Here is a 144,179-nt window from a genome sequence, read left to right on the forward strand (position 1 = left end):
AACTCATTGCCATCTTCTCCCCACCTTGGGTCAGTTCCAGTCCTTTTCTCACTTCTATCTGCCTACACTTTTCAAAACATGTGCCCATACTGTTTCTGCTGGCAGACATGAGCTAAACATGGACCTGACACTCTTGCAAATTCAAATGAACAGTCCTGAGCATCTTCACTCTTTGGGGTCCCATCTCCCATTCTACTGTGAAGCATCATTGCTCACCTGAGGGCGTTCACTGATGGAGAGACCTTGTCTAGGCCCAAAGGTATGTCACTGGCTCCCCTTCCAAATCACAGACACATAGGATAACGGTGCTGAGGGTCAGCCTAACCACCCTCAGAGAGCACTTGTCATTCCAACCCTGAGTTCTCAACTTTTAACCATTACTCCCTATAAACAACAACCTATTTTCCTCTGGGCAGTATTGGGCAAAATGTTAAAGGAGGCACAGTGTCATCCTTGGTGTTCTCTTTCTAGAGAATATGCCCAGAGTCTCCTGGCCTCTTTCTCACCTTTCTCCAGCTATCCCCCCCTACAGATCACAGTCTTGGACTGAAGGTGTCCGTCACCATAACTAGCACCACCTCCAATCTCTGCCTGTGGAAAGTTCCCTCTCAGCCTCCTAGGTCCAGCTCAAATGCGACCTCCTCTGGCAGCCCTTCCTTGATGTCCAGCCTGCATCTTTCTCTCTTCTGAAGCCCCATGACCCTTGGAATGGGCTTTGCTATGGTACTTGGTATTTTCTACCACTAGACAGTAAGCTCCTCGAGGGCAGGATCCATGTCTGATTCATCTCTGGGTCCCCTGCAGGCTGAGCTCAGTGAACCCTTTCTGAGGCATGCAGAAACGGCTAAGGAAGGAGTGAGGCTCTAACCATGGCACAATGTGCTATGCCAGTAGGTTAGGAGGAACTCGGGCCTGGAGTCTACTTCTTCCTAAGGCTGGTCCTTACCCCTCCCCTCCCCTTCTCACCCCCAACCGTTCCTAAAGGACCTCTCTGTTTCACTGTCTTCAGCCAACTGTCACTGTGGGACAGAAGCCTCTGGGAAGGCTTCAGCTGTTAACAGCTTAGAATGTTGCTGTTCCCAGAAGTCTCTGCACTGAAGGGAGGGCTGGGAGAGGGGAAGTGGGAGGAGGGTTGAAGGAGGTAAGGGTGTGAACCTTCACTTCCCAATGACTCCCCCCTTAGTATTCTGAGTGGCTTTCCTTCTCTTTATGTCTATGCCTTTTAGAAAGATATATGTCCTGGCTCTTAGCAGCCCTTAAATTAATAGTAATCATTCTTAGTATTGTCATTACCAATAAGTCAAGAATAGCAACAACACAGACATGTAAAACACAGAGCCCACCCCAAATACCTGAGCACTTGGAGGTGCCAAGTAGGAGATACAGATGGATTTTGGTAGGCAGAGTTTCTGGAAAGAAGTTTCTGAAAGGAAGGAGTTTTGAAGTATCTGCCTCCCTGGTGGTGGAAACAGGCTGAGCAAAGACAAGGAGGTGAAAACAGCAGGTTGTGTGTGCACAGGGAATGGCCAATGACTGAAGAGAGGGCCCTTCTAAGAGACTGACAAGTGGAGCTTGTTAAAGGGCAGGAGGCAGTGGGAGGGGAGAGAGGGGCCAAGCTGAAGGGACACGTCATGACAAATTCAACTTGGAGTTGCAGTTGCATGTGCTGGTGGGTCAGTAAGAAGAAATGTCCCCTAGGAACCTGAAGTTCCCAGGCTGAGAGTGGAGAAGCAGGACCTAGGGTCACAGGTGTGAATGGATCTTGCAAAGCAGCAAGTGTGAGGGAAAGGGCAGGGATCAGGATGCAGCAGGGTCTCCAAATGGAAAGTGTTGCAGGCTGACAATATAGTAATAGGAGCAGAGCTTCCAGCCCTTCCAAGTTCATCAATTACAGCAGAGAAGTCCAGAAATATAAGGCCGGGGTGGGGGGGGGGTGGGAAGTACAGGATGGAGGAGGAGAAGGTTGTTAGAAACCTGCAGTGTGCTCTACAGGCAACTTTGTTTAAAATAAATATTGACATTTTATTCAGTTAGTGATTTCAAAGATTAACATCTTCATTGCTTTTCTGGATTGGGAGATATATTGAGGGCTCAATAAATGTTGAGTTGAACTTCCCACTTGGCCCTCTCCCTGGTGCTAGGTTTGCATAAGTGTATCCCTTGTCTTGGGGGTGTTGTGGAAACCTTTGCTTTCTCCCCGTTCTTCTCCCTTTAGCTGCCAGCCAGGCAGTAAATCTTGCCAAATAAAGTCAACTTTACATGACTTACGCTTCTCCTCCACCCACTATCACTAAGCCAATGATTGCTGCAAAATCTTGAAGGGAGACAGCAGTCCTTTGCAGGAGTAAAACTCTCTCCCTATTTTTTTCCATCCCAAGTCATGTTAAAATGGTTTTCAGTGGATAGTGAGATGATGAGGGATGTTTATTTTCTTTAAATTTTATGCATTTTCCAAATATTACTTTGATAGTTAATTTTTTTGTTTTGAAAGAAGAAAAGTAGATTGGACAGGATGGAGTTATCACTCTTAGAAAGTCTTCCAAGAGAATCTCCATAAGCCATGGAATTCCCAGTGACATGACAATACCTCTGTTTCCTTCAAGAGAAAATTCTTAGCATAATATTCAAGGTTTTAAATTTATTTTTAAAAAGATGCATGAGCATAAACTCTACAAGGTAAACTTTAGGGTTGCACTTCAAAATAGATAGTTTACTACCGCCGCCCCCCCCCTTGGCTGCTTCTCTTCCTTTCAATGTAGGACATCACCCATGAGTATCAACTCTTCAATGCATTATAGGAAAATGTGATTTTGGAAGATTCCTAAGAATAGAATTGTGAGGGCATAACCTATGTCATATGGCTAGCAGGGAAACTCAGCTAGCAGGGAAAACAGTCATATGGCTAGGACTGTCTCAAAAACAAATTCAGCCAATACAAACTTAACATGTGAACACAGTGAGTGCTGCTCACTGGCCTCCACTGCTGCCTTGACACCCCCGTGCTCTGGGCCAGCTGACGACTCCCTCTGTGTCCCCACATACTCTCTGCTGGCCTGCTGCTGGACCTTCCATTCATTGATCCAACCTTTACTGAGCACCTGGTACATGTCTTTGGCCCTGAGGTGACGGAATGGACATGACAGATCCCTGCCATGAAGAGACACACGACCAAGAGGAGAGGCAGTTGTGCCAAGGTCACAGTATGACAAATGACTGCGGTCACAGAGGTCCATCCAGGATGTTAGCACAGCTCCCAATTCTGCTTGGGTGAAGGTGATGGGGAAGAAAAAAGGGAAGGCGGTCACAAAGAAGGGGACACTTGCATTGATTCACCAGGCACACTGCGGAAGCGGCTATGAGAGAGGAGCTGGGAGGTGATGAACCAGAGAGGAAAGCCAAGGCGGACCACATCAAGAGAAAGACTCGGGAATGACAGTTATCTGGATCTTATTCTGCCAAAATGTGAAATGGAAGACTGAGCCACATTGACCTAGGACAGGAGGGAAGGAGATGTGGTAGGCGGAATTCTAAGGTGGCCCCCAAGATTCCAGCCCCCTGGTTCACATGGCTGTGTAAGCCCCCACCCCTTGAGAATGAGCAGGACTTACGAATATGATGTAATTTCACTCTCGTGATTGTTACCTTATATAGCAAAAGGGATTTGTAAATGAAATCAATGACCCTAATCAGGTGACTTTGAGATAATTTAAAGGGAGATTACTCTGGGTGGTCCTGAACTAACCAGGTGAACCCTTTAAAAGAGTTCAGGCCTTCAGAGAAGTCAGAATGATTTCAAGCAGCAGAGATGCTCTTCTGTTGACCTTGAAGAAGCAATGTGCCGTGTTGTGGAGAGGGCCACATGACAGGGAATGGCAGGTGGCCTCTAGGAGCTGGAACTGACTTCTCCCAACAAGCAGTGAGCTTGGAAGAGAGCCCTAAGCCTCAGATGAGACTGCAGCCCCAGCCAACACCTTGATTTCAGTCTGAGCAGTGGACCCAGCTAACCCATACTTGGACTCCAGGCCCACGTGAGATACATTTATATTGTTTTAAGCCACCAAGTTTGTGGTAATTTGTTACATAGCAATAGAAAACTAGTACAGTCAGTAAAGGAGGGAGTAAATGTTGAGGACAGAGGGTGTAAGATCTGGAGTCCTTTGAGAAGCTCGGAAGCAAGAGAGCATCCTGGCCAGCTGGAGTCATTCAGTGAGAGGTGCTGAAATATAAAATCAAGCAAAGAAGACTTGCCCTCCTCCTAAGGATCCCCACGGTAGGGATTAAATCCATGTCTTTCCTTCTCAAGAGGAATGCTCAGGGGAGTGGTGCTGGCTACAGGTCTGTGAGTTCTCCCACCCAACAGGAGACTGGCATAGAGAAGAGAATCCGCAGATGAAATTTACACTCTGGGGAGGTGTCAACAGTGGGTTTCCGTCAAAGGCAAATCCTTCACTTTTGTCCCTTGAAACATGGCAAGTTTCTTCCCTGAAATTTAGTCGTTTCCTAGAACTTTCTTTCATGTTGTTACTTGCTACCGAAGGCACAAAAACAAGCTCCACCATCTTGTGGTGCATTTTCAATTCTTTTAGAATATTGAAAAAAAAAAAAAGCACAGCCATTTTATTTTTTCCCCCAGAAGAGCCAATATTTGTTTTTTCTTTCTTCTTTTTAAAAAAAATTTTGCAAGGGTCACTCCAGTTTCTTTTGAACTGGTGAATCATTTCAATATTTGAATCATTTTAAAGGGTTCAGATGGACTATTTCTTTAATATTGGACATAATTAGAGGTTATATAATACGCACAGGAAGGACAAATAGCTTTAAAAAGAAAACCCTCCATCTCTTTTTCTTCTACCATCTCAAGGGCCCTAAGTCTCCACTAAAAACAATAAAACATTTAAAATGATAAAGTTATCTTTAAATGAAATTTCAAAGCTCTAGTAGATTATGCAATAGAATATTAAGTGCCTATTTTGTGAGAAAAGTATGGCACAGTGCTGCTGTCACATCCCCACATGGAAACAAATTACAGACATAACAATACAGGATAATTATATGTGGCACGAGGAGTCCAGACAAAGGTGCAATTGCAGAGGAGGGAGAAGTTGCCTAGAGACCAGGTGACTAGCCTTGAGCCCATATTTGAAGGAAGGGTAATCTCCCATCAGTGATGAGGACTGAGAAGGGGGGTGGGGTGCTGGCATGGGGCAGGAAAAAGTTGGGAAGGTTGGAGGAATCTAGGCATATTTGTGTAGCAGTAAGTGAACCAGTTGTGTTGAAGGTGGAATTCACAGCAGGAAGTAGAGATGTTTGGAAAAGCAGGCAGCTGTGGAAGGTTTTGATTATTGAGTCTAGATCTTTCCTGTATGCAGTGGAAAGCCACTAAAGTTGTTTGGATCCATCAAAAGCAAATGTTTTATGAAAATCCATGGTTGGTTGTGTTTGTCTGGATTGGTGGCAGGGAGACTGTTGGGAGTTTACGGTGAAAGTGACAAGGACCCAGCCAAGGCAGTGGCAAGGAGAGGAGAAGATGGCATTCAAAATATAATACACAAAAAAATCAAAAGGACATGGTAGCTCTTTAGGGAATCTGTTGACGTCACAAGCCTTCAAAGGTTTTGGCTGGGACCCTGTATTTTGGTGCGGTCCAGTGCTCTCAGGCAATCCTCCTTTCTCTTTCCAGAGAAATATAATCATATGTGGTCTTACTCTGACGTTTTTACAGAATTAGCTCATGACTAATTGAGAACTACAGGGATTAAAAATAGTCATATCTGGAACAGAGCATTGTAATGGTGTAAAAGGCTGCTTGCTCTGGGGCAAGTGTGAGCCAACTTTTAAAGACGCTTTTTGGGTGCAAATTGATGCTAAGAGATGCTGCTTGGGCCCCAAGTTTCCATAGGCTTCCACATATCTTCTTACTTGGCTCCCTGCTAAGCTGTCAGTTTCTGGGTTGCCTCAGTTTCCTCCTCGAGAAATGTGTGTGATTCATCCTAATGCTAGTCTCATTTCCACCGCTGCCATTTTGATATTGTTCTTGTCTCTACTCTTCAGCAGTCATGAAACTGAACGCAGTCACCCAGTGCCTCATACCTGGATTCTAGTGAAATGAAGGATGGAGACACGAAGGGTAAGAGCTAATTAACTACTGAGCACCAACAGTGTACTAGGTCCTCTGCTAGAAACTAATGAGTGTAAAGTGCTTAGCACAGTGCCTGCTACAGTTGCAGCTCAATCAATGTTCATTTCTTTTCTCCTTGTTATTAAATTATAAAGAGGGCATGAGATGGTGAGAGAAAAGGAGCCAGAAGGGAGATGGGCAAGGAGAAGCCCTGTCTGGTCTGCAATGCAACGTGCAGGTAGCCCTGACCCTCCTGGAGCAGGAGGAGAAGCTGTTCCTCACTGACCAGTTAGGAAGGAGAGAAGCCTTCCACCTCAAAGCTCTTAGCTCCCCTCTGAGCCAGGGCCAGCATTGAGGCAGGGGGGGAACTAGGAGGGATAACCCTGCTCCTCTGCTGCTTCTGAGTAATGGGGGACAGTCTTCTATCCCCAGATCACCCTCCTGGTCAGAGGAAAGTGTCTTGGAAAATGATCCCTCCCTTAACTTAGCTTTTCGTCCTTTGTATCATGATCAGTTTCTGATTATTGTATTTTTTTAGAGAGGGGGATTAACACTTACTTGAATTATGATCAAAGGAGATCTAGGTTCTGGAGAACCTGGGACCTGGCTTCCTAGTGGACTTCTTCCTCTCTTGTGAGCCTCCAGATCCCATTGTCAGGGGCAGGGTCTCTTTTCCCCAAAGTCCTCCTCAAAATGACACACTTGTCACACAGCAGACTGCTGTGGCTCTAGTGGTATGAGAAGGGAACATAGTTAGACCCTAAAGTCTTAGATGCTGATGCAGTGGAGAAAACAGAACCCATACTCAGGAGACCTGGGTTCTAGTCTATGTGTTGCTCTTAAGACCTTGAGAAAATCATGTCACCCTTTGAGTCGCAGTCTCCTTATGTACCATAGGAACCACAACGCTTATCACAAAGTCTTGCTGGATTGTGGTGAGAATGGCAAGACAATTGACACACAGAGCACCCTTGCCGACTTATGGCACCTACTTGTGCTAGTTAAATGGCTGACCCCTGTTCTTCCTCCCATTTTTATCTCCTTTCCCAGATTCAACACTCTGGCCTTACTTTGATGTAGAAAGAGAAGGTAAATGCTTTCAAATAGAAAAGGCCGCAGAGGTGGAGTGAGGGAGATAGTTTATCTCCCTTATGAAGGATTATCTCCGTGGCAGGTGGCCTCAGCTTCTCCCACTCTTATTTTTTTAAATATCAGATCCCATTCTTTTTCCACCTCAAGTGCCACTCTGGACGCTCTCCAATGTCTTCACTTCCCTTTTGAGTTCTGGAACCCCAAACCAGGTTGTGTTCTCTAAGACTATATATAGTAGGTGGGCAAGAAGACTGCTACACAGAGTAATCTTGGCATTTTGTAGAGTTCACAAAACTAAAAGTAGTACTTTATATACTGTTTGGTAGAAGTGCTTTGTGGTTTGTTGCCCTCAGAGGAGAGAGGCAATATAGATGTTTTCTAGAAAGACAAATCCCCAGAACTGGGCTGAGAAATGCTCTCTGACAATGTGTTGTGGTTTGGGGGCTCACAAGAGACCTCGAGAAAGATCTCAAGCTTGGGTCCTAAATTTCTAGTCCAAATTCCTGTTATTCTACTGGACTGTGAGCTCATTGAGGGCAGGGACCATATTTTAGCCATTTTTGTATCCCCAGGATATAGCACATAGGGGCATACAATACATCTTTGCTGAGTGAACATCTATATCAAGTATCTACCCAAATAAGGCAGAAAACTTGGAGCCATAGACTCCTGGGAGCTGGCACCACCAGACCAGGGTATATAGGATCCCCAAACACAGGTTCTATCAGTGGGCTGCTGCCAGTAACACTTTGGGGAGCACCAACCAAAAGAGAAGGATTCCAAGTGTGTTGCTAGACTTCTGGTTCCAACCAAATGGAGGAGGCATGCTGCACTCTGTCTCTCCCACTGATTACAACTAAACACTCTGAACAACAACAACAACAACAAAGACAAGTAACTGAGGACTTTGAACAGTAAATAAAGCAGGGGGATTGGGGAAAAAAATCAAAATATGATGAATGACCAATATGGTAGCAGCAAGTTTCCTGGGATTTTTCTCCTGGATTTGACCTGTCCGTGACTACTATACAGAGTTATGAAACTGCATGGCAGTCATGTACAGCAACAACTCCAAGAAACAGCCCATTTTTCTGGCCAAATGACCTGGAAGATTGGACCCTACAAGCCAGAGAGTGGGGACAAAACCCTGTTCTTTTTTCTCATATTTTTTATCTTTTAGTTCAGCTTTAAGGCCATAGGTAGCCCCCAGACTGCACTGCCACCATGCTAGCAGCTCAGGTACCTAAAATCCCTGAGAGAAAACCTATAACTCTGGATAGAGGAACTCAGAAAAATTCACATAACCCTGTTATGTAAAGAGTATGAGGGTAGTTCTTATTTTTTTTTTTTGTCTTGTCACTTTGTACTGATTTTAAGAGGACCCAGAGTCTCATTACATACCATACAAAATGTGCAGGTTAGAATCTAAAATTATCCAATGTGATAAGAAGCAGAAAAATCTGACCAGTTATCAAGGAAAAGATATGATAATGTTGGAATTACTAGGAGAATAATGTCCATCCTGGAAGCCTCAGAGAAGGAGAAGGGGGAATGAGGGTGGGTTATGCTTAAACCTAAATCTAACCCTAACACCACAGCCTATAACCCTAACCCCTAACCTATAACCCTAAACCTAACAACCCTAACCTTGGACTCTAGACCCTCGATCCTGACACCTAAACTCTAATCTCTGACCCTGACCCTTTAACCATCACTCTCTATCCTGACTCTCCAACCCTGACCATAATCCTAACCCTAACCCTGACCCCTAAGTCCTGACACTGACTCTGACCACAGACCTAAACCCTAGCAAAGTGGATACCGAGGGATGTCTCTATAATCTCTCAAATAAACCAAGGGAATAAATCTTTATCACCTTACATTTAGTAATAGTTTCTTAGATCTGACACGAAAGTACAAGCAATGAAAGAAAAAAATAGATACATAGGATTTCCTCAAAGTTAAAAACTTTATCATCAAAAATGCTATCCAGAAAGTGAAAAGACAGCCCACAGAATGGAAGGAAATGTTTGCACATTTTATATCTATAAAAGTCTATTTTTAGAATATATCAAGAAACTTACCAGGGACTTCCCAGTTCCTATGTAGACTTTTTCTGTTAAAAAAATTATAACATTATTTATCAAAACCTAATGCTATGAAACAAGAGACCATTATCCTGCCAAGAGTTTTGCACCTTTTGTAATGGTGCAAATGACTGAAATGGAGATGCTCACAGAACCAAAATGGAGGTTGGCTTTCCCCAGCAGCTTCCTACAGAAACCTTCAAGCACCGTGGGAAGCCTGGAATTTATTGCAAAGGAAAGGAAGCTCTATAGAAAACTTTCGCTCCCAGTAAACTCATTTCAAATGTCATCATATTTTTCAGATGCTAAGGAGTGGAATGGAATGCCCTCATTGCCTTGGATTCCTAGTGTAATGTCGTCTGTCAGAATACATTAATCCCCTATGTCTGTAAACACGATAATAACTACCACTTGTGTAGCATCTTACAGTTAACAGAGTAGTTCTCATTTCACGCATTTTCTCATTTCATCCTCCCAACCACTATCTTCCCAGGTAGATGAGAGCAATCACCTCCTGTTTTCTCAGAGAAAATAGTCTGAGAGAGGTTGAGAATTTTACCCCAGACCATCCAGCACTAAGCTGGAGAGAGCGCCAACTGTTCTGGCATCCAATTCTGTCCTCTTTTCCCACCACCAAGAACCAGAGGCCCTGGGCAATGCCAGAGCCAAGCTGTGAGCTACAGCTACTGGGCGCAGGGCCAGTTACCCCACTTTAGAAGGGTAGGATGTAGTAGATTAGATCCTCTCAGTTCATTCCTCCCGAGAAGAACACAGTGTTGAGAGTCAGCTCCAAGATGCTCTGTCCCTTTCACATTCCCTCATTTGCCCTCCAGCCAGGCTGCTTGGCTGGAGAGGCTCTCTGGTATTAGACACAGAAAAGTTCTCCATCCCCACACCCTGTGTATGAAGGCTCTTTTGAAAAAGTCTTCTCTTCCGTCCCTCCAGTGCCTGTGAACGTGCTTGGCTTTAAGTCAAGTAGGCTTGGGGACTGGTGGTTGTTTCTTCAGGTTTTGCCATTGAGGAGCTTTGAAGGGCTTTGCTGCATGGCCCTCACATCTGCTTCCACTTGGCTCTCCTCTCCACCAAGGAATTCTGTCCCCTCACATTCCTGCACATTCATTCAGCCTCCATGATGCACTGATGTGCCCAGAGGTCTTCTTTCCCTCCCTGCATGAGCCATTTTCAGCTCATTTATTCACACATTGCCTCCATTTTCAAGAAAAATAGAAAGTAGTCTCTTTGAGTGTGATAACTCTGAGTCAGTGCATAGTGTCATCATTTCAAAACAAAAAGAAGTCAAAATGTGGGTGGGTTCATTCCCTGGCAAGGGAATAGGCCTTCTCTTCTTTGTTTTACCCTTAATGACTCATTCAACCTGAATCAAAGCTGAGTAGTCTTGGCCTTGGAACAGGAGGCTGGGGGTAGGAGGAGCAGAGGGTAGGCGTCCTGTAAGCTGGGGCCGTGGGCCCAAACCCCAGGAACCATGTCCATGAGGCATGAAGAGGGCAGAAGGGACTGAGAAAACAGAGTGGTAGGGTGGTGCCATGCAAAGCCCTCGCTCATCTCTGGTCCTGGTTCTTCCCTCTATAAAAACTTCTAAAGGCTCACATGAGTGGGTTGGGAAAGGACAGGGCGCATGACTCCACTGTAACTATTTCCCTGAATCACTGTGCTTTCCTACCGGGGCATTGGAGTCTTGATTCAGGAAAGGAGGTTTGACCCTCACCTGTTTAGGCACCTGGAGAGGTGGAGAGAGGAGGCTTTGGTGACAGACTTAGGTCTGGATCCCACCTCTGCCACTTCCTGGCTGTGTGACCTTGGAATAAGTACTTAACCTCTCTGAGTCTCAGTTTTCTCATTTGTAAAAAGGGATTAGTAGTACTTATCTTGTTAAGTCCTTGTGAGGATAAAATGTAACATTTTCGAAGTGCCTAGCACCACAATGCTGCTGAAATTATCTCCTAGACTTCCCTGGCTCACATACAGGATGTGTAGGGCAGTGGCCAAGTTGGCTTGTTGGCCTTGGATAGCCATTTAATCTCCCTCAGTTTCTTCTTCGGTAAGATGGGATAACATGTGCTTCGCAAAAGGATTGTGAGCATTAGAAATGAAGGCATGAAGAGTCCAGCACAGCTCCAGGGCACTGTGGCTCCTTAAGTGGTGCTGCTGGTCAATTGGAGGTGATAATTATTTACCTTACAGGTCGCTGTCAGGGGCCAATGCCCCGAGAAAGGGCTCCCTGGGAAGATGGCAGCAGTCCTTAGATCAGAGGCAATGTCAGAGACTGGAGGCTGGACCAAGACAGAAGATGCCAGCAGGTTTTGAGCCAGAGAACGTGGGATCAGGGGGCCATCAGCTGGAGCCAGTACCCAGAGGTGTGGGGCAGGGTGGTCAGACAGGGCATGATGCCTGGCAGGACACTTGCCCCCTAGGGCCAGAGAGGCTGCTCCACAGGCCCAGTTACGCAGCTGTGTCTTCCACAGTCTTGGGCTCAAGAAGTCTTTCTGCTGGGTCCACAGGCCTCACTCACAATGCAGGCTGCCAGGCAGGGTTCTGCAGGGGTCAAGAAATTGTAAAGCAGCACCCTGGTATAGCAGCTCTAAACATGGGGACCTGGGTCGCTGCAAGAGACCCACAAGCATAAAAGCATTCCTTTGGGGGAAGGAGGACCTTTTGTCTTTTTCCTGGTGGAAGCTGAGATCTGTGGGGTTTTGGTCATGCTGGGCTGTCTAGTGGTCCACAGACCCCTTGAGGTTCCAACACAAATGGCCTTGGGATACACGAAGAACTCTGTACCACTCTGAAAGAGCAATGAGATTCATCTCCCCAGTCCCTCCTTTCAGCAGAAGTTTTAGTTGCACCCCCTGGAGAACCAGCTCTTTGTGGCTTTCCCAAGAAAACGACAACCAAACCATCCGCTAAAAAGTCACACACCGTTGTGCCTCAGTACTCCTACTTGCATCATTGTTCAGCCTGTGATGTCCTCTCCATTCACCAAAATCCTACCCATACACAAGGCCCAGCTCCAATCTCAACTCTTCCAGGAAGCCCTCGTATATCTTTCCAGCCCACAGCAATTATCCCTTCCTTAAAACACACGGATCATGCCGCCGTTTTCTTTCTGGATAGCTCGTATTCCATGGCTTTGTTTCTTAACATCTGCCTGTGTTATTTTAACATTTTTCCTTATGAATGTTAGTTTCCTCTGTCTTTCTAGTTCCTTGCTTCCAGCTAGTCACCAAAGACTGTCGGTTGTACCTCTCAGCGATATCTCAAATCTATCAACTTCTGTCTACCTCTCAGGGCCTTTTTCTGGTTCAGGCCACCAGCACTGCAACAGCCTCCTAAGTGGTCCCCCCACATCTAGACCTGCCCCTCCAATCCATTCTCTACCCTGAGGCTAGAGGACTCTTTCTAAAATACAAATATGCCTCAAGCATTTTATCCCACTAGCCTCAAGATAAAATATAAACTCTCCAACAGGCCTTTCAAAGTCCTGCCCACCTTTCCAGTCACATTTCTCAACATTCCCCACGCCTCTCTTCCACCATGGTCACCAAGGCCTGTCCCACTCTGGTCATGATAAAGCCTTCTCAGCTCCTCACACACACACTCCTTTGGACATTCTATCTGGAGTACTCTTCCTTTCCACCCTCCGTGCCCCTCACACAACACTCCCTTGGCCTACACATCCTCAGTCTTCAGGTCTCCACTTCAATGTTATCTCACCCACTAAGCCTTGACCCTACCCCCAACACCCTAGTCCAGGTGACATACCTGGAGTACCTTGTCCCCTCCCATCAGGGCACTTTTAATTCCATATTGTAGTTGCCTGTTTACTGGTCTCTGTCCTCCACTGGACTATAAGCGATTTCAGAGCAGGAAGCATGTCTGCTTCTACAGTTCACTGTTGTATCCCCAGTGCTGCACCTAGTGTCTACATTTAGTAGATGCTCAATAAATAATGTTTTAATGAATGAATGAAAAGAAGAATGAATCTGTACATCCACATCTTCAAGGGCAGCAACCATTTCTTATGCTTCTTTTCAGGACCTCGTTCAGGACCCTGTGCATTCTAGGTACAAAGGAAAGGAGGTAATTATTTGCTGTGAGCAAAAAAGCCTCATTATTTAAATAGCACGCTCCTCTATTTCTTGATGTTTCCCTCTCTCCAGATGGAAGGCTTTTTGAACTGCACACCAGCAGGGATGCAGCTGACAACATGGTGACCTAGATCTGCCTACAGGGGAGCTGGACAAGCAGCGTCCCCAGCCAGGATTGGGAGACCCACAGAATTTAAGGCCTCCAGAACCTGAATGGGCCACTCATCACAGAGGAGCAGAAAAACCCTTGATAGAGTCCAGAAACTCAAGTATTAGTCCTAGCTCCTTCATTAGTCACGGGACAATGGGCAAATTACTTAGCCTCTCTGGAGTTCAGTTTCCTCATTCGTAAAATGTGGTAAGGGAGAAGGGCCAAAATGTATCTTCACTTATAGCTCTGAATTGTCATTCTATGAAAAAACATGTCACCACATTCCCACCAGAGGTGAAGAAGAATTGGGCTGTTTCCAACCTAAAGATCAGGACACCAGTACCATTTCGAACAAGGTAAGTATTTTGTAATCATAATCTCATCCATTGTATGAGGCTTTAAACTTGGTAGTGCATTTGCATAATTTTTATTCTTTTAATAACTGTGGCAGAGGTAACCATATGGGTATATCAGTATCTCTTCTCTCCCTTTTCCCTATCAATTTTATTAGAAATAGCAATATGCTCAGTTAAAAAGTATATTCCCCAGCCTCCCTTATGGCTAGAATGACCATGTGACTAAGTTCTAGCCAATAAGATGATATGAGCAGAAGTCACATGTAGCATCCAGGAAGTCTCCCTAAAGGGAGAGAAGACAACTTTTGTGCTCTTTCTTCTCTCCTTTATGCTGGCTGAATGAGAATGAGAGTGAGATGTCTGGAACTTGGCAGCCATAGTGTACCATGAGATGATGTGCTAAGAATGGTGGAACAGGAAGACAGAAGGAGCATTGGTCCCTGATACCTGGAGCCACCATCCCAGCCCTGGGCTACTTCTGTTGGACCTCTTTTCCATGAGAGAGAAATAATTTCTATCTTGTTTAAGCTACTATTTTCATTTTCCTGTCACATGTAAACAAACCTAATGCTAATCGATAAAATAATCATCTATTTTATGCAAGACCCTGTGCTAAATGCTGTAGGGAATGCAAAGGTGTTTAGACACACAAGATTTGGGCAAGAAGGTTCTGTCTGGGTATGAAGGAAAGGCTAAGAAAGGTTTAGCTTCGCAGGTCCATGTGGGTATGAAGAGGATTTACAGGAGCTGAGATCAGGGAATATAATGAAAGGAGTCTGAATGCCAGGCTAAAGAGGTTGGATTTGATCCTATGACAGACAAATAGAGCAGATGACCTTTCCCCCAATTTTCAAATGAAGAAATCCATGCCTAGGTTACAGGACTTGTCCAAGGTCACCCAGCCAGGGAGTGACAGAATCAGTCTCAATTCTCTTGACACTTAGTCCAGAGTCATCCCACAGTTCTGTTCTGCCTTTGAAAGGATCTGGGGCAGAAAGAGTAAGAATGGATATTTTATACTTTGACATAGCCAGGTAACTGGACTGTGCACCCCTCCAATCACCCCCAAACCTCCAAGAGGAAGCTTTGGGAATTGCCAGAAGTCTAGGATCCAGACCTACCTTTAAGTCAGAGGACCCTTTCTGGGGTCCCTGCTTAGCCACCCCCATGAGGCTGCTGTGGCCAGGGTACTCCTTTACTGTGTAGTAAGTCTCCAAGTGTCAGGCACAGTGCTGCGTGCTCTACATACATTATCTAATTTACTGCCCTCAACGGCCTAACAAGAAAGTTATAATGCCCATCCCTATTTTACAGATGAAGATGAAGAAACAGAGGCTCAAAGAAATGAAGCCACCTACCCAGTGTTGCTCAGTTGATGGCAAAGTTGAGGTAAAAAGCCATGTTTGTTCAACTCCATATACCTGTTCTGAGCCCCACATTCTAACATCTTCCCAATCCCTGCCGGAGCATGGAATAGTCTCCTGTTCCTGCTCAGACTCCAAGGACTTACCTCGTTTGATGGGTTGACCAGTGCCAAGGATCTCCTGCCAGATTCCAGTTGTGCTCACTCCACCTGCCGTCAGGAGCCAGACTTCCCATCCAGTAGTCACACCACCCATGCTCTGCACATGGCCCCATGTGGGTGAGGGATCTTCTGGGGAGAGAGTGGGCCCACAGATACCCAGACCTCTGTGACCTCAGGCCTCCCAGAGCTCTTAGTCTTGGCTGGTCATGGGGCAGGGATATAAGAGTCCTCCCATTCTAGGTTCTAGAGTTCACAGATTCCAGTGAGCTGTTTCATGGGATCAGGAACACTCCGTTCTTTGTGTCCTTCCTGTGACTGTCATGGTTAGAATGCATTTGTTCTGATTTGCACTGGCATCCATTCAGTAAACAACTGGTCATTGGAACTGAATCTCCTATCATTGCCAGCATTTGGAAAGTTGAGTTTCACTGTGCAGGTCATCCAGTGTGTATCTTTCCAGTAACGTGTTATGTCCAGTGTTCCAAAATGAATCACATATTCCTCTAAGCTGACCACCCTGGCTCTCTTCTGGAAATTCCACAGGAAACACCCTGAGAAGTAGCCTGCAGAGCTCAAGGCAATGGATGGATCTTGGTCCCTCTGCATTCACTGCCCAAGTACGAGGGGCCAAGCACTTTGCCAGACTTTGCCCTGGGCCATCACCAGTCCACCCCATTCTTGTCTTGCACAACTTCCCTTTCCTTTGGCCAAACAGTCGCTGTTTCTTTCCAGGCTCAGCCTAGGAGTCTCACCCCTACACCCTCTCCCCTAATCATGCTAAAGATGGAATATGTTCACCTTATTTTATTATAACTTGATATATCAGGTTTAGCCTAAGTCTAGCAGATTTTAGTAGTTATGAGTAGAATATTCATCCATTTCCTTATAAACATTATAATCAACATTCCTATTCTCTGATGCACCACTTAAAATATCTGAAATCAGACATGAAAGAGTAATTTAAATTTGTTCATAACAAAGTTTTCTCTTTTTTATTTTTAAAAATTTTTATTTTATATTGCAGTATAGTTGATTAACAACGTTGTGTTAGTTTCAGGTGTATAGCAAAGTGATTCAGTTATACATGTACGTGTATTTATTCTTTTCCCATTTAGGTTATTACAGAGCATTGAGCAGAGGTCCCTGTGCTATACAGTAGGTCCTTGTTGGTTATCTATTTTAAATATAGCAGTGTGTACATGTCAATCCCAAACTCCCAATCTGTCCCTCCCCGCTACCATTCCCTCCTGGTAACCATAAGTTCATTCTCTAAGTTCAGTGAGTCTGTTTCTGTTTTGTAAGTAAGTTCATTTGTATCTTTTTTTTTTTTAACTTATTTATTTTATTTATGTATTTTTGGATGCGTTGGGTCTTCGTTGCTGTGCGTGGGCTTTCTCTAGTTGCAGCGAGCGGGGGCCACCCCTCGTTGCGGTGCGCGGGCTTCTCATTGCGGTGGCTTCTCCTGTTGCGGAGCATGGGCTCTAGGCGCACGGGCCTCAGCAGCTGCAGCACGCAGGCTCTAGAGCGCAGGCTCAGCAGTTGTGGCACACAGGCCCAATTGCTCCACGGCATGTGGGATCCTCCCAGACCAGGGCTCGAACCCGTGTCCCCTGCATTGGCAGACGGATTCTTAACCACTGCGCCACCAGGGAAGCCCTCATTTTTAATTAGATTCCACATATTAGTGATATCATATGATATTTGTCTTTCTCTGTCTGACTTAACTTCACTTAGTATGATAACTTCCAGGTCCATCCATGTTGCTGCAAATGGCATTATTTCATTCTTTTTAGTGGCTGAGTAATATCCCATTGTATGTATGTACCACATCTTCTTTATCCATTCATCTGTCGATGGACATTTAGGTTGCTTCCATGTCTTGGCTATTGTAAACAGCACTGCAATGAACATTGGGGTGCATGTATCCTTTTGAACCATGATTTTCTCCAGATATATGCCCAGGAGTGGGATTGCTGGATCATACGGTAGCTCTATTTTTAGTTTCTTAAAAAAACATCCATAGTGTTTTCCATAGTGGCTGCACCAACTTACATTCCCACCAACAGTGTAGGAGGGGGTCACTTTTCTCCACACCCTCTCCAGCATTTATTGTTTGTAGATTTTTGTTGATGGCCATTCTGACTGGTGTGAGGTGATATCTCATTGTAGTTTTGATTTGCATTTCTCTAATAATTAGCAATGTTGAGCATCTTTTCATGTGCCTCTTGACCATGTGTATGTCTTCTTTGGAGAAAGGTTTATTTTGGTCTTCTGCTCATTTTTTGATTGGGTTGTTTGGGTTTTTTTTGATGTTGAACTACATGAGCTGTTCGTAAATTTTGGAGATTAATCCCTTGTCAGTCACTTCATTTGCAAATATTTTCTCCCATCCTGTGGGTTGTCTTTTTGTTTTGTTTATGGTTTCCTTTGCTGTGCAAAAGCTTTTGAGTTTAATTAGGTCCCATTTGTTTATTTTTGTTTTTATTTCCATTACACTAGGAGACGGATCAAAAAAGATATTGCTGTAATTTATGTCAAAGAGTGTTCTGCCTATGTTTTCCTCTAAGAGTTTTATAGTATCCAGTCTTACATTTAGGTCTTTAATCCACTTTGAGTTTATTTTGTGTATCGTGTTGAAGAATGTTCTAATTTCATTTTTTTATATGTAGCTGTCCAGTTTTCCCAGCACCATTTATTGACGAGAATGTCTTTTCTCCATTGTGTAGTCTTGCCTCCTTTGTTATAGATTAATTGACCATAGGTGCATGGGTTTATTTCTGGGCTTTCTATCCTGTTCCATTGATCTATATTTCTGTTTTGAATTTGTTCATAACAAAGTTTTCTGAAGATATAAGCAGATTCTATCAGATGCAGAAGCACATACAGGTCTCACAAACACTTTCACATGTTGTAGCATAGTCAAAATATCTCACCAGGGATAATAATTAAACCTTGTAGACATTCTTACAAACAGTTTTTACACAATCCTCATAACCTGTCATTGTCACCAATAAGTGATAGCCAGTTGAGCAGTTGTATCCACATGATTACCAAAGGTTCATTGCTTCATTGGCTGCAGCAGTTTCATGAAAATCATGCCCTAAGTATTTTATATATAGCAATATGTTGCATTTATACATTCCTCTAGGAAAAGTAAGCAGCTGGTGGGCACAAGAGGACTTTAAAACCCTGTACCACACTGCACATGTACTAGCTGTCCTTTTAGACAGGCAGCAACAGAGGTTGGCCAGAATCAGGCTAGGCTCCAGGCCTAGTTTACCTCTTAATAGTGTGTGATCTCTAGTAGGTCGACACTCTCTGAACCTCAGGTTTTTCATCTGTAAAATGGAAATGATAATAATGCCTGCTCTACTATGAGGTTGAAATGAGATCAGGGATGAGAAATCCCTTATAGGCCATGAAGCAACAATCAAACATTCGTCATTTTTTCACACACATTTACTTTTAATCTTCACAAGGCTAGGAGCTAGACATCATCATCCCGTTTTACAGACATGGAGACCCAAGTTAACAAGCACTGGAGGACCTGAGGTCCAAACCTAGATCCCCCTGTCAGATGCTCTTTCCCCTCTGTGCGATGGCACAGCCTGTGGCCCGGTTCCTTGCTCACCACTATGTCATGAGCCGTTGGTCTTAAGTATGGGAGCAAATCAGGTTGTGTCAAGAGCCACACTCTGGGGAGAAGGGGGCCAAAGGAAGCCAGCCAAGCCCCTGAGGCCTCCACTGGCCATGAGCCCTACCCCAGGTCCCAGCTGTCTGACTCCCCGCAGCACAAGTGTGTTTGCCAAACACCTGTGGAGGGAGCACTTGCCTCCACCCCGGCCCTGGGCTGAGGAAGCGCTAGGGAAAGCAGATGGAATTCGGCGGCACCACCTGAAGAGGCTTGTCATCTGGCTGAGGCAAGCACTCAGAGACACAGGTAAGCAACAGCCCAGTACAAAACAGTACACGGTCAGGTGCCAAGTGAGTGGGAAAGACAGAAGGACATTCCCAGAGTCTCTGTTTACGGACACTGGCAATTCTTGAAGCTCTCTGTGGCCCCAACAAGACAAGAGATACCTCAGTCTGGGGAGACATGGAATCTGCATCATCAACCCCACTCCTGAGGTCCCTCTCAGCCCTCTCCCTTCGTGACCCCATAGCTGTCTCCCTCACTGGCCTGTAGGCGCCACAAGGTCAGACAGCAGAGAGTTCCATTGCCACACGCGCCAGGCCTGACCCAGAGTCTGTCCTCAGTGAACATCTACTGGACTGAGCAGACGGAAACAGAGCAGATGGACAGCACTGGGGACTCATCCTCTGGCCCTGGAGGCCCATGAGAGAGTGTGCAGGCGGGAAGGACCCTGTCCTGAGAAGGGGGAGGCCTAGGCCCTCACGGAGAGGAGCCCCCTGAAAAGAAGGAAAGGGGAATTCAACAACATCCTGTGAACTACACCGAGAGAAACGCTGTGTAGAAAAGAAGCCTGATAACTGAAATTCCTGACAGCAGCAGCTAAGCCAGGGAGCACGTTCCTCCCTTGTGCCCGAGGTGAGAAGGTAGAGATGCAGCACCATTCCCATGCCCCTGTACGCGCGGCCTTCCCGCCGCGGCTGCCAGGGCTGCTTCCTGGACTCGAGGTGGACTGAGTGCACAGGTGCGAGCGCTTTCCTGCCGCCTTGCTGGCGGGGGCGGGGGGAGCTCCTCTGTGAGTTCTAAGGGCCCTGGCCTCTTCGGAGGAAGGCGGCCTGCTTGCCAGGCAGTGTTCTTCCCCTCATCTGCCCAGAACAGATGGAGGCTTTCTCTGAACTGTGCAGCCCCTAGCCTGATTTGGAAGCGCAAAGGGAAAATTAATACGGAGGGCTACTATATGGAAATGCCTCTCTCTTTTTGTACACTATATTTACAGAAGGGAACTGCTTTGGCTTTTAGAGAGAAGTGTGATGTAAGAGTTTGTTGCTGTTCACCACCCAAGCTGTAAAAACAAACTAGAAATACTCAAATGTCAGTAACACCACCAAACCGCTTAAAAAAATATATCGTAGGCCCCCTTCAGTTGTCACTTTTTAAATTCCTGGTAGAATAGAGAACTTTCTCAGGAGAACTTGTCATACTCTAATGTTTGACAACATGTTTTCCACCTTCCCTCCCCAAACTCCCTCCTGAGGTCTTTGTGAGTACATTTGATTGCAACAGTTTGGGGTGAAACTAACTTACCATGTGGCCTTGGGCAAGTCCCAGACAGCAGGACCTCTAAGTTTCTCTTCCACTCTGGCTCTGGAGTCTTTTTCAGTTCCATGAGTCCATAACCAGTGATCCCATTAGGAAACAGTGCAGTTCCTAGAAATATAGGTCTGCAGGGAACACAACCCACTTCTGGCTGAACTGTTCCTAAACTGCTTCTTACACAGAGCTTCCAAACTCTCAAGCCTCCAATGAAAGCCATTGAGGCTTGAATGAAAGCCTTTCAGTGGCTCCAAGGAATTCAGTGTTTTCTGCTGTACCAAATGACTGCTGGAACCACAAGGGCCCTGGACAGGCCCTTAGCTGGCCCAGTAAAAAGAAGGCAGTTGACCTTCTGCCCTCCTCCCAAGCTTACTCTTCCAGTGGCCTCCTGGGCTGCCTTCTTTGGACCTGTCCTCACAGCCCCACCACCCCAAGAGTCCAGGCCCTTGGGTGGCCTGCAGTTGCCCGCCATGCCTGGCTTCTCCAGCCCTCTCCTCCCTGCCTGACGAGAAATTCCTTCTATAGTGTCTGCACTCAAGTGGGAAGGAGCCATCTGACTAACTCATGCTCAGGCTTAAGGTTTCCTCAAGAATTGAAATATGGATGTCTCATAGGAGAAAAAAAAATCCATTACGTTCCCACAGAAATTAATTTTGAACAGTTGAACTTGAGGCATCAAAGATGAACCAAGAGAGGGAGATGTTTTGTGGCATGGGAGGCTTCCAATGCCAAATTTCTGGATTTGGGTTTGGCTCTACCCTTTCTTTAAAAACTGTGTGCTCTTGGGAAATTCATTTAACCACTCTGAAATCCAATTTTTATGACTATAAGATGGTTCTGGAGCCTCTGACCTACCCCCACGAGATCATGTGAGAGCACTTGCAAACTGTAAAGTTCAGCACAGACCTACATGTCCGCACCCTGCACCACCTCCTCTGCCAGTGTGTCTGAAAGCAGCCCACTCCCTAAGTCAGCTCTGTCTCAGCTCTGCCATTCAGAAGGCCTGCGGAGAAGACGCGGGAGGGAGAGAAGGATGCCAGTGCTTTCCATTCTAGACTGCCCCACGCTTTGTCCCTTCTCCACCTCCTAATCACTGCAGGGATTCCTCCCCCCAACAAGAAAACACTCCAAGTCTCTGAAGCTCACAGGCTGGACTTCACCACAGGCAAGGTTTCTGACACCAACCGTAACAGGACAGCAGGAGACTGGCATACAGGGCAGAAGGGAGGAGGGTCTGTGTCATGCATAAAACCAGGAGACAGAGGTCTTGCTTTTTTTTTTTTAAACCTATACAAAAATGTGGCCCTTCTGGCTCTGTTCACAGCATCTCTCAGCCCCCTTGAAGACTGGGCAGCACAATGACAAGCTTGGTGCTATTTTAAAACCAGGCAGCCCATAGAATTGGGCTCTTCCCACATTCTCCTCTCAGAGGACAGCCCTCCAACCCCCCAACACGATAGACACTCTTCTTATTTAAATGTAAACATTTCTCAGCATTTCCCAAGATCAATATTTATAAATCATAAATACTATGCTGGCACTTATTCTAGCCATTCCTAATTACCATTAGGCTCATATGATGACAATGTGCTCCCATATAAATTTGAAAATTGTTCTAAAAATGCTAACAGAAACAAAAGTGAATAAAACAAAGCCAATTCATAGGACACTCAAACACTGTAAAGAGAGGGACCATCATGTTTATTAAGCCCCAGTCTGAAGAAATTAAGTAATGCATGCTGGGTGACAAGGTCACACTGATCAGAGCTGGGGTTCATGGCTAGTTGAGGGTGAAACGGAAATAATATAAACTGAAAGGTAAATCTGAGCCAAAAAGGTAAAAGGCAAATTCAAAGCTGTTTTAAAACTAAACGCGGATTTAAATCCAACTAACAAACAAACATGTGGAAATTAAACTTAAATGAGTAAAAGCATAAATGGATAATGCAGGTTTCAGACAGGCAAAGTAAATGTTAACTGTAAACCCATTTCAGCTGTCCACTGATCTGGAGTTTTTACCGTTAGCCATACGGATCCTAGTGGGTCGTAACTCTGAGGAGGAAGTGATTATACTGGGAAAACAAAGGTCACAGGCAAAACAATAACAAAACACTGGGGCTCGTCTTCGACACAAATTGAAGTCAGAAGTGGAGATGTAACCTCGTTTTTGGTGAAAGTGACCAGGAAGAATAAACAAAGAAAACAGTTCTTTCTCTCCTTCAGGCAAAAGGGAATAAAATACCAGTAAACAAGAAAAACTAATTAAGAGAATTCCTAAGCCCAGATAAACAGTCCCCACTTTGATCAGGGTGGGTATGCAAACCAGGCTGCAAGGCCCTTATAGTGGTTCTGAAAAGCAAGCTGAGGAGAGATGCCTTGTGGGTGCTTGTAAGAAATTTCAGCCTAAAGATGTTCACCTCCTTCACCATCTGCTTTCTCTGCTCTGTCTTCTTGGGCTAACAATATGATGCTAAACCATGGAGCTTGTCTCTTATACTTACCCAACAATTAAGAGAATTCCTGAGTCCCCCCAAATTCTCTCAGTTTGATTAAGGCAGGTGTCCAAATCAGGTTGCTATGGAATAAGGATCTGTTCTACTGAACGATGTCAACTCAATGCATAATTTACCTAACCCAGCCATCCCTTCCAAGAGGCCAGAGGCAAAGCTCTTCTAGGAAAACAAAGGAGGAAAAGTGCATCTGCAGTATTTAAGTCAAATGTCCAGAACTCCTGGACAACGAGAAATAAGACTATAGCAAAACTAATAGGAACATGACATGGACCTTACAGTAAGAAAATTCTTGCTGGGACAATTCTCAACTACAAAAAAATGTACAATGTGGCTCAAGTTTAATATTAAACTAGTAAATCCCAGGTATCTAGACTTTCACTCATTTTTTTTTTTTTATCAGAATTGTCTAAGTTATGCGAAGTACCTAAAGAAAGGAACAGTGTACATGTGACAGCATTCAAACTCAAAGGCACAGGGCCTTGGGAAGGGTCAGTGTAATGAGGGGCTTTAAAGCTTAAGCATCTTTTGCTTCATGGCACATCTATCTCTGCCAATGCATCACTGTGTAGTTCCTTTAAATAGTTGTTTACTGCATTTCATTGACTCATAGACTTATAACCTGGAAATATGAACTGGCTTGTCCATGGCCATACAGCTGGTTGGTGGAAAAGTCAGGGATCAAGCCAGTCTTTTGAATCCAAATCCAGAACTGTGTTCCCTACACCCACTACACCTCCAACTACTTTGTATACACTCCTAATCATCCAAAAGTGGCTCAGATTCTTGGTTTCAGGCAGTCAATAAAAGGTCTTAATTATCTAGCATCTCAAAAGAATGAACACTTCTAACATTTAGAAGTAAAGTAACCTAAATGGAAGCTGGCAGGTGTTACATGGTGCCATATGTCACACTGGTGATAGCCCAGCTCTCTCCTGCTTGAGCTCATTGCTGTTCTCCATTTCTTCTAGAATCAGGTGCCAGGGCTCATTAAATTGCTGATTAAAGCCCAAGGCAGCACTAGGGGGTTAGCTGGTGAGCTGGCTGTTTAGAAAGCACAAAACAGTCCTTTCTATTTGATTTCCACAGACACTGGGATTAAGTTAGTAAAGCAATCCAGTATTCCCTCCACATGATATATCCATTCATTTATTCACTCATTCATTCATTCATTCAACATTCTTAATGAGCAGCTTAGGACACAGGACACATCAACCTCTCCCCTCAAGAAATTTACAGTCCATTTGAGGAGATGATAGGAAATGAACTCATGGGAAGAAGTTAAGAGGGAGCAAGCGTAGGAAGATCAGCAGAGGCGAGAGAGAGGTTCCTTGAGGTGGAACTGATCCAGGCAGCCTTCATGGAGGAGGCGGAGCCTATAAGCTCCTGGGAGGAACTAAGCAGAAAGCCTCTTGATCCTTCCATCCCTTGGTTAAACAAAGTAATATCTCAGTGACACTAAGGAGCAGGATACATCAGCCACTTGCCTAGGGATCCGTTAATTTCTGAAGTTACCCTAAAGTGGAAGAAAAAGTTATTGGGGACCCAGTCTCCTCACTGTACACAGGCCCCCTGGGGCCAGGCTTGGGACTGACAGACAGATGAGCATTTCTTCAGGACACTGGCTCACTTGGAATAGTGGCTCTCAGTCACATTAAACCGAATGCTCTTTTTATAACAAATCATTTGTAATTCTCCCTTTGTTATGCTCAAATGAAAACCAGAGGTAAAACAATCTGCCTATACAAAAAATTTCCCTTCTAAAATCCATAATTTCAGAAAAATTAATACATTCACTGCATTATATTCAAGAAACAAAGAAAAGCAGTTTTAAAGTAAAATAATAAGTATGTCAATACCTGAAAAAAAATGTGTACACAACTACAACTGGAAGATCTAGTGAGCAGCTGGATGTCTGCACCTACATGCAGAATGACCATGAATGCAATAGATATAAATGCACACAGATACACATGTGTTTTAAGGGCCACTCAACTACAGTGATTGGCATTGCCATTCATATTATTTTCCAGAATGGTGAACAACCCTCAGTAAAAATTCTGAACAAAATTTACCACCTTCATTCAATCTTGCACTCCTGAGAAATTGAATGTATGTTAAAACTGTAAAAAAAAAAAAAAAATCCTTTGTGTTTATATATAAAATGAAATTGGATGCTAGACCCAGATAATTATGAACAAGATTTTCACAGACATGAACATCCAGTGGGATGTTTGAAAGTCAAGCAACATAGTCCCTTGTGGTGTGGACTGTCCTGACCACTGTAGAACATCTGACATTTCTGCCCATGTCCACTAAGTATCAGTGGCACCACCACCCCCATCGTTGTGACAAATGCCTCCATAAATTTCCAAAAATGCCTCTTAGGAGGTGGAACCACCCTCTCTGGGAAGTCTAAATAAGAGGGCAGGGCTGTATGTTGTTGGGGGGGAATCTTCCAAAAGCTAGAGTTAGGAGTTTTCTGCTCACCCTATTGCCCTCTGTGATGGTTAATTTTATGTGGCAACTTGACTGGCCCATGGGGTGCCCAGCTACCTGGCCAAACATTCTGGGTGTTTCTATGAGTGTATTTTGGGATGAGATTAACATTTAAATCAGCTGAGTAAAGCAGATTGCCCTCCCTAATGTGGGTAGGCCTCATCCAATCCGCTGAAGCCCTGAATAGAGCAAAAAGCCTGACACTCCCTCAAGTAAGAGAGAATCCTCCTGCCTGTCTTCAAATTGAAAAATTGACTTTTTCCTGTCTTAGGCCTTGAGCTGAAACATGGACTCTTCCTGGGCCTTGAGCCTGCTGGCATTCAGAGTGGAACCACACCAGCAGACTCCCAGGTCTCCAGCTTGCCAACACCCTGTACATAGTGTCACCCTCCATAATGACAGGAACCAACTCCTTATAATAAATTGTGTGTGTGTGTGTGTGTGTGTGTGTATGCGTGTGTGTGTGTATACAGACTATCTATATATTATCTATACTTTTCTATATACACATCCTATTGGTTCTGTTTCTCTGAAGAGCCTTAACTAATACACTCCCACACAAGTTTGAGCCACGTCCTTGCCCTGCCCTGCCTCCTGCCTTCTGGTCCCCCATCCCAGAGTCCTGGGCTCTCACCATCATAGCCATAGTCCACCCTAAGATACCCTGAAGCACTGTATGAGGAGGCCCCAGCTTCAGCACACAGGACCCCACGCCACCCCAAACTCGGCATGAACCAGGCAATGGCAAACAGGAAGGGGAGGGAAGGCGAACAAGGCAGCCTTTAGAACTGACTGGCCCCTGGGGCTTTGGCCCCTTTTTCAGTATCTGCTTGGACATTCAGGCTTAGAGTCTCTTTTGAAACAGGGAGGACCTTTGGGGAAAGACAAGGGTATTAGTAGTGCTTCGCCAGGAAGGTCAAGAGGGCCAGGGCCAAAGACAGGGAAGTTTTACAAGGTAGGCAGATGTAGAGAACCCCCTTCAAACACCACCTGGGATGGAGAAAGTTTCTCAAAGGAGCACCCTCTCTCACTGGGCAGAGGAGATGGCAGTGTGCAACTGTGATTGCTTCCCCTTCTGCGAGTGAATCCTGTGGTCAGGAAAGGAGGCTTCAGAAAGAAACTGTAGGAAAGATATTTCATTTTATCAGGTATTTGCTCACTCATTCAAAAATGCATTAAATGTCTACTGTATGCCAGGCACGCATTAAGTTCTGAGAATATAATGATGAGCAAGATGTAGGCCTACACTTAAGGAGCTCACAGCCTGGCAGGAAGATAGGTTAAAAAGGCAACTGTAAAATGATGGGATGTACACCAGGATAGGTAAACACAATTGCAGTGGGAGCACATAGCTGGGGCAGCTACCCTCCCAAGGAGGTGGGGTCAGGGATGAGGAAGGCTCTCCAGAGGGACCACCAGAGGTGAAGTGTTTTATTTATTGAAGTATAGTTGACATACAATGTTATGTTAGCTTCAGGCATAAAACACAGTGATTCAATATTTTTATACATTATGAAATGATCACCACTATGAGTCTAGTTACCATCTATCACCGTACAAGTTATTACAATATTATTGGTTATGTGCCCTATGCTGTACAGAACATCCCCATGACTTACTTTGTAACTGTAAGTTTGTACCTCTTAATCCTCTTTACCTATTTTGCCCATCCTCCCACTCCCCTCTCCTCTGGCAACCACTAGTTTGTTCTCTGTATCTGAGTCTATTTCTGTTTTGTTATGTTTGTTCTTTTATTTTTTTTAGATTTCACATATAAGTGATATCGTATGGTATTTGTCTTTCTCTGTCTGACTTATTTCACTTAGCGTAATTTTGAAGAATGAATTTAAGTTGGGCAGATAGAGCAGGGAAGAAGGACAAAACAGGCTAGAGATGAGTGCTGCTATGGCAGGGAGCAGGGAAGGAGCAGGTACCTCCCGGAAGCTGGAAGAAGGAATATATATTCCACAGTGTGGAATCGTGAGAGACAGGCCAGAGGGAATAGGCAGGGGTCAGATCATGGAGGGCCCTGTGTGAACCATGCCAGCAAGTTTGGTTTTCACTTTGAAGGCAACAGGAAGCAACCGAAATATTTTAAGCAAGGGAGTGACATGATCAGATTTGTATGAGAAACATATCACTGGGACTGAAGAGTCAAATATAGGTGCATTAACGAGCAGACTGGGAACAGGAAGAGCATTAGGGAAAGTGCTGCAGTAGTCTGGTTGAGGCATGATGGGGACCCAAATTAAGGCACAGGGCAGGGAGGAAGGAAGGGGTATAAGGAATATCAAGTGGGGAAAGGATTCGTGTACACACACACACACACACACACACACATGCAATTGATTAATAAAATATTTTTTAACACCTTGCCATCACTAATAAAGCAATAAAAAATAAAATGGTATGCTATTTCCTTCCATCAGCTTGATAAGGGTTTTTGTTTTGTTTTGTTTTGTTTTGAGGGAATAAAGGAGCAGGAGACTTGGGGAAAGTTTGGATGTGTTGAGTTTGAGGTCACTGTGGGCCTCCAGATGGAGGCCATTGGTAGTTGGCCCTGTGGGTCTAGAGCTCAAAAGAGAAGCCTAGGCTACAGACAGAGCTTAGGAGTCCTCCATGGTAGGTGGTGGTCAGAAGCTTTGGAAGTAGGTGAAGTCACCAAGAGAGAGTCTATAGAGAGGCTGTAAGGCAAAACCCAGGAGAATACTGGCCATCGAGGTGAACAGAGGTTGAAGAGCAGTTGAAGGAGGCTGAGAAGGAATGGTCAGAGAAATAGGAGGAAAACTAGAAGAAAGTAATGTCATGGAAGCCAAGGGAGGAAGGAATGACAAGAAGGAGGGAGTGATAAAGAGTGCCAAAGGTTGCAGAGAGGTCAAACAAGACTGACCTTTAGGCTGAAAAGTATGTATTGTATTTAGCAAACAAGTCATCAATGACTTCTTTTATTTCACTTAATGTTCATTATTTATTTCATCCCTCCCCCCCCCCCCCCGTTTCCTTTGTATTAATGAACTCAAGTTGCTATTCAATTCTTTTATTTTCCTTGTTAGTTTGGGACCTCTAGTCTTCCATTCTACCAGCTGCCTCCTTTGTGTCACTCAGTCAGACCCATTATATGAAGACGTGTCTAACTATTTCCTCCAGATTCTCTGTTCTCCTGCTGTTCTTCCTCCTTTGCAGGATGAAATCTTTAGAATGCTTTCACTTCCCACTCTCACACGGCAACATGAGACCTGTGGAAAACTTTTACTTCCCCTCTTTCTCCTTCAGTACTTTTAGTTTCAGGCTATTATTAACATTTCCCTTGAAATATGTCTCTTCTATTTTGAGCACTTCTATGACACATTCCTAAATGGTCTTTTATTATCCATCCAAATATAACTAATTATATATTGTACAGATTCTTGCTCAACATTATTTTTTTTCTTTTCCATCCTCCCTCTATCCTGAAGCCTTTAAGCTGATTCATTCATTGTTTGGTTAGATCTTTTCTTAACATCTTTTTCTCTGATGAAAGATGTGGGTGACATGTCCTTTGAATCCTTGCATATCCTCAAATATATTTCTATCACTCTGACAGGGGAGTAAGACCTTGCTACAGTATTCTCAGTATGCAGTATTTTTTTCTGGTAATCTTCACATGATTCACTCCAGTCTTCTCTGCCTCAAGTGTTATAGATAAGAAAGTTGATGCCCCTGTGATACTTCTTCCTCTGTAAGTAACTTGTACTTTCTTTCAGGAAGAGTATAGGTTTTCTTTTTATTCTCAGACTTCAGGAATTTACCAAGCTATGACTCATTTGCCTTGCCCACAACTTACTGAAACCTTCCAAGCAGCAGACTCAGTCCTTTAATTTAGCTTGGAAATTTTACTTCCTATTACTTACGTACTACCTCTTTTCCATTTACTTAATTTGTCTGAAGATCTTTTTTTTTTTTTAATCAGTCATCAGTTTTATGCACATCAGTGTATACATGTCAATCCCAATCGCCCAATTCAGCACACCACCATCCCCACCCCACCGTGGTTTGCCCCCCCTGGTGTCCATACGTTTGTTCTCTACATCTGTGTCTCAACTTCTGCCCTGCAAACCGGTTCATCTGTACCATTTTTCTAGGTTCCACATACATGCGTTAATATACGATATTTGTTTTTCTCTTCCTGACTTACTTCACTCTGTATGACGGTCTCTAGATCCGTCCACGTCTCAACAAATGACTCAATTTCATTCCTTTTTATGGCTGAGTAATATTCCATTGTATATATGTACCACAACTTCTTTATCCATTCGTCTGTCGATGGGCATTTAGGTTGCTTCCATGACCTGGCTATTGTAAATAGTGCTGCAATGAACATTGGGGTGCATGTGTCTTTGAATTACGGTTTTCTCTGGGTATATGCCCAGTAGTGGGATTGCTGGGTCATATGGTAATTCTATTTTTAGTTTTTTAAGGAACCGCCATACTGTTCTCCATAGTGGCTGTATCAATTTACATTCCCACCAACAGTGCAAGAGGGTTCCCTTTTCTCCACACCCTCTCCAGCATTTGTTGTTTGTAGATTTTCTGATGATGCCCATTCTAACTGGTGTGAGGTGATACCTCATTATAGTTTTGATTTGCATTTCTCTAATAATTGGTGATGTTGAGCATCTTTTCATGTGCTTCTTGGCCATCTGTATGTCTTCTTTGGAGAAATGTCTATTTAGGTCTTCTGCCCATTTTTGGATTGGGTTGTTTGTTTCTTTAATATTGAGCAGAATGAGCTGTTTATTGTCTGCAGACCTTATCTTCTGGTTTCAGAAAGTCTTTTTGTGCTCTACTGCAATCTTTACATCCTAATCTTATTTTTAAAGTTATCATTGTTCTCTATTGGCTTGGTTTCATACAAGCCTCTTCTAAGTATTGCTGGTCCCTCTTATGGTAGTCTTTTCTTATGTCTGCTCTCTGGGCTCTGTTACAGCCACTAGAGTACCTTAAGAAGGAGCAGACCCACAAATGGTGGGCATTAGTCCCCTTATCAAGGCCATAGCTGCCTGATTCTCCTTGGCAAGGGAAATATTTCGCCCAGGCTTCTAATACCACAGCTTTCTGGGGGTTTCCTACAGGACCAGCTTCTGACTTGCTTGTCTTGGAATGTTGATGTGACCTGGCAAAATCTAGCCACCTGGGGGCTAGTGAGAACAGAGACAGAGATTTGGGCTGGCAGTCACCATAGTATCCTTTCATGTTTCAGCATAGAGCAAGCAGGTTTTTTTTAAAAACCCAGTTCCCAGATTCTCCCTGTGGAGGGAAGAAGTTGGACAGAGTGTCCAGTGACCCTAGACACCTGGGGACTGCAAAGAACAAAAGAAATGGACGAGGTTAGCATGAAAGACCGAGAGGCCCTCAGAATTGCTGGCCAGGCTGATTGGTGGGAGTCTCCTCCTGTACAAGGCCAGTCTGCTTTGTCTAGTGCACAGACACTAACACGGAAAGCCGAGGAAAAGGTGTGCCAAACAATGTAACAACATAAATCTCCAGAGAACTACCCTAATGAAATGGAATTATATGATCTATCTGGCAGAGAATTCAAAATAACTGTCATAAAGATACTGGGGTCAAGAGAACAATGCATGAACAAAATTATAATTTTAACTAAGAGATAGAAAATGTTAAAAGCGGACCAAACAGGAATCATGGAGCTGAAAAACACAATAACTAAACTGAAAATTTTACTAGAGCTCAGCAACTCACTAGATTAAATAGAAGAAAGGATCAGTGAACTCAAAGACAAGTCATTGAAAATAATTCAGTCAGAAGAGCAAAAAGGATGAAAAAGAGTGTAGAAAACTTTAGGGACTTATGGGACATTATAAAATAGACCAATAGATGCATTGTGAGAATCCCAGAAGGATCAAAGAGAGAATGGACTAGAAAGTTTATTCAAAGAAATAATGGCTGAACACTTCCCAAATATGGGGAAGGAAATAGACATCCAGATCCAAGAAACCCAAAAAACATCAAATAAGATGAACCAAAAAAAAAAAAAACAAAAAACCACAAAACCCCACATTGAGGCACATTATAATCAAATTGTCAAAAGTCAAAGACAGAGAATTTTAAAAGCAGCAAGGAAAAGCAACTTGTCACATACAAGTGAGCCACCATAAAACAATCAGTGATTTCTCAGCAGAAACCTTGCAGGCCAAAAGGGAATGGTATGATATATTCATAGTGCTCAAAGGAAAAAACTGCCACCAAAAATACTACACCTGGCAAAACTGTCCTTCAAAAATGAAGATAAGGGACTTCCCTGGCAGTCCAGTGGTTAAGACTCCACGCTTCCACTGCAGGGGGCGTGGGTTCAATCCCTGGTTGGGGAACTAAGATCCTGCATGCCGTATGGTGCAGCAAAAAAAAAAAAAAAAGATAAACAATTTCCAAACAAAAGCTGAGGGAGTTCATCACCACTAGACCTCCTAATAATAAATGCTAAAGGGGAGTTCTTCAAATTGAAATGAAAGGGTACTAAAAACAACACAATAGTATAAGAAAGTATGAAAATCTTGGTAAAGGTAAATATATACACAAATGCAGAGTTCTGTATTACTGTAATGGTGGTGGGTAAATCATTTTTAATTCTAGTATATAAGTTAAAAAACAAAAGTACTAAAAATAACTGTAACTAAAAAATATGTTAAAAGAGATACAACATGAATACATGTAAATTGTGACAACAGTAACATGAGGGTCAGGAGAAATTAAAGGGTGGAGTTTTTGTATGTGATTGAATTTAAGTTATCAGCTTAAAATAGATTGTTATAACTACGAGATGTTTTATGTAAGCCTCAAAGTAACCATAGACACAAAAATACCTAACGTTACACAAAAGAAAAAGGAATCAGGCCTAACAATACAAAAATAAAAATCAACAAAATACAAAGTAAGACAGCAAGAGAGGAAAAAGACAGGCAAAAGAATTACAAGATTAACAGAAAACAATTAACATAATGGTCATAGGAAATCCTTCCCTATAAATAATTACTTTAAATGTAAATGGATTAAACTCCTCAATCAAAAGACAAAGAGTGACTAGATGGATAAGAAAACAAGACCCAACTACATGCTGTCTACAAGAAACTCAGTTTAGATTAAGGGCATACGTAGCTGAAGATGAAGAGATTGAAAAAGATATTCCATACAAATGGTAACCAAAAGAGAGTAAAAGTGGCTAAGCTTATATCAGACAAAATAAACTTTAAGGCAAAAATTGTTACAAGAGACAAAGAAGTATATAAGATAAAAGTGTCGATCTACCAGGAAGCTATAACAGTATATATACGTATATGCACACCCAACATCAGAGCACTTCAACATATAAGTAAACATCAACAGAACTGAAGGGGAAAATAGACAGCAATAGAAAAACGGTAGAATATTTCAATACCTCACTTTCAATAATGGATAGAACATTCAGACAGAAGATTGATAAGAAAACATGGGACTTGAACAACACTATAGACCAAATGACCCTAACAGATATACACAGAACATTCTGCCCAACAGCAGAACACACATTCTTCTCAAGTACACATTGAACTTTCTCCAGGGTAGATCACATGTTAGGTCACAAAACAAGTCTTAACAAATTTAAGATTATTATCTTTTCTGACCACAATGGAATGAAACTAGAAATCAATACCAGAAAGAAAACTGGAAAATTCACAAATGTGTGCAAATTAAACAACACACTCTTAAACAACAATTAGCTCAAAGAAGAGATCAAAAAGAAAATTAGAAAACTACCTCAAGACAAACAAAAACAAAATACAACATACCGAAACATACAGGATATAGCAAAAAGAATACTAAGAGGAAATTTTATTGAGATAAATGCCTACACTAAAAATGAAGGAAGATATCAAATAACCTAACTTTACGCCTCAAGAAAAACAAAGAACAGACTAAGGCCAAAGTTAGTCAAAGAATGGGAATAAAGATTAGAGCAGAAATAAATAGAGTATAGAAAATCAACAGGAAAAAAACAACAAAACTAAGAACTGGTTCTTTGAAAAGATAAACGAAATCGATAAACCCTAAGCTAGACTAAGAACAAAAGAGAGAAGACTCAAATAAATAAAATCAGTAATGAAAGAGGAGACATTACCACCCATGCCACAGAAATAAAAGGATCAAAAGAGACTACTATGAATAATCATACACCAACAAATTGGATGACCTAGAAGAAATTGGTAAGTTTCTAGAAACATACACTCTACCAAGACTGAATCATGAAGACATAGAAAATATGAATAGACCTGTAACTCGTATAGCGATTGAATGAGTAATCAAAAACCTCCCAAAAAAGTAAAGCCTAGGACCAGATGGCTTCACTGGTGAATTCTACCAAACATTTAAAGTAGTAGTAATGCCAGTCCTTCTCAAAGTCTTCCAAAAGATTTAAAAGGAGGGAGCATTTCCACACTCATTTTATGAGGCCAACATTACCCTGATACCAAAGGCAGATAAAGACACCACAAAAAAAAAAAACCCTGCAGGTTAACATCCATGATAAATATAGATGTAAAAATCCTCAACAAAATACTAGCAAATTGAATCCAACAGCACATTAAAAGAATCGTACACCATAACCAAATGGAATTTATCTCTGGGTTGCTAAAATCTTTCAACAGATGGAAATTAATTAATGTGAGCCACCACATTAACAGAATAAAGGAAAAAGTCTCATGATTGTTGCAATAGATACAGAATAATATTTTACAGATTCAACATTCTTTCATGATAATAACCCCTCAACAATCTAAGAACAGCACAAAAGTACCTCCATATAATAAAGGTATATATGAGAAGCCCACAGCTAACAACATACTCAATAGTGAAGAACTAAAGCTTTTCCTCTAAGGTCAGAAACAAGGTAAGGATGCCTACATTCACCACTTTTAGTCAACATAGTACTGGAAGTCCTACCAGAGAAAATAGGTAAGAAAAGAAACAAAAGACATCCAAACTGGAAGGAAAGAAATAAAGTTGTCCTTGTTTGCAGAAAACACAATTTTGTAAATAGAAAACCCTAAAGACTCCAGTAGAAACTGTTAGAATAAACAAATTTGGTAAAGTTGCAAGATACAAAAATCAGTTGTGTTTCTATACACGAAAAACAAACTATCTGAAAAGGAAATTAAGAGAACAATCCCTTTACAATAGCACAAAATTATAAAATCCTTATGAATAAATTTAACTAAGGAAGTAAAAGACTTACATACTGAAAACTACAAAACTGGTGAAAGAAATCAAAGAAAATATACACAAATGGAAAGATAGTTTGTGATCATGGATTAGAAGACTTAATATTGTTAAAATGTCCGCAGTATCCAAAGTTATCTACAGGTTCAATCCCTATCAAAATCCCAATGGCAGTTTTTTACAGAAATAGGATAAACAATTCTAAAATTCATATGGACCCACAAAAGACCACGAATAGCCAAATCAATCTTGAGAAAGAAGAACAAAGCTGGAGGCATCACACTTCCTGATTTCAACATATATTACAGAACTACAGTAGTCAAAGCATATGGTACTGGCATGAAGACAGAAGTATAGACAATGAACCAGAATAGAGAACCTGGAAATAAATTCATGCATATACAATCAATTGATCTTTGACAAGTGTGCTAAGAAATACACAAAAGGAAAATGATAGTCTCTTCAACAAATGGTGTTGAGAAAACTGGATATAAATATAAAAAAGAATGAAATTGGACCCTTATATCATACACAAAAACCAACTCAAAATGGACTAAACACTTAAATGTAAGACCTGAAACTCTGTAACTTCTAGAAGAAAACATAGTGGAAATTCTTCATGACATTGGTCTTGGTAATGATTTCGTGGATCTAACACAAAAAGCACAGGCAGCAGAAGCAAAATAGACAAGTGAGACTACATCGAACTAAAAAGCTTCTGCGCAGCAAAAGAAACAATCAACAGAGTAAAAAGGCAACATATGGAATGGGAAAAAATATTTGCAAACCATATGTCTGATAAGGGGTTAATCTCCAAAATATGTAAGGAACTCCTACAACTCCATGGCACAAAAACTAATAACCCAATTAAAGAAGTGGGCTAACCACTTAAATAGACATTTCTCCAAATAATACAAACAAATGGCCAACAGGTACATGAAAAACTGCTCAACATCACTAATCATCATGAAAATGCAAATCTAAACCATAATGAGATATCATTTCACACTGGCTATCATCAAAAAACCAAAAGTCAACAGTGTTGGTGAGAATGTAGAGAAACTGAAACCTTTGTATACTGTTGGTAGGATTGTAAAATGGTAACAGCTGCTATGGTACAGTATGAAGTTTCCTCAAAAAGTTAAAAATAGGACTATCACATGATCCAGCAATCCCACTCTTGAGTATTCACCCAAAAGAATTGAAATCAGGATCTCAAGGAGATTTCTGCACTTCTGTGTTCATTGTAGCATTATTCACAATAGCCAAGATGTGGAAACAACCTAAATATCCATCAACAGATGAATGGATAAAGAAAATGTGGTATATACACACAATGGAACATTATACAGCCTTTAAAAAAGAAAGAAATTCTGCAATATGAGACAACATGGATGAGCCTTGAGGACATTATGCTAAAAAGGCATTATGAAAAAAGTCATCATGAAAGACAAATACTACATGATTTCATTTATGTGAGGTATCTAAAATAGTCAAGTTCATAGCATCAAAGAGTGGAATGGTGGTTGCCAGAGACTGGGGGTGAGCAGGGGAAGATGAAATAGAGAGTTACTAATCAAAGGATGTAATATTTTAAGTTAAGCAAGATGAATACATCCTAGAGATCTGCTGTACAACATTGTACCTATAGTCAGCAATACTGTATCATATACTTAAAACTCTGTAAAGCAGGTAGAGCTCATGTTAAGTGTTTTTACCACAATAACATGTTTTAAAAAGAAAGAAGGTAAAACGACACACAAGAATAATTCATTCCTAATTGTTTTGTAAGATCATGAAGAAAAGAATGAGAGAGAGAGAAGGATAGGAGAGATAAAGCCCAGTATCACAGCTGTGCACATCTCTTAAAAAAAAAAAAAGAAAAAGAAGTCATCGCAGTCAGGGTCTGTAGTCTGATCTGCACTCCCCCTGGCTGGGGGCAGTCCTCCAATGCCTGGCTTCAGTCCTCTGGCTCTGTAGATGTAGTGCCATCTTCTCCAGTCTTGATAATTGGCAGGAATCCCTTTTGGTCCCTCCCACTTAGCCTCTGGAGAGATGAGGCATATATAATCTTGCTTGTCACTCTGGCTTCTGATCCCAGGAAGAAAAGGTCCTGGGCTCTCAGACTCCTAGTTCATCTTTCTTTCAGGTTCACTATTCATCTCTGAGATGCAGAGATTATGGTTCCACTACCTAGTCTCCAGGAAATCATATTCTGACATCATTGCTCTCTGTGAACCCTCCATAAAATGTTAGACTGGGGACTGGTTTCCTCTCCCTTGTGAAGCTCACACATTCTAGCATTCAGTGCTTACGCCGCCTTTGTTTTTAAGCCTTGGAGCCAAGTGCCACTCTAAGCCCTTTTCCATTTCATCAAATTGAATCCTTTCCTTGCCCTATTTTTCCCTACTTTCTGCCCATGATCTTGAGCATTCCTGACTGGCCAAAATTCGGGCCAAGAAGGTTCCCACTTTCAATGAAGAGGGCATGGATAAATGCTGGTGAGGTTACAACAGGATGATCTTGAGCAAGGCACTTACCCCACCTGAGCCTTGCTTTTCCATCTGTGAAATGGTTGTAAGACTTACCCTGCTCACTTCACAGGCTTATTATGGGGTTCAAATAACATGAGAAAGTACTTTGAAAACTGAACTGCTCTACACATATAAAGCTTTGTTTTGTCCTTGCAAAAACAGCAGTTCAAGTTTCTTAAGTGGGGCTTTGCAGTATTATCTTACTTCCACGGATTTAGCCATTTCAAAGCCAGTCTTGGAGCTCCTCTTCATATTTTTCCTTCAGCCTCTGAGAACAATCACTTTTTTTTATTTACTGAAAGGCCATAACTCCAGATGAAAAAGAAGACTTCTCTCAACAGTCCGACAAGGTTACAATTAAGAGTCTACTAATGTTGGAATTGGGGGAACTGTCTGTCACTAATCAGGTGGAAATGTGGACATGGAGATGTGCCCATGTCCCCCTTCAAGGAAGGACTTGCTGCAGGGAATGAGGTCAAGGTGTGCCTCAGCTTCAAGAGCCACCTGGCCCAAGGCCACACCCTCCCCAGGGCAGCCCACATCTGCCCCGTGACCCAGAGAGAAGAGGGAGGAAGCCCAGTCATTCTGGCCTGAGACAGGACACTGATGGGCAATACTCAATCCAGAGCTTCCCAGTGGGCTGGCCAAGGCTTGGCAGGACTGCACTGAGTTGGACTTCTCCTTCTGCCCAATCCTGCTTCCTCTCTCTTTCCTTCATAGGTGCTGATCCCTAATATATATCTTGCACCCCAAATTCCATCTCAGTATCTGCTCCAGGGAACCCAATCTGTGACAATTGGCTACCATGTGCTAAAAGGGCAGGATGAGATGGGGGGTATGTTTACTGCAAACAAAGGAAACAAAGCACAGAAAGGGTAGAGGGGAAATTTGAAATAGCACTACGGTACAACCTTGGACAGCTCCATGCCCAACGATAATTGGGCTGCTCAAAGGCCTAAGAAACTATAACTATGATAGGTGGAAATCTGTTACCTGGTCAACTTAGACCAAAATCTCATAAGGGAAGCAATATCATCTAGCCTTATTCCCAACCCTAGGCATAACCTGATTTGGTGGTCTCAGCCTGACGCACCAAAGGCTTACTTCTCAGAAAATGCAAGTATCTGCTGGGTATTGTATAAAAACCCCAGCTAGTATCAAGATTAGCCAAATCATCTAAATGTTAGTTGCAGTTCTATTTTTCAACTACCTTTAAATGTGCAGTGAAAGAGAAAGTGGCACTTTCTAGAACTCAATGTTTTCTTATTTCATTTGGAAAAGTGGGTTTAAAGGCTGAGATTTAGCCTGGTGCTTGTCAGAGATCATACATAGTTTCTGTAGTGACAGGAGCCACTGCAAATCCTGCAAGAAAAGGTAATCTTTGAAAATGAAACACTGTCATCTGTCATCCACCAAACCAACCCCCCCACCACACACATACACCTAAAACCCCTCACTGGCTTCCCACTCCTCTTACAATAAAGACCCCAGCCCTACAAAGTCCCACCCACAGAGACTGGCCCCTAACTCTGTCTCCAGCCTCATTTCACTCCCTCCCCTCCTTGCTTCCAGTGCTCTCCATGCTGCAGCCACACTGGCCGCTTTAATGGTTCCTCAAATAAGCCATGGTACCTCCTGCTATAGGGCCTCAGACATGCTCTCCCCTCTGCCTGCAACTCTCCCACCCAAACTGTCACCTAGTTAATGATGACTCACCTTTAGTTTCCAACTCAAGCACCATCAGTTCCTCTGGGAAGCCTTCCCTGGCACCACACTCCACGTCTAGGACAGGTACCTCGGTGATATAATCTCACAGAATCACACTCCCTTTTTTTCAGGGCATCTATCTCATCATCTCATTTAGAATTATACCCTCGCATCTGTGAGCACTTGGTTAATCTGTCTCCCCTCTTAGACTGTAAGCTTCAGGAAGGCAGGAATGGTGTCTGGGTTTGCTCTCTATCTTATGCCTAGCTCCTGGCACAGTTCCTGGCAGATAGTAAGCACTCGATTTGTTGAATAAGTGGATAAATGAATGGTTGAATGAATGAACAAGTGAACAAACAAGGAAAATGAGAGAATTTCTAACTTTGGTTGGGTGGCTTGAAGTTTCTTGGGGTTAAAATGTAGAAATGGGGAGTTAAAACCAGAGGTGGTTGGGCGGAAGATAGACGTACATGCTGGCAATTATTAGAGAGACTTTCTCCCTAACCGGTGGCAAAGAGGAAGGGTGGGGCTGGGGAGGCAGCAAAGCACCATCAGAAGTCACAACATAGCTGCCAGCCTTTGGACCAAAATACCCAAGTGCCAGGCCTTAAAGTAAATGAAAATTATTCACTTCACAATCAGGAGAAAATGCCGTGGAATTAAAATTGGAGTATATTCTTGAATTGGATTTTATTCTTCAGGGCCCTAAAGTTAACCAGCTGGAATCATTTTCTGAGGACCATTCTATTTAACCTTTGGAAACGAAGCATCTGCCTTTTAATGGAAAAACTACTTCTCATTGTAAAGATAGCACATGATGTTCTTGGCTTCTTTGGTCTCCAGAAAAGGAAACTCAGTTATCTCCCTATGTCCTCGCTGTATCTTGAACCCCCTATATCAACAAAACAGGCCAGATTAATAGCTAACTTTATTTTTTAATAATAAGTAGAATGTACCAGCTCATCCAGAGAATACTAGACAGGGCAGCCTACATAGACATATCAGCCTCTCAAAAAGTCTCAGGAGGCTTAGGAAGCCACAGATTGAAGTGCCCCACATAACCAACCTCAAAGTCACTGTATTCAGACAAAAGGCCAAGTTTACCACCCACTCAAAGTTCTGTTCCTAAAAAAGCATTGACAACCAATTAATCAGATATTACTACTTTGCACAAGTCCATGCTGTGATGGACACAGTGAAGAGAGGTCCCTTCCTTAAGCATACTATAACCCAACTAAAGAACTAAGATCTGGAAGAACTAAGAAGTTGGTCAACAGCACAGGCATAGTATATGGATATCAGCAAGTTCCGACAGCCCATAGCCAACCACACTAAAGTCCATTGAACATCTTCTACTGGCTGTGGGCTCTGAACCAGAAGGGGTGGGGATGTGTGTGTCAGGCTACTTTCACTCTCCTGACCATTAGACAGGCAGCCTTCCAAGGAAGGTGGGGCCTGTTCTGTGGCATAAGCAGGGTTTCATTCTTAAGCCCTACCACCACTACACACACATCATTTAACATAGCCTTGCCCTCACCATACAGCCTTTCATTCGTTTGTTCATTTGCTCATTCAACAGGTAATTATTGAATGGCCATTTTAAGCCAGGGATTGTGCTGGGTGTTGGGGGGAGACAGGGTTAAACAGGATGTGACCCCTAACCTCAGGGGCTGTATACTCTGTTGTTAATGGTGCGCATTGGTGACAGATGGTCTGGCAACAGAAACTGTATGAATGTTAGGATAAAGAGACGCTCAGGAGGCTCCATGGGACTCCAACTGCTTACACTGCAAAAGCTGCTTGTCTTGTTCATTTCTGTACCTCCAATACCCATTACTGTGCCCAACACACAGTAGGCGCTCAGTAAGTTTTTAGTGACATAATGAAAATCTTACTGGGGCCGACCTCCAACTCTGTCTCTCCATGGCTTCTCCCCATTGGTCCTAAGCCTGACAGTTGGCATCCTATGCCTAGATGAAAAGAGATGAGGGCACATGGCAATTCTTCCAATAGGTTGGAGTTGGGAGGAACTGAACAACGTTGTCTGTATCACCCCCATCCCCTCTCAGACATCATGTCCCCATAGTTGAGGTCATTCATGAACCACTTGGGCCTTCATGCTTTCCTGATTCCTCATCCTGGATGTTCTTTTAAGAATATGCAAGTTGGTCAATGTCCCAATTAAAACTCAGGAATCCAGACCTTGACACAGAACCTTGAAGCTCCAGCTGGCTCAGTGGCAGGGAGCCACCTCCTTCTCTGAGATAATGGGCTGTGGAAACCGCAATCTTCTCTTCTAGTTGTGGCTTCCCACACCACCAGGGCCTCCTGCAGGCCCTGGGGCCCCAGGGAGGCAGAGCCATTCTAGAGAAAGCTGAGAAAAATAGGGATGAAGAGGTCCTTGGAGGAGACTGAGAAGTGACTCTGCATGGGGGAGCGGAGGACAGTGGCCCTTGAGGCACAGCAAGCAAATGAGCTAACAGGAAATGGCTGGGGCTGTGAAGGGGTAGCCAGGAGGTATGAGGCAACTGCCCCCTCAAGTAAGACAGGCTAAGTAAGGTAAGGTCCAGCAGGGACCCAGAGTCCCAACCCTTCAGCCAGAAAGCACCTCAGAATCAGTCCAGAGTGGTCTTGGGACATGCTCAAAGTCCCCCAGCTGGGTAGCAGCAGGATAGGGTTAGAACCAGTTCTCCTGATTTCTACTCTGGAGTTTTTTTTCTCATCACCTTGCTACCTCCCAGATATGGAGCTCATGGGAGAGTTCTTGGCCTGTCACATCCTGAAAAATCTCCCTTCACAGATGATTCCTGCTTGTCATGCAGGGCTGGGCTTTTCTGATTCTGATGGGTGGCTCTTTTAACCCTCCAATGCCAGCTGTTTCCCTGTCTCTAGCCATTCCCTTCCTAGGAAAGATCGAGTGGGGTCTTCAGTGGCCACATGAGGCCTTATGACCCTGGGGAGGAATGATAGGCAGCCTGGGACCCAGCCCAGCAGCAGACCTCCCAGGGACAGTGGGCACATGCCTTGGCATCTGGGCATGCTGATCCTTTTCTCCAGAGAGGGCAGTGTGGGGGGAGGAGGGGGTGGAATCCAGCGACTTCCCAGGCCCTAAGAATTCCTGCTCTCCCCCTCAGTCTGACCCTCGTTCTGCCCGTCTGGGCCACGGCAATGCCCACGCGCAGGGCAGCGGGAGAAAAGGAAGGAGAGACGGGTTTGCTGGTTTGCTTGGCCGGGCACCAGGACCGTGAGCCCTGCCCCCCTCCGCGGACTGTCTCCACTCGCTCCTCTCCCCCTCTCCGCCTGCCTGTCCCTCCGGGCTGCTCGGGCGCCACCATTACTGTCCCCAACCCGCCCCGCCAGCCGGGCCAAAGGGCGGCGTGACTCACGGCGCTGCCGCCAGCCCACGGCTTGCCCACCGCGTATAAAGGCTGCGGGGTTGAAAGGCGGCAGAGCCTTGCCCGACCCGGCCCGAGGCGCGCAGAGCATGGCCGGAGGCGCGGAGCGAGGCCGCGGGGGCGCGGGCTGGGGGCTGCGCGGCGCCCTGGCCGCCGTGGCCCTGCTCTCGGCGCTCAATGCTGCGGGCACGGTGTTCGCGCTGTGCCAGTGGCGCGGGCTGAGCGCGGCGCTGCGGGCGCTGGAGGCGCAGCGTGGCCGGGAGCAGCGCGAGGACAGCGACCTGCGCGCCTTCCTGGCGGAGCTGAGTCAGGCACCTCGCCGGGCGCCCGCGCCACCGCCAGACCCTGTGGGCGCCGCGCGCAACAAGCGCAGCCACGGCGGGGAGCCGGCGCAGCACATCCGCGCCGAGAGCCACGACATGCTGTTGATGATGACGTACTCCATGGTGCCGGTAGGCGGGGCTCAGCTCCCCTTGACGCCCCCGCCGGGGTGGGCGGCGTACAGTGTGGGGAGAGAGCCCTAGACGCCCTCTCCTCCCCTAGCCAGATGGCAAGGTGCCATGGGGAGAGGTCCTGGGTGTGAGCCCGCTGGGGAAGTCACCTTGGCAAGCACCTTAGCCCTCTGGGGTCAGTTTCTTCATCTGTTAAATGGGGGAGGGGGTGAAGGGGTAAGTCTTCCATCTCTGACGTCGTTCAGTCTGCAGATAAATGAGGGGAGTAGGCAGTGTTTTTAAGAGCCTACTTCCTAACTTTGGACATTAAGTTTTCACCTTCTGGTGTGCCAGGAGCCACAGCAGCCCCGGGCTGTGCCTGTGCAATTCGTAGGTGCCCCGTGAGAGCACGGAGGTAGCATTTCTGAGAGAGCGCAGGCTGCTTCAATAAAGGGATTCTTTCCCAGGCGTGATCTATAGTGGTCTGGCGTTTCACCTGGCCTCGGCTCATCAGCACAAGACTGCCGACGTAATAGTCTCTGTTTAAGTGAAAACAATCAGCCCTAATTTGACCAACCCCCGGGAGCTTTCTACGGAGAAACTTACTCTTGTGTCTAAAGTGGTTACAAATAGTGGAAATCAACATAGAGCAATTTTCTTAAAACGCAACGTCAAAGCTGAGGTTCATCATAGGGGCTCTAAGAAGTCTATGGAACTTCAGAAAATGTCAGTGTGTGCTCTCGCAGGCGCGTGCATCTAGGGCGAGTCCATAGCTTTTCGTTAGATTTTCAAAGGGGCTCCATTGCACTCCTCCCAAAAGGTTTAAGAAACACTGCTGTTAAAAAAGTCTTTGAAGCAAAGCCTCAAAAATCTTTTTTCCAGTGTTAACTTTCTTTGCTTTTGCTGATTTTAACTCAATAATTATCTAACAATTACATTTAGATCACATTGCAGTTCCCCATTCCATTTAATTATCCGTTACAACTGCTATGGTCTTATTTCACTTTAAAATTACAAAGATGTCAGTTCTGTCACCTCAAGTCAAGTGTGAGCCATATTTTGGAATCCTAGGTATTTGAAGATAAATCCACTTAAACCTGTTATAGAAGCTTTTAAATATCTTACATGAGCTGAAGTGCTTTTAAAACTACATGGAGGACTTCCCTGGTGGCCCAGTGGTTGGGAGTCCACCTGCCAATGCGAGGAGGGAGGGAGGAGGGAAGAGGAGGGGGGGAAGAGTTCGAGCCCTGGTCCGGGAGGATCCCACATGCGGCAGAGCGGCTGGGCCCCTGTGCCACAGCTGCTGAGCCTGCGCTCTGGAGCCCCCGTGTGAGCCACAACTACTGAGCCTGGGAGCCACAACTGCTGAGGCCCGCGCGCCTGGAGCCCATGCTCTGTGGTGGGAGGGGCCACCGCAATGAGGGGCCCAAGCACCGCAGCTGAGAGTGGCCCCGGCTCACCGCGGCTGGAGAGGGCCCGCGGGCAGCGGCAGGGACCCAGCGCAGCCAAAAATCAATCAATCAATCAAGGAGTATTTTATATAAAAAAGATAAAATAAGACTACATGGAAGTACTACACACTTCAAACACATCTTATGAGAAAGATCACATTTTCCATTCCTGGATTCAGTTTTTACCCACGTTATCATTTAGAAATCTGGGCCCAAGCAAAAATTTCAAAAAAAAAGAACTCTGTAAAACGAAGAAATCTCCTTAAGGGAATTCACTCTTTCTTGGCTCTCCACCACGCATTTTGAGGGGTTTTTGAAATCGTCTGAGAAGGATGCATCGGAACATCAACATTTTATATTTTTAATTCTGCTTTTAAGGTAGAGGCTTATGTATCCAAATTGCATCCTGTTCAGTCACTAACCCAAGAGAACGCAGAGACTCATTTCTGTGTCAATATGAAAGCTGATTTAACTACCACCACCTGCTCTGTTGCAAGTCAGCAGAAACATTACATTTGTCAGGCTGAGAAGCACTTGTAGATTATCCCCAACTCATCCCCCACTTGCAATGGGTGTGCTTTGACCTTTTGGAGTCACTGAGGGACTTTCTATGCAGGCCAGGAGAAAGCCACCATCATATTCCTCTTGGGAGTGGTTCTCAAACAGTAGGCTTAGGGATCACCTGGGAACATATTAAAAATGCAGATTTCAGGGCCCCACCCTCAGACTTGTAGAATTATAATCTCCAGAATCGGCTTCCTTAAGAAGTCCCCTGATCCCCATTCCCCCACCTTCCCAACCCCTTGATGAGTTTGATACAGGTGGTCTAGGTGCCACACTTTGAGAAAAGCTCCTCTAGACCATGGCTTCTTTAACTTTAATGTGCTTGTGAATATTTTGGGGATCTTGTTAAAATACAGATTCTGATTGAGAAGGTCTAAGTTGGGGCCTGAGCTTCTGCGTTTGTAGCAAGTTCCCGCTGACATCAGTGCTGCTGGTCTGAGAACAACACTTTGAATAACACCGTTCCATAGCAGTGGTTGCACATTGAAATCGTATGGGGAGTTTAAACATGACTGATGCCTAGGCCCCACCTCCCAGAGATTCTGAATTAATTGTTAGGGGTGGGTGCCCACTCACCAACACAGAGGACCTTGGCGTGCCTTCCCGATGACGGTCAGCTGTGTTAAGCATCTCACTCTCATCAGTTCTCCCTTGAGGCCTCTACTTTGGGCAGAGGAACCAACTTAATTGGTGAAAAACCTTTTACATACTTTATTTTAGCAACAATTTCACCATTCACCTTTGCAGATTTTTCTCATTTTTACTCTCTGTTTTTCTCAGAACAGAGAATTATTCACATGAGGAAACAATTTTTGAGAACTTTCTCAGGGCACCTTGAGTAGAAAAGCTGCTAAGAGAACTATTTAGTGTACAGCATGGAGGTCAGTGTGCCCACTTCTTAAGGTTGAAGTCTACACTTTCCCTCACCCTTTTATATAGCACCAGTAGGTCTTGGATGAAGGTGAAATCAGAAGTCCCATGTCCTTAGAGATATAGGAACAAAGAAGTAAGCTGTATGCAGACTAATTTCAGCATTTTAAAAAGTCTTCCAAAATGGCTCATTTATCCAAGATGAGCCTTCTTAAGCCAACTGACACTTCTAAGTTCTGTGCTTTTGGCTGAAAGTACATCAACTCAGCGTGGTCGTTCTGGTTAGCACAGTCTGACCGGAAACTGATTGGCAGCTGTAAAGGACTTTGTTAAAAGGGCAACATAACTAATTATTACTTAAGTACGGTTAGTTTGGTACAGCCAAACACATTAAATCTTTAAAAGTAAGTGGGTACTTTGGAGAAAAGTAATAAAAGGGGCCCTGGGTACCACTGAGCTTGACCAGTAATGGAACCCATCTGCCAGGAACTCCTGCAGGAGATGCTGCTTCTGTTTAGTCTCCACTCCCTCGCCACCCCTCTTCTCACTCTTCCTCTCATCAGCTGCTCTCTCTCACCCATTCTTCAGGTCTCACTCTTATTGATGTTCTGGTAGCTTTATCATCCTCCCTGAAATCTTGGGTCGAGCACCCAAGAAAGTTTTACTTCTCACAATGTGCACCTTAACAAGCTTTAAATGGATCAAAGATTTACATTTAAAAAATGAAACTCTAAAATTGCTAGAAGAAAATATGAGTAAATTCATTTTTAATTTTGGAATGGGGAATACCTTTCTTTCAAACTATAACTCAAAAGCCTGAAGCAAACAATAAATAAGTAAATTTAACCCCATTTAAAAAGCACACACAACAGCAAAACTGCATCACAAACAACAATAAAAACAAATGCATACACCATAAACAGAGGCAAAAGATAAATGACAAACTGGAAAGAAATATTTGCAGCTCATATCATAGGTACAGGGCTACTCGTCTGAATATATATAGCAGTTCTAGAAGTTGATGTAAAAGATAAGAATTTAATAGGGAAATCTGCAACAGAAATAGGAATCCAGTAGGAGTATGGAACAGATAGCTCTCAGGAAAAGAAATACAAATTTCTCTTAAAAACACAGGAAAAGAACTCTTGATTCAAAAATGCAAATTACAACTGCTCTGAAATATAATTTTTACCTGTCAGAATGACAACTGCAAAAGTTTGTCGACATATTTGGTTGGGGAAACTGAAGGGAAACAGACATGCTCTTGAATTGCTGTTTGGAGTGCAAAATGCTACAACCCATATGGAAGCCAATTTGGCAATACCTTTGGATTACAAACACATTTACCCTCTGACCCAGTAATCTTGCTTGTGGGAATTTATCCTGCACAACAGACTTTATCACCTCTGAAATGACGTATGCACATAGTTATTCATTGCAGAATATTTGTAAAAACAAAAGACTATTAACCTGTGTCCACTACAGGACTAGTTAAATAAACTGACCTATACATCCACTGGGATACGAGGTAGCTGTAAAACAAGAATAAGTAAATTCTCTATGTTCTGCTATGGGAACAATCCCCAGGATATATTTTAAGTGACAAAAGTGTAAGGAAGAAGGGGGAAAAATAAATGAAATTAACAAAAGTATTAGGGAGGGTGGGGATGAGGTGGGAATGAGACTTTCACTGCATAGCTTTGTGCATCATTTTGACTTTTGAACCATGTGACTGTGTTACTCTTATCGTGAGTGAAAAGGCCATAAGCACGAGGTTACATGGCAGCTGCCCCTGGGCTGGGGGCCATAGGGCATGGTAGGGACTGCTCCAGCCCAAGGTTCATGTGCTGTGTCTATAAGGGGAGGCTTTTGCTGGTGGTTGCTGTATGAGAACGAGAGCCCAGTGTGCCTGATCTTTTGATTTTGTCAAGAAAAGTAAAAATTCTGACTTTTTTTTTTTTTAATTTTATTTATTTATTTATTTTTGGTTGTGTTGGGTCTTCGTTTCTGTGCGAGGGCTTTCTCTAGTTGCGGCGAGCGGGGGCCACTCTTCATCGCGGTGCGCGGGCCTGTCACTATCGCGGCCTCTCGTTGCGGAGCACAGGCTCCAGACGCGCAGGCTCAGTAATTGTGGCTCACGGGCCTAGTTGCTCCGCAGCATGTGGGATCTTCCCAGACCAGGGCTCGAACCTGTGTCCCCTGCATTGGCAGACAGATTCTCAACCACTGCACCACCAGGGAAGCCCAAATCTGACTTTTTATGTGAAATCTCTTGGCTTTGAAGTATTGACAAAAATTCCCTCAAAATGTTTTTGAATTGACTGGCAGTGTGTTGGCCAGACAACACTCACATTGTTAGGGGCCACGTTAAGACTTCCAAGCTTAGTTTGCAGCAGGCTCATCTCATAATCATGAGTAGTTTTGAACAAAAATGGCTTTATTTAGTTCCAGCACAACCTCCACCCCCACCACTGATTTCCCAGCCTGGTTCTGGAAGGATAGTGGTATCTATGCCATTGTTATCATTATTGGTGGTTAAATGGAGATGGTTTTTTTGCATTCAGCTTGGTTTGGTTTGTTTCATTTTGTTTTGTTTCTGGCTGTCTCTAAACATTAACTCCACCTTCGGAGGATGGAGATTTCCTGTCACTATGGCTTTTCAAAAACATGTGTTCTGAAGGTCATTCTCAAGGAGGAGATTCCAGCTATGTTAAGCAGTAACACATTATAGCAAACAGAACTTTTCATGATGACTGCTATGAGGTACACTTATATGGATCTATACGTTATCTTGTTTACAGGGGACAAAAATCACATTACCTGTAGTTACAGCTTCTGCTTGTATGGATGCTATATTTCCTTGAAGGAAAGGAAGGTAACCCCTGCCTTTCCCACTCCTTGAACTGGGTCACTTCCAGGGTGTAAAAGCTGAGGATTTAGACCAGGGGTTAACAAACTATGGCCTAAGGTCACATCAAGCCTGCTACTTGTTTTTGTGCAGCCCATGACTTAAGAATGATTTTTAAATTTATAAATGGATAGGAAAAAAAATCAAAAGAGGAATAATATTTTATGACACATGAACATTATATGAAATTCAAGTTTCAGTAACCATAAAGTTTTATTGGAATACATCCATGCCCACTTGTTTATGTATCGTCTGTGGCTGCTTGACACATGACAACCGGAGAACTGAGTAGTTGCACCAGAGACCATACGGCCCACGAAGCCTAATATATTTTCTGTCTTGTCCTTTGCAGAAAAGTTTTCTGACCTCTCATTTAGACAGTGGTCCATGGGAACGGAGGGGTGCTAGGGATGGTTCCTTTGGAGAGCTAATTTAGTAAAATCAGGGTTCTTCTAGCATAGGGTTAACCCTGGAGTTTAAGACCTCCCACAAGGAAACAGAGCCCAGGACAGAGCTGCCCTGAGACTGTGGTTTCACTCTAGAGGGAGGCTGTGGGGCTGAGCCAGCCCTCAAGCCTTTGCTCCCCCTAAGCTGACTTCCCAAGTCAAGAGCAGTCAATGTTAGGACAGCTTTTAGCCACCCATTTAACCCCATATCTAGGCCTTGTTTCACACCCCATCTATTCTCTTCAGTTGAAGGGGAGAAACATATACCCCATTAGGTCCTGTCACATGAAGTGGACCCTGATGAGAGCTCAGAGGCCTGATAGAGCAGAACAAAAAAAGACTAGGCAGCCAAAGTAATAACCCACATGGAGAGACTGGGAGGTGGGTTTCCGTGGCCTTCCTCATAGCAGCGTGTGCACGTGGGCACTTGGGATGTCACACCTGACACTGTGGGGTTAATTTGCATGTTAGAAGCCATTTCCAGGTATCAAGGGTAAGAGAGAATTTGAAGCTACATCTCTGCTAAGACTGTGTCTGGTATTGGTACTGTGAACACACCCATAAACTTCACTCAGGTATCAGGTCATGATGGTATGTGAGGAAGACAGGAGAGAGTTGGCCCCTTAGCTACATCCTTCAGACACTTTCTTCATTGACACATATTTTGCACACATGCAAATAAAGCATTCAGTGTAGATGTACAGTTGTCATGATTCTCTAAGGACTTATGTGAGAAACAAATGGGTCAAGACTGAGCATCTGGACCCGTAGGGACAGGGAAGTTGTGTTGACCACATGAAAGGCATTAAACCATTTGGACCTGCTCTGAGGTCCTGAGTTGCAGAACAACTGCTCAAATCACGGGTCTTCCAATGCCAAATGGCTGTTCATCCTCCGTAAAGCCTGTGTCTCAGGATCCATCTTTGGCCGGTCCAAGCTCACCTCCACGTGGCTCTACTGCCACCTTCAGCCACTGTATTCCTGCCCTTAACTTGAGAGACCTGGGATTCCTTCTTCACAGTCAGGTTTGCAGCCAAATTCTCTTTCCCTGATGCTTCCCTGAGGTATGTTGTGGCAGTCGTCTGACCCACGAGTCAGACGGATTCTCATCCTGGGCCCACAGCTTGGTAGCTGGGCGACCTTGGGCAAGTCTTTTAATTTCCCCAATCCTCAGTTTCCTCCTCTGTAAGACTGAGATAATAGCATGCACCTCATAGGGCTGTTAGGAGGTTTAAGGGAAACAATGTAGGTAAAGGACAGTGCCTGCTATAGTCAGAGTTCCAGTAAGTGTTCATTGTTGCTGTTACTGAGATTAATCACTATGACTTTATCATGCAGCCCTCCTTGCCCAAAGCCCTCAGTATCTTGTTTCTGGGTTTACTCTTCATCTCCACTTTCTTCAGAATGCCAAGTTGTCTGATCATATGTGCTTTTATCAGCTGCTGCTTCGGGATCATATTTGGCCTTTTGAAGCCTAGGGTGGCATCACACCAACCTAAATCATCTTGTCATTGAAAACAAAACAGAATTAGCCTTGATATGGCAACAAGCCTTCTTCAACAGTTCAGGCTTTCCTGGGGCCTCACCCCTTCTTCATGGCCACTGATGACGAGGTTTGACACCCACTAGAAGAGAGTCACATTCACCCCATTTCTGACTGGCGTAGCTGTTGTTAACTCCTGATGATTCCTGTTGGTGGCAGTCCTGAAAAAAGTTTTGGGTGCTTTCATTTGGAAAATTGACAAAATGTGAGTGGAAGGTAGAGCAAAAAACTTCTAAGAAAGGAGAACAATTTACTTCTTAGGGGTCTCATGTTCTCTAGGATATAGGTACCTATGTGAGAACTATCAAAATAGTCTTTATATCTGATAAAACATACTATCTGGAAAAAAAGACATTTTTTAAAAAAATCTACATTATTCAAACTCTCCTTCCCTCCCTCCCCTCCCCACCAGAAAAAATCCTTGGCCAAATCTAGTTGACATTCAAGCTTCATTTACATGCATTTTATCTACAGACTAAAGGTCATGTTGTGTAAAACAAGCTGATGATTTTAGGTTGTAATCCTTCTACAAAGGGAGCATTTTTCAGCCCATCAGTTGCTTTCTTTTTATTTAGCTCTTTGGATTTTAATAGCTCTATATTTTAAGTAGATATAATTTACTTCTAGTCTGACTAAAGTTGAGACACAATTTTCTTTACTGAAAGGTAGAGTTAAAATAACAATGCCAACTAAAGATCACTTAAAATGCAATTTGTTCTGAACGCAATAGGTAGAATAACCCCTTCATCTTGCCACTCAGAAAGTTTCTTGTGCTTATCAAAGTGCTGGGAACTTTGGAGATCCTACACAGGCTGTATGTAAAAACTGAGAAGGACTTGGAAATGCGTTGTGGATAACTGTACCCAAGCTAAAATGATGAGCTGGCAGCTGCAAAATAATTCCCCAGTTTTTCAGTAACTTAGTGTAATTGGGGTCTGGAATCCTTTCACTCAAAGGTAGAAAAGGCCCTCTCCCTTTAGGCAGCACTTGAGGACCTTGGAATCAATCCCTCTGAACAGGAAGACCTTTAGAGAAAAATCCTTTACAGTAAGCATCAGGGCAGTGACAAAGAGAGAAAATCAATCCTCACTAAAGTGATGAAGGCAGGTTTCATGGAGGAGACAGAACTTGAAATGGGCATTGAAGAGTTGGTGAGATTTGAGCAGGCAAGGAGGGAAAATCATTCCAAGTGCAGGTAATAACTTGAGCCAAGGTCTAGGGACAGGAATGAATGTGGTACAAGGCTTGGAAGAGCAAGAAGCTTTCCTGCACTGGGGAGTTTGGGCTGTGGGAGAGGAATTAAGATGACTACATGAGAGAGAGCCTTGAATTTCTACTTTTGAAAAGTTGAGAATGAATCTGATGGGTAATTGGGAGAATTTTTCATGGGGCAATCATGAAGAATGTGGTTTTATAAGACTGGTCTGGCTGTACAATGCAGGAAGGACTGCACAGGGGAGAGACAAGAGGCAGGAAGAAAGTTAGGACATTATTGCATTAGTCCAGGCAAGAAATGTTTCTGTCTGGCTAAGGTGATGGCACCAAAAATGGAGAAGATATAGATCCTAGAAATACCAAGAAATAAGAATGCATTGAACTTGGGAACTAATTGGATATAAGAAAGAGAAAGGAGCCACCTGGTCCAGATCCATCCAAAGATGGTGGCATCATGGGCAGAACTGAGGAACCTAAAGTGGGTTAGTTTAGAAGTGAGGATGCTAAATTTGTTTTGAGACTGAATATGAGATGAAAAGAGAGGAAAAAAGAGGGAAGGAAAACTGAAGAGTGAAAGAACATTCAAGGAAAGGAGAACCCATTTCTTCCAAGAAGAATTCTGTCTTCTCCATGAGAGAGGTCTTTACAAGTCTAAAAAGTAAAAGGCAGACCCGAAAGCCTTTATAATGAGTGCTGGAATCATACTATGTGTTTACTCCTAGCTCCCCTCTTAGCTGTGTGACCTTTAACAGATCACTCAACCTCTCTGAATCTCAGTTTCCTCATTTTTAAGAAGGCAATGACAGTAGTATCTACCTTAGGTGTTATCATAAGGATTCAATTCAGTAATCCATGTGAAGTCCTTAGCATGGTGCCTAGAACTCAATATATGTTACCTTGTTGTTACTGATATTTAGTATCTCTCAAATCCTTCCTTTTTGTGCTTCAGGGAATTTTGAAGCCTTGTAATTAAAACAATGGAGATTGAATCAATAGAACTTGCCAGAGAAAGGGCAGGTTCTAGAATAACTCCAAGGTCTGGTATCTCGGGTGCCATAAGGGAAACACACAGACTTCTAGAAAGAATGTTATTTCCCAGATAGTCATTTTTATGGTTCGTGGGTTCAAAATATATATATGCTGGGTATTGAATTTAGGGACGTTAATTATACTAAGGATAATTTGCAAATATTTTATTCATGTTCAAGGTGAACTCATGCATTTATCCTTTCATAGACCAAATCTTTCTGAACCCCATAGGAACAGCATGTTTGTCAAACCAACAGTTCCATCCAGCCAGTGTTCTGATGCTAACATCATCAACAATTATTTTGTGGGTGAGCGTCTCAACCCAAGGACCTCCTCTAAATATTTTCTGGGCTAACCACTTGTAGCTATTCTCTGAGCGGAGGGAGGAGGGGGCTGAGCAGGGAGTAGGTTGACAAAACATCGTCACAAATGTTTTTGCTATATACAAAGAATGCCAAAGGGCAGAGTTTGAGATAATGGATTAATTCTTTGTCCATTCCCCCAACATTGGACAAGTTACTTAACTATGGTTTATGTATACTTTTCTGACTATAAGGTGACGATAAGAATGCTTAGATAAAAATCAAAAATTAACTGAAGATGCTTGTTGAAGGGAACAATGCGAGCACAAAATATTGTTATTAACAGTTAGTGAGAGATTATTCCAGCAGTACTCCTGCTTCAGAAAACTCCATTAGAGGCCTGGGGGAGACAAGTGATTCTTAGCTCACTTCAAAACACTCATCTCTTCCACCCCTAACCTCTTCTGCACTTATTGTCTGTATCACACAACTAAAACTTTGTGTACAGTTTTGGTCTCTAATTTGTCATCTTTGGTCACCTTGTCTCTTTACATATATCTCCACTCTTCGCTAGACCTCTAGTGAGGTATTTGATGAATACCTCTTCACTCATAAAATGCATCCACAACTCAGCAAGGGCAAATATAGACTAAGGTATCTGCCAGTTTCTGAACCTAGTTTCTTTTCATACTAAGAGTTTTGGAGGTGTGTGTTAGTTTCGGCATGTAGTTACTGAGCACCTACTATATCACAGGCACAACTGTGGGTGCACAAGAAACAGTATGAACAAACCATGCAAATCCCTATCCTGTTGGGGTTTATGTTTGGTGGGGGAAGGGGGGAGGAGCAGACAAGAACCAAAGTAAATAAGTAAATTATCTACAATATTAGAAAGTGATGAGTGCTGTGAAGAACAATAAAACAGCGTTGAGGATTAGGGAGCAGGAAGGGAAAGATGCAATTGGAAGTCTTCTGGGTGGGGAAGGCCTCACTAAGAAGGTGACATTTGAGCAAAAACTTGAAGGAGGTGAGGGAGTGAGCCATGTGGAAATCTAGGGGAGGGCTGTTCAGGCAGAGGGAACAGCAAGTGCAAAGACCCTGAGATAGGAGAGTGTCCCCAGAGCACAAGGAACAGCAAGAAGACTGGGAGAGGATAACTGGGGGAAGGAAGGACAAGAGGACCAGTTCAAGTAGGGCCTTGCAGGCTGTTGTGAAGACATTGGCCTTTATGGGGAGTCTTTGGAGGATTTTAGGCAGAGGAGTGATATGATCTGACCTGCCTTTTCAAAGGATCACTATGATAGGACTAGACTCTCTGTGTGGGGAGGGTGGGCAGTGGTAGCAGGGAGGCCATTTATTTAGCTACTGCAGTGAAAAAAGACAGTGGCTGAGGCCAGGGTGGTAGCAGTAGAATGATAAGCGGGCAGTGTCTAGATATGTCTGATGTCCAGCTGATGGAATTTGCTGACAACTTGAATATGAGCGGGGGAAAAAAGGAGTTCAGTGATTTCAGGGTTAGTGGCCAAGCAGCGGAAAGATAGAATTGCCATTAATGAGATAGAAGAATTGCAGATGGAACAATTTTGAGGGGAATATCAGGAGTTCAGTTTGGGGTATGTTGACATTGAGATTTCTGGTAGATGTTCAAGTGAAGATATTGAAGAGACAGCTGAATACCAGAGCCTGGGAGGGAAGGAATTCCAGTTGGAGGTATACCCAGGAAATAGTGGAGATGCTGAGCATGATAATACTCATGACCTGGACACAGGGAAGCTCTAACCAAGAGTTTATCTACTCCTTATTAAACCCAGATTATTTTACTTAAAACTCTTGTATAAACAACTAATTAAATTAACTATATTGCAAGCTTTTTGTACCCAGGGATTGTCTTACCTTTATAAACATGGGGCCCAACTTATCAAGTATTTGTTAATGAATAAATAGGTACTTCTAAGTCGTCAGAAATGTCTTGGAAAGAAGTTTAAAAGAAATCTTTCAGGGATTAGGTAATATGTAAGTCAGTATAACAGATGCTAAGCGCCTGTTCTGGGCAGTGTGGGTGCACACTGTGGTGATAGGAAAAACAAGACAGGAGCCCTCAGGGAATTCATCGGCCAGTGGGAGGGGAAAATCCTCAAGCACATATGACAGAGCAAAGGATGGTAAGACCCTAAGAGAAGTAAGACTAAAATCCAGTGGGCAATCAGGAAGGGTTTCAAGAAGAAGGTGGCATTTGACCTGAAACTTGGGAGATGGGCAGGGCTTCAGGAAGGGAAAAAGGCCCTTGAACGGCAGGTGGTTCATTTTAGGTGGAGCATGATAGAGGGAGATGTAAAAAATGTCTGAAGTCCTGGACTTCATTCTGGAAAATTATTTTGAGTATAGAATTGAGAATGTTTCCCTTTTAGTACTTGAAAGATGCCACCCCACTATCTTCTCACTTGCCTGTTTGCAGTGAGAAGCCTGCTGTTCTTGTCTTTGTTCCTCTCTGTGGGTTGTGTCTTTTCTTCCTCTGACTGCCCCTAAGATTTACCCTTCACTGAATGTTTTAAGCAGTTTTATTATTATATGCCTTAGTGTCATTTTCTTCATGTTTCTTTTGCTTGTGTTTTGCTGAGCTTATTGGAAATGTGGGTTTATAGTTCTCATTAAAATTGGGAAATTTTCTGCCATTATTTCTTCAAATATTTTTCTGCCCATCCTGCCAGCCAGGGACTCTAATTACACATGTATTGGGCTACTTTAAGTTTTTCCACAGCTCACTGATGACCTGTTTGCTTTTTAAGTCTTTTTTCTCCATGTGTTCCATTTTGTCTAGTTTCTATTGTTACGTCTTCAAATTCATTAATCTTTCCTCTGCTCTTAGTCCCACTCAGTGTACTTTTCACCTCAGACATTCTAACTTTCATTTCTATAAGTTTGAATTGGGTGTTTTTTTATATTTTTTAAATTTCTATTTAACATGTTCAGTCTTGCCTCTAGCTTCTTGAATGTTCTGTTTCCTGCTGAGGAATGAAGAATTCATTCATTCACAGCTTACTATGTGGAAAGCTACTGGCTATGTGTTGAGGTTATAAAAATAAACAAGATATATACTTCCCCTCCTCGAAATGCTTACAATTAGTGGGGAACAAACAAGTAACCAGGCAATGACAAGAGTGCCCTGATGGGAGAAGTGAGGGATGCTGTGGGGGAGATAAGAGCATCTCCAACCTGAGATGGGGGAGAAAGACTTTTGGGAAAGCGACATCAGAGCTACAGCTAGGATGATATACGAAGAGTGAGAATGACTAGGAGTTTTGCAACTTTTTTTCTGATTGTTAATGTTTCCATTATAGTAACTTGGAAAATACAGAAAGATATAAAAACTCTTAATTTTAAAAGTGTTTTGCATGTTAATAAGTTAACAAAGCATGGTGACTTATGGAGAAGTTACCCTGTGATCCTTTCTGGTTTTTTTTTTTTTTAATTGCTGAAGAATCATCAGGAGAAAAACAAAAAGAGCCCCGCCTCGTTAGTCAGGACTCTGTTCTCAAGGTCTGAGTTCACAGGGAGTTTTCTGGGAGAGGAAAAAAGAGAGAGAGAGACTGCAGGAACTGAAAGACGCTGGAACAAGCCCTTGTTTTTGATGGCACAGGGTAGAACTTCTCAAAGTGTGGGTGGGGGTCATCTTCATCAAAAAGACCTGGGAGCATCTGTTTAAAAATGCTGATGTCTGGGCTACATTCTGGATCTGCTGAGTCAGAATCAGTGAAGGTTGAGTCTGGAAATCTGTATGTAGATTACACTCTAGGTGATTCTAATACATCCTAAATTGAAGAATCATTGGCCAGATTGGGTGGGAGAATATATTAGATGCTTGGTAGTTTGATGTTTAAAAGAGGAGGGCCCAGGAGAGGGTTCAAGATGGCAGCATAGGAAGATCCTGAACTCACCTCCACCCACAGACACAACAAATCTACAACTACATATGGAATAATTCCCTCTGAAAAGGACATGAAAAGTGGATGAACAGAGTCTCCAGAACAAAAGGTAAAAGGACAACATCAAGGTGAACAAGAGAAACAGAAATATGCTCATGCCAAGGGAAAAAACACACCCTAGCCATGGAAATCCACAATCGGGAAGGATCACAAAGGCAGAATTTTTTTCTGAGGAGCAAGGGATTTGAGCTCCACGTGAGGCAACCCAGCCCTTAGATCATGCACGGGAGAGATGAGCACCCAAAACACCTGGCTTTGAAAACCAACAGGAAATATGTCCAGGAAAATTATGGAACTCTAGGGAACAGAAAGCCACTGCTTAAAGAGCTCATGCACAGACTCACTCAACCTGAAAATCAGTGCAAAAACACCAGATTGAAAGTGCCTGGACCATAGGTGAGGGGGACCCACTTACTCATCTTGAAGTATCTACCAAAGAGGCAGGAACCAGTTAGGACACTACCCTGGGACTGAGACACTGATGAGAGCCATTTTTGTGATCTCAGGCCGCCTTGCTAATACTGGCACTGGAGGGCACCATTTTGGAAATCTCTATATAACCTGTTAGCCTCAACGGGCATGCCCCACCAAGAGCCCTGCCTACCCCTGTGCCTTGGCCAGGCCTTACAGCCAGCTGTGCAATAACTCATCCACCAGTGCCTGGAAGCCACCGTGGCAGGCCACACAGCCATTTCAAGGGCTAGCCCCACCCACCAGCATACAACAGCCACCACAACCAGGCTGCACAACCATTCATGGGGCCAGCTCCACCCACCAATGTACCGCAGGAGTAGCTACAACCTGGACATAACAGGAGGGTACATGCAGCCCACATAGGGGACACCCCTGATTACTGGCACTGGTGGCCAGGTGGGATTGCACTTCTGAGCCTCACAGGACATCTCCTACATAAGGCCACTTCTTCAAGACTGGGAAAGGTAGCTGATTTACCTAATACATAGAAACAAACACAGAAAATTAGGCAAAATGAGGAGACAGAGGAATATGTTCCAATTAAAAGAACAAGGCAAAACCTCAAAATAGGAACTAAGTGAAATAGAGATAAGCAATATACCTGATAAAGTGTTCATAATAATGATCATAAAGATGCTCACTGAACTCAGGAGAAGAATGGACAAACACAGTGAGAATTTCACAAAAAGATAGAATATATAAGAAAATACCAAACAGAAGTTGTAAATGAATTGAAAAAAATCCACTAGAGGGGTTCAACAGCAGATTGGATGAGGTAGAAGAAGAAATCGGTGAACTGGAAGACAAAGCAATGGAACTCACCCAAACAGAGCAGCAAAATGAAAAAAAAAAATTTAAAAAAATGAAGAATACCCTAAGGGAACTTTGGGACAACATCAAGTGGGATGACATTTGCATTATAGGGGTTCCAAAAGGAGAAGAGAGAGAGAGAAAAGGCCAGAATAATTATTTGAAGAAATTGTGGCTGAAAACTTTCCTAATCTGGGGAAGGAAACAGACATTCAAGACCAGGGAGCCTAGAGTTCCAAATAAGATGAACCCAAAGATACACACACTAAGATACATTATGATTAAAATGGTAAAAGTTAAGGATAAAGAGAGAATCTTAAGATCAGCAAGGGAAAAACAGCTTGTTACATACAAGAAAAACCCCATATGACTATCAGCAAATTTTTCAGCAGAAACCTTATGGGCCAAAGGGAGTGGCATAACATATTCAAAGTGTTGAAAGGAAAAAGCTTCCAATCAAGAATTCTCTACCAAGCAAGGCGATCATTCAGAATTGAAGGAAAAATTGAGTTTCCCAGTTAAGCAAAAGCTAAAGACATTCACCACCACTAAACTGGCTCTAATAAGAAATATTAAAGGGACTTCTTTAAGTTGAAAAAAATGGCACTAATTAATTATATGAAAACGTATGAAAGTAAAAGATTTCACTGGAAAAAGTAAATATTATATAAAGCTGGTGGATAATCACCTATAAAGCAACCAGGAATGTTAAAAAAACAAAAGTAGTAAAATTAACTACAATTAAAATAATTAGTTAAGGGCTACATAAAATTAAAAGATTTAAAATGTCTCATCACAAGTATGAAATGTGGAGGGGTGTAAAAGTATAAAGTTTTGGAATGTGTTCACATTTAAGTTGCTACCAACTTGAAACAGACTGCTATTTACATAGGATGTTATATGTGAACCTCATGGTAACCACAGGGAAAAAACTTATAGTAAATACCCAAAAGAAAATGAGAAATGAATTGAAACATACCGCTAAAGAAAACCACCAAAACACAAAGATAGAGAGAAAGAGAAGAAGAAAGGAACAAATAGGAACCACAAAAACAGCCAGAAAACAATTAACAAAATGGCAACAAGTACATACCTATCAATAATTACTTTAAATGTAGATGGAATAAAATTTCCAATCAAAAGACAAAGTAGCTGAATGGATTGAAATAAACAAACAAACAAACAAGACTCATCTATATACTGCCTACAAGAGACTCACTTCAGAAGTAACTACACACACACACTACTATATTTAAAAAGGATAACCAGGGGCTTCCCTGGTGGCGCAGTGGTTGAGAGTCTGCCTGCCAGTGCAGGGGACACGGGTTCGAGCCCTGGTCTGGGAGGATCCCACATGCCGCGGAGCAACTAGGCCCATGAGCCACAACTACTGAGCCTGCGCATCTGGAGCCTGTGCTCCGCAGCAGGAGAGGCCGCGACGGTGAGAGGCCCGCGCACCGCGATGAAGAGTGGCCCCCGCTTGCCACAACTGGAGAAGGCCCTCGCACAGGAAAAAAAAATGAAGACCCAACACAGCCAAAAATAAATTAATTAATTAATTTAAAAAAAAAAGGATAACCAACAAGGACCTACTGTATAGCACAGGGAACTCTGCTCAATGTTATGTGGCAGCCTGGATGGGAGGGGAGTCTGGGGGAGAATGGGTACGTGTATATGTATGGCTGAGTTGCTTTGCTGTGCATCTGAAACTATCACAACATTGTTAATTGGCTACACTCCAGTATAAAATAAAAAGTTAAAAAAAAGTACAACAAAAAATAATAAGAAGAGGTAAGGTTTTTGCAAAAAAAAAAAAAAGAAGAAGAAGTAAGTACACACACAGACTAAAGGTGAAGAATGGAAAAAATATTCTGTGTAAATGGAAAAGAAAAGAAAGCTGGAGTAGATATACTCACATCAGACAAAATAGGCTTTAAACAAAGACTGTAATAAAAGACAAAGAAGGGCATTAGATAATGATAAAGGGGTCAATCCAGTAAGAAGACGTAACATTTATAAATGTATATGCACCCAACAGAGGAGCACCAAGATATATAAAGCAAATAGTAATGGACTTAAAGGGAGAAATTAAAAGCAATATAATAATAGTAGGGAACTGTAACACCCCATTTACATCAATGGATAAACCATACAGACAGAAAATCAATAAGGAAACCGCAGACTTAAATGACACATTAGACCAGATGTATTTTATTTTATTTTTTTAACATCTTTATTGGAGTATAATTGGTTCACAATGTTGTGCTAGTTTATGCTATACAACAAAGTGAATCAGCCACATGCACACATACATCCCCATATCTCCTCCCTCTGCGTCTCCCTCCGACCCTCCCTATCCCACCCTGCTAGGTGGTCACAGAGCACCGAGCTGATCTCCCTGTGCCATGCAGTTGCCTCCCACCAGCTATCCACTTCACATTTTAGACTAGATGTATTTTAATACAATAGATGCAGAAAAAGCATTTGTCAAAATTCAACATCCATTAATGATGACAACTCTCAACAACGTGGGTATAGAAGGAACATACCTCAGCATAATAAAGGCCATATATGACAGACCCACAACTAACATCACACTCAACAACAAAAGGCTGAAAAGTTTTCCTCTAAGATCAGAAACAAGACAAGGATGCCCACTCTAACCACTGTTGCTCAACATAGTATTGGAAGTTCTAGCCACAGCAATTTGGCAAGATAAATTAATAAAAAGTATACAAATAGGAAAGGAAGAAGTAAAAGCTGTCACTATTTTCAGATGACATGATAATATACATAGAAAACCCTAGACTCTATCAAAAAATTGTTGGAACTAATAAATGAATTCAGAACAGTAGCAGGATACAAAATCAATATATAAAAATCTGTGGCGGGAATTCCCTGGCAGTCCAGTGGTTAGGATTCTGTGCTTCCACTGCAGGAGGCCCAGGTTTGGTCCCTGGTTAGGGAACTAAGATCCCTCAGAGCTGCTTGGTGTGGCCAAAAAAAAAAAAAAAAAAAAAAAAATCTGTGACATATCTATACACTAAGAACAAACTATCAGAAAGAGAAATTAAGAAAACAAACCCATTAGCAATGCAAACCCAAATCAAAAAGAATAAAATACCTAGGAATAAAATTAACTAAGGAGGGGCTTCCCTGGTGGTGCAGTGGTTTAGAATCTGCCTGCCAATGCAGGGGACATGGGTTCGAGCCCTGGTCCGGGAAGATCCTACATGCCATGGAGCAACTAAGCCCATGTGCCACAATTACTGAGCCTGCGCTCTAGAGCCCATGAGCCACAACTACTGAAGCCTGTGCACTTAGAGCCCGTGCTCCTCAACAAGAGAAGCCACCGCAATGAGAAGCCCGTGCACCACAACAAAGAGTAGCCCCCACTTGCCACAACTAGAGAAAGCCTGCACGCAGCAACGAAGACCCAATGCAGCCAAAAATAAATATAAATAAATAAATTTATAAAAAAAAAATTAACCAAGGAGGTAAAAGACCTATATGTTGAAAACTACAAGACATTAATGAAAGAAATTGAAGGAGACATAAATAAGTGGAAAGATATTCTGTGCTCATGGATTGCAATAATTAATATTGTTAAAGTGTCCAAACTATCCAAAGCAATCTACAGATTCAACACAATCACTATCAAAATGTCAATGACAAATTTCACAGAACTTAAACAAATAATCCTAAAATTTGTACAGAACTACAAAAGACCCTGAATAGCCAAAATGATCTTGCTAAAGAAGAACAAAGCTGGGGAAGTATCACATTCCCTGATTTCAAACTATACTATACTATACTATACTATACTATACTATACTATACTATACTATACTATACTGATACTGACACAAAAACAGACACATAGATCAGTGGAACAGAATTAAGAACTAAGAAATTAACCTACACATATATGGACAATTAATATATGACAAAGGAGCAGCAGAGAACATACAATGGAGAAAGACAGTCTCTTCAGTAAATATTGTTGTGAAAACTGGACAGCCATATGCCAAGAAAAAAAAAAGAAAAGAAAGGAAGAAAGAAACTAGACCACTCTTACACCATACACAAAAATTAACTCAAAATAGATTAAAGACTTGAAAGAAAGACCTGAAACCATAACGATTACTAGAAGAAAACATAGGCAGTAACCTGATTGACATCAGTCTTAGCTATGTTTTTGTGGATCTTACTCCAAAGGCAAGGGAAACAAAAGCAAAAATAAACAAATGGGACCAAATCAAAGTAAAAAGCTTCTGCACAGCAAAGGAAACCATCAACAAAACGAAGAACAATCTACTGAATGGTAGAAGTTATTTGCAAATCATATATCCGATAAGGGGTTATTATCCAAAATATATTTAAAAACTCCTACATCAACAACAACAAAAAACCTGATTCAAGAAATGGACAGAGGATCTGAATAGACATTTTTCCAAAGAAGATATAGAGATGGCCAACAGGCACATGAAAAAAATGTTCAACATCACTAGTTATCAGGGAAATACAAATCAAAACCACAATGAGATATCACCTCACACTTGTTAGAATGGCTATTATTGAAAATACAGGGAATAACAAATATTGGGGAGAATGTGGAGAAAAGGGAACCCTTATGCACTATTGGTGGTACTGTAAATTGGTGCAGCCACTATGGAAATTAGTAGGGAGATTCCTCAAAAAATTAAAAATATAACTACCATGTGACCCAGCTATTCCACTTCTGGGTATTTACCCGAAGAACACAAAAACACTAATTTGAAAAGATATATGCACCCCTTTGTTCATTGCAGCATTATTTACAATAGCCAAGATATGGAAACAACCTAAGTGCCCATCGATGAATGAATGGATAAAGAAGATGGAATGGAATACTATTCAGCCATAAAAAATAATGAAGTCTTGCCATTTGTGACAACATAGATGGACCTTGAGAGTATTATGCTAATTGAAATTAGATGGAGAAAGCCAAATACCATATGATTTCACTCAAGTGTGAAATCTTAAACAAAAAACCCAAGAAACAAAATAAAACAAACTAATAGATACAGAGAAGAGATTAGTGATTACCAGAGGGGAAGGAGGTTGGAGGGTTGGGTGAAAGTAGTCAACTGTATGTTGATGGATGGTAGCTAGACTTAGGGTAGTCTACTCTACTGTATACAGATGTTGAACTATAATACTGTACACCTGAAACACAATTTTTTAAAAGGAAGAATTGAGTTGAATTGTAGGACACTAAGTAAATAAATAAATAAATAAATAAATAAATAAGTGGGACCCAACCCTGGGACAGGTTGAATCCCTAACATCAGGGAGGGGGCTGCAGGTGTTTGATTACAGTGAGGATGAATTTTTTTTTCATATGTTTATTGGTGATTTGAAATCATTGTGTGAGATTTTTTCATGTTTTAACTCATTTTTTAATTTGTTTTAAAAAGTTTTTCCTTACTAATTTACAAATACCTTTTATATAGAAAAACTATTTGCTTTTTGTGTATTACACATGTTGCAATATTTTTCCCTTAGTAATGATTATAACATTTATTGAGAACCTAAAACTTGCCAGGCACTATGCTAAGAGCTTTAGGTATGTGTGTCAAAAAAGTCCTTATCCTAGTAACAACCTTATGAGGTAGTTGCTATTCTTATCATTATTATGATTATTCCCATTTTACAGACAGGTCACTGAGGCTTAGAGAGCATCCTGTTCAATGACACAGAGCCAGTGAGTGAAGGAATTGGCACTCAGATCAGACTTAGCTCTATCTGACTCCCAAAACTCATGTTCTTTACACCACACCGTTCAGCCCTGGGTGTTATCTTTTAATTCTGTTTGCTGGGGGTTTTTTTGGTGGGGAGTATTTAAAATTTTCCATTTTCATGTAGTCAGATCTATAAAGTCCTTCGTTTATGGGTTCTTCTTTTGCTTTTGTGCTTAAAATATTCTTTCCTACCTCAAGGTCTCAAGATCAAATAGTTACCTATATTTTCTCATAGTTACATATAATTTCACTTGAAAGCTATTCCATTACATTTGCATGTGTTTAAAATACAGAGATAGAAAGAGCTTATCCCCTTTAAGAAACAACTGGCCAGAATAAATTGTAAAATTGCTGGGCTTGAAAATAGGCAATTCAATACAAAACAACTTCTTAAAGTTGGATTTGAACTTAGTAACTTGATTTTTAGCTGCTACTTTTTTTTTTTTTTTTATGACCGGGGGAGAACTGTGTCAGGATGAGATGCAGTATAAGTAGATAAAACATCATGTTGTCTCCATGTTTGAGTCTATCTCCGACCTGGAGGAAGAAAGGTGTGAGCACAGGAGATAGTGGGAGAAGGCGTTCTGAGCCTCCTCTGAGAGTGCCCCATCACTCCTGGTTCTGGAGCCGGGTCAGCATGTTAGCGTGAGGAGTCCAGGCTGTCAGCAGCTCCCAACTAAGCAGGCGACAGGAGGAAATGCAAAAGGACAGGCCATTCCTGAGAGGCAGCTGCTTGAACTGCAGACAGGACAAGGCTGAGAACTGGGGCTTGCTGGCACCTGAGGGGCTCCTGGTGGGAGAAGGGAATGGTTTAGGAAGAGAGTCATAATACCAATCGAGGCTTATTATATTTAGTGGGTTAGGGCACTTATCAATTTATATCTGGCTATTTCTATAAATCCTACTCTGTTTTACATTTAGAAACTAGTAATCAGGCTTTGATTAAAATAGTATGAATTGACGATTTTTTAAAAAGCAGGATCAGCTGATTTACATTCAAATCATGAGACAATCATGTTTATGTAACACTAGTACGAACACCAAAAAGTTGTTTTTATAAGGACTCCTTCGTTTACTCCTCACAGCCACTCCCTGGGGTAAGTATTGCCATGAGTCCTGTTTTGTCAAGGGGCTGGGGAGCTAGTAGGGGATCCTGCTCAGTCAACAAGAAACAAGTCACTCATCTCCCCCATCAGGTCAGACCTAAAGAAGGCCTCCAAGCACACCTGGGGAAGGAATTGCTCCTTCAGGGACTTCTGTCATGCATTTTTAGGTGTCCCCAGGGTTCATAAATGTCACAGGGCTGTTCCCCACCCCGCCCCCCGGCCCTGATCCCAGCTGAAAGTAATTTTGCCGGAGACATTGGGTGAGGGCGTTTGCTGGAACGGCCCCTTCCAACTGGGATTGCTGAGGAGGCCTGGGCCCAGCCTGAGCTGCTTCAACTTCTGTGACTCCCCAGCCTTTGTGTGCAAGAAGGCTGGCCAAGGCTGTGGGTGGACTCTAAACCAATACATGTTAACTATTTGTTCAGCATTTTATTAGAGAATCCAGGCAACTACTGAGGCAGGGTGAGAAAGAGGGCGATGGGAGGCCGCACCGTCACTAGCAATTCAGTTCAGCCCTTGAAAGCTACTCAGGAAAGTAAATGCCTTAGGGACAAGTAGTCTGAGACCCCTGCCGCTTGGAGGGCAGGCTGGTCTTCACCTCCATTCTGATCTACTTAGCAAAACAGGAAGAGCTGGGGAATACCATGTTTTCCCTATGGCATTGCATTTTCATTGATGTTTGAGACTCCTTTTCATGCAGCATCCCAGTCTCTACCTGGCCAACTCAGCCCTAACCAGGTATTTCTACTCAAGACAGCATGAAATGTTTCTGTTATTTTCTGTTAGCCATGTATCAGGGACCCTATAGGATAACCCTAGCATCTCCAGGCTCCTATTTTCGAGGGATTAGTGGAGTTTTTGCCAAAATAAGGTTATCTTAAGCAAACAGGCACAAAGAGAAACAGGTAACCACATGCTAGATGTTCGGTTCCCATATACTGCTGGTCAAAAAAGGAATAATATCATTGGTTGAAGAGCACATTCCCCTCCCAATTGATTGAGTAGTCAATAATGAAGTATTTATTGAATATCTACTATGTGCTCAATGCCATTCTAATGCTGGCAAAGGGACCAGATGAGTGAATGCGGTGCACAGGAAGAGTACGTAGTACAGTCCCTACCAATAGGAGCCTATCTGGTTGAGGAGCCCGAAAAACATGACGGAGCGTGCCAACAAGCAGCCACGTGGTGATGCTGCTGGGCTGTAAAGGGGGCAGTTAGTGGGAATGGAGGTCTTTGGGGAAGACTCGTTAGGATTTAGCTGGGCTCCGAGGATACCAGTTTCAACTGACAAGAGCACTCGGCCCCAGGACATTAGTGTGGGATGGCCACAGTTTGTTCACTTGCGACAAATGCCCAGACCTTTGGCTGATCTTCCTGTGGGGCTGCAGGAAGAAGGTCGTGGCTCAGTATTTCACCCCGTACATAGCAAACCCCACCTTCCTGTTGCAGTTTGCAGATTGTCATCACCATGTCTTGGTCCCAGTGTGAATTCCTGCCTTTCAGAGGGATGAGTCCAGGGTAGCTCACCGCAGCTTCAGACCCCATGAGGGATTCCGCCAATACCTGTGGTCTAACCCTTCAGCAGCTGGGCCACCACATTCATAGCTCAATGTTTTCTAAAGGATCATGTGCATACACAAAATAACAGCAATTTGCATAATTAAGGAGCACCATAAAGGGTATTCAGTTGTCTAAGAAAGTGGAATTTAAGTTACAAAATAGGTCAGATCTGAAAGGTGACTTGGAGTTTAAACATTGTTCCCCCCAGCAAACCAGAACCTGTACTTGGGGAACTTCAGAGAAGCCGTGACAGGACACATTATTTTAGCAATGCGTAAACTGATGATGACAGGCAGGTTTGCTCCCTTACTTTTTCGTGCATCAGTCCTGAGAGTAAAGGGTGAGAGGAAGGGAGTTCAAGAGGGAGGCCAGCCAACCACCTGAGGTTTTGTGTTCTGATGAGCAGTGGTAGCACACGGCATTTAGCTCTATTCATTCTGATGAGAAACACTTTTGATTAAACCTTTCTCTTTTGCACAGAAGAGATTTCTTGAAGTTGATGCATAATCAACTGGTAAAAATCTAATATCTTGTTCACATTCAAAGTAGACTAAAGCAAAAATTTGCATTTCCTGTTGAATTTCAGACAATTCCTTTTGCAAAGGCTAAATGGTATGAAAAAGTAGATGCGGGAGAAAAACAGGACTCTTTTCTGGAACCAGCTAGGGGAGGCTGGGCCAGCTACTTCACTTGCTTTCTTTGGACCTCAGCTTTCTTATCCCTCCTCCCCTGACTCTAGGTCTCCAGGTGTCCCTCCCCACTTCCTCCCCTGATTCCTCCTGGGAGCAGAGTTTGAAATCATCTGTCTAGTCCAACCCTCTCATTTTACAGATAAGTTAACCCAGAGTAGCTTCATTCTATTTGTTTTTTTATTTGGAGGGTTGGCAATTTATGTGGGAAAAAGAAAAATCTTATGACTAATGAACAATTTGAAAGTCACTAGACAGCTGTTCTAGTTCATTCTACGTTCATTTGTCTAGAAGCAACAGAGATCTGTCCAAGTTATTCCAAGTGATGGGGGTTATTGTGAAGGCATGATATTTGGATTCCCAGGGAAAGCTGGGTCATTACACCCATCTTTTGGGTTCATGTAATGCTTGCATGCTCTCTTCTCTCTCTCTGAATTATTAAAAGCATAGCAAAGTAAAATTCACTCATAATCCCAACATATCTTTTAAAACAATATAAACTAAGAAATGAAAAGACCCCTTTTATCTCCTAGTCTCAGTCTCCAGGAGAAAAAAAAATCTGTTAATGGTTTGGTTCATGAGCCTTGCAACTTTTCTCTGCACTTATCCAGACATATCTAAATATTCTTTTTCAACCAAAAATTTGTATTGTGTTATATGGCTTGGGCTGCACCTTGCTTTTATCACTTAACAGTATGCCAAGGCCATCTTTCCAGATTAGTACATATAGACCTACTTCATTCTTTCTCATCTGTTTAACAAGTGCCTTACTGATGAACATTTAGATTTTTTGCATGCCTTTGCCATCACAATGTTGCAATAAGCATTCTTGCCCAGATATCCTTGTATAAGCTTCCTGCAAGTGAGATTCCCAGTTCATAGCATTTTCTTTCTCATAGAGACTGCCAAATTAGTCCCATCTATTTTTAGTTTGAATTAGAGCCAGCTCAAGCCATCTGATGCCAGATTAGCAAGAAGTCCATTACTTTTCTTCAGGAGCCCCTTCCTTGCCCATGAATTTCCTAAGATCCCATGAGTTCTACTAATCCAGTGAGACCAGTTCTGTATCCAGAGAGAAAACTGGACGGTCTGGTCAGGCCACTAATGGGACCCATTTTGGCTGTCTTTTCTCCCATTGCTGCCATATGTTGTCAAAGCTGAAAACAAGTCCCCATGCCTTGTAAGGCATGGCAAAGACCAGTGATGATGGCCAGTGTGATTGGAGCAGAGCAATGGGGGAGAGCAGGGGGAGATGGCCTCAAGAAGGGGCAGGGCCACGTCCTGGATGGCTCCTGCCTGACACCCCCAGGACAATGAGCTCTAAGGCCTCTTCCAACTTCACCATTCTCAAATCCTAAATCAAGATCTAGGAAGCCTTGTATACCAAATATGACTCCTTAATTTGACAAGCTAGATTTTGTGACTTTCAATTTTTGAATTTTCTTATTTTCATCCAAACTCTTAATCATTATTATCAGAAAAAAAAAAAAAAGTTTCTGGTTTTCTTATGGCCATACCTTTTCATACCATGTTTTACCTTGATACAATCTTATATAGACCATGTTTGTTAAAAGAATATTCCCGAGTGAAGATTAACACAATTTACTGGTAAATATCTAAATTAACTTTTAGCATATAAATGAAGCCAAAAGATCAGGAAATGAAAACTCCTTCTTCATCATTTTTTATAGAAGCTGTGCCAACTGCAGACCAGTGATGAGCATAAAAGAGAGAAAGGTTAATTTTCCCTATTGATGCTTCTGTTGTTTCTAACTACTCCTTCTGCTGTGATCCCCCAGGCAACAAATGAAGCATTGTGAAGCCTCTAATGGTCCTCTCAATGGACAATTATACATTTTTTTAAGATGATAAATTTTGTAGTGCAGCTGATTGCATTAATTTATGAGCATGACTAAACACAGTGAATCGAAATTTCTTCTGGTTACGTTAAGATGCTCATCAGAGCCATAATAGAAAGTGCAGTAAACCTGGAATCAGGAAACCTGGAGCTGAGCCTGGCTTTTCCAAGAGCAAGCTGTGTGACCTTGAATAAATGACCTCACCTCACTAAGCCTCTCTGTTGCTATCTGTACAAAAGGGAGAGTTTCACTGCCCAATATACTTCAGCTCAGGGAGTGGTTGTGGCTAGGAGGGAAGGGTGTGTTTTGGGAGGGGCACCTGGGATGCTCTAAAGCCTTGCTTAGCTGAAGGTGGTGTATACACGTTTGTTTTATTATTCATCTTTAAACTGTTGGCACACCTTTCATATTTTTGTGATATGTATGATATATTTCACAATAAATTTCTAAAGCAGTCAATAAGCACCTGCTGACACACTTCACAAAAAGTAAATACCGTACAAGTTTCCCTCTGGATCTCCTAGCAAACAAAATAAACCTAGGTAGAAGACAAAACAAATTTTCCCTTCAAATCAACACATGTTCTTTTTACAAAGAGTTTCATTGAGAGAGAAATCAGCGAAAATTTTGAATAAAACAGAAGGGCGAATCATGCTTAGTATAGCTCCCTCTGACCCTGGCTCTCTACTGCTCCTTACTTGAGGAGGAGTTTTTAGGTTTCAGTTCTCCTTCTTAGGTTTCTCTCCAGAGATATTCTAGAAAGTCAAAGACAAAGAGAGAATCTGGAAAGCAGCAAGAGAGAAGCCTAAAGTAGCATTTTCGTATGTACTACTTTTTTATATAAATGAAAGGACACTATACATACTGCTCTGTACCTTGCATTTTTTCATTTATCTTGGAGATCTTTCAATATCAGCTTTATGGATTTAAATTTACTGTTTTTCACAGTATTTCCTTATGTGAATATGCTACAATTTCTCTAACCAGACCTCACTGATAATTATTTAGGTTGTTTCTAGTTTTTGCTTTTGCCCACATTTTTGCAACAACCATCTTTGTACTTACATCTTCTCATGCATATATGAGTGTATCTGTAGAATAAATCTCAAAGTGTAATTGATGAGTCAAAATGTAGATCCATTTAAATTTTAGTAGATATTGTCAAAATGCCCTCCAAAGAGGCAGTATCCCTTTACATTTCCATCAACACAATATGAGAGTGTTACTTTCCTGACACCCTTGTGAGAAGTGCTCTGTTATTCTTTTTATTAGCAAACCTAAGAAGTAAAAATAGCATTTCATAATTTGATGTTTTTCTTCAACTATAAGTGAAGATAAGGCACTATTTTTTTTCTTTCAACTTTCTGCCTGGGTCCAATGCCCATTTTCCTTTGTTTTTGTTTTTGTTTTTTTCCCTTCACTTATTGCTTTGTAACAGCTCTATATACAAGCCCTTTGCAATTATTTTTCTAAGTTTGTGTTTCTCCTTTGTTATTGCTTGTAGTATTTTACCTCTTGCAGAAATTTTAAATTATTAGACAGTTGAATTTATCACATTTTTCCTATATATAGCATGAGGGTTGTTTCTTCTTAGAAAAGTCTTTCCTACTCTAATACCATTATAAATATTTTTCCCAAGGTTTCCTTCAGTATTTTCACTAGTTTGCTTTTAACTTTTAATTTTTTGATTAATGGGGCTCACTTAACTTGTTTAGTGTAAGGAGTGAAATAGCGATCCATCTTTTTTATTTTTCCCCACATGTCTATCCAGCTGTCTCAACTCCATTTCCCAACTAATAATGTTTCTTCGCACAGTTTTGAAATGCCACATTATTTGGGTCTAAAAATTGCTCTATGTATAAATTTGAAATTCTTGGATGGTAAATTGATAAATTATCTAAGTCATTCCAGGCATATCCAAGGAACCATCAAAACAATAGCATAAATAGAGTTTGCTTATCATATGCCGGGCCCTGTTGTAAGAGTATTGCATGTATTCACTCATTTATCCACAGAACCATGCTTTAAGTAAGGTAGGTACTGTTAACTCCATTTACAGACAAGGACACTGCAGCACAGAGAGGTTAAGTAACTTTCCCAAGGTCACACTGCTTGTGAATGGCAAAGCCATGATTAGAACACAAGCAGTTTGACTTCATGATTCATGCCTCTATCTGCACTCTCTGCTACCTCCACAAAACAGAAAACACTTTTGTGTGTGCTTCCTACACGCCAGGCAGTGTTCTAAGAGCTTCACATATAACTTCACTTAAGCTTCACAACAATCCTAAGATGTAAGTACTACAAATAGCCCCATTTTACAGATGAGCAAACTGAGGCAGAGTGGAACTAGAGAACAGAAAGGGAGGAAGGAATGGTGTGAGCTGAGGCCAGAGAAGGAGGAATTTTGCTGTATCTTTAGAGCAGCAAGGAGTCACAAAAGTGTTTGAAGCAGGGCTGACCTGATCAGATTTGGGTTTTGTGAAGCTCATTAGCAGCAGCTTGGAAAATGGATGGGGGGAGGAGAGTAAAGTGGTGTGTGGGAACCAGGTGTCAGGATGGTACCACAATGCAGTGACCATGTATTCCAGGTGGCCATCCAGTGGCAAGTAGGCAGTGTCCACATGGCATGAGAATCACTCTAAGGGCAGTTTCCACATGCCAGACATGGAGCTGCCTAACCTTCAAGACAGCTACTCATATAATCTACAATTTCAGAGAAAACCAAAGTGTCAAGGAGTTAAGTACCTCACCCGTACTCACTCAGATAGTTAAGTGTTTGCTTCTGACTGCTAAGCTCACCAGCCCTCTTTATTCAGACCCACAGACTGAGCCCTTCAGACAATGGGGGGGCCAGCCTGGATGTAGATTTGGTGATTCCTTCCCCATCCTCGGCTTTCTCAGAGTTTGGTAGAAATCAAGGAGATTCTGTTGACAATGTTGATAGATGAGCTGCAGATATAAAAAAAGATCTTTAGATCTTTTAAGGGTTTCTTTTCAGTTTTAGGGTAACTTTTCCTCAGACTTCTACATATTCTCCTGAAGTTATTTTGTAAATTTTTATAATTGCTTTCTGCTTCTCTGAATAAAGGGCAAGTTCAGGGTCCATTGCCTACCATACCGCTATTAATGGTCCTCTCTTCCTGCAGATCCGAGTGATGGTGGACCTGTGCAACAGCACCAGGGGTATCTGTCTGACAGGTAGGCTGGCTGAGCACTGACCAATAGCAGCTTATGTGGGAAACACATATGGTGGCCAAAGGGCTGGGGCAGAATGAACACCTAGGAACTCCTTAGGTTATAAAAATATATGTTGGTTTACTTGTATACCAGATGTTTTCAATGGGCTGAAAATCAATAGTAATATAATTTTGAAAAATAATATTTTTGGTATTGCCATAGAAATACAGCCATGGAAAGTAACTAGGTCTTGGGTAATTAGAAATGTGTGGTACCCTGAACTGAGGCCATTGATGTTTTCCTTATTTCCATTAGTTTTTTAAATGGGAAAAGAAAGGAAAAAGACCTTGCTAAATAGTAGAGAGCTCTTACCAGAAGTAATTATTTCCCTATATCATACATATTGCTTGAATGGGAAGCTCTAGATGCAAACCGCTAATTAGTTAAGAAAATACTTTTTATGAAGAGTGCTTTGTGTGGTGCCTACTATGTGCTGGGTGGGACTGGAGGTTGGTCATACTCTGTCCCCCTCCACTCAATGAATCAAGGACAAGTAGAAAGGAGGGAGGGAATTAACCTCAAGGCACATCAAGCCTTAAGACCTGGAATGGCTGATGGATGGGGCAGGGGAAGAGGGGAGTGGTCTTTTTTCTTGTTTTCTTTTGGCTGATCAAGATCTTAGTTCCCTGACCAGAGATTGAACCCGCACCCCCTGCAGTGGAAGCACGTTCTTAACCACTGGACCGCCAGGGAAGTCCCAGGGGAATGGTCTTGATGTGATTATTCCAGAGTCTCACAGAGACCGGCCTCTTGTCTCAGGGCAGGGACGCCTGCCTCCTGCCCTTCAGAAGCTCATGTGGGGAACACCTGTGCTGGCCAATGGGCCAGGGACAGAATGAATACCTAGGAACCCTTTAGGTTATGAAAATACATGTTGGTTTGCTTTTACCAGATGTTTTTACTGGGCTAAAAGCCAATTATAATGTAATTATGAAAAATAATAATATTTTCAGTATGGCCATAGTAATATGGCCATGGAAAATAGCTAGGTCTTGGGTAATTAGAAATGTGTGGTACCTTGAACTGAGACCAGTCACCCAATTCATCACCCTCTGCCCCAGCCAGGCACTAACCAGGCCCAAGGATGGGCCTACGGTGCCTGATTTCAGACACTGCATTTCCTGCCTCTGAGAAGGGGGTGTAGCATTCTTAGGAAACAGAGGGAAATTATTTTTGCATTAAACGTGTATTATGGAGAGGTCCACATCCAGAGGGCAGAGTGGGAAGACCCTGAGCTCACTCCCTCCCATGGACACACCGAAACTACAATTACTTATAGAACAACTATCTCTGAGAACCACCTGAAGACTAGCAGAACAGATTTTCTAAACTAAGAACAGAAAGCAAAGGACACAGTGAGACAGGCAGGAGTGGCAGAGACACAGTCTAGTCCAACCCACTCCCCCAGTGCAGCAACCCACACACAGGAGGGATGTCACAGCCACAGAGATTCCCCCTGAGGAGCAAGGGCTACAAGCCCCACATCAGGCTCCCCAGCCTGGGGGATCTGTACTGGGAAGACAAGCCCCCATAATGCCTGGCTTTGCAAACCAGTGAGGTTTACGTTTAGGAGAGCGGAAGGGCTGTGGGAGACTGAGACACTCCTGAAGGGCTTGCACACACATTCACTCACTCTGACTCCCAGCACAGAGGCAGCAGCTTGAAAAGTGCTTGGGTCACATGAGAAGGAGACTCATTGATGAATTTTAAGGCATGCACTGGAGGGGCAGGGATCTGGAGGGACTTGTTCTGGGGATGGAGCCACGGGCAGGCACCATTTCTGTCACTGTCCATCAACCTGACTAACACTGTGTGCCCCACCCTGACTTTCCCCTGAGGACCCACTCCAGCTGGTCCCTCCAAAACACTTTCTGCCCTGCCCCAACCGCTGGGCAGCCCTGGCTGGCACCAGCACCCCTCCAAAGTGGCTCCCACTCCAGGGGGCCAGCCCTGCACTACAGAGCACCCACAATAGTCCCAGACTGGCCTCGAAGTCAGTTGCACTGAAGGCCAGCCCCATGCATCAGTATGCCCACAGCAGTGCTCTGGTGACCAGGGGGGATTGCACCACTGAGCCCCACAGGACACCTTTCACGTAAGGCCACTCTTCCAAGACTAGGAGATGTAGCCAACATCCCTAATACATAGAAACAAACACAGAGAGTTAGGCAAAATAAAGATACAAAGGAATACCTTCCAAATGAAAAAACAAGACAAAACATCAGAAAAGGAACTAAATTAAACAGAGATAAGCAATTTACAAGATAAAGAGTTCAAAGTAATAGTCATAAAGATGCCCACTGACTCTAGAGAACAATGGATGAACTCAGTGAGAATTTCAACAAAGAGAAAGAAAATATAAAAAAGAACCAATCAGAACTGAAGGATACAATAATTGAAATGAAAAATACACTAGAATGAATCAATAGCAGATTAGAGGATGCAGAACAGATCAGCAATCTGGAAGACAGAATAGTGAAAATCACCTAATCAAAACAGTGAAAAGAAAAAAGAATTTTAAACAATGAGATAATTTAAGGGACCTCTGGGTCAAGCATACTAACATTTGAATTACAGGGGTCCCAGAAGAAGAAAAGAGAGAGAGAGAGAAAGGGACAGAAAACCTACTTGAAGAAATAATATCTGAAAACTTCCCTAACTTGGCAAAGGAAACAGACGTCCAAGTCCAGGAAGCACAGGGAATCCCCAAAAAGATGAACCCAAAGAGGCCCACACCAAGACACATTATAATTAAAATGTCAAAAGTTAAAGAATCTTATAAGCAGTAATAAAAAAACTAGTCATGTACAAGGAAACCCCCATAAGACTATCAGCTGATTTTTCAGCAGAAACTTTATAGCCAGAAGGAAGTGCCATGATATACTGAAAGTACTGAAAGGAAAAAATTTACAACCAATAATACTTTACCCAACAAGGTTATCATTTAGAATTAAAGGAGACATAAAGAGTTTCCCGGACAAGCAAAAGCTTGTAAAGGAATTCATTACCACTAAAGAGGCCTTACAAGAAATGTTAAAAGGACTTCTTTAAATGGAAAAGAAAAGACCATAATTAGAAATAAGAAAATTATGAAAGAAAAAAATTTCAGTGGTAAAGGCAAACATATAGTAAAGGTAGTGGATCAGCTACCTAGAAAGCTAATATTAAGGTTAAAAAGCAAAAGTAGTAAAATATATCTAAAATAATTTGTTAAGAGATACACAAAAAGATGTAACATATGATGCTAAAGACATAAAATGAAGGGAGGGGAAGTAAAAATGTAGTGCTTTTAGAATGTGCTCAAACTTAAGTTACTATCAACTTAAAATAGACTACTATAACATAAGTTGTTTTATATGAACCTCTAACTAAGGAGATAAAAGACCTGTACTCGGAAAACTACAAAACACTGATGAAAGAAACTGAAGATGACACAAACAGATGGAAAGATATGTTGTATTCACTGACTGGTAGAATTAATATTGTTAAAATTAAAATGACTATACTACCCAGGGCAATCTACAGAGTCAATAAAATCCCTATCAAAATGCCAATGTTATTTTTCACAGAACTGAAACAAATAATCCTAAAATTTGTGTAAAACCACAAAAACCCCAAATAGCCAAAGCAATCTTAAGGAAGAAGAACAAAGAACTTCGAACTTCCTGATTTCAAACACTATTACAATGATATAGTGATCAAAACTGTATGGTTCTGGCACAGAAACAGGCACATAGATCAATGGAACAGAATAGAGAGCCTGGAAATAAAACCATGCTTATATGGTCAATTAATTTATGATAAGGAAGCCAATAACAGACAGTGGAGAAAAGACAGTCTCTTCAATAAAATGGTGTTGGGGAAACTGGACAGCCACATGCAAAAAAATGAAACAGGACCACTTTCTCATACCATATGCAAAAATAAACTCAATATGGATTAATGACTTAAATGTAAGAAGAAAACAGGTAGTACACTCTTTGACATCAGTCTTAGTCATATTTTTTTGGCTCTGTCTCCTCAGGCAAGGGCAACTAAAGCAAAAATAAACAAATGGGACTACATAAGAATCTTTTGCACAGCAAAGGAAACCATCAACAGAACGAAAAGGCAACCAAACAAATGGGAGAAGATATTTGCAACTGATGTATCTGTTAAGGGGTTAATATCCAAAATATATAAAAAGCTCAAACAACTCAATATCAAAAAAACAAACAATTCAATTAAAAAATGGGTAGAGGACATGAATAGGCATTTTTCTAAGGAAGACATACAAAGGACCAACGGACACGTGAAAAGATGCTCAACTTCACTAATCATCAAGGAAATGCAATTCAAAACCACAATGAGATATCACCTCACTCCTGTTAGAATGACTGTTATCAAAAAGATAACTAAAAACAAGTGTCAAGGAGATGGGGAAAAGGGGACTCTCATGCCCTGTTGGTGGGATTATAAATTGGTGCAGCCACGATGGAAAACAGTATGGAGGTTCCTCAAAGATTAAAAATAGAACTACCATATGATCCAGCAATTCCACATCTGAGTATTTATCTGAAGAAAACAAAAAACTAATTAGAAAAGATATATGCACCCCTATGTTCATTGCAGCATTATTTACAATATCCAAAATATGAAAGCAACCTAAGTGCCCGCTGATAGATGAATGGTTAAAGAAGATGTGGTATATACATACAATGGAATACTACTCAGCCATTAAAAAAGAATGAAATTTTGCCATTTGCAGCAAAATGGATGGACCTAGAGGGTAATATGCTAAGTGAATTAAGTCTGACAGAGAAAGACAAATATTGTATGATTTCACTTATATGTGGAAACTAGAAAACAAAACAAATGAACAAACATAAAACAGAAACAGACTCACAGATATAGAGAACAAACAGGGAGGAAAGGGGGGTTAGGGGGTAAGTGAAATAAGTGAGGGAGATTAAGGGGTACAAACTTCCAGTTATAAAATAAATGAGTCATGGGGATGTAGTGTCCAGCATAGGAAATATAGTCAGTATTATTGCAGTAACTTTGTACTGTGACAAATTACTAGACTTATGGTGATCAATTTATAATGTATATAAATGTTGAATCACTTTGTAGTATACCTGAAACTAATATAATATTGTAGGTCAACTCTACTTCAATTTAAAAAAGAAAGAAAAACTCCTTTTACGGAGTAAATGCACAGCTCTCATGGACTTTAAAGATAACCACAAGACTTTGAAGCCATCTGAAGCTTGTGTTGGATCTCCTCAGTCTATGGCCCCAGGCTCTGGGGAGGTCCTGGTCACTTCAGAGTGCACAGTGTGTGTGGAGTTGTAAGAAACCTCTTCTGCAATATTCTCCCCAGTACCTCTCGTTACCTGCTGTGCGTTAGGAGCTCTGGTTGAGTCTGTTGAATGACTAAACCTGTGATTTATGTAAGTGATTAATGGGAGTGGTGGGCTGGTAAGAAAGATGCTTCTCTGAGGAACCCTGTGTCCAAGTCTGACTCTTGTTTGCTTAGTTTAGCCTCAGAGAGAAAAGCTATAATCCTGTGGCTTCTTAGAAAATGCTAATTGAGTTACTCAAGTCACATTTCAGCCCTCACAGAAAATTAAATATCTTCAGAACAGCTTGATCCTTTATTCTGAAACCCTTGTGGCTTAAGCACCTTTCTTCCATCTCTGGGAGTCCCTTTTCAGCGTTCCCGTGTGTGACAGTAATGAGCGCTAGAAAAATGCTCAAATGGATGGAATTACAGGCACAAAAGCCCTGTTGAGAGGCACAGGAAAAGCCTCTTCCTTTCTGATTTTTATAGTGATAGAATGAGAGCCAAGCTGTTCAGTGAATGTGGGCTGGAGCTATTAAGACCACTTAGGAGAGGCTGGCGGGATCGCATCTATGCTGGAAATGGGTTGAGGAGGTTATTCTTTGGCATCTAAAAATGCTTTTCAAATGCCAGCCCCTTCATTTTTCATGATAGCTTGAAAGTGGGCCTCCTTGTACACAGAAAGCCCTTCAATTAAAACTTAGGTGTGAAAAGTGCAAGTTGCAAGGCAAGGAGGTACCTAGGGATAGGCCAAGCTGCCTGGATTGGGGGTGGGGAGGTGACAGGACCCAGGACTGAATTGGGGAACTTTGGGGAGAGGGACAGAGAGCCTTGGTCCAGAGCTTGCAGAAAATGCCTTCAGGAAGGATTGCCAGGGCAGACCCTGGGCTTGGGGCCTGAGAACAAGATCTAGCTCCACACTAGATTCATCTTTAAAAAAGCAGGTGCATGTGACTTGAAGCTAGTCCAGCTGTGACCATGAAACCCCATTCCTGTCCCTTTCCCAGGACTCAGCTGTGGTTGCTCTGGGGACAAAGACAGATGCCGTGTAGTTTTGTGCAGCTGGTGACATCTCAGGTGAATAGTGAGGGCAGTTCACTAGCTAGAGTAGTCTGGGGTTTTTGCTAGTGCAGAGTTTGTCAAATGACATGTTTTCTGGATGCATCTTACCCCTGAGCGCAGGTTTCCTTGGGACTCCAGAAGCATGTCTTCTGGAAGAGCAGGTATCTTGAAGAAGGCAGGTCTTGGGTAATTCTTCACCTCCAGTGGCCTCCATATAGGGGCTTGTTGGAAAATCTCTAAACCATAATATTGCTGAACTGCTTGTTGCAACAGAGTTGCTTGAAATCCACAGTGCCCATTCTCCTTGCAGCCATGAGACTCCAACCCAGTGATAACATTTCTTATCCTATTTCCAGGCAGACATCAATAGTGGATCACAGTTGCTGCCGAGCATGGCCTCAGGTCTCAGGTCATTCTTTTCTGGTGTTGCAGAAAGTTGTACTAATTGATTAGAATTGGCACTTGAAATAAAACCTATTTGCTGGGACTTCCCTCGTGGTCCAGTGGTAAAGAATCTGCCTTCCAATGCAGGGGACACGGGTTCGATTCCTCATCAGGGAACTAAGATCCCACATGCCACGGGGCAACTAAGCCCATGCGCCACAACTACTGAGCTCACACACCTCAACTAGAGAGCCCGCGTGCTGCAAACTACAGAGCCCGTGCACTCTGGAACCCACCCGCCACGACTACGGAGCCCACGCACCCTGGAGCCTGTGCGCCACAGCTAAAGAAGAGAAAACCTGCATGCCACAACTAGAGAGAGAAAACCCACACGCCACAACAAGAGAGAAGCCCATGCACCGCAACAAGAGAGAAGCCCATGCACCGCAACAAAGAGCCCGCGTACCTCAACAAAGATCCCGCGTGCCGCAACTAGGACCCAACGTGGCCAAAAAAAAAATAAAAACAAAAAAACAAACAAAAAAACCTATTTGCCATCCCTACTCTACTCATTTTTAAGGTTGCCATGGTCATAATCCAAAGTTGAAACGCACCAAATAAATGAGATTGGACCAAAGCTTCAGTTTAATGGGGGCATGTGAGGAAAGATACATACTTTCCCACGTCAGGTGCCCTGGGACTGGCAGAATAGCTGGCAGCAGGGGTGGTTGCAGAGGATGGACCAGCACACAGAGGGTGGGAACTGAGGCCTCAAAGCTGTAGACAGTTCAACCTCTGGTAAACAAATGGATAGGCCACTCTCAGAACAGCTAGTGTAGCTGATGATGTTTTCACTCAACTGGCCTTACTGAGCAAACTAGCAAGTTGTTTTAGTGTTGGTGGATTCGGGCTCCAAATGTGGATTCGGGCTTGGACCCTGTCAGGCCATCCCTTAAGACAAGCATGCCTGCCTCCCAAGGGAAAGAGGGGACCACCCCCGCTCTGGCCAGAGCTCCTCTCTGGCACTGAAGCCGTGGCTGGCATGAATCCTGAGCCCCAGGGAGTCCTTGCTGGGAGTAGGAGTAGGAGAGAGTCAAGACTACAGACCTCGGAGGTGTTCCAGACCTGGAAATATCAGGTTTATGAAGTTGCATCTTTCACTAGCTCTTCCTATGGCAGCAGAACCAGGCCTTACTTTCTTTTTTTTTTTTTTTTAACATCATTATTGGAGTATAATTGCTTTACAACGTTGTGTTAGTTTCTGCTGTATGACAAAGTGAATCAGCTATACCTATACATATATCCCCATATACTCTCCCTGTTGCGTCTCCCTCCCACCCTCCCTATCCCACCCCTCTAGGTGGTCACAAAGCACCGAGCTGATCTCCCTGTGCTTTGCAGCTGCTTCCCACTAGCTATCTATTTTACACTTGGTAGTGTATATATGTCAGTGCTACTCTCTCACTTCATCCCAGCTTGCCCTTCCCCCTCCCCATGTCCTCAAGTCCATTCTCTACGTCTACATCTTTATTTCTGTCCTGCCCCTAGGTTCGTCAGAACCATTTTTTTTTAGATTCCATATATATATGTTGGCATACAGTATTTGTTTTTCTTTCTGACTTACTTCACTCTATATGACAGACTCTAGGTCCATCCACCTCACTACAAATAACTCAATTTCACTTCTTTTTATGGCTGGGTAATATTCCATTGTATATATATGCCACATCTTCTTTATCCATTCATCTGTCGATGGACACTTAGGTTGCTTCCATGTCCTGGTTATTGTAAATAGTGCTGCAATGAACACTGTGGTACATGTCTGTCTCTTTTTTTTTTTTAACATCTTTATTGGAGTATAATTACTTTACAATGTTGTGTTAGTTTCTGCTGTATAACAAATCAGCTATACGTATACATATATCCCCATATCCCCTCCCTCTTGTGTCTCCCTCCCACCCTCCCTATCTCACCCCCCCAGGTGGTCACAAAGCACCGAGCTGATCTCCCTGTGCTATGCAGCTGCTTCCCACTAGCTAGCTATTTTACATTTGGTAGTGTATATATGTCAATGCTACTCTCTCACTTCGTCCCAGGTTACCCTTCCCCCTCCCCGTGTCCTCAAGTCCATTCTCTATGTCTGCATCTTTATTCCTGTCCTGCCCCTAGGTTCTTCAGAACCTTTTTTTTTTTTTTAGATTCCATATATGTGTGTTAGCATACAGTATTTGTTTTTCTCTTTCTGACTTACTTCACTCTGTATGACAGACTCTAGGTCCTTCCACCTCACTACAAATAACTCAATTTCGTTTCTTTTTATGGCTGAGTAATATTCCATTGTATATATATGCCACATCTTTTTTATCCATTAATCTGTCGATGGACACTTAGGTTGCTTCCATGTCCTGACTACTGTAAATAGTGCTGCAATGAACATTGTGGTACATGACTCTTTTTGAATTCTGGTTTTCTCAGGGTATTGCTGGGTCATATGGTAGTTCTATTTTTAGTTTTTTTTGTTTGTTTGTTTTGTTTTTTTAAACATCTTTATTGAAGTATAATTGCCTTACAATGGTGTGTTAGCTTCTGCTTTATAACAAAGTGAATCAGTTATACATATACAATATGTTCCCATTTCTCTTCCCTCTTGCATCTCCCTCCCTCCCACCCTCCCCATCCCACCCCTCTAGGTGGTCACAAAGCACCAAGCTGATCTCCCTGTGCTCGGCGGCTGCTTCCCACTAGCTATCTATTTTACATTTGGTAGTGTATATATGTCCATGACACTCTCTTACCCTGTCACATCTCACCCCACCCCCTCCCCATATCCTCAAGTCCATTCTCTAGTAGGTCTGTGTCTTTATTCCCGTCTTGCCACTAGGTTCTTCATGGCCTTTTTTTTTTTTTTTTCCCTTAGATTCCGTATATATGTGTTAGCATACTGTATTTGTTTTTCTCTTTCTGACTTACTTCACTCTGTATGACAGACTCTAATTCCATCCACCTCATTACAAATACCTCCATTTCATTTCTTTTTATGGCTGAGTAATATTCCATTGTATATATGTGCCACATCTTCTTTATCCATTCATCTGTCGATGGACATTTAGGTTGCTTCCATGTCCTGGCTATTGTAAATAGAGCTGCAATGAACATTTTGGTACATGACTCTTTTTGACCTATGGTTTTCTCAGGGTATATGCCCAGTATTGGGATTGCTGGGTCGTAGGGTAGTTCTATTTGTAGTTTTTTAAGGAACCTCCATACTGTTCTCCATAGTGGCTGTATCAATTTACATTCCCACCAACAGTGTAAGAGGGTTCCCTTTTCTCCACACCCTCTCCAGCATTTATTGTTTGTAGATTTTTGGTGATGGCCATTCTGACTGGTGTGAGGTGACACCTCACTGTGGTTTTGATTTGCACTTCTTTAATGATTAGCGATGTTGAGCATCCTTTCACGTGTTTGTTGGCAATCTGTATATCTTCTTTGGAGAAATGTCTGTTTAGGTCTTCCACCCATTTTTGGATTGGGTTGTTTGTTTTTTTGATATTGAGTTGCCTGAGCTGCTTGTATATTTTGGAGATTAATCCTTTGTCAGTTGCTTCGTTTGCAAATATTTTCTTCCATTCTAGGGTTGTCTTTTCATCTTGTTTATGTTTTCCTTTGCTGTGCAAAAGCTTTTAAGTTTCATTAGGTCTCATTTGTTTATTTTTGTTTTTATTTCCATTTCTCTAGGAGGTGGGTCAAAAAAGGATCTTGCTGTGATTTATGTCATAGAGTGTTCTGCCTATGTTTTCCTCTAAGAGTTTGATAGTGTCCGGCCTTACATTTAGGTCTTTAATCCATTTTGAGTTTATTTTTGTGTATGGTGTTAGGGAGTGTTCTAATTTCATTCTTTTACATGTAGCTGTCCAGTTTACCCAGCACCACTTATTGAAGAGGCTGTATTTTCTTCATTGTTTATTCTTGCCTCCTTTATCAAAGATAAGGTGACCAGGGGCTTCCCTGGTGGCACAGTGGTTGAGAGTCCGCCTGCCAGTGCAGGGGACACGGGGTCGAGCCCTGGTCTGGGAAGATCCCACATGCCGCGGAGCAACTAGGCCCGTGAGCCACAACTACTGAGCATGCGCGTCTGGAGCCTGTGCTCCACAACAAGAGAGGCCGCGATAGTGAGCGGCCCGCGCACCGCGATGAAGAGTGGCCCCCGCTTGCCGCAACTAGAGAAAGCCCTCACACAGAAACGAAGACCCAACACAGCATAAATAAATAAATAAATAAATAATAAAAAAGTCTTTAAAAAAAAAAAAAAAGATAAGGTGACCATATGTGCGTGGGTTTATCTCTGGGCTTTCTATCCTGTTCCATTGATCTATATTTCTGTTTTTGTGCCAGTACCATACTGTTTTGATTACTGTAGCTTTGTACTATAGTTTGAAGTCAGGGAACCTGATTCCTCCAGCTCTGTTTTTCTTTCTCAAGATGGCTTTGGCTATTCGGGGTCTTTTGTGTTTCCATACAAACTGTGAAATTTTTTTGTTCTAGTTCTGTGAAAAATGCCATTGGTAGTTTGATAGGGATTGCATTGAATCTGTAGATTGCTTTGGGTAGTATAGTCATTTTCACAATGTTGATTCTTCCAATCCAAGAACATGGTATGTCTCTCCATCTGTTTGTATCATCTTTAATTTCTTTCTTCAGTGTCTTATAGTTTTCTGCATATAGGTCTTTTGTCCCCTTAGGTAGGTTTATTCCTATGTATTTTTTTTTTAATTAATTAATTTATTTATTTTTGGCTGTGTTGGGTCTTCGTTTCTGTGCGAGGGCTTTCTCCATTTGCGGCAAGCGGGGGCCACTCTTCATCGCGGTGCGCGGGCCTCTTCACCATTGTGGCCTCTCTTGTTGTGGAGCACGGGCTCCAGACGCGCAGGCTCAGTAGTTGTGGCTCACAGGCCTAGTTGCTCTGCAGCATGTGGGATCTTCCCAGACCAGGGCTTGAACCCGTGTCCACTGCACTAGCAGGCAGATTCTCAACCACTGCGCCACCAGGGAAGCCCTATTCCTATGTATTTTATTCTTTTTGTTGCAATGATAAATCTATTTGGATTTTTTGGCTTCTTTTTTTCCTCTACCAGCAAGGCTTTGGGAAATGTGTAGCCACTTCCTCTGTGGTCATTGCTGTGCTAAGCAGGTCACTTGGGTCAGGCAACATCAGTTCTGATACCATCCCAGGGTGAAAGCAGAGGCTACTAAAAGGAAATTAGAGATAAGCATCTTCTCCTATGACTTGGAATGGCTGTGGTGGGAGGATCCAAGGAGTCAGGTTTTCCAGAAGCCTGTAGCGTTAGCCACTGGCCAGCGCCTGCCCTTGAAGACAGGGAGTGAGACTTACACTTACACTTCTTTATTATTCACTCTCCATAACTCTGGTGCCTATATATCCTGTCTCAATTAAGATTCTACTGTTTGCTTGTAGCAGGAACCCGTTAGAGCTTATCTGAGGAAAAGCGGGTGAGAGGTTATAAATTATTAAAAAGATAGAGGGATGTGTTTGTCAAGCTGGGTTTGGCCATGCTCTGGTAACAATTAAACCTTAAAATCTCAGCAGCTTAACACAGCAAAGGCTTATTTCCCACTCCACGAAGTCCAGCGAAATTTGGGTGACTCTCCTACGCAGTTCTGGAGACTCAGAGAGCCAAGTGCTGCCGTCTCGTAGCTCCATCATCTGAGCACCAGGCACCAAGATCACTCCCAAGGGAAGAGAGGGGAACAAAGGATGGCACCCACTGGGTGCTTTAAAAGGTCAGGTCTGGAGGTATCTCACTTCCCCACCCCCACCATGGAAGGAAGGCAGGGAAACGCAATCTGTCTGTGGGTCCAGGAAGATGACAATGAAACCCAGTCTGGTGAAAACAAAGCTTGCCTCATGAGACAGAAGGGTATCTCACAGACAGACCAGGAGGGCAGGGGAAGCAGCCTGACCCAGGGGGCTGGAGCCAGGAACTGGAAAGCCACTGGGAACCCACACAGCTCCTCTCTCAGCCTTTCTGACTCTCTAGCAGACACCCAGTCCCTCATCTCTGCTTCTCTCTCCTTCATTTTCTTCTCCCTGCAGACTGACATTTTTCACTGTGCATGGCCATCCACAGACCTCTACTTCACATAAGTAGGGGCATTGTGGGTCAACTTTAGATTGCAAGGAGAAAAAAATCTAAGTGGTTCAGCTCCTATCACGTATCTACCCAATTCTAATCAACTCCAGCTAGGAGTGTTGGGTGGGGTAATCAGAGCCATTTGCAGGGCCCAGTGCAAAATGAAAATGCAGGGTCCCTTGTTCATGAAGCAGGAAAAAGGCTTTTTCCTTTCTTCCACAACCTCTCTTGACCTGCCATGGTGGGGCTTTTTATTTGCTACTTAATGTCGTACTCCTTGAGGCATGGGATACTCACCGCATGAGTACACACCCTCACAGGCACAGGGGCTCCCTGGGACAAAAGCACGCAGGGCACACACCCAACCCTAGCCTCCCCTGCACTCGAGCCTGGGCCCCCACTGGGGTGGCAGGTGGCAGCAGTCACTGGTGGGGCAGGGAGTGGGGAGGACACCTCAAGGGGCACAGGAGCAGGCAGGGGAAAATCTGTCCTGGGGAGGCAGGGAGGAGATAGGAGGCAGGACCACATATAAATCAAGACTCAAAGCCCCGGGCCATGCTCCACTGTCCCATCAGACTTCACTTACAAAGCACAAATTCAAAGAAAAAATGATTAAGATTGTCCAAACGATCTAAGAAAAAAGCAAAAAAGGTCATGAAGAACCTAGGGGTAAGACGGGAATAAAGACACAGACCTAACTAGAGAATGGACTTGAGGATATGGGGAGGGGGAAGGGTAAGCTGTGACAAAGTGAGAGAGTAGCATGGACGTATATACACTACCAAACGTAAAATAGATAGCTAGTGGGAAGCAGCCGCTTAGCACAGGGAGATCAGCTCGGTGGTTTGTGACCACCTAGAGGGGTGGGATAGGGAGGGTGGGAGGGAGGGAGACCCAAGAGGGAAGAGATATGGGAACATATGTATATGTATAACTGATTTACTTTGTTATAAAGCAGAAACTAACACACCATTGTAAAGCAATTATACTCCAATAAAGATGTTAAAAAAAAAAAAAAAAAAAAAAGAATGTCCCAACGGCAACTGCAGAGCATTTAAACCCAAGCAGGGAGCTCCCTTCTTAGCGTGCAGTCCTGTGTAGCTGCACTGCTGGCAGGCCCAGGAAACAGCCCTGCGTACAGTGTTAACATGAACGTGGCTGCCCACACGTGTTCCTAGAGGGTCTGTTATTCCAGAAGAGGAGAAGGGTCAGGAGCTAAAAAAACATCCTGAAAGATGGTTTGCTAAATAGCTAGTAGGCACACATTTGACATTTGACATTATTATAATGACTCATATTTGGGGCTTCTTCTGGGTGTAAGGGGCCGTGAGCAGCTCAATTGGCATCCCAGGATATTGGGACAGTCATCATCACTGTAGCACTCTGCTCCTGAGCTCTTTGCAACCGTTTGTCATCCTTTCTCTTCTGAAATTCTCTAGCTTCAAGGCGTGAGACCTGCTGGCTTCCCTCTTCCATCTTCAGATCACACTCTCTCTCTTTTCTGGTGCTTCTTCTATCACCTTCCTCCCTCCAGATGGGGTGTGTCCCCCTCTCTACATCCCCAAATTTGGCTCAGACATTTCACTCTTACCTGAAGGCTAGTAGCTCCCAATATTTCTAGGGTCAGGAACCCCTTTAAGGAGAGTGACTGACTCTTTTCCCAGAAAATTTTCACATCAGGTCGAGGGGACCCAGGACCACCTGCATCCCATACACCTGTGGTGCTTGGTAAAAATGCCAGTTCCTGGGCCTTACTCTAAATCCAAACCAAATCAGAATCTCCAGATGGGGCCCAGGTAACTGCATTTTTACAAGCATTCTAGTTGATTTTGTGGCCTCAAATGTGTAAAAACTGTAGCCATAGGGTATCAAGGATCTCAGGTCAGTGTCAAGAAACCCTAATCTAAACACTTCAACATAGTGATACCCTTGGCCATAACTAATGTGTCCTAAGTATACAGCTCCAGCCAGGACCTCTTTCCAATACTCCACTGCATGGAAATGGTTATTGGACTGTCCTTTTTTTTTTTAAATTAATTTTTATTGGAGTATAGTTGATTTACAATGTTGTGTTAGTTTCTGCTGTACAGCAAAGTAAATCAGTTACGCGTATACATATATCCACTCTTTTTTAGATTCTTTTCCCATATAGATCATTACAGAATATGGAGTAGAGTTCCCTGTGCTATACAGGAGGTTCTTATTAGTTATCTATTTTATATAGAGTAATGTGTATATGTCAGTCCCAATCTCCCAATGTATCCCTCCCTGAGAACTCTTGAAACCTACTATATACAGTTGATTCTTGCTTGTTTACCTTTTTCTACCAATCTGCACATCTGAATTTGGCTCCATCTGCAGTCAGGGCTGACGATTGATTGATTTCTTCTGACAGCTCTCAAAGGGCCATATCACCTCCTTACCAGGGCATGTGTGCGCCACCTGGCGGTAAACTGACCACACTGACTACAGGCTACACTGACCCTAGAAAATGCCGTGCTGTTTTCAGCAAATCATTTTTGCCCAACATAGGACTGTATGTACTGAAAGCATACCTTCAAACACGTATTCTTCCCAAGGTTTTCATGTCTGTCAAATAGGCTCATCAGTATCCAGGCTCAGTCGTCTGAGAGGCCTCCTCAGCTGTCTCCTACCCAATCAGACATGGACATGTCCTGCCCATTCTTCTGCTGAAATACCTCTCGAATGTCTAGCTCCCTCTAGAACTCTACAGTCACCAACCGCATTTATCCACAACCTTGTCCCAAACTTTAACTACAAAGATCCTCTGGATATTTTCTCCCTGCCCCACCCCCTTCCTTCCCTGTCTCTTTCTCTCTGTCATCTCACTCCCTAGTTCTATTCCATATCCATCTACAGAGAGGATATCAAACACACGCTGATTTCAGTGTCATCCCCCCCTGCTTAAGAATCAATCTACTGTAGCTCCGCACTGCCTGGCACATACCGTCTACACCCCTCCACTTGGTCTTCAAGTGCTGCTGCCCCACATCCCTCTGCCAAGAACACACTTCAGCCTCATCTCTACACACTCCAGCTGAGCCATTCTTCCTCCTTTCTCTCACCCTGAATCACGCAAGCTCCCACCCCTGTACCTTTTCTCCAGCTGGTCTCCTGCATGGGATGCCCAGCCCTCACCCCTGCAGCCATGTCAGGCCACTGTGTCTTCAGAGCCACAGCTCAAGGCTCACTCTCTCTGAGAGCCTTCTCCGACTGCCATGTGCCCAGACTTCCCTGGCACCTCTGTAGGGGTTTGCTTCTCTGTAGCTCCCTCATCTCATTGTGGTTTCAAAGTATTCACCTTCCTCAGATAGGTCGTAAACACAGCAGACACAAGGATCAAGATTTCTACTTATGGGAGGGCTTCCCTGGTGGCGCAGTGGTTGAGAGTCTGCCTGCCAGTGCAGGGCACACGGGTTCGAGCCCTGGCCTGGGAGGATCCCACATGCCGCGGAGCAACTAGGCCCGTGAGCCACAATTACTGAGCCTGCGCGTCTGGAGCCCGTGCTCCACAACAAGAGAGGCCACAATGGTGAAGAGGCCCGCGCACCGCGATGAAGAGTGGCCCCCGCTTGCCGCAAATGGAGAAAGCCCTCGCACAGAAATGAAGACCCAACACAGCCATAAATAAATAAATAAATACATAAATATAAAAAAAAAAAAAAGATTTCTACTTATGGGAAGATTGTGGTGCACACAGAAGTGCTTAGTAAATGGTGGTTTTCTTTTATATATATATATAGATATATATATGTGTATATATATATATCTTTATTGGAGTATAACTGCTATTCAGTGTTGTATGTGTTAGTTTCTGCTGTACAAGAAAGTGAATCAGCTATATGTATACCTATACCCCCATATCCCCTCCTTCTTGAGCCTCCCTCCCACCCTCCCTATGCCACCCCTCTAGGTCGTCACAAAGCATAGAGCTGATCTCCCTGTGCTATGCAGCAGCTTTCTACTAACCATCCATTTTACATTTGGTAGTATATATATGTCAATGCTACTCTCTCACTTCGTCCCAGTTTACCCTTCTCCCACTGTGTCCTCAAGTCCATTCTCTACATCTGCATCTTTATTCTTGCCCTGCCACTAGGTTCATCAGTATAAATGGTGGTTTTCTGAAGAGTCACAGGCTTGGATCTTTAGAAAGACCTACCCACTCCAATATTGGTGATTGTTATATGTGGTCCAGAGAAGCAAAAGACCCTCAACTGTTCATGTCATGACCTCACTGGCTTGTCCGAGTGCTTAAATGGAATAATTGTCACTAAGACTATTTGTGGAAGCAAAATTATTGTGTTAGATTATGTGTAAATTATTCACCTGAACCCCTTAGATCCTTGGGTAATTACACACTAAGAAAGGTATCTGTTACCTGATCTGGGCCCTCAAGTTTTCTCAGGCTATTTTATGCAACAAAATAGAGACCAAGCAAACCAGCTTCTGCTCTCAATTCCCCTTGGCGGCCTAGAGGAGACAGGCTGGCTGGATGAGCGTATTTGGGGCTGCTCCTGGGACAGCTGGATCTCAGCCATGCAAAAGCAGCACTTCCTGACACCTACCTTTGCCAGGGCTGCACTAGTGCCCACCCACATTGTCACCAAACCTCATTTAATTAAGTTGATTGCTTGAGAGATGACTGATTTATGAGTCTATAGTGAAGCCACTTAGAAATTATTCTTAGTCCATTGGAACTTAAGCAAAAGTGGTTTTGATTGGCAAATGGGTCTGTGTTGAATTGTTTTTTAGAATCTTTGGGCAAATATACTGAGTTCTAAGTAAAAGGCATGGGCCGGTTCCTTAGGGCCCATAGATGGTTAGTACGTTTTAAGAGGGGGAAGGTGCTCTTTGTTTTTTGGGTTGTGGTGTTGGCTTCACTTTCTTCCATCTGTGGTTTACCATCTAAATTTTTTTTTCTGTTGTAGGACCACCTGGCCCAGCAGGTAAGGACCCATGGATTTTTCCAAGTTCATGGGAAGGATATGGGTGGCTGGCTCCCCAGGATCACTCAGAAGGGACTGAAGCAGGGAAGGAAGAAGAGTCTGAAGGCAGCCTTGACTATCACTGTGTCCCCCTCCTTCTCTCTGCCCCAATCACCAGCTCTCCTGTTCCCTCCCACTTGAGAACTTGCTGTCACCATTCCCCACCTGTCACTGCTTCAGGCGGGGGCAGGGAAGGTAGAGAAAGAAAGGAAGAAGCAGGAGAAGATCTGGAAGAGGCGTCAATGCCTGGCCAGTTTCACTGGCTAAAGGAAATCATGTTAACTTCTGTGAAGATTTTTTTAAATGTTCCCATTTCCCATGTTTTGATGCAGGACCTCCAGGAATTGGTGGGTTACCAGGACACAACGGATCAGATGGACAGCCTGGTCCCCAGGGCCCAAAAGGCGAAAAAGGAGCAAATGGAAAAAGAGGAAAAATGGGTATTTTGTCACTCTTCTAATTCATTTCCTTGTTTTTTGTCTCTATTATTGCATTTTGGATGAACCAAAGCTGGTGCAGTGGGGGAAAAGTGCTGCATCTCTGAATGCAAGGCTGGTTAATGCTTGCCTGGAAGCTGCTGTGTTCTGGGGCGGCAAGGGCCTTCTCTTTGGTCCAACCCCGATAAGATTTATATGCAGTCTGCCTGAGAGAAGCAGTATACCTGAGAGCTGATGTCCACTCCTCTGCTTGCTCTGATGCAGACAGACAGATGGAAGGGGCAGGAGTGAGCAGTCCTGGGGAGGGCCACTACACGGGCTGTGAAGGCTGTCTGTGCTGGTACCCCAAGTTCTTTCAAGTGTCGCTCCTGCCCGACCCTCTCACTGCCTCCTCCTGCCCAGCAAATTTTTATGTTTGACTGAAAATCAGTTGACTGATATTGACCCCTAGGTTCTCCTGGCTGGAGGAATCACTAGAATGATTTGAGTAGGAAGGCAGCATCCAGGCTGACACTCAGGTTGTGTGGTCCCAGCTGTCAGGGTCTCCTGTCCAGGGGTCACAGGACTATTAAGAAGATGTGGCTGGCATCTCTGAGAGACCTCCTCTGCCCTGCTGTGAGTGGTGGCATTGCCACCACCCAAGCAAAGACCTGGAAACACCAAGGTGTCAGATGTGTCAGGGAGCAGTGACCAGCAGGGGCTCAGCTAGGGCCTGGCAGGGTCTGGGGGTTGGAGGCTGGGGCAGGGCGAGTTCTGAGGGGCTCTGAGCACCAGTCCTGGGAAGTCCATGGGGAAGGCCGGGGCAGAGTCACCTGAAGAGAGCTGGCACATGGCACAGTGGAGGCGTGAGGGCAGGGGTTAGAGACTCCTCAGGGCGCTTCGAGGAAGGCCTGGTTCTTAGCCGCAGCTGAGGGTGGAGGCTCCACCGACTCTCTTATTTATTTTCAATCTCTTGGTTACACTGCCCCAACTCACCTGGACAGGCCCCAGGTTAGAAGAACCACTAGAACAACTCTTCCAGACAACACAGGAACCCCTTCCAGTGTTTCTGCTCTTAAACAATTTGAGTGAGAGCCAGTGGAAAGGGAGAAAATTGTTGAGGGGCTCTGCCACTTGCCAAAAGCCTGCATACCTGTGTTCCCAGGGGCAGCCTCTGTGAAAATGGGCCCACGCAGCCCATGTCAACTCCGTCCCCAGAAGTCCAGCAGTTACAGCCAGAACTGCAGAGCAGAATGGACCCTTACATGTCAGATAATAACTATAATTATAAATGAATATCAGCATCAATTAATGATGACCGTCAGTGTTCAGGCACTTGGTTTATCCCAGAAAGACCCCAGAAATGTGATCTGGTCCTGAGGATTCAGTAATGAGTATTATGAGAGCCAACAGTGAGGGGGAGGGACCACCATACAGCACTGGATGTGGGTCAGGTGAGAAAGGGGTAGCTCCAAAAAGGTCTGAGACAGATCTCTAGCTTTGAAGAGATATGCTTAGCATGCAGCCCACAACCCAGTGAGGGCAGAAAAGAAAAAGTCTATTTATTTCTATAAGACGTATTTATGTGGCAGGTGTTACTCTAGATGCTGGAGATCCAGAAATGAAAAAGCTGACAAAATCTCTGCCCTCATGAGGCTGACATCCTAGTCTGGGCAGATGGACAATGAACAAGATAAATAAGTAGAATATATTGTCTGTTACGCGGTGCTAAGTGCTAAAGAGAAAAATAGAGCAAGGGGAGGGGATAGGAAGTGTGTAGGGTGGGGCGTGACTGTAGACTGGGAGGCCAGGTGAGGCCCCCTGAGAAGGGACCTTTGAGCAGACACCTGGAGGAGAGGAGAGCGCAGGTGGCGGACTGTCTGGGGGAGAGGGTTCCAGCGGAGCCTGTAAGTCCAGTGTGCCTGCAGACGCTGAGGAGCGGCAGGGAAGCCAGCGTAGCCGGACAGAAAGGATGAGAAGTGAGCATGGTCAAGTTGAAACCAGAGAGGTAACAAGACCGAATCAGGTTAGCCCTGAGCATTTTAAGAACTGGGGTTTGTACTCAGACACCTGCCCTGCACACCTCATTGGCAGCCACACAAAGGAGCCTGCAGGAGGGAAGGGAGGAGGCTTTGAAAAGGCTAGCTCTATGAATAGGTTGTTGGAAGCATTGCTCAGCCCTCGGCCAGCTCAGACTCTAGCCTGGACCATCCGACTCCAGAGCAAGGGCTGTGCTGTCCCGGTCACCCTGCCAAAGCCACACAGCTATGCTTTCCCTCCCCTGCTCCCTTCCTGAGCCCAGGGTGGATTCCCATCCCACCCAGCAATCAACAGAATTGCAGGGAGTGGGAGGAGGGACCAGAGCTGGCAGGGCCACAGAGGGGAATTGGCTCTATTCTGGGAGCCATGAGAAGCCACGAAGGGGTTTCAAGTAGGAGAGTGACATGATCAGATCTGCCTTTCTGTAATACCCCCGCTGCTGCTGGTGGGGGACACACTGGAGCGAGCGCACAAGTGCTGCTGTTAGGGAAGCAGGGCAGAAGCTACTCAGCATGAGGGCGGAAGGGATACAGGTGGGGTGGGCAAAGGCCGATGAGCTGAGTGATATTTGGGGGTGAAATCAACAGGACTTGGGGGAAGGTGGATATGAGAAGGAAGGGGAAGGGGTCACCAAGACTGACTGTGAGATTTTCATCCTGCCTGACTGCTCTTCCCTGAGGTGAGGGGCCCTAGACTGACTCAGGTCCAGGGAGACAGTCATGGCTCAGCATGGGATGTGCTGAGTTTGAAATACCTTGAAACATCCAGGAGGAGGTGTCAGGGGGCCTTGAATATGCAGGTCTGCAGTTGGAGAAGACCCCGGGGCTAGAGGTATACATTAGGGCGTCACCCAAGGCAGTGGGCTTGTGGGCCAGGGTGCAGTCCCTTAGGGAGGGAGCTACTAGCAGAGGAGAGCCTGGGTCAAGCCCTGAGAAGTAACAGCATCTAGTGACCAAGTAGGAGGGGAGGAGCCAGCAAATGAGGCCAAGGACAGACTGAGCAGCAGGAAGAACACGAGGAGACGATGGGAACATTCATCAGCAAATACTTACTGAGAGGGTTCCAAGTACTAGTGGGGAAACAAAATAGACGTAGCCCCTATTGTGGAACTTTCCATCTTTGGTGGGGAGGCAGACATAAATAGTCAACACAAATACATCTGTAATCACAATGTGAGGTGCACATTTGAAGGAAAGAACAGGGTGTTATAAGCTACAGTGCAGAGAGGGCGGGTCGGGAGGTAATGTCTGAGGTCAGACCTGAGGGATGAGGGCGAGGCAGAGGGTGGTCCAGGTGGAGTGCACACACCTGCCAAGGCCCTGCTGGGGCAGCTGGGGGAGGGGGCATGCAGCAAGGTGAGATGGGAGGCGGGGACCAGGCCCTTCCAGAGCCTTCAGGTTAGTGGTCTGGGTCTCTCTGTCAGCCACAGGGTCTCATGCAGGATGTGACTTGCTGGGCCAGGGTCATGGCTGTGGAGAAGGAAGGGCCGTCATTTCAGCTGAGAGTTCCAGGATCGTTAGTGGTTTGCCAGGCAAGGGGTGGGAGAAGGGAGGAGTGGGTGTGCATTCCAGAAAGAGGGAACAACAAGTGCTATTACCAAAATCAGGAAAAAGAGACTGTGTTCCACAGAGATAGGACAGGGTTAGGCTGGACCGTGCCCTCTAGCAGTGATCCTCTGAACAATAGTAAATAGCTGACATTTACTGTCAGGCACGCTACCAAGTCCTCTCTACACTCACCTCATTTAGTCTTCACAACAACCCCAAGGAGATGGGTATTTTTACCAGCCGTATTTTTCCCAGATGAAGAAACCTTATCTTTCTGTTTTCCAAACAGGTCAGGCCCACCCTTGTCCCAGGGCCTTTGCACTGCTGTGGCCCGGCCCTTCTTGAGGCCCGTCCTTCCCACAGAGCAGATCTCAGCTTATAAGTCACCTCCTCTTCAAGATTGTCCCTGACCTCTGTGTCTGGCACCTGCCTCAGCAACTCAGTCACATTCCCTGCTCTTTTCCAATAACATATCCCTCCCTGAAATTCTCTCCCAGCGTTGCCTGTTGATATGCTGATGGTCTGACTCCCTAGGGAGAATGTGAGGTCCTTGAGAACCAGGCCATGTCACTCTCGCTTAGACTCAACCTCCAGAGCCTGGAACAGCCAGCGAAAGAGGGCAATCAAGTCATGGTTGAACTAATGGACATAACTTGTCTAATGTCCAAAAGCTAATAAGTGGAGGAGGCGGGACTTGAACCCAGGCCTCTCTGACTCCTGGACTCCTGCTCTTAAACACGACTGCACTAAACGTCTAGGCTCGAGTGGGTTGGGCCCAAGCTGTGAGAGTGGCATTACTGGAGGTGCCGCAGAGCAGGAGCCGAGGGAAGGAAGGCTGGGCCTCGGGAGCTAGTGCTGTTAATTGTCGAAGGATGATGCGGAGTCTGACCCTGAGTCTTCCCGGGAGGGTGGGAGAGCACCAGCCCTTCCGAGAGGCCCGCAGGACGTGTGCAGGAACGCACAGTTCAATGAGTACTAACCTGTCAGGCAGGCAGAATGGTCCCTGCTCTCCTGGCAGAGGGGAGCCAGGAAAGGAGTTCCGGGAGCACCTGCCTCGAACCCCGACTGGCTCTGAGGCCTTGGGCGGGTCAGTCCCTCATCGGGCCTTGGTCTCCTCTGTACTCTAAAGAGGTTGTCTTCCAACAACTCTAGCATGGCTTCCGGTTTTTAAACAGCCTGCTCTAGTGTTTGCCTATGAAAGAGAGACTATTATTTGGCATAGCTCTCAGCCAACCCCAGCTGAGGCTCAGTAAGTAATTAATGAGTGAAAAATGAAGGAATGCATGAATGAGAAGAATAGAACATAGTTTCTGTCCATAAGAGCTTACAGTCCTGTTGAAAGAGAAGATACAGTGTATATCCAGGATGAATTCAATAACTGGTTATTCTGATATGAAGATGCTTTATACTACACAGCAGAGAATACTGCTGAAAGAAAAATCTGAACTTTCCTGTGCAGATGATGAACAAATAGGATCCAGTGTAGAGGACGGATTGTACAGTAGAGACAAGTGTAAAGGACAAGAGAGACAAGTGTGATCAACATCTTGGAGACAAACAGAGGGGAGATGGGGAGGGCATTGCAGGGGGAGAACAGAAAAGCCACGCTCGGAGGAACTTCTAAGGAGGTTGCCCCTGCGTATAAGAGGGGACCCAGGTGAGCCTGGTGTGGGGTCAGGGCCTTCAGCTCCATGTCTGCAGGAGGCCGCCGGGAGCCACTGCGGGCTCTTGAGAAGAAGACTAACCTGACGAAACCAGAGTTTAGAGCTTTAGACCAACAGCTGTTTCCAGGATATTGAAATACGAAGATAACCCTCAGTGTCTGACTTTAGGGATGCTAAGAACAAGGGTGCAGTAGGCCAGAGCCAGAGCTTGAAGTCTTGGTTTGGGTCCCAGATCTTCCGCTTACTAGCTGTGTGCACTTGGGCAAGTTACTTAATCACTCTGTTTCCTTATCTGTAAAGTGAGAACAGTCATAGTATCGGCCTCATAGTGTTGTTAAGAAGATTAAATTAATTAATATATATATATATATAAAGTGCTTAGAATAGGGCCTGACACATAGCAAGTGCTATGTTAGTGTTAGATATTACTGTTTTGTTGTTTCCAAGGGTGAGGAAGGAAATCTGAGTGGAAATGCCTGTATTTATTTGAAAACACCGACTTAGATTTAGAGAGAAGAATTGGACTTACATGTTGTCAATTTTGCAACTAGCGTCTTTTTCGAAGTTTGACGTGCTATGCCTCAAAACCAAGCCTTTTCTTTCTCTCCATCTGCCTCGCACTTTCTCACTCGAGTTAATGCCTCAGTGTCTTCTCTAAGAATCGAATCTCCACCAAAACAGAAGTAAATGCCCTCCTCCTTATTCATCCCAGTCTTGGGTCTGGGTTTTGCCCAACACCCTCGGCTCCCTTTCCTCTGCCTCAGTCGGAGACAGATGGTCCTGCCAAAAATAAGATGTCCTCCCTCACCCCTTGCAGTGAAGATGATGGCGTTGACCCCAGCTGGTCACACAACCCCAAATTCTAAAGCTGGGAAAACAGCTTGTTTTGAGTGGGCACCACTGGGGAAGGAAAATAGCAGAAAGCCACATCCAGCGCCCGAGCGAAACGAGGAATCTGGCCTTTCTTCCCTGGCAGAATGTGCTGACTCAAAGCCTGCCAGGAATCACGGGACAACAATGCCAGGGTCCAGGCCACACAATGTTTAACAGTGTCCCTGTGCACAGCTGAGTCAGGGGAAGGTAGAAAGTGCCACATTCAAGTCCTCTGATGAGGTGGCGGTATACTTCTGTGCGTGGCCAAGGTGGTTTCACCAAGCAAGACAAGGGAAAACTTTGTGGAGGCAGCAAAGACGGTACGTAGACAAAACATCCCCTACCCTTTCTTAATGAAAGCTTAAAAATTATCATGCACACACAGCTGAGAGTCAGAATACATCCATAAGCAAAGGTCCTTAGTATCCTGAGCTTTAAACACCTGCCCCTGTGCAGGCTGCATTATAACAGCTGCATTACAGTATGAACATTTTTCTATTTCACACCTTGCCTTTTTGAGAAAGGGGGAAAAATGCATAAGAGGAAGGAATAAAAGGAAAGAAGGGGAAATCAAAAGATGATGCAGAGAGGCTCTTTGTGACTAGAATAAATGCCTGAAAAAAGAAACCCCTTAAGTAACTAGAAGATACCATTTCCCTGAGCATTGCTGAATGTAGGTCATGTGACACCTTTAGAAGGTATCAGTTATACTCGGCGCATTGTGCTGGCTGGACACTATGGCAACGTTCTCTGTTGTGTCCTTCAGATAATGTGCTAAATTGCCTATTTAAAATACTGACAAAAGAACGTGTGCTCATGCAGAGGTCCCTGATTAAGAGAGGTCCCTGCTCTTCTTCACATCCTCTTCCACTGTGTCCCCAGCAACTCCATCAGTACAAGGTGACACCCAAGATCACCCCTGGCAGAGGCAGGGAACCGGGGGCTTCTGCCCCCATCTACAGCTGAATTGCATGGTTTCCATTGAGTTTTTTTTTTAGTAGTTGGCTGAAATCTGGTGAATGTTTCTTTGTTCACCACATTTTTTAACAGTGATCAACACTTTAAGTTTCTTTCATATACTGCTGACTTCCTTGGGATGGTCTGTGTAGGGTGCCTTGAATCTGGAAGACCTTATCATTCCCTCGGCATAAAGGAAAGCTGCCAAGAGCTCCAGATGTATGTTTTAGGGAATAATGGCCTCCGATGGCAGTGCAGAGTATTCCAGCGCTCTCTGTGGTGTGATGTGATATAATAACCTCCGCATTGCTGCAAGGACTTGAAAGGAGCCAATCGGGTGGTGGAGAGGGGCTTTCAGGGTTGGATGGGAGGTTAATCTAAGTGACCCCTAAGGTGCCTTCCGATCCGTAATTCTATGATTCTCTTGGGACAGCTATATAGGAATCCTATGGGGCTGGTAGGAAGTTGGGGGTAGGGTTCAGAATTGGTCTTAAATCTGGGGGGAGGACAATTGCAATGGCACAGAATGACAATTGGAGAATGGGGATTGGCCAGGTTGATGGGGCACAGGAGAGGGGTGAATGGGCAGTCACTCAGCCAGAACCTGTAAGAAGGGGCTTGGGACTGGCAAGGTAATTAGAAAAAACAATGAATGCTAAACCCTCTTGGTTAAAGAGGTGGAGAGAAACTGAAGTTTTGCACTAAAACATGCCTCTGGCTCTTCCCTATTGCCTGAAGTCTCTGCCACTTTGAAAAATATCTCTATTGAGCAATATCTCCAGGAGGGTCTTGTCAAAATGAGCAAATGATCCCTGCAATAGGGTATCGTATTAACTGATCCATATCTGGCAATACCTTTGCACAGTAGTAAGTAATCACTTTCCCTCTCAGTGTGCCTAGGTGCTCATGAGTTCTAGCAGCTTTTTTGTAGATTTTCTACATAAATAATCATGTCGTCTGCATATAAAGACAATTTTAATTCATCCTTTCTAATCTGTTTGCCTTTATTTCTTTTTCTTTGCTTCATTGCACTGGCTAGAACCTCCAGTACAGTGTGAAATAAAAGTGATGAGAATAGATACCATTGTCTTTTTCCTGCTCTTAGGGGGAAATCGTTTAGTCTTTCATCATTAAGGATGATGTTAGCTGTAGGTTTTTTCATAGATGCCCTTTTTCAGATTGAGGAAGTTTCCTTCTATTCCTCTTCTTTTTTTCATAAATTTTTATTTATTTATTCATTTATTTTTGGCTGCTTTGGGTCTTCATTGCTGCGCGTGGGCTTTCTCTGGTTGTGGCGAGTGGGGGCTACTCTCCGTTGCGGTACGTGGGCTTCTCATTGCAGCGGCTTCTCTTGTTGCGGAGCACGGGCTCTAGGCACAAGGGATTCAGTAGTTGCAGCACACGGGCTCAGTTGTTGTGGCGCGTGGGCTCAGTAGTTGTGGCTTGCAGGCTCTAGAGAGCAGGCTCAGTAGTTGTGGTGCACGGGCTTAGTTGCTCCGCGGCATGTGGGATCTTCCCGGACCAGGTCTCGAACCCGTGTCCCCTGCATTGGCAGGCGAATTCTTAACCACTGCACCACCAGGGAAGTCCCCTTCTATTCCTCATTTGATGAGAATTTTTATTAAGAATGGGTGTTGAATTTTATCAAATGTCTTTTCTGCCTCCACCAAGATGGTCATATAATTTTTTTCTTGCTTAAATTATTAATATGCTACATTACATTGACTAAATGATTAAACTACTTTCAGTAGTTTAAACTACAGTTTAGAGACGTTTGGCTGGGCAGTTAAACTACTTTCTACTCAGTTTAATCCTTTTGAAGCTTGTTTTTAAGCTTTGTTTTGGTACATCCACAGCAGCCTTGACTCTTGGGCTAATTTAGCCTCACTACTAAGACAAGACTTTCCAAGGACTTGACCTAACAGCCCACCATTCTGAGATCTCTCTGCTTTGACTGGTGGGAATGAGAACCTTTCCCTGTGCAAGCTCTGAGAGTTGTATAGTGAGTGGCTTTCTGTTCATTCTTTTCCCTACCTTGTAGACTTTCACCCTGCACAGACTATTACTCTGACAAAGACTCGAGGAAACACCTCTGAAGTTCTCCAGAGCTCTTTCTACATGATTACCCCCTCTCTCATATTCTGTCTCATGAATGCTAGCCACCTTTATCTCCCCAAGCTCAACTTTTTGTCTCCTCACCTCAGTGAAATTGCTAGGCTTTGTTTAGGTTCCCCCTCCCTGAGCTGCTGTGTGGAAACTACTATGAGCCAAGGCAATCATATTATGCATGTTGTTTGTTTCCTTTGTCCCAGGCATCAGAATACTATGCTGCTGTAGTACAATGCTGAGATGAGTCACGGCATAGATCTTGACTATTCCTAGCTGTGGGTGGTAGGACTGTAGTTCCTATAGTGATGCCTCCCTGTGAGCAGAGACAGAGATTTCCTCCATTACATTTTGTTCACACTATCACCATCCCTTGTAATGCTTGTCCTAAAGCAGCTTTACCTGTTTTGCTACTTTGATTAAAAGCATTTTGCATTGGAATGTCACAGAAAAGGGCATTGGAGTTGGAATCAAGATTTTTGCTTCTCACTCAGCATCAGTTGTAACCCCTGTAGGCCTTAGTTCCAACTTCTATAAAATGAGAGTAAGGATAACTGACCAGCCTACCACTCCAATGTTGTGAGGAATATACCAGATAATGCAGAGGACAACATCCACCCTTATGGTGCCAAACAAACCCCTCTGAGTTCTCAGTCCTTCCTGCTGGGGTGAGGAGGGCGTGGGGTGGGGGAGGGCAGACTTCCAATTAGGCTTTACCTTCTTTCTGCTCTTGCTGTGACTGTCCTTCTAGGGGTTCACTCCTCTCCAACCTGTTGGCCCAGCCAAATGTCTCTGAAAGGAATTCAACAGAACCACCTGGAGATACTATTCTTTCATGAATTGAGAACATGCTGCTGTCCTAAAATGGTTATGAAGTGTTATGTATTTGGTTTCTGAAGCTACTTCACCTTAAAAATACAAAGTACAATATTACAAAGTAGTTAGTGTGCCAGAATTTCCTGCACAACAGGCTAATAAATCATTTTTTCTCAGGGCCACCTGGAGCCACAGGAACTCCAGGGGAAAAGGGAGACCCTGGTGAGCTGGGCTTGACTGGAAACGAGGGCCCAGCAGGGCAGAAGGGTGACAAAGGAGACAAAGGGGACGTGTCTAATGATGTGCTTCCTTCAGGTAAGGGGCTGGCGCTCAGGCTCTCTCCCAGGGTGAATGGGCCCAGAAATTGGCCTGGCTTCTAGTACCAAGGCTGCTCCGGGTCTTCTCTCCTTAGCTGCCTTATGTGCCCATCTGTTTCGCAGCATGTTTTAGAGTTCTGTGCTTTCAACAAGGAGAGAACCATGCATGTAAGCCCAATGTTGGTGAGACCAAATCTGATATCTAAGCATGAGTAGTTGAGATAATGCCGGTCTAAGTGTCATGGCTGGATGGATTTCGGATGAAGGAAGCTTCCTTTTTCTAAATAGCTATTAAATCCAGCACAATCCAGAACAAGACAAGTAAGCGAGCAATTTCAGATACCTCAGAGGACAACAGACAGAAAGCACAGCTTCAGAGTTGAGCTAGAGCCATCCTCAGGCCCTTATCCTAAGACTTTTGACATAGAATTGGGGCAGACATCATTGCTGATCTTCTTTTTCTGGTTTCCAGCCCAGGTTAAAAACAGATAATTGCTGTCTATGGGGGAGGAGGTGGAGGCACAGCAAGCCTCAGAAAGACAATTACATAGTGGAAAGAGTAGGCGACAGCTGATGGTCATGGCACAGAAAGAGGCAGAAGAATTTTAAAAGCACGCTACTTTGGAGACCATTTATACCATAAAAACATAACTATCCTATTAATGTGTTCAATAAGCATTTTTTTAATATCAGAGGACACCATTTATGAATTAGGGATTTTGCTAGTAGCTGGAAATAGGAATATGAAAATGAGTTAAGACATAATATCTGTCCTCAAGAAGTTAGGATGATAGATGTTCAGAACAATGACCCTGAATCAGTTGCCCATCCAGCCATTCAAAATTTACTGAGCACCTGCTATTTGCCAGGTACTGTGCTAAGACCAAAGCACCAAGGAAAGATCAAATTAGGTTTAGCATGCTTTGTTTAACAAACAGGGAAGTTGCCATGCAAAATACATAAAATTTAATAAGTGTTTTGACAGGATCATATATATGTGAATATACTTTGAAAATATAAGGTCATGTTATACTCAGTTATACGGGAAATCTACACATCCAGAATACCACACTCCCCTATACTACCAAACAAGTGAGGGTGACCACAAACCATTCAGGAAAGCAACATCTCTGAGTGTACCCCAGTTCTAGAGAATAGGCCAGAGCTGAGTGTGTCCTCTGGCCAGAGAGCAGAGAAGGAATAGGAGGGTTGGATTGTGTTTGCCCTGCCTACAGATCTCTGCCCCTTCCACAGTGGGCTTAGACCCGCCGTTAGCCTCTGTGACCCCTGCTTGCCCACTCTAAAGCGACTGAAAGTGCTTATTTGGTGGGTCTGGGAAGAGGCAGCTAAAGAGATCTTAGATCACCAGTCAGCCCAGGAAAGGAGGGTAGAACAAAAGGATTGAATATCCCAGCCTAGCGGCATCTTTATGAAAGTTCCATAACCAATGGCCCCTGCAAGGGGCTGTACCCACACTGGCCACCTGAAGCTAGAAGTGTGTAGGGATTCCACCTGCTGATGTGTAGAGAATCCAACTGTCCGAGCACTCACCCCAGTGACTTCAATGGATTCTCACAAGTCAGGACAGGGAGTATGAGACAATCTGGAAATGAAGAACCAGTCTTGGAGGGTTAAGCTGCCTGCCCAAGGTCACAAAGCAGGACAGGAGCCCCTGATTTCTTCTACCACATAGAGGCATGTTTCTCATACCTGAAAGCATCTTAGGAAGTTTTTAAAAATACAGATGACCAGCTTCCCCACTATTTTTTGATCTAATTGATCTGGGATGGGGCCCAGGCATTAGAATTGTGTTTGAGCTCCTTGGGTGATTCTAATAAGTAGTCAGGGTTGAGCTTTCCAAACATCAGCCAACGAAAAAAGGATGAGCTTAGGAGCAAGACACCCCTAAGGGTGAGTCCCAGCTCTATTCCACTTGTGACCGGGGGCAAAGCACTGAACTTCCCTGAGACCCGGGTCACTGAGGAACCGCTGATACTATCTCACAGAGTGGCTGAGAAGGACAAAGGGGAGGAGATTTATAAAATTCCTAGCACAGTTCCTGGCACATAGTTGGAACTCAGCACCTGCTATGGGTGCTCCCTCGACTCTGTGTGAACAAGTGCTGGAGGACAGCTATGTCTGGCAAGGGGGACTCAGCAAGCCTTCCTGGAGATGCTGGGTCCCCTTCTCTCTTGTGTGAAGCCCATCTCTGCCTATGGCTCTTTAATCAACCCCCATCCCTGCTTCTCTCTCTCTTTCTCCAGGTGCCAAAGGTGACCAAGGCCCACCCGGCCCACCTGGGCCCCCGGGCCCTCCGGGTCCCCCAGGGCCCCCCGGAAGCAGAAGATCCAAAGGCCCTCGGCAGCCAAACATGTTCAACGGCCAGTGCCCAGGTCACCCACCCCTTCCCCAGGGAACCACCTCTTCAGTTAATGATCCCAAACTCTCAGGCTTCACCCAGGCTTTGTGACCAGATTTGTTTTAAACAGAGGGAAATTTTGCCCAAAGCGAGTGTTCCCCCCTTGCAACATGCTCCTGGGAGGCCTGAGCAGTCTGCCTGGGGTGAGGACTGGTGGCAGGTTTAGAATTGGGCCTCCCACCCCCTGGCCTCATCCCTCTCCCTTCACTTATCACCAGACTCTTTGCTCCTCCCTGCCAGATCCGCCATCCCTGGAGCATGAAGGGCTTGACTGATGCTGGGGAGATGGAGATGATGGGGAGATTCAGATCGGCTAACTTCCCACAACACCCCAGTACTACCATCACCACCACTAATGTTGATGTTCCAGGCACAGGGCTAAGTGCTCAGTTCATTTAATTCTACAACAGTCCTATGACATAGGAGTCGTATTCTTACCAGTTTACAGATACAAAGCTGAAACCCCGAGGAACTACATAGCCTGTCCGCGATCACTCAGTTAGTAAGTGACAGAGCTAGGATTCAAACCCAGATGTGCCTGCCTGTAAAGCCCCTGCTTAGAGCATCTTCTTTCGGAGACGGAAGTCCACACTTTGAGAATAAGCCAGTCAAGGCCAAGGGACACCTGATCTCTGGCAGGCCTGGACGGTTTGTTCTTCGGCCAGTTGTTACAGGGGTGGCCATGGGGTTGAAAGCTAAGGAGAAATCAAGGGCCATATTAATGGGAAATCCTTCTAGGGTAGAGCTAGAACTTCTCCCCACAGTGGTGACCAGGGACTAATTCACCTAACTTAGGCCGTGAGAAAGCACAACTTGATGCCTTGCTCCCTGGCAGAGAGGAGGGTCCTGACTGGAGTTTCTTTGTCACTTGCTGTGGATTTCATTGCCACTTTCCTAAACAGTCTCTCATTCTGTCTGGTGCACTGTTGTTTCTGGAAGACATTTGGGGAGCACACACAGTCAGAGTGGGTGAATCTGAGCTTTCAAAGATGTTACCACCCCCAGTAAATGGAGCCTGATTACAATCCTCCCCAGCAGTTAGCTGGCTGTTAAATCACCGCAGAGCTGCTCCCGCCCCGGGTCAGTGCCACCCCCTCCATTAGCATCACCCTTTGTTCAGCCTCCCTTGGACTGTGAGCTCAGTGGGAACCTTCCCCTGAGCAGAGGGGAGGTCTGACCTTGCTCTTTGGGAATTCTGATTTGCCAGAGGCTCTGTCAGCAGTGAGAAGGGTGCTGGAGAGGTGCTCTCCTCCACCTTGCCTGTCTACCAAGAGGCTGGTCTGCAGGGGATGGGCTCCAGGGTTGTGAAAACTGCTTTAAAAGAGAGGCCGTTATCTTCCACTTTTCCTCCTGGAAATGAGTCCTCGTTGCACCCAGCATCTGAACTTGACCCTCTCTCCTGCTCCAACTCCCTTTCTTTAACCCCCATCCCACTCCCACAGCCTTAGAAGCTGGTGGGCGCTACATGATTTAATGAGGGCCTTTTCTTCAGACTAAGAATGGGAGGGTCTCTCTGTCCCTCTCTTGTGCGAAGCCCAATCCCCTAAGCGGAAACTCCAGACGAAACCCAGGACGGCAGCATTGCGTGGGGGGGAGTCTAACAGATCCTGAGACTGCTCTCGTCGGGTGACAAAGGGCTTCAGAGAGACACAGGCTCATATCCAGCTGAAGGAAGATTAGAGACTGCGGAGGGTCCTGCCTCCTTATTTTGCTGATAAAGAAACCTCTCTAGTTTATTCTGTGAGTTTCCCTAGTGACAGTGGAGGTGCTCCTTTCTATCAAGCAACCACAGGGTGATTGGAAATCCTCAGAATTTGTCTAGGGAAGTGGGCCTGGCCTTTCTCAGAAAGCCTGATTTGCCCCGACCTGCCCCCAGGTAGGGGGTCCTTACCCCCAGGCAGTCCACTCCCTCTCGTCTTCACACTGACCATATTCCTCCCTGCCTCCTGTCCTACTTCTGCCACCCCGAGCCACCTCTCCACCAAAGGTCTGAATTAAGCCCGTTTGCTAAGGGGAACAATGACAAGCCAAGGAGGATGAATTTGAGCTCAGTTGTAGCCTCAAACCAACTATGAATCAGGTGCCCCTCAAGGACCTGGGTCCCACAGGCCTTCGAGCAGAAACAGGTGGGAAATGGGGTGGGAAGGGGCTCAAATCTCTCTGTGCTGGGCTGCCTCTAGGCTCCTTCTTCCTCTGTGATTCTACTCCCTGGCAGTTCAGGAAGACAGGGTAAAGTGGGTCACCCCATCATGAGACTGCTCCCTCATCCCCATCAGCTTCCCTGAAAGTGAAAATCCCTCCAGAAAAATGCAGACTGTGATAGATTCCCACTGGCCCAGAGGGGCCAGGAACATGTCAGTAAGCCTGTCTTTCTCCCAGGTTGCTCAGGGCTTGGATGGCTGACTCAGGTGACATTTTCCTGATTGTAGTATCTTAGCAACTATGGTCATGGAATGCTTGTTAGGAACTCCCCAGGGAGGGGAAAAAATTTGGAAGTGTATGACTTGGTGCTTAAAAGCAAGCGAGCAAAAACCTCGGTGAGCCTATTGTAAAGGATGCTTGTGGAACTAGAGTCTGGATTGAGGATGTGTAACCAGTTATAAAGTTATACAAATCTCACAGTGCCAACTAGTTTGCTCTGATTATCGTTGTTGTTCTTTTAGGTGAGACGTGTGCTGTACCAAATGATGATACCTTGGTTGGAAAAGCTGATGAGAAAGTCAGTGAACACCATTCCCTGCAAGCAGGTACAGAAACTAAGCATCCTGTTTTAAAATTCAGAAATCAGATGACCAAAAGTCATAATTGGTAGGTGAGTAACTTTCCTTTCTCTTCTTTTGGTAGAATCCATGATCACGTCCATTGGAAATCCAACACAAGTTTTGAAAGTTAAAGAGACGTTTGGGACTTGGATAAGAGAGTCCGCTAACAAGAGTGATGAACGGATCTGGGTGACTGAACATTTTTCAGGTGCTTTCACTTGGCGGATGATCCACATCTGTGTTGTAATTGTATCTTTCATCCGTTGCCTCCTTTCAGGCTTGTCCTATTTCTGTGTCTGAAGTCCCTGCTAATTGGTGTAACAGACTTGCTCTTTATTTTAGAAAGCCCAAGTGAGTAGGCAGAACACTTTTCTCAGTTGAGCACACTGGTGACAAGCCTTGCAGTTCAGGTCACAGGGACATGACCAGGGCTACACTGAGGGGCAATAAGCTCCCTCAGTGTAGCTTATTCCAATTTTCAGCAAAGTGTCCAGAAGGAAACAAATAGCATTATGACTGATGGCTTTATAAACCCCAAAAACCGTAATGTGGAAGAAATGTCGGAGACAAATTCTTTTGCATGGGCTATCTTTCTTTAAGGAGAGTACTTTTGGCCACTTTTCTCAGATATCTGTGGGCAGAGAGCCCAGGGGAGACGGTGAAGTGTCATCTTGCAGGTCTGCTGCATCTGAGCATGACCCTAGTCACACTGCCTCAAAGGAATGTGGTCAGCAATTGCCAGTGGTAGTAGCAGTGGCCTCATGCCAGAAGAGGCCTGGCCATACCTACTAGTCAGAGCAATAGCTGAGATACGCTGCTTCATTTCATCAAGGCTCACACATCAGCTGGCAGTAACTGCCTGGATGACCAGCTGAGAAGGATTCTGTGGCTCAAAAGGAAAGAGCAAGGTCATGAGTCAGCATGGCCACTGTGGAGTGCAAGAGGCAGAAGGTGACTGCACGGTGCTCTTCCCGATACAGGCCTATGTCAGCCTGATAGAAAATTTTATAAAATTGTAGGGGAGAGGGTGATGCCATTTTCCTGGGAGGATCAAAGCCAACTCTGTGGTTACTATGTTGAAAAGATGGTTCGGAAAAAGAAACAAAACTGAGTTATTTGTAGTGAGGTGGCAGGACCTAGAGTCTGTCATACAGAGTGAAGTCAGTTAGAAGGAGAAAAACAAATACCGTATGCTAACGCATATATATATGGAATCTAAAAAAAAAATGGTTCTGAAGAACCTAGGGGCAGGACAGGAATAAAGACACAGACGTAGACAATGGAATTGAGGACACGGGGAGGGGAAAGGGTAAGCTGGGATGAAGTGAGAGAGTGTCATGGACATATATACACTACCAAATGTAAATAGATAGCTAGTGGGAAGCAGCTGCATAGCACAGGGAGATCAGCTCTGTGCTTTGTGACCACCTGGAGGGGTGGGATAGGGAGGGTGGGAGGGAGGGAGATGCAAGAGGGAGGGGATATGGGGATATATGTATACGTATAGCTGATTCACTTTGTTATACAGCAGAAACCAGCACAACACTGTAAAGCAATTATACTCCAATAAAGATGTTAAAAAAAAAAACAACTAAAAAAAAAGATGGTTCGGGAATCCATAGAAGAGAATTGGCCTTTGAGTTTGAGAGCCTGAGACTCTTGAAGCTGAACAAGGACCCTTACAGGACATCTCACTCTCACCTTCCGTCCTTTTAACTTCCTCCCCCGACTCACTTCCAAGCGTGATTGCCTTTCGCTGGCTTCCCTCCTGCAGGCCTCAGGGTAAAGGAATTCCAGGACCAGACCTCACTGCTGAACGGCAGTTACACGCTCATCCACCTCCCTTACTATTTCCATGGCTGTGGGCACACCGTGCACAACAACTCTCTCTACTACCACAAAGGAGGCTCCAACACCATAGTGAGGTGAGTCCCCTGGGGCCCCTGGCACCCTCCTCTCTGCCCCACAGCCCATCCTTCAACTACTTAGGGGAAGGGACTGTGGCTCCATCATCTTTATGTCCCCAGGGGTGACACACAGCCAGAGGTCAGTGAGGGTTTGCTGACGAAATGAACCACAGGACATGATGAGTGAGCCCCATATCTGCATTTATTGCTGGTCTGGACACCAAGAGTAAGGTCAGGGCCAGAAAGAAGGCCTGGAGTGATAACAGCAGCAGCTTTCTCATCCTTTGGGAAAGGAAGCAGCGGAACCCAGAGCTCCCTCTAGCAGGAAGGTATCATACCCCGAAATCGGTTTTGTTCCGAAAAATGTTGGGTATGAAGAATTTCATGTCACGGCTGAGATCACCAAGGACTAGAGACTGCAAGGCAAAGTCAGGGTCCCCGCCTTCAGATCGCTCTGTCATCCTGACGGAGCCCTTGCCAGGCCACCTCCCCTGCTCCCTCCGCTTTCCCACGGGGAGGGGAGGTGGCCACACAGGTAGTCGGTGCCCAGGGCAGCAGCCCAAGCTTCCTGGCTTCACACAAGAATTGCTGAAAGTTGTCTGCATGGCTCCAGAAGAAATCAAGTTCTGGGCTTTAGAGGCAGAAGCGGGTCATCTTGGGCAAATCAGGAGAGCAGTGAACTCAAGTTCCAACTCTCCTGCCTACTTACTTGTGGCCTCAGAGGAGAGACTCCACCTCCTGTGACCTCCATGTCCTCATTAAAAATGCAAAGGCGGACCAGAGCCTCTGCAGCCCTCCACTGTACCCCCCTCTGAAATGACAATTCCAGTGTTACAAAAGCCATGGTCCTCGTCATTCCAAACAAGAGACAAGGATCTTGAGGGAGGACTGGGTCCCTTCTCTCTCTCCCTCTGTGAGATCCAGCTTCAACGACCTTGTTGGTGCTGCAGAGCTAGGCTAGGATGGGGGCAGGTCTCCTAGTACATCGTGCAGTTAAACCAGCCACATTAGACACACGTGTCAGCCGTGGCTGGAAGCGTCCCCTCCTGTGCCTCTCACCCCCCTCTACTGGGCTTCTGCACCACCTCGTCATCTGGACAGCATCTTGCGCTAACAGAACAAGATAGCTGACCCTCCTCCCATTCAGAAGCCCCAGACACACTCCCCAGACACACTCCTTTCTGTGACATTTGTTCTCATTCAATCCTGTGGCTCCCAGGGACCGCTGTTACATGGGGTGGTAGGAGGGGAGTTCTGGGGTAAATGAGCCCAAAGGAGGACTGGCCACCCTAAGAAAGAGTGTCCTCTAATGACACTAAATTTGCATGAGGCACTGGTTAGGAGACCTATGCTGCGGCCCTGCTCCAGTGCCAGGCCACAGACTGGGAGGAGAAGGAGAGGCAGACTGGAATTCGACCCCTTTTTTGCTGGGAGAGGCAAGCCTCATCAAGGAATGCAGTTGTAGGTGCCAGTACTAGTCAGGAACCCAATGGCAGTCCTGAATCCCGGGCATTCAGAGGAAGGAGAACCCCGAGAGCTGAGATGGGCAAACAGAGCTTTCTCAAGCCCTCACTCTTGTTTCTTTTCAAGCTTACTTCAGGGTTTCTTGATTGGTTTCAAGCTCGCCATGTTCCAGTGCATACCCGCAGCTTCACACCCTTCACAGTTCTTCTGCTGCTCAATGGCGCCCTCTAGTGTTTTACTTTTCCTTTAGCCTAAAGTTCCTGAATTTTCATTCCTGCAGTTGAATCATAATCCACTTTTGATATGATCTAGATGTGGAGTCTGCCAAATCAGACGGCCTCTGGGAGCTGAGGGGCATGGGATTTCATGCCGTCGCTTCATTGATCGAGTCACTTATCAGACAAGAAAAATGACATCACAGCCATGACTTTGCTGCTTCCCTTCTCAGTTGGTGACTTCCTTCGTTGAGCCTCCTGTGAAATTTTTGTCTTAAAACTCCAGCATGGAGTAGAGGAAGAACCCCCAAACTTGGAGTCAAAAGCCTGAGTTTAAACTCTGGCTCTGATACTTACCTGTGTTCCTGGGCCAGTCACTTCTCCTTTTCTCATTAGTAAAATGAAACGACTGGACTAGATTATCTTTCAAGGCCCCTTGCAACTTTGAGAGGGCATTTCAGGAGGTCAGCAAACACCTGAGGATTCAGGAGGTTAAGGAATTTTATCGGGGTCACATGGCTAGTAGGTGGACACTGGGATGTAGTCACCATCCTCTACATCCTTGCTGCTCACAGCACTGCAGACGGAACAGTAGAATGAGCACAACCTGGGAACTTACTAGAAACGCAGAATCCCAGGCCCCACCCCAGTTTAATGGAGGAGCCTAAAAAACCACCCTTGTCCACAAAAATGGTGGCTCATATCTACTTTTTTATACATTTCAGATTTGAATTTGGCAAAGAGACATCCCAAACTCTGAAGCTTGAAAATGCCTTGTATTTTGATCGAAAATACCTCTTTGCAAATTCCAAGACGTACTTCAATTTAGCTGTAGATGAAAAGGGCCTTTGGATTATCTATGCTTCCAGTGTGGATGGCTCGAGCATCCTTGTCGCACAGCTGAACGAGAGGACCTTCTCTGTGGTGCAGCACATCAACACCACGTACCCCAAATCCAAGGCTGGCAACGCCTTCATTGCCCGAGGGATCCTCTATGTCACGGACACCAAAGATATGAGGATAACATTTGCCTTTGATTTGTTAGGAGGGAAACAGATAAATGCAAACTTCGATTTAAGAACGTCCCCATCTGTTCTTGCCATGTTATCATACAATATGAGAGACCAGAATTTATATTCGTGGGAAGATGGCCATTTAATGCTTTATCCTGTACAGTTTCTGTCAGCTACATTAAACCAGTGATGGGGTGCATTCTATTCCCCTCAGTAAATTTCAGCTGTTCTCTGGTACCATTTATATCCCAATAGAAAACTTGTCTTTAAGGGTGGTCAGGTACTTAGCTGTCATAATCACATGACATGGGTATTTATATGGTTGGTGACCCCCTTTTAATTCAGATTCTGTAGGAGAAAATAACAGGTTGGAACTCAAAAATGGCTGATATTTGGTGATTCCTTTACAAACTAGCTGGGCAAGTTTCCTGTCCCTCTTTAGGTTTTGTTTTCCCCACTGGTAATTTGAAAGGGCTGGCTAGGATGATTGGTAAGATTTCCTCAAGTTGTAGGGAATTCTGTGATTCTTAGCTGTTGCCACTCTCACAACTTTTACATATTTGGTTTTGTTTTTTTGGTTTTTAGCCACATGCTGAGCAATTTTACCTCTGAGTTGATCAGCCTGATTGCTTGAGCAACAAATTCCTTAGTGATGACTTGGTGCCTTGGAAGCCGCACTGACCCCTTAAGGCTGCTGAGGTACCTTATTACCCCTAATTTATTACCTTTCTCTGCATCTGCACCTGCCACCAGAGCACCAGAGTGGCCATTATCCTCAGCTCCTGATTACCACTCCAAGGTTAGCAAAAGCCAGGAACAGCTACCTGCTCGTGTTTCCTAATGAAACAGAAACAGGCCCTTCCAGGTTCCTATCAATTTCTGATCATGCTGATACGCAGGTTGGGTCATAAACATCGAATCCTCAGGTCTTGCAGGGTTCTTCTGCCACAGATGTGGATCTGCTATCAGAGTAAATTCTGTGCTAGTGGGCATTACTCTGGCGAGAACCTTGGGAAACACTTTGCAGTTTTCAGAAGAGAGGCACCATTCGTGGTTATTATCTAGAAGAGGGATGAGCAAACTATGACCCTCGGGCCAAAGCCAGCCCATCGTCTGTTTTTGTAAACAAAGTTTTATTCCACACGGTCACAGGCATTTGGTTATGTATTTTAGTATAAGACTACTTTTCCTCTACACTGGCAGAGTTGAATCACTGCAAGAAAGTTGAGTAACAGCCCCAAAAACCGAAAACATTTACTCTCTGGCCCTTTACAGCAAAAGTTTGCCAACCCCTGATCTAAAATATAAAGTGAGCCTGATTCTTGAAAGGGCTTATTCACCTGAGCCTGTTTGTTATATTTTGTTTTGTTCCAGATGAAAAAGTGGTCATTTATATGGCTTGAGTTTTTGGTAAAGAAGAAGGGTGAGAACATAAAATTAAGTGGCCCTCCCAAAAAGTAGTTAATGAACTGTTCTTACCCTAATATAGTTTTAAAGAATGTGATCTGGTTCCTTCGGATGCAAGGAGAAAATCCAATTTAACCTGCTCCTAAATGCCCTTAGATACGCATATTTTCTGCCAATTCAGTTCTTCAAACATCCTTCAGCCCAGCACTGAGGTCCAGGCAGCGCCACTGAGAGTCGAAAGGAATCTGGAAAGTTTCTGTGGTCCTGCAGCCAGGAAAGACACCTAGGGAAATACTTATGTAAAGATTTTTCAGCAACTTGCCCTCACTGAGTACATGAATGTGTTGGGGGGAGAGCTTCTGAAACTTTTTCACTGGAGCCAAATCGACTCTCAGTGGCCCTGAGCCCTAAGTTTTATACCTTATTAATAGAAGCATTTTAAAACTTAGGGGATGTACAGATTTAAATATTTAAATCTCCCCACACCCTGAATAAACCTAGGCAGCTATTAGGGAATTTATTGTTGTTGTGTTCTCAAAATAATGGGTATTTGAAACTTTTTCCCCCACTTTTTAATTAGATTGGTTGTGTCATGTCATCACAGCTTTTAAAAAGTACTCTCTTCAGATTCATGTTTTATAACAAAGTAAAATAGAGTTTCATGTTCAAGATCAATGTGTTTAATATATACTAGTCTTCTTTTAAACTATGTAAAAATATGCATTGCTGTTTCTGGACATAGGGGACCTGAATATGTGTATAATTTCATAGTGATAGTTATATATACAATACTAATTGTATATACAGTAGCAACCAAAAGAGGTTACTTATTGAGTTAGCACATATTTCTTTTAGAAAAAAAGTTTTAGAAACCCTAGTCTTGATATTTGCGCTATCTTAGCACCCTTAATTTTTGGTAAGGAATCCTATACTCACTACTAGCGAAGTTTATACTGGGATTTCTCTCTCTCTCTCTCTTTTTTTTTTTTTTTTTTTGCTATGCAGAGTAATATAAGGACAACTGAGTTTGACCAACAAACAAAAATTGGTAATTTCATAATAAGGGTGACAAGTTTGTCTTTACAGAGTGAAAAGAATTCAGATTTTACTCATTCTTTCCTGGTTTCACTTTCCAAACAGTGTTTGATTTAAAAAAAAAAAAAGAGAGAGAGAGAAAAGATTTGAGCTCACTGCTAAAATAGAATATACCACCTAATGTTTTTAAGTCAAGATATCATTTTAGCAGTTTACATTGTCACTTATAACCAAAGTTACTTTAAAGCACTTTCCAAATGTCTGCACTTCTGATGTCAGAATCAAACCAGATAATTCTCTAATTCTTCTTTAATCTAAAGCAGATAGCTTCCCACCAGAAAGTAAATAAAGCCACCCCTCCCAACCTCAAATGTGGGTGAACCCTATTTCAAAGCATTTTCTTGCAAACTGATAATGTGTCCTATTGAAACCATGTGGTGGTTATGGTCTCAACGTATCACTAAGCACAGGTGTTATGACAAAGAAAGAGTCCTGGGGGAAAAGTTTTAAAATGAGGAATTCTGATCTTAGGTACCTTCACAGTTTCTTACCTTCCAAGTTTGCAAGATAAAAAAGTCAAACGAGACACCAAAATGCTTGAAGAACCAGGTGTCATTTTCTAGCTGCACAGACTACACTTTGGCTGTGACTGGCTGATCACAAACCATATGAAGGAGAAGTTCGTGATCAGGCTTTTCAGTCTTCATGCAGCTGCTGTGACCTGGTGTACCACACTGCATTAAAAGCCATAATATCCAATCTGTAACCACAGATTGTTAACTATTCTGAACAACAAATGAATCATGGTGAACGTCTCTTTTTTGGTTGGAATTTATTTAACTTTAATCTAATTAGTCAATAAAAATAATCATTGCTGGGCACAATCACATGTTGAAACCAGTGTAGTGTTATCTTTACCTCTTATTAATTTACATGTAACATTTAAAAGAAAAAATAACAACCAAAAACCAATATTGTGGTAGAATTATATTTGTTGCTCCTCTGTTCAAACTCTCACAGTTTGCTAGCTCTTTGGAATACTGAAAAAAATCATTGATATGGACTATGCTTTCTCTATAGGAAAACATGAAGAAGGTACAACTAGTTACTAAAACTAGATACTTACAGACATAAATGCAATGAATATTTGCTAACTTATTGGCTTAGGTGAGGCAACTACCAAGGACATGACTTTTTAGGCTAAAAATAAAAAAGAAGAAATTTTTAAAATTGGATTTGTGTGAATTTGGGCAAGTCTCTCAATCCCTCAGAGCCTCTGTCTCATATGTAAAATGTGGATAATAGTACTACTTACCTACTTTGATTTTTCTATGTGAACTGAGAAATGCTCTAAAAATTATATGATTAATAAATTATAAATGCAACTTTTATAGTTCATCCCTACAGGTAACCAGAGTGACCTTGTTATTCTTACAGCCTTATTCAAGTGCTGCAGAGATGAGTGAGGGGCACAGCATCAACAGTTTCTATCTATTGGTCTGTTTGATGAGGTAGTTAACACTTCATGTCACCAAAAAATGGTCCCTTAGCCACACAACAAATTTACAATAAAACTGCCCTCAAATAATGAAAAAACAATTCAAGAACCTGCTGCCTTGATCTACAGAGCTTCTTTATAACCTTCCCTAGAAGTGTCTCTGTTACTGGGAGGCCCAGGCATGCACTACTGATGACTTTTGTCATTAAAATAATACAAAGCAAAAAAGAAATAAAAGTCCATGAAGAACATAGCCTTGCCCCTTTAATTGAACCATTCAGACCTTGCATGGGATGTTAACATATTCAATCTTAGAGCTGTTCACTCTAAGATTTAAAATAAGAAAGAAATTAACTTGTCTTCCTACCTTTCCCTCCAAGCAATTTGCCATGATCAGCCTCAAAAACTGAGCTACTTGAAAAGTGGTGGTTAAACTACTCTCTAAAATCTAAAAAATTAATTTTAAAATTGCTAAAATCTTGTGTCTAGCAATCTGGCATGGTCAGTGTCGCAAACTCATTTGCCAAGAGGCCACATACACAATCACAGGATTACAAATGGTCAACACTAGATAGAACCTTCACAGAATACCCACTCCAACCCTCTCATTTAAAAGCCTAGAAAAGTGAGGCCAGAGAAGATTCACCCAACATCACAGCTTAAGTGCCAAGGTAAACATGAGACACTGTTTCCTGACTTTATGATCATGTTTTCCAACTCACTCTGCCACTTTCAAAGGAAGGATCTGGTCTCTGTAACAGGAAAGAGAAAATAATTAACTTTGAAGAATTTTTTCAAAAGGCATTCCTTTTTGAAAAAGCTCTATCTAGAGGAAAATGCCAAATCAAGCCTAGTCAGGCAGAGACCACTCCCCACCAAAGAATTTCTCAACAGTCATCACCTTCTGACTGTTGGTAGATAAGCATGCTGAAGCAGTGCCACGTGTTACTCTAAAAACTGCCTCACCACTGGACAACCCTTCCTGCCCAAAGTTTCAGAGACATCAACACAACTACTGCCTGGTGCTTACCAGCTATGGGCCATGGTCTCTTCTAGGCAATCTGAACACATTATTTCACTTAATCATAGATGCTCAAGTGGAAAAGTCCTTAAATATCATCTGTTCTCTCTGCTCAATGTTTTAATCCTCTCTCCAAGCGTAGTAGACACTGTGATGCACTCACTACATGGATTCCACCTCAGGAAAGACTTTCTGCCCCTGGTGCTGGGAGGGCTGTTGGCATATAGCCTTCAGCCGTCAGCCCCTTCAGGAATTGCCTCGTCTGCATAGATCCCCTCCACCCAGAAAGCACTCCCTCATCCATTGACGGATCAGTGTAAGTATAAGGGCCTGGACAACTCAGCCTAACTTGGAACTACTCTAAAGGGCCATTCTAGTGCCAGAGATCCCCAGGGCTCAGCCAAATCTGTCACTGGACCTGCATCACAGACTGACTTTTCCTTCTGCCCTCTTGCTTCTTTCTCCTCCAATCCTTCCAAAGGTATTGATAACAAGGGCACTCTTTAATGACATCCTACTAGCTAAACTCCATCTCAGAGTTTGCTTCCTGAGGAACCCAACTTGTTGTAGAGTTACCAGGTGAAATACAGGATGCCCAGCTAAATTTTAATTTCAGATAAAGAACAACAATTTTTTTAGTATAAATATGTCCCGGATAAGGCATGGGATATACCTACACTAAAAATTTTGTTTTTCCGAAATTCTTACTTAACTGAGAGTCCTGTATTTACATTTACCAAATGTGAACCCTAACCATATGTGGTCCCAGAATGAGGCCACTGATGGGGCTTTGGAGCTGAGTGCTTCACCACCCTGTTTGCAATAAGGACCTCATGGCTGACAGTAGATTGAGCACAAATAGCCACTGGAACAATGTGGTGGTCCAGTCGTTAGAACTTTCATTGGTGGGAAGCTGGAATGGTATAGCAGTGGAAAGGAATACATCAGCTAATGTTTTATGTCAGGTGTTTGAGATCATGGAGAAATAGGGACTAAAAGGATAATGAAATCAGGTGGCTATTGCTAAGCTTGTTTGACCCTCTAAAAGGAAAAAGATAATAAAAAGCTGAGAGCAATTAATTGCCAACTGAAAGCTATGTGGGAAAGCCCAGGGCCTCCTTAGCAGCACATAAAGAGTCTCCTGTCTCCTGCAGTAGAAGGGCAGAAAAAGCTGAGGACCAGACCCCGGACTTGAAGATCAGCTCCAAAGAAGCTTTTTGCCAAGCTCCAAAGATTAAACTCCCAGCAGAAGAAAGTCGCTATACCAAGGTGAGGACCTGGCCAGAGAAAGATTGGGACTCTGCCATTTGGGATGGAGATATCTGGGTCGGCAGTTTCCAAGCTGCACTTTGTGTAGTGTTTGTGGTCATTTAGAAACAAAGGGGAAGTTCAAGGATGCATTAAGTCAAGCTTGTTGGCAAATTTTTTTCTGTAAAAGGCCTGATAATAAATATATTAGGCTTTGTGGGGCACGCTGTCTCTGAACTGTTGCAACTCCTGAACTCTGCTGTTGTGGCTGAAAACACTCACAGACAATATGCCAATGAGTGAGCATGGCTGATTCCAATACAACTTAATGGACACTGAAATTTGAATGTTATCATTTTCATGTGTCACAAAATGGTTTTAACTATTTAAAAACGTAAAAAGCATTCTTAGCTTGCAGACTGCACAAAAAAGGTGTGGGCCGGATTTCACCTACACCTGGTTTCAAGTTGCTGAAACCTGGTGTGATCTTGTGATTTATAATAAGAAATATATATTAGTCTTTGTCTCCTTTCTGGCACGGAGCTCCTAGACCTCAGAATTTCCTGTGATGAGAGCCATAAAGGTGTCTTTTGTTGTTAATGAAGTGACTTTTGGAAAGCCCCTAGGTAACATAGCATGGGGGCAGGTTGCCATTATAGCCAACCATGATCAGAGGGTTGGAACTTTCAGTCCCACACCAACCTCTGGGGAGGGGAGAGGAGCTGGAGGTTGAATCAATCAGCAATGATTTAATTATATAGGCATAATTTAATCAATCATGCCTGTATAATGAAGTCTCCATAAGAAAACCAAAAAGACAGGGTTTGGAGAACTTCTGGGTTGGTGAACATGTGGAGATTTGGGGAGAGTGGTGCCCTCAGAGAGGGCATGGAAGCTCCAAGTCCTTTTTCCATACCTTGCCCTATGCTTCTCCTCCAACTGGCTATTCCTGAGTTTTATCATTTTAAAATAAACTGGTGATCTAGTAAGGAAAATGTTTCTCTGAATTCTGTGAGATGCTGTGGAAAATTAATCAAAACCAAAGAGGAAGTCATTGGACCTTATGATCTATAGCCGGTTAGTCAGAAGCACAGGTAACAACGTGGACTTGCAATTGGCATCTGAAGCAGGGGCAACCTTGTAGGACTGAGCCTTTATCCTGTGGGCTCTCATGCTATCTCCAGGTAGATAATGTCAGAATTGAGTTGAATTTTAAGACACCAACCAGTATCCAAGAATTTCATAGTGGGAGAAAACTCCCACACATCTGGTGTCAGAAGTATTGTGTGTTGTAGGAGTGTGAGAGTAGAGGGGAAATGTGGAAAACTGAGTTTTTCCTTATTCACCTGGGTTAAGTCATGCCACCCCAAATGGTACTTTTTTTTACATATACATATATCCACTCTTTTTTTAGATTCTTTTCCCATACAGTTCATTCCAGAGTATTGAGTAGAGTTCTCTGTGCTATATAGTATGTCCTTATTAGTTATCTATTTTCCAAATGGTACTTATATTTAAGAACATTTTACTCCTAGAGGATGGGGGTCATTGTGTCAACTTAAAGATTGTTGCACAAACAGGGTACAATGCTTCATTTTCTCCAAAGGAATACCACAGTGGTTGGCAACATCAGTGTCATCATCATAGTTCACATTTATTAAGTACTGACTATGTGCCAGGTGCTGTACTAAATGCTTCACATGTATTAACTCATGTAATTCTCATGGGAAGCCCATAAGGTACAAATCTTATCCCCATTTTCCAGATTAAAAGAGATTAAGAAACTCACTCACTCTCACTCGGTTTGTAAATGGTAAAATTAAGATTCAAATTCAGGAAGTCTGACACAAGAGCCCACACTGTTAGTCACTATTCTTTCCTGCCTCTCAGAAAGAAGCTTAGGATTCCTCCATTCTTTCTAGCTCCTTCGACCCTTCTAGTACAGTAGCAAGGGCTAAAGGCACACCCACATGAAGGAGGTTCGACAAGTCCTTTTCTGTCTTATTTGGTTGACCTCGTTCCTAGGAGTCTGGCAATGAAATATGTATTGGCAGCCTGATCCATTTGGCAGAAGATGCAGCCATCTTTCTGCTTGCTGACTCTCTTTGAACCCTATCCCTCCTTTTGTTCTCTAGATGTACTCTGGCTAATATTAACATAGGCCCTCCAGCTTTCTTTTGATTCATATTAGCATGGTATATCTTTTTCCATCCTTTTACTTTTAATCGGTGGGTATCATATTAAAATATTTTTTTGTAGGCAGCATATATTTAGGTCTTGCTTTTTTCCCCAATCTATTTCTGCCTTTGAATTGAGGTAAACAAGGGACTAGTAAACTATGGCCTGCTATGCTGCCTGTTTTTGTAAATGTTTTATTGGAACACAGCCACATCCATTTCTTTATGTATTGACTGTGGCTGCTTTTGTGCTACAACAGCAGAGTTAGGTAGTGACAACAGAGACTTTATAGCTTGCAAAGGTAAAATATGTACTATATGGCCTTTAAGAAAATGTTTGCTGATCTGTGGTTTACAATATTTACGTATGATGTAATTGTTGATATGGTTGGTTTAAATCTACCATCTTGCTATGGTCTCATCTGTCCTTTGGTCCTTTTTTTCTCTCTTTCTGCTGTCTTGTGGACTAATGAAAACTTTTTTATAATTTCACCTTACTTCCTTTCTTCGCTTATTAGTTACCTTATTTTGTGTTATTTTACTTTAGTTTATACTGTTTATCACAGTCTATCTTCAAGCAATACACCATTTTACACATAGTGTAAGAACTTTTTGACAATATACTTTCATTTTTCTCTCCTAGTCTTTGTGATATTTTTGTCATGTATTTCACCAGTACATAGGTTATAAAACCAGAAGTATATTTTTATTATTTTTGCTTCAAGCAATCCATTGTCTTTTTTTTTTATTGGAGTATAGTTGTTTTACAATGTTGTGTTAGTTTCTGCTTTACAGCAGTGAATCAGCCACACGTATATGTATATCCCCTCTTCCTTGGATTTCCTTCCCAGTTAGGTCACCACATACCATTGAGCAGAGTTCCCTGTGCTATACAGTCGGTTTTCATTTGTTATCTATTTTATATATAGTAGTGTATATATTCAATTGTCTTTTTTTTAACATCTTTATTGGAGTATAATTGCTTTACAGTGGTGTGTTAGTTTCTGCTTTATAACAAAGTGAATCAGTTATACATATACAATATGTTCCCATATCTCTTTCCTCTTGCATCTCCCTCCCACCCTCCCTCCCTATCCCACCCCTCTAGGTGGTCACAAAGCACAGAGCTGATCTCCCTGTGCTATGCGGCTGCTTCCCACTAGCTATCTATTTTACGTTTGGTAGTGTATATATGTCCATGCCACTCTCTCACTTTGTCACATCTTACCCTTCCCCCTCCCCATATCCTCAAGTCCATTCTCTAGTAGGTCTGTGTCTTTATTCCCGTCTTGCCACTAGGTTCTTCATGGCCTTTTTTTTTTTTTCCCTTAGATTCTGTATATATGTGTTAGCATACTGTATTTGTTTTTCTCTTTCTGACTTACTTCACTCTGTATAACAGACTCTAACTCCATCCACCTCACTACAAATAACTCCATTTCATTTCTTTTTATGGCTGAGTAATATTCCATTGTATATATGTGCCACATCTTCTTTATCCATTCATCCGATGATGGACATTTAGGTTGCTTCCATGTCCTGGCTATTGTAAATAGAGCTGCAATGAACATTTTGGTACATGCCTCTTTTTGAATTATGGTTTTCTCAGGGTATATGCCCAGTAGTGGGATTGCTGGGTCATATGGTAGTTCTATTTTTAGTTTTTTAAGGAACCTCCATACTGTTCTCCATAGTGGCTGTATCAATTTACATGCCCACCAACAGTGCAAGAGTGTTCCCTTTTCTCCACACCCTCTCCAGCATTTATTGTTTCTAGATTTTTTGATGATGGCCATTCTGACCGGTGTGAGATGATATCTCATTGTAGTTTAGATTTGCATTTGTCTAATGATTAGTGATGTTGAGCATTCTTTCATGTGATTGTTGGCAATCTGTATATCTTCTTTGGAGAAATGTCTATTTAGGTCTTCTGCCCATTTTTGGATTGGGTTGTTTGTTTTTTTGACATTGAGCTGAATGAGCTGCTTGTAAATCTTGGAGATTAATCCTTTGTCAGTTGCTTCATTTGAAAATATTTTCTCCCATTCTGAGGGTTGTCTTTTGGTCTTGTTTATGGTTTCCTTTGCTGTGCAAAAGCTTTTAAATTTCATTGGGTCCCATTTGTTTATTTTTGTTTTTATTTCCATTTCTCTAGGAAGTGGGTCAAAAAGGATCTTGCTGTGATTTATGTCATAGTGTGTTCTGCCTATGTTTTCCTCTAAGAGTTTGATAGTGTCTGGCCTTACATTTAGGTCTTTAATCCATTTTGAGTTTATTTTTGTGTACAGTGTTAGGGAGTGTTCTAATTTCATTCTTTTACATGTAGCTGTCCAGTTTTCCCAGCACCACTTATTGAAGAGGCTGTCTTTTCTCCACTGTATATGCTTGCCTCTTTTATCAAAGATAAGGTGACCATATGTGTGTGGGTTTATCTCTGGGCTTTCTATCCTGTTCCATTGATCTATGTTTCTGTTTTTGTGCCAGTACCATACCATCTTGATTACTGTAGCTTTGCAGTATAGTCTGAAGTCAGGGAGCCTGATTCCTCCAGCTCCATTTTTCGTTCTCAAGATTGCTTTGGCTATTCGGGGTCTTTTGTGTTTCCATACAAATTGTGAAATTTGTTGTTCTAGTTCTGTGAAAAATGCCAGTTGTAGTTTGATAGGGATTGCATTGAATCTGTAGATTGCTTTGGGTAGTAGAGTCATTTTCACAATGTTGATTCTTCCAATCCAAGAACATGGTATATCTCTCCATCTATTTGTATCATCTTTAATTTCTTTCATCAGTGTCTTATAATTTTCTGCATACAGGTCTTTTGTCTCCTTAGGTAGGTTTATTCCTAGATATTTTATTCTTTTTGTTGCAATGGTAAATGGGAGTGTTTTCTTAATTTCACTTTCAGATTTTTCGTCATTAGTGTATAGAAATGCAAGAGATTTCTGTGCATTAATTTTGTATCCTGTTACTTTACCAAATTCAATGATTAGCTCTTGTAGTTTTCTGGTAGCATCTTTAGGATTCTCTATGTATAGTATCATGTCATCTGCAAACAGTGACAGATTTACTTCTTCTTTTCCGATTTGGATTCCTTTTATTTCTTTTTCTTCTCTGATTGCTGTGGCTAACACTTCCGAAGCTATGTTGAATAATAGTGGTGAGAGTGGGCAACCTTGTCTTGTTCCTGATCTTAGTGGAAATGGTTTCAGTTTTTCACCATTGAGGACAATGTTGGCTGTGGGTTTCTCATATATGGCCTTTATTATGTTGAGGAAAGTTCCCTCTATGCCTACTTTCTGCAGGGCTTTTATCATAAATGGGTGTTGAATTTTGTCGAAAGCTTTCTCTGCATCTATTGAGATGATCATATGGTTTTTCTCCTTCAATTTGTTAATATGGTGTATCACATTGATTGATTTGCGTATGTTGAAGAATCCTTGCATTCCTGGGATAAACCCCACTTGATTATGGTGTATGATCCTTTTAATGTGCTGTTGGATTCTGTTTGCTAGTATTTTGTTGAGGATTTTTGTATCTATGTTCATCAGTGATATTGGCCTGTAGTTTTCTTTCTTTGTGACATCTTTGTCTGGTTTTGGTATCAGGGTGATGGTGGCCTTGTAGAATGAGTTGGGGAGTGTTTCTCCCTCTGCAATATTTTGGAAGAATTTGAGAAGGATAGGTGTCAGCTCTTCTCTAAATGTTTGATAGAATTTGCCTGTGAAGCCATCTGGTCCTGGGCTTTTGTTTGTTGGAAGATTTTTAATCACAGTTTCCATTTCAGTGCTTGTGATTGGTCTGTTCATATTTTCTATTTCTTCCTGGTTCAGTTTTGGCACGTTGATCATTTCTAAGAATCTGTCCATTTCTTCCAGGTTGTCCATTTTATTCGCATAGAGTTGCTTGTAGTAATCTCTCATGATCGTTTGTATTTCTACAGTGTCAGTTGTTACTTCTCCTTTTTCATTTCTAATTCTATTGATTTGAGTCTTCTCCCTTTTTTTCTTGATGAGTCTGGCTAATGGTTTATCAATTTTGTTTATCTCCTCAAAGTACCAGCTTTTAATTTTATTGATCATTGCTATTGTTTCCTTCATTTCTTTTTCATTTATTTCTGATCTGATCTTTATGATTTCTTTCCTTCTGCTAACTTTGGGGGTTTTTTGTTCTTCTTTCTCTAATTGCTTTAGGTACAAGGTTAGGTTGTTTATTCGAGATGTTTCCTGTTTCTTGATGTAGGCTTGTATTGCTATAAACTTCCCTCTTAGAACTGCTTTTGCTGTATCCCATAGGTTTTGGGTCGTCGTGTCTCCATTGTCATTTGTTTCTAGGTATTTTTTGATTTCCCCTTTGATTTCTTCAGTGATCACTTCGTTATTAAGCAGTGTATTGTGTAGCCTCCATGTGTTTGTATTTTTTACAGATCTTTTCCTGTAATTGATATCTAGTCTCATAGCCTTGTGGTCGGAAAAGATACTTGATACGATTTCAATTTTCTTAAATTTACCAAGGCTTGATTTGTGACCCAAGATATGATCTATCCTGGAGAATGTTCCATGAGCACTTGAGAAAAATGTGTATTCTGTTGTTTTTGGGTGGAATGTCCTATAAATATCAATTAAGTCCATCCTGCTTAATGTATCATTTAAAGCTTGTGTTTCCTTATTTATTTTCATTTTGGATGATCTGTCCATTGGTGAAAGTGGGGTGTTAAAGTCCCTTACTATGATTGTGTTGCTGTCGATTTCCCCTTTTATGGCTGTTAGTATTTGCCTTATGTATTGAGGTGCTCCTATGTTGGGTGCATAAATATTTACAATTGTTATACCTTCTTCTTGGATCGATCCCTTGATATTATATAGTGTTCTTCTTTGTCTCTTGTAATAGTCTTTACTTTAAAGTCTATTTTGTCTGATATGAGAATTGCTACGCCAGCTTTCTTTTGATTTCCATTTGCATGGAATATCTTTTTCCATCCCCTCACTTTTAGTCTGTATGTGTCCCTAGGTCTGAAGTTGGTCTCTTGTAGACAGCATATATATGGGTCTTGTTTCTGTATCCATTCAGCCAGTCTGTGTCTTTTGGTGGGAGCATTTAATCCATTTACATTTAAGGTAATTATCGATATGTATGTTCCTATGACCATTTTCTTAAATGTTTTGGGTTTGTTATTGTAGGTGTTTTCCTTCTCTTGTGTTTCTTGCCTAGAGAAGTTCCTTTAACATTTGTTGTAAAGCTGGTTTGGTGGTGCTGAACTCTCTCAGCTTTTGCTTGTCTGTAAAGGTTTTAATTTCTCCATCACATCTGAATGAGATCCTTGCTGTGTAGAGTAATCTTGGTTGTAGGTTTTTCTCCTTCATCACTTTAAATATGTTCTGCCACTCCCTTCTGGCTTGCAGAGTTTCTGCTGAAAGATCAGCTGTTAACCTTATGGGGGATTCCCTTGTGTGTTATTTGTTGTTTTTCCCTTGCTGCTTTTTTAAAAAATTTTTTAGCTTTTTTTAAAATTAATTAATTAATTAATTTATGGCTGTGTTGGGTCTTCGTTTCTGTGTGAGGGCTTTCTCTAGTTTTGGCAAGTGGGGACCACTCTTCATCGCGGTACGCGGGCCTCTCACTATCACGGTCTCTCGTTGCGGAGCACAGGCTCCAGACGCGCAGGCTCAGTAATTGTGGCTCACGGGCCTAGTTGCTCCGCGGCATCTGGGATCTTCCCAGACCAGGGCTCGAACCCGTGTCCCCTGCATTGACAGGCAGACTCCCAACCACTGCACCAGCAGGGAAGCCCTCCCTTGCTGCATTTAATATGTTTTCTTTATATTTAGTTTTTGATAGTTTGATTAATATGTGTCTTGGCATGTTTCTCCTTGGATTTATCCTGTATGGGACTCTCTGTGCTTCCAGGACTTGATTAACTATTTCCTTTCCCATATTAGGGACGTTTTCAACTATAATCTCTTCAAATATTTTCTCAGTCCCTTTCTTTTTCTCTTCTTCTTCTGGGACCCCTATAATTCGAATGTTGGTGCGTTTAATGTTGTCCCAGAGGTCTCTGAGACTGTCCTCAGCTCTTTTCATTCTTAATTCTTTATTCTGCTCTGCAGTAGTTATTTCCAGTATTTTATCTTCCAGGTCACTTATCCGTTCTTCTGCCTCAGTTATTCTGCTATTGATCCCTTCTAGAGTATTTTTAATTTCATTTATTGTGTTTTTCATCGTTGCTTGGTTCCTCTTTAGTTCTTCTATGTCCTTGTTAAATGTTTCTTGCATTTTGTCTATTCTATTTCCAAGATTTTGGATCATCCTTACTATCATTATTCTGAATTCTTTTTCAGGTAGACTGCCTATTTCCTCTTCATTTGTTAAATCTGGCGTGTTTTGACCCTGCTCCTTCATGTGCTGTGTGTTTTTCTGTCGTCTCATTTTGGTTATCTTACTGTGTTTGGGGTCTCCTTTTCGCAGGCTGCAGGTTCGTAGTTCCCGTTGTTTTTGGTATCTGTCCCCAGTGACTAAGGTTGGTTCAGTGGGTTGTGTAGGCTTCCTGGTGGAGGGAACTAGTGCCTGTGTTCTGGTGGATGAGGCTGGATCTTGTCTTTCTGATGGGCAGGTCCACATCCGGTGGTGTGTTTTGGGGTGTCTGTGACATTATTATGATTTTAGGCAGCCTCTCTGCTAATGGATGAGGCTGTGTTCCTGTCTTGCCAGTTGTTTGGCATAGGGTGTCCAGCACTGTAGCTTGCTGGTCGTTGAGAGAAGCTGGGTCTTGATGTTGAGATGGAGATCTCTGAGAGATTTTTGCCGTTTGGTATTACGTGGAGCTGGGAGGTCTCTTGTGGACCAGTGTCCTGAAGTTGGCTCTCCCACCTCAGAGGCACGGCCCTGATGCCTGGCTGGAGCACCATGAGCCTGTCATCCACATGGCTCAGAATAAAAGGGAGAAAAAATAGAAAGAAAAAAAAGAAAGAGGATAAAATAAAATAAGGTAAGATAAAATAAAGTTATTAAAATAAAATAAAAAATAATTATTAAGGGCTTCTCTGGTGGCGCAGTGGTTAGGCATCCGCCTGCCAATGCAGGGGACACGGGTTCGAGCCTTGGCCTGCGAAGATCCCACATGCAGCGGAGCAACTAAGCCTGGGCTCCACAACTGCTGAGCTAGCATGCCACAACTGCTGAAGCCCATGTGCCTAGAGGCCATGCTCCACAACAAGAGAAGGCACTGCAGTGAGAAGCCCGTGCAGCGCCAAATAGAGTAGCAATGAAGACCCAACGCAGCCAAAAATAATAAATAAATAAAATAAATAAATTTATAAAAAATAATAATAATTATTAAGAAAAAAAGAAAAAAAATTTTTTAAGCAAAACAAACAAACAAAAAAAACGGACGGACAGAGCCCTAGGACAAATGGTGAAAGCAAAGCTATACAGACAAAATCTCACACAGAAGCATACACATACACACTGACAAAAAGAGGAAAAGGGGAAAAAATAATATATCTTGCTCCCAAAGACCACCTCCTCAATTTGGGATGATTCATTGTGTATTCAGGTATTCCACAGATGCAGGTACATCAAGTTGTTTGTGGAGCTTTAATCCGCTGCTTCTGAGGCTGCTGGGAGAAATTTCCCTTTCTCTTCTTTGTCCGCAGAGCTCCTGGGGTTCAGCTTTCGATTTGGCCCTGCCTCTGCATGTAGGTCGCCTGAGAGCATCTCGTCCCCACCCAGACAGGATGGGTTTAAAGTAGCAGCTGATTAGGGGGCTCTGGCTCACTCAGGCCGGGGGGAGGGAGGGGTACGGAGGCGGGGCGAGCCTGCAGCTGCAGAGGCCAGCGTGACGTTGCATCAGCCTGAGGCGCGCCGTGCGTTCTCCCGGGGAAGTTGTCCCTGGATCACGGGACCCTGGCAGTGGCGGGCTTCACAGGCTCCCGGGAGGGGCAGTGTGGATAGTGACCTGTGCTTGCACACAGGCTTCTTGGTGGCGTCGGCGGCAGCAGCCTTAGCATCTCATGCCCATCTCTGGGGTCGGCACTGATAGCCGTGGCTCGCGCCCATCTCTGGAGCTCTTTTAAGCGGGCTCTTAATCCCCTCTCCTCGCGCACCAGGAAACAAAGAGGCAAGAAAAAGTCTCTTGCCTGTTCGGCAGCTCCAGACCTTTTCCCGGACTCCCTCCCGGCTAGCTGTGGCGCATTAGCCCCCTTCAGGCTGTGATCACGCAGCCAACCCCAGTCCTCTCCCTGCGATCCGGCTGAAGCCCGACCCTCAGCTCCCAGCCCCCGCCTGCCCCGGTGGGTGAGCAGACATGCCTCTCGGTCTGGTGAGTGCTGGTTGGCACCGATCCTCTGTGCGGGAATCTCTCCACTTTGCCCTCTGCACCCCTGTGGCTGTGCTCTCCTCCGTGGCTCCGAGGCTTCCCCCCTCTGCCACCCGCAGTCTCCGCCCGCGGAGCGGCTTCCTAGTGTGTGGAAACCTTTCCTCCTTCACAGCTCCCTCCCACTGGTGCAGGTCCCGTCCCTATTCTTTTGTCCCTGTTATTTCTTGTTTCTTTTGCCCTAACCAGGTGCGTGGGGAGTTTCTTGCCTTTTGGGAGGTCTGACGTCTTCTGCCAGCGTTCAGTGGGTGTTCTATAGGAGCAGTTCCACGTGTAGATGTATTTCTGATGTATCTGTGGGGAGGAAGGTGATCTCCGCGTCTTACTCTTCTGCCATCTTCTCCTCTCCTATTCAATTGTCTTTTAAAGAGATATAAATAGTGAGGTAAAAGTCTTTCTATAATTTATCTATATAGTTACCGCTACTGGTGCTCTTCACTCTTTTGTGTAGATCCAAACCTCCATCTGGTATCATTTTCTTTTGGCTTCAAAGACTGACTGCCTTTACATTCCTTTCACATTTCTTGTTGTACAGATCTGCTGGTGACATTGACCTTTTGCACATTTAAGTCTTTATTTCACATTTGGGGGGAACAGGCAATCAGTTGTTTGGTTGGTTTTTTTTCCCTCCAGTTTTATTGAGATATAATTGACATACAGCATTAGGTTTAGGTGTACAACATAATGATGATTTGATAAATGTATGTATATGTATATACAATGCAAAATGATTGTCACAGTAAGTTTAGTTAACATCCATCACCTCACATAGTTAAAACTTTTTTTTCCTTGTCGTGAGAAGTTTTAAGATCTACTCTCTTAGCAGCTTACAAATATGTAATACAATATTATTAACTATACTCAGCATGTTGTACATTACATCCTCAGGACTTATTATATAAATGGAAGTTTGTATCTTTTCAACATCTTCTTCTATTCCCCCCACCACCACCAACCCCCTCCTCTGGCAACCACCAGTCAGTTCTCTGTATCTATGAGTTTGGGATTTATATTTTCCTCTTTTAAGAGATCATATGGTACTTGTATTTCTGTCTGACTTATTTCACTTAGCAAAATGCCAGTGAGGTCCATCCATGTTGTCAAAATTGGCAAGATTTCATTCTTTTTATGGCTAAATAATATTCCATTGTATGTATATCACATTTTCCTTATCCATTCATCTAACAGTAGAAACTTAGCTGGCTTCCATATCTTGGCTGTTGTAAATAAGGCTGTAATGAATATAGGGGTGTATATATCTTTTTGAGTTAGTGTTTTCATTTTCTCAGCTAAATACCCAGAAGTAGAATTGCTGGATCATATGGTAGTTCTATTTTTAATTTTTTGAGGAACCCTCATACTGTTTTCCATAGGGGCTGCACAAATTTATGTTCCCACCAACAGTGCAAGAGGGTTGCTGCTCCACATCCTCACTAACACTTGTTATCTCTTGTCTTTTTGAAAATAGCCATTCTGAGACGTGTGAGGTGATATCTCATCATGGTTTTAATTTGCATTTACCTGATGATTAGTGATGTTCAACATATTTTCCTGTACCTATTGGCCATCTATATGTCTTCTTTGAAAAAACATCTACTCAGATCTTCTGCCCATTTTTAATCAGGTTTTTTTTTGCTATTGAGTTTGTTCTTTATTTATTTTGGATATTAATCCCGTACATCCCAGATGTACAATCTGAAATATTTTCTCCCATTCAGTAGGTTGCCTTTTCATTTTGTTAATGGTTTCTTTTGCTGTATAGAAGTTTTTCAGTTTGATGTAGTCCCAGTTGTTTGTTTTTGCTTTTGTTGCCTTTGCTTTTAGTGTCAAATCCAAAAAAAATCATTGCCAAGACCGATATCAAGGAACTTACCACCTATGTTTTCTTCTAGGAGTTTTATGATTTCAGGTCTTATATTCAAGTCTTTAATCCATTTTGAGTTGATTTTTGTATATAGTGTAAGATAGTAGTCTAGTTTCATTCTTTTGCATGTTGCTGTCCAGTTTTCCCAAAACCATTTATTGAAGAGACTGCCTTTTTTCCACTGCCTATTCTTGGCTCCTCTGTCATAAATTAGTTAACCATATGTGGTTGGGTTTATTTCTGGGCTCTCCATTCTGTTAACCTATTAACTTATCTCTCATTAACCTATGTGTCCGTTTTTATGCCAATACCATACTGTTCTTATTACTATAGCTCTGTAATGTAGTTTGACATCAGTACGTGTGATGCCTCCAGTGTTGTTCCTCTTTCTCAGGATTGCTTTGGCTATTAGGGGTCTTCAGTGGTTCCATATAAATTTTAGGATTATTTGTTCTATTTCTGTGAAAAAATGTCCTTGGAAGTTTTATAGGAATTGCAATGAATCAGTAGGTTGCTTTGTGTAGAGCACACATTTTAACAATATTGATTCTTCTAATCCATGAGCACAGAATTTATTTGTACCTTCAATTTCTTTTTTTAAATTTTTATTTGATATTGGAGAATAGTTGATTAACAGTGTTGTTAAACTAACAGTGTTAGTTTCAGGTGTACAGCAAAGTGATTCAGTTATACATATACATGTATCTATTCTTTTTCAAATTCTTTTCCCATTTAGGTTATTACAGGATATTGAACAGAGTTCCCTGTGCTATACAGTAGGTCCTTGTTGGTTATCTATTTTAAATATAGTAGTGTGTGTGCATGTCAATCCCAAACTCCCGATGTATCCCTCCCCCCAACAATTCCCCCCAATAAACATAAGTTCATTCTCTAAGTCTTTGAGTTGTTTCTGTTTTCTAAATAGGTTCATTTGTATCATTTTTAAAATTACACGTATAAATGATATCATATGATATTTGTCTTTCTCTGTCTGACTTACTTCACTTAGTGTGATCATCTCCAGCTCCATCCATGTTACTGTAAATAGCATTATTTCATTTTTTATGCCTGAGTAATATTCCATTGTATATATGTACCACACCTTTATACATAAATCTGTCAATGGACATTTAGGTTGCTTCTATGGCTTGGCTATTGTAAACAGCGCTGCAATGAACATTGGGGTGGATGTATCCTTTCGAACCATGTTTTTCTCCAGATATATGCCCAGGAGTGGGATTGCCGGATCATAGAGTAGCTCTATTTTTAGTTTCTTAAGGAACTTCCATACTGTTCTCCATAGTGGCTATACCAGTTTACATTCCCACCAACAGTGTAAGAGGGTTCCCTTTTCTCCACACCTTCTCCAGCATTTATTGTTTGTAGACCTTTTGATGATGGCCATTCTGACCAGTGTGAGGTTGAATCTCATTGTAGTTTTGATCCGCATTTCTCTAATAATTAGCAATGTTGAGCATTTTTCATGTACCTCTTGGTCATCTGTATGTCTTTGGAGAAATCTTTATTTAGGTCTTCTGCCCATTTTTCAATTGGGTTGTTTGGTTTTTTTGATATTGAGCTGCATGAGCTGTGTGGAAATTTTGGAAATTAATCTAGGTCTCATTGTTTGCAAATATTTTCTTTCATTCTGTGGGTTGTCTTTTCATTTTGTGTATGGTTTATTTTCCTCTGCAAAAGCTTTTGAGTTTAATTAGGTCCGTTTTGTTTACTTTTGTTTTTATTTCCACTGCTCTAGAAGACAGATCAAAAAAGATATTGCTGAGATTTACGTCGAAGTGTATTCTGCCTATACTCTAAGAGTTTTACAGCATGTGGTCTTACATTTAGGTCTTTAATCCATTTTGAGTTTGTTTTTGTGTATGGTGTTAGGGAGTGTTCTAATTTCATTCTTTTACATGTAGCTGTCCAGGTTTCCCAGCACCACTTATTGAAGAGGCTGTCTTTTCTCCATTGTATATTCTTGCCTCCTTTATCAAAGATAAGGTGACCATATGTGTGTGGGTTTATCTCTGGGCTTTCTATCCTGTTCCATTGATCTATATTTCTGTTTTTGTGCCAGTACCATGCTGTTTTGATTACTGTAGCTTTCTAACAGAGTCTGAAGTCAGGGAGTCTGATTCCTCCAGCTCCGTTTTTCTTTCTCAAGATTGCTTTGGCTATTTGGGGTCTTTTGTGTCTCCATACAAATTTTAAGATTTTTTATTCTAGTTCCGTAAAAAATGCCATTGGTAATTTGATAAGGATTGCATTGAATCTGTAGATTGCTTTGGGTAGTATAATCATTTTCACAATATTGATTCTTCCAATCCAAGAACATGGTATATCTCTCCATCTGTTGGTATCATCTTTAACTTCTTTCATCAGTGTCTTATAGTTTTCTGCATACAGGTCTTTTGTCTCCCTCAGTAGGTTTATTCCTAGGTATTTTACTCTTTTTGTTGCAGTGGTAAATGGGAGTGTTTCCTTAATTTCTCTTTCAGATTTTTCATCATTAGTGTATAGGAATGCAACAGATTGATGTGCATTAATTTTGTGTCCTGCAACTTTACCAAATTCATTGATTAGCTCTCGTAGTTTTCTGGTGGCATCTTCAGGATTCTCTACGTATTGTATCATGTCATCTGCAAACAGTGACAGTTTTACTTCTTCTTTTCCAATCTGTATTCCTTTTATTTCTTTTTCTTCTCTGATTGCCATGGCTAGGACTACCAAAACTATGTTGAATAATAGTGGTGAGAGTAGACATCCTTGTCTTGTTCCTGATCTTCGAGGAAATGCTTTCAGTTTTTCAACATTGAGAATGATGTTTGCTGTGGGTTTGTTGTATATGGCCTTTATTATGTTGAGGTAGGTTCCCTCCATGCCCACTTTCTGGAGAGTGTTTATCATAAATGGGTGTTGAATTTTGTCCAAAGCTTTTTCTGCATCTATTGAGACGATCATATGGTTTTTATTCTTCAATTTGTCAATATGGTTTATCACATTGATTGATTTACGTCTATTGAAGAATCCTTGCATCCCTGGGATAAATCCCACTTGAACATGGTGTATGATCCTTTTAATGTGTTGTTGGATTCTGTTTGCTAGTATTTCGTTGAGGATTTTTGCGTCTATATTCATCAGTGATATTGGTCTGTAATTTTCTTTTTTTGTAGTATCTTTTTCTGGTTTTGGTATCAGGGTGATGGTGGCCTCATAGAATGTGTTTGGGAGTGTTCCTTCCTCTGCAATTTTTGGGAAGGGTTTGAGAAGGATGGGTGTTAGCTCCTCTCTAAATGTTTGATAGAATTCACCTGTGAAGCCATCTGGTCCTGGACTTTTGTTTGTTGGAAGATTTTTAATCACAGTTTCAATTTCATTACTTGTGATTGGTCTGTTCATATTTTCTATTTCTTCCTGGTTCAGTCTTGGAAGGTTATATCTTTCTAAGAATTTGTCCGTTTCTTCCAGGTTGTCCATTTTATTGGCATAGAGTTGCTTGTAGTAGTCTCTTAGGATGCTTTGTATTTCTGTGGTGTCTGTTATAACTTCTCCATTTTCATTTCTAATTTTATTGATTTGAGTCCTCTCCCTCTTTTTCTTGATGAGTCTGGCTAATGGTTTATCAATTTTGTTTATCTCCTCAAAGAACCAGCTTTTAATTTTATTGATCATTGCTATTGTTTCCTTTGTTTCTATTTCATTTATTTCTGCTCTGATCTGTATGATTTCTTTCCTTCTGCTAACTTTGGGTTTTGTTTGTTCTTCTTTCTCTAGTTCCTTTAGGTGTAAGGTTAGATATTTTATTTGAGATGTTTCTTGAGGAAGGCTGGTATAGCTTTAAACTTCCCTCTTAGAACTGCTTTTGCTGCATCCCATAGGTTTTGGATCGTCGTGTTTTCATTGTCATTTGTCTCTAGGTATTTTTTGATTTCCTCTTTGATTTCTTCAGTGATCTCTTGGTTATTTAGTAATGTATTGTTTAGCCTCCATGTGTTTGTGTTTTTTACATTTTTCCCCCTGTATTTCATTTCTAATCTCATAGTGTTGTGGTCAGAAAAGATGCTTGATATGATTTTAATTTTCGTAAATTTACTGTGGCTTGACTTGTGACCCAAGATGTGATCTATCCTGGAGAATGTTCCGTGCACAGTTGAGGAGAAAGTGTAATCTGCTGTTTCTGGATGGAATGTCCTATAAATATCAATTAAACCTATCTGGTCTATTGTGTCATTTAAAGCTTCTGTTTCCTTATTTATTTTCATTTTGGATGATCTGTCCATTGGTGAAAGTGGGGTGTTAAAGTCCTCCACTATGATTGTGTTACTGTCGATTTCCCCTTTTATGGCTGTTAGTATTTGCCTTATGTATTGAGATGCTCCTATGTTGGGTGCATAAATATTTACAATTGTTATATCTTCTTCTTGGATTGATCCCTTGATCATTATGTAGTGTCCTTCCTTGTCTCTTGTAACATTCTTTATTTTAAAGTCTATTTTATCTGATATGAGTATTGCTACTCCAGCTTTCTTTTGATTTCCATTTGCATGGAATATCTTTATCCATCCCGTCACTTTCAGCCTGTATATGTCCCTAGGTCTGAAGTGGGTCTCTTGTAGACAGCATATAGATGGGTCTTGTTTTTGTATCCATTCAGCAAGCCTGTGTCTTTTGGTTGGACCATTTAATCCATTCACGTTTAAGGTAATTATCGATATGTATGTTCCTATGACCATTTTCTTAATTGTTTTGGGTGTGTTTTTGTAGGTCCTTTTCTTCTGTTGTGTTTCCCACTTAGAGAAGTTCCTTTAGCATTTGTTGTAGAGCTGGTTTGGTGGTGCTGAATTCTCTTAGCTTATGCTTGTCTGGAAAGCTTTTGATTTCTCCATCGAATCTGAATGAGATCCTTGCCGGGTAGAGTAATCCTGGCTGTAGGTTCTTCCCTTTCAACACTTTAAGTGTATCATGTCACTACCTTCTGGCTTGTAGAGTTTCTGCTGAGAAATCAGCTGTTAACCTTATGGGAGTTCCCTTGTATGTTATTTGTCATTTTTCCCTTGCTGCTTTCAATAATTTTTCTTTGTCTTCAATTTTTGCCAGTTTGATTACTATGTGTCTTGGCGTGTTTCTCCTTGGGTTTATCCTGTATGGGACTCTCTACACTTCCTGGACTTGGGTGGCTATTTCCTTTCCCATGTTAGGGAAGTTTCCGACTATAATCTCTTCAAATATTTTCTCGGGTCCTTTCTCTCTCTCTTCTCCTTCTGGGACCCCTATTATGCGAATGTTGTTGTGTTTAATGTTGTCCCCGAGGTCTCTTAGGCTGTCTTAATTTCTTTTTATTCTTTTTTCTGTTCTGCAGCAGTGAATTCCACCATTCTGTCTTCCAGGTCACTTATCCATTCTTCTGCTTCAGTTATTCTGCTATTGATTCCTTCTAGTGTAGTTTTCATTTCAGTTATTGTATTGTTCATCTCTGTTTGTTTGTTCTTTAATTCTTCTAGGTGTTTGTTAAAAATTTCTTGCATCTCCTCGATCTTTGCCTCCATTCTTTTCCCAAGGTCCGGGATCATCTTCACTATCATTATTCTGAATTCTTTTTTCTGGAAGATTGCCTATCTCCACTTCATTTCGTTGTTTTTCTGGGGTTTTATCTTTCTCCTTCATCTGGTACATAGCCCTCTGCCTTTTCATCTTGTCTACTTTTCTGTGAATGTGGTTTTTGTAACACAGGCTGCAGGATTGTGGTTCTTCTTGCTTCTGCTGTCTGCTGTCTGCCGTCTGGTGGATCTTCTCTAAATGTTTGATAGAATTGGCCTGTGAAGCAATCTGGTCCTGGACTTTTGTATGTTGGCAGTTTTTATTTATTTTTTAAACATCTTTATTGGAGTATAACTGCTTTACAATGGTGTGTTAGTTTGCGCTGTATAAGACAGTGAATCACTACACATACACATATATTCCCATATCTTCTCCCTCTTGCGTCTCTATCAGCCCCCTTCTAGGTGGTCACAAAGCACTGAGCTGATATCCCTGTGCTGTGCGGCTGCTTCCAACTAGCTCTCTATTTTACACTTGATAGTGTATATATGTCCATGCCACTCTCTACCTTCACCCCAGCTTACCTCCAAAAACCCGTATGGGGGTTTTGCTACAGACAAAAACACCATAAGTTTATGTCTCAGTACATCCATTCCTACATCTGGTTACTAGGGCAAAAGAGCCTTCCTGGGTGTAATGTTCCAACCTGTAAATTAGAATGGAATGTGCCAGGAAAAACCCCCATATGTTTATGTCTCATTACTTCTTGTTGGTTTTCTTAATGTAATTTTTATTTGTTATCACAGCAAATTTGATTACAATGTTTTGTTTGTTCTAGGTGTGCAAGATGTGGTTCTTCTATACATATACATATATCAATTCATCTTCGGATCCATTTCCCATGTGGGTTATGATGCAATGTTGAGTAGTCTTCTCTTGGTATTCCATAGGTCTTTGGTGCTTATATATTTCACATGTGTTGGTATATCTCTGTTTACCCCAATATCCTAATTTATCCAGTCCTCACACCTTTGCATTTGGTTAACCATACGTTTGTTGATTGAATCTTTGATTACCTTCTTTGTGGAAAAATCATCATTGGTATCCATTTGTAGGTAACACCAATAAGTGACATCAACGGATATGTGTCCTTTGCTTTCTGACTTACTTCAAGATGTGATTACCTCTAGACTCATCTATGGTGCTGCAAACAGCATTGTTCCATTTTTTTCCTCGTCTAATATTCCACCTGTACATGTACCAGTTCTTCTTTTCCATTCATCTGTTGATGGCCTTTTTGGTAGCTTCCCTGTCTTGGCTGTTGTAAAAGTGCTGCAGTGCAGTTTTGCCTGCCTGTGTCTTTCTAATTCTGTCTTCTTAGGTCATAGTCCCAGGAGTGGGCCTGTTGAATCACATGGTAGCTCAATGTGTACCTTTTAAAAGCACCTCCATTCTGTATTCATTGGTGGCTCTAACCAGTTTAGTCCCACTTAGAGCTGAGGGTAGGCATTTCTCCACAGCCCCTTCAGCATTTATTGTTTGCAGAAGTTTTGCTGATGGTCATTCTCACCAGTGTGAGCTGATACGTTTTTGTAGATTGGATTTGCATGTCTTTAATAATTCCTAATGATGAGCAGTTTTCCACGCCTTTTTGTTGTTGTTTAAAAAAAAAGTGCGAGTAAAATATATGTCTCGAAATTTTCTTCTTAAAACCTTGCCCTCTTTTGAATTGTTTGGTCGATTTTCGACCCCAGGATTTTTTTTGAGGGCGCCTGTCACTTACAGGCTTGCAATTGTTGTTAATATTTAGTGACCATTAGCACTGGGTTGAAAGCTGCTGTTGTGGGAAACGGCCACACGGCGGCAGCGTTTCTCCATTCCCAAACCTGGTTACTAGGGCAGCAGAGATTCCCGAGAAGTCATATTCCTAGGTTGTCAATTAGAATGGAATGTGCCAGGAAAACCCCCATAAGTTTATATCTCAGTACATCTTCTTTGTTGTTTTAATTTAATTATTTTAATCAGGGTAATGATTAGAATACTATTCGTTCTAGGTGTACACAATCTGGTTCACTTGTACATTTTATATATCTATTCATGTACAGATCCTCTTCTCATGTAAATTAATACAGAGTGTTCAGTAGACCCTCCTTGGTATACGGTCGGTCTTTTTGATATATGTATTTAATATGTATTGGTATACGTATGGTAACCCTAATCTTAATTTATCCATTTCTCCCACTTTTCCTTTTAGATAACCATAGTTTGTTTTCTAAGTCTGTGAGTGTCTTTCTCTGTGGAGATAAGTTGATTTGTGTCAGTTGTTAGATAACACCTATAAGGGATATCATAAGATATTTGTCTTTTGCTTTCCGACTAACCTTATGTTCTGTGATCATCTCTAGGATCATCTACGGTGCTGCAAAGAGCAGTGTTTCATTGTTTTCCAAGGCTAATATTCCATTGTGTACATGGACCACTTCATCATTGTCCATTCATCTGTTGATGCACATTTTGGTTGCTTCCATGTCTTGGTTTTTGTGAATATTGCTGCAGTGCACCTTTGCCAGCCTGTGTCTTCTCGACTCTGGCCTTCTCAGGTGAAAGGCCCAGCGGTGGGCCTGCTGGATTGAATGGTACCTCAGTTATTACTTTGAAACGCAGTTCCCTTCTGTTCTCATTATTGGCTCCTACCACTTTACATCTCACCAGCAGCTAGAGGGGACACAGTTCTCTAAAACCTCTTCAGCATTTATTGTTTGTAGACTTTTTGCTGATGGTCATTCGTCTGGTGTGTGTTGACACCTTTTTGTAGATTAGATTTGCATGAGTCTAATAATTCCTCATGTTGAACTTTTATCCATTTTCCCTTGTTTTTTTTTTTAAAGAGTGTGTAAAACTTACCTCTCATACGATCTTCTTGAAAAATTTGCTCTCATTTGAGTTTTTTGGCCACTCCCTACCTCAGAACATTTTGTTGAGGGCAGGTGTGCTTTACAGCCGTGAGTCCTTGTGAATATTAAGTGACCATTAGCCGTGGTTTAAAGCTGCTCTTGCGGGAAACGGCCACGAGGCGGCAAAATTTCTACATTTACAACTCAGGGTACTTGGGCAACAGAGCCTTCCTGGAAATCGTGTTAGCAGGCTGTAAATTAGAGTGGAATGTGCCAAGGCAAACTCCCAACAGCTTATATCTCCTTACTTCTTCTTTGTTTTTAAACTTAATTTTTATTTTTTATCAGAAGAAATTTGATAAAAATATTATGTATGTTCTAGGTGTACAGAATCTGGCTCATTATATGTATGTATCTATTCATCTTTGGATCCTTTCCCATGTACGTTATTACAGAGTGTTGAATAGACCTCTAGGTATTCCATAGGTCTTTGGTGATTATATGTTTCCTATGTATTAGTATAGGTCTGTCACCCCCATATCCTAATTTATCCATTCCTCACACCTTTCCATTTGGGTAAAGGTAATTTTGAATTCGTAATCCATGAGTGGCCTTTTCTTGGAAATAAGTTCATGGGTATCATTTTTTAGGTAACAACCATAAGTGATATCATAGGATATCTTTCTTTTGGTTTCTTTCTTACTTCAAGTTGTGTGATTATGTCTAGGTCCTTCTATGGTGGTGTAAACAGCACTGTTTCATGCTTTTCCATGGCTAATACCCATTGTGTAGATGGACCAGTTCTTCTTGGTGAATTCCCCGGTTGATGGACATTTTGGTTGTTCCAAGTCTTGGCTAGGGTAAATAGTGATGCAGTGTAGGATTGTCAGCCTGTGTCTTTTTGATTCTGGTCTTCTCAGGTGATAGGGCCAGTAGTGGGCCTACCAGATCATATGGTAGCTCAACTTTTACCTTTAAATGCACCTCCTTTCTGTTCTCACTACTGGCTGTTACCAGTTGACATCCCAACAGCAGCTAGAGGGTCCACAGTTCTCTAAAACCCCTTCAGCATGTATTGTTTGTGGACTGTTTTGCTGATGATCATTCTGACTGTTGTGAGGTGAACCTTTTTTATAGATTGGATTTGCATGTCTTTATTAATTTCTGATGATGAGCAATTTCGATGCAATTGTTCCTAGGTTGTAAATTAGAATGGAATGTGCCAGGAAAAACCCCAATAAGTTTATGTCTCATTAATTGTTGTTAGTGGTTTTAATTTTTTAAACTGGTGCACTGATTACAATATTGTGATCTAGGTGCACACAATAAGGTTCAATAGAACACTGTATATATCTATTCATGTACAGACCCTCTTCGCATGTAAATTATTATTTTTTAAAATAAATTTATTTTATTTATTTATTTTTCGCCGACTTGGATCTTCGTTGCTGCATGTGTGCTTTCTCCAGTTGCGGTGAGCGGGGGCTAGTCTCTGTTGCGGTGCACGGTATTCTCACTGCAGTGACTTCTCTTGTTGCAGAGCACGGGCTGTAGGTGTGCCGGCTTCTGTAGTTGTGGCACGTGGGCTCAGTAGTTGTGGCTCGTGGTCTCTAGAGCGCAGGCTCAGTGGTTGTGGTGCACGGGCTTAATTGCTCTGCAGCACGTGGGTTCTTCACGGACCAGGGATCGAACCTGTGTCCCCTGCATTGGCAGGCGGATTCTTAACCACCACCCCACGAAGGAAGCCCCCATGTAAATTATTACAGAGTGTTCAGTAGACCTACCTTGGTATAGGATCGGTCTTTTTGATATATGTATTTGTATGTGTATGGTAACCCTAATCTTAATGTATCCATTCCTCCCACCTTTCCGTTTAGATAACCCTAGTTTATTCTCTATGTCTGTGAGTGTCTTTCTCTGTGGAACTACGTTCGCTTGTGTCACTTGTTAGGTAACACCTAGTAGTGATATCACAGGATATTTGTCGTCTGCTTTCCGACTTACCTCATGTTCTGTGATTATCTCTAGGCTCACCTATGGTGCTGGAAAGAGCAGTGTTTCATTCTTTTCCATGGCGAATATTCCATTGTGTACATGGACCACTTCTTCTCTGTGCATTCATCGGTTGATGGACATTTTGGTTGCTTCCAAGCCTTGGCTCTGCTAAATATTGATGCAGTGCAGGATTGCCAGCCTGTGTCTTTCGGATTCTGGTCTTCTCAGGGGATAGGGCCAGCAGTGGGCCTACTAGACCATATGGTAGATCAAGTTTTACCTTTAAATGCACCTCCATTCTGTTCTCACTACTGGCTGTTACCAGTTTACATCCCACCAGCAAGTAGAGGGTACACAGTTCTCTAAAACCCCTTCAGCATTTATTGTTTGTAGACCTTTTACTGATGGCATTTTGAGTGTTCGGTGGTGATACCTTTTTGTACTTTGGATTTGCATGCGTCGAATAATTCCCGATATTGAGCTTTTATCCACGTCCGGTTTTTTTTTTTCTTTTAACAGGAAAAGAGTAAAACTTACCTCTCCAAACTGTTTCCTTGAAAACATTGGCCGTGTTCTGAATTCTTTTCGCCATTACCTACACCAGGACGTTTTTTGAGGGCAGGTGTCATTTACACCCCTGCGGTGCTTGTGAATATTAGTGAGCATTAGTAGTGGATTTAAAGCTGCCGTTTGAGGAAGCGGCGTTGGGTGGCACCATTTGTACGTTACCAACTCTGCTTGCTAAGGTAACAGAACCTTCCTGGAAGTTGTGATTTTACGTTGCAGATTAGAGTGGAATGTGCCAGGACAGAGCCCCAGAAGTTTTAGCCTCCTTAATTCTTCTTTGTGTCTTTAATTTTTAGTTTTTATCAGAGCCAATTTGATTGAAACATGTCGTTTGTGCTAGGTGTGCAGAATCTTGTTCGTTTACACATATACATATATCTATTGATCTTTGTATCCTTTTCCATGTAGGTTATTACAGAGTGTTGAGTAGCCCACTGTTGGTATTCCATAGGTCTTTGGTGATTATATATTTTATAGGTATTAGTATATGTTTGTTAACCCGAATATCCTAATTTATCCACTCCTCACACCTTTTCATTGGCTCAACCATAAGTTTGCCTTCTCAGTCTGAGATTGTCTTTCTCTATGGAAATTTGTTCATTTTTATGAATTTTCAGATAACATAAGTGATATCATAGGACATTTGTCTTTCGCATTCTGACTTACTTCACGTTGTGTGATTATCTCTAGGCTTATCCGTGGTGCTGCAAATGGCATTGTTTTATTTTTTTCGTGGCTAATATTCCATTCTGTACATGCACCACTTCTTCTTTGTCCATTCATCTGTTTCGGGACCTTTTTTTTGCTTCCGTGTCTTGGCTATTTAAATATTGCTGCAGTGCACATTTGCCTGCCTCTGTCTTTCCGATTCTGGTGGTCTTAGGTTATAGGCCCAGAAGGTGCCCTGCCGGATCATATGGTAGCTCAATTTTTACCTTTTAAACCACCTCCATTGTGTTGTCGTTAGTGCTGTTACCACTCTTCATCCCACCAGCAGCTAGAAGGTACACAGTTCTCTAAAACCCCTTCAGCATTTATAGTTTGTAGACTTTTTGCTGATGGTCATTTGACTGGTGTGAGCTGAAACCTTTTTGGAGGTTGGATTTGCATGCATCTAACAATTCCTTATACTGAGCTTTAGGCATGTCTTTTGTTTTCTTTTCCTTTTTCTTTTTAAAGAGTGAGTACAACTTCCCTCTTCATATTGACTGCTTGAAAAATTTGTCATGTGTTGAATTTTCTTGGCTATTCGCTACCCCAGGGCCTTTTCTGAGGGCAGGTGTCATTTACAGCCCGGCAGTCCTTGTGAATGTTAAGGGACCATTAGCACTATGTTTACAGCTGCTGTTGTGGGAAACAGCCACAAGGCGGCAGCATTTCTACGTTCTCAACTCTTGTTACTAGGGCAACAGAGTCTTCCTGGACTTCGTGTTCCTCGGTTGTAAATTCGACTGGAATGTGCTCGGACAAACCCCCAGAAGTTTATGTCTCCTTACTTAGGTGTGTTTTTTAAATGTAATTTCTATTTCTTATCGAAGTCAATTTGAATAGAGTGTTGTGATTGTCTGGCTGTACAGAATCTGGTCAATTATTCATACATATATCTGTTCATCTTCGGATCCTCTTACCATGTATGTTATTACAGAGTGTTGAGTAGACCTCCCTTGGTATTTGGCAGGTGTTTGGTCACTATGTATTTTATATGTATTGGTGATTACATAATTCATATAGTGTATATGTCATATGTTCATATACATTGAACATACATGAGTATATGTATGTTACCCCCATAATCCTAATTTATCCATCCTCCCACCTTTCATTTTGGTTAACCGTTGGTTTGCTTTATAAGTCTGTGAGTGTCTTTTTTCTGTGGAAATATGTTCATTGGTAGCAATCTTAGGCTAACCTCTATAAAGGATATCATAAGATATTTGTCATTCCCTTTTGACTTACTTAAGGTAATATGATTATTTCTAGGCTCATCTGTAGTCATGAAAACGGGATTGTTCACTTTTTTCCGAGGCTAGTATGCCATTCGGTACATATACCACTTCTTCTCTGTCCATTTATCTGTTGATGGACATTTTGTTTGCTTGCATGTCTTGGCTATTGTAAATATTGCCGCAGTGCATGTTTGCCTATCTGTGTGTTTCTGATTCTGGTCTTTTGTAGGTTATAGGCCCATTAGGGGATCGGCCGCATCATATGGTAGCTCAACTTTTACCTTTTAAATGCAGCTCCATTCTGTTCTCAGGATTAGCTGTTACCGGTTTACTTCCAACCAACAGCATAGTGGGTATGCATTTGTCCACAAACCCGTCCGCATTCATTGTTTGTCGACATTTTTAGTGATGGCATTTTAAAAATGGGGTGGCGAAATCTTTTTGTAGTTTGGGTTTACATCCAAGCGATAATTCGCGATATTGAGCTTTGATCCATGTTCTTCTTTTGTTTTTAAATAGAAGAGTGAGTAAAACTTACCTCTTTAAATTGTTTTCTTGAAAATATTTTCCGTGTTTTGAACTTTTTTGGCCATTACCTACCCCAGGACATGGTTTTAGGACACGTGTCATTTACAGCCCTACAATTCCTGTGAATATTAAGTGACCGTTAGCCCTGTGTTTAAAGCTGCTGCTGTGGCAAAAGGCCACAGGGCGGCAGCATTTCTCCATTCCCTAATCTGGTTACTAGGGCAGCCGAGCCTTCCTTTAAGTTCCTAGGTCGTAAACTAGAATGGAATGTGCCAGGAAAAACCCCAATAAGTTGATGTCTCATTAATTGTTGTTAGTGGTTTTAATTTTTTTAAATGGGGTAATGATTAGAATATTGTGCGTTCTAGGTGCACACAATCAGGTTCACTTGAACATTGTATGTATCTATTCGTGTACAGATCCTCTTCCCATGTAAATTATTATTATTTTTTGCAATAAATATTATTGATTGATTGATTGATTGATTGGCCGAATTGGGTCTTCGTTGCTGCATGTGGGCTTTCTCTAGTTGCAGTGAGCGTGGGCTAGTCTTCGTTGCGGTGCACGGGCTGCTCACTGCAGTGGCTTCTCTTGTTGCACAGCACGGGCTCTCGGCGTGTGGGCTTCAGGAGTTGTGGCGTGTGGGCTCAGTAGTGGTGGCTCGTGGCCTCTAGAGCGCAGGCTCAGTGGTTGTGGTGCACGGGTTTAATTGCTCTGCAGCATGTGGGTTCTTCGCGGACCAGGGATCGAACCTCTGTCCCCTGCAGTGGCAGGCGGATTCTTAACCACCGCCCCACCAAGGAAGCCCCCATGTAAATTATTACAGAG

At 42.9% G+C, this 144,179-nt stretch overlaps 1 protein-coding gene across 1 annotated transcript; it reads left to right on the forward strand.

Moving 5' to 3' along the window:
- Positions 1-42,457: 42,457 nt before the first annotated feature.
- Positions 42,458-111,480, forward strand: GLDN (gliomedin). The gene is made up of 10 exons (XM_068551618.1): positions 42,458-43,002; positions 72,726-72,777; positions 90,690-90,707; positions 91,079-91,186; positions 101,343-101,480; positions 103,747-103,875; positions 106,565-106,648; positions 106,746-106,871; positions 108,438-108,588; positions 110,975-111,480. Exons 1-10 carry the CDS (start codon positions 42,640-42,642, stop codon positions 111,450-111,452), a joined length of 1,647 nt encoding a protein of 548 aa, XP_068407719.1. The 5' UTR covers positions 42,458-42,639; the 3' UTR covers positions 111,453-111,480.
- The last annotated feature ends 32,699 nt before the right edge of the window (positions 111,481-144,179 follow it).

The sequence above is a fragment of the Eschrichtius robustus genome, chromosome 1, assembly GCF_028021215.1.
Source record: "Eschrichtius robustus isolate mEscRob2 chromosome 1, mEscRob2.pri, whole genome shotgun sequence".
In the NCBI taxonomy this organism is placed as follows: Eukaryota; Metazoa; Chordata; class Mammalia; order Artiodactyla; family Eschrichtiidae; genus Eschrichtius; species Eschrichtius robustus.

What these genes read in the sequence shown, in the direction of transcription:
- GLDN (XM_068551618.1), top strand. Translation starts at nt 42,640, where the DNA reads ATGGCCGGAGGCGCGGAGCGAGGCCGCGGGGGCGCGGGCTGGGGGCTG. An exon ending in GTTCAACGGCCAGTGCCCAG is followed by an intron (nt 103,876 to 106,564) that starts GTCACCCACCCC and finishes TTGTTCTTTTAG; the next exon opens with GTGAGACGTGTGCTGTACCA. An exon ending in ACACCATTCCCTGCAAGCAG is followed by an intron (nt 106,649 to 106,745) that starts GTACAGAAACTA and finishes TTCTTTTGGTAG; the next exon opens with AATCCATGATCACGTCCATT.